Consider the following 141,631-nt stretch of genomic DNA (forward strand, 5'->3'; position numbering starts at 1 on the left):
TACACCACTTGGTTCCCCCACTGCCCCAGCAGGGAAATACCTTAAGGGAAAAACACACACCAGGAACTGATCCCAGTTGATCCGGTTGTCCCTCCTGATCCTAACTCTGACCAATGTTCGATGCACTCCATAATTCCATACCATACTGAGACTTGGGAGGATGTGGTTTGGGTCTTTGAGGTTGCTGAGTGACAGGTTATTCGGGATAAAGTGATCGGACATCTATTGGGATTTGGTCCGCTGAACCTGCAGGAGTTTCACGACTAGGTGACATCACTCCCCCACTTTGTGTTAGGGGAGACATATATAGAGGAGGAGTGAAATTCCAATCATCATCCTCCTTGGGAGTGGCCAATGCCATAGCAGCCAACCTCTCCTCCTCCTCCTCCTCCGGTTTTCTAAGCTCACTGGCATCTATACCACAGTTCCTACTTTTCTCATGATGCTGTTCTGGTTCCTTCTCCCAGCCCTCAAACACTGGCCATCTCAAACGCTTAATTCTTCTCTTAAAAGGGTCCCTTTTCTCCTATACAATTTACAATTGCTGAATCTTATCCCAATTTAAAGATCCACCTGGTGGGAAGGGTTTGTCAGTATCCCTTGTGAATTTAACCCATGTAGACAATTCTTCCACTGATCCCTTCCCGTAATTATTAAACATATACCATGCTTATTTGGGACAGAGAAGGACTCCCCTTGTCCTACTACCACCAATTTCTAGTCTCTCCTCCTCAGCCTACTTATTGACTTTCTCTTATTCACTACAGCATCCTGTAGGGATTAAATTTATGAGCTCAGTTTCCACAAATCTCACTCTTTCTCACCGATACCGTTGCATCCCCGACACCAGACCTTAAGTGTCACTGACACTCTTACCGGTCAAATCTGGTGCATCACTGATACCACAGTTGTCCCTGACACTCTTACCCGTTAAATCTAATCATTGATACTCATGTGTTTCTGGTCACCGTGCCAAAAGTGGAGAGAGAAACTGATCCACTCAATAGACAGTAGCGTAATCAGTGCATAGAACGAGGGTGGGGCTGACCCCAGCACAGTGTTTGCTACTCACCTGGAAAGGCCACACAGAGCAAAAAACGAAGTTACTTTTTGGTGATCACTCCTTTGACGGAGTTTTCCCAGGAGCAGGCATTCACCAGAATCTCCCTTAGTCTGTTCCAGTGCCTAAACATGCGATCTCGATGCAACCTCCAAATTCTGTTGAGCACCTTTTTGTCACGTCTTAAAACAAACAACAATTAACTCACAGTGGATCACTCGTAAGCATGTTTATTATACTTGCTGCAAGGGAAGACCATCACTGCACAAAAGCTTGTGATAGCTTTGAAAAGACAGACAGCATAGTCACTCCTTTATACAAGTATTATCTACCTATGCTTAATTAGTGTACTTGGTATTCCTTCCAGTAACCAGATCCACTTATCTTTCTGCAGTTTGTCATATACTCGAAGGTCCTTCATCATAATGTTGCACCGACACTATAGGCAAAGCACTCTGGTACAATGCAGGTTCCATTTTGTTACTCTAAGCAGGCAGCATATTTTGCATGCCAAACTCCATAACAAGCTTTGTTCACAGCAGTAAATCACTAAAGTGAATGAAGGAAATGATTGAAAAATAAAGTCTTCTTTAAAAAGTGTAACTGACTCAAGGGAATCTGCAATCCATAATATGGAGCATTCAGGATGACATTCAGCAGGACCTGTGTTAAGTAGCAGAAAGAATACATCACCATGCACCTGTGGCAGAGTCTGCACGTCGACTTTGCCAGCTACACCAGGAGCCCCCGGAACTGTAGTGAAATCCAGACTTTCTTGATTCTCTACAAGTCCTCTTGGACAGTTCTCAGAATAAGAAGAATAAAGTAAAGTCCCAACTCTTTCCATCAGGTTTGATATTTCTTGAGTGGAGTTTTTGGGGGGTGGGGGGTGTTGTCAACTAATGAATTATACAGGCTGATCAATCAGAAATAACAACCTGGAATTGATCTGCTTTACCAATGCAAATACCAAAGCACGTCTGAGTTACATCCTTCCCTTCAGAGAGGTTGAGGTAACAAATAAAGGAATATTTGAGTATTGCCAGCCACTGTCTGAGAAAGTAATGACTAATTGCACATCACACAATTTTTGCAGAAAGGAGTATTCCTGATGGGCTAGAGCATACAGTACTGTACAAAACCATATATATACACATACACATATACACACACATACATACACACACACAGTGGCATGCAAAAGTTTGGGCACCCCGGTCAAAATTTCTGTTACAGTACTGTGAATAGCTAAGCGGCCAAAAAGTTCTATTTGGTAGGTTCAAAGGAACATCTAAGCAAGCCTGATGCATTTTGGAAACAAGTCCTGTGGACTGATAAAGTTAAAATAGAACGTTTTGGCCGCAATGAGCAAAGGTACGTTGGGAGAAAAAAAGAGTGCAGAATTTCAAGAAAAGAACCCCTCTCCAACTGTTAAGCATGGGGTGGATTGATCATGCTTTGGGCTTGTGTTGCAGCCAGTGGCATGGGGAACATTTCACTGGTAGAGGGAAGAATGAATTCAAATAAATACCGGCAAATTCTGGAAGCAAACATCACACCGTCTGTAAAAAAAGCCGAAGATGAAAAGAGGATGGCTTTTACAACAGGATCATCATCATCATCACATCTCAAAATCCACAATGGACTACCCCAAGAGGCGCAAGCTGAAGGTTTTGCCGTGGCCCTCACAGTCCCCTGACCTAAACATCATGGAGAATCTGTGGATAGACCTCAAAAGAGCAGTACATGCAAGATGGCCCAAGAATCTCACAGAACTAGAAGCCTTTTGCAAGGAACGATGGGCTAAAATCCCTCAAACAAGAATTGAAAGACTCTTGGCTGGCTACAAAAAGAATTTACAAGCTGTGATACTTGCCAAACGGGGTGTTACTAAGTACTGCCATGCAGGGTGCCCAAACTTTTGTTTCGGGCCCTTTTCCTTTTTTGTTATCATGAAACTGTAAAAAATGGAAATAAAAAAAGTTTTCTTGCTTAAAATATTAAAGAAATGTGTCATATTTAACTTTATGCCTTTTGGAAATCAGTTCATCTTTTACTCACTTAACTATTCACAGTAACAGAAATTTTGACCTGGGGTGCCCAAACTTTTGCATGCCACTGTATATAAAACACACCCTAACAATATATGTGCCTAAGACTTTTGCACAGTACTGTATTTGTCAATGTGGAGTACTGTGGGAGGAATATGGGACAGGTGGCAGAGGAGGAGTGCCAGGGATGGGGGGGGGCGTGCGGGTGCAGACATACCCAGCCCTGAGACACCAGGCAGGGTCATTTGATTCCAAACAATTTGTTTATTGATCACTACCGAATGTCCCTCTGATGTTTCCCACTCTCAGTCCACAATAGAAACTTACATCAGAATCAGGTTTATCATCACTCACATCTGTCATGAAATTTCATTTTCTTTGTGGCAGCAGTACAATGCAATACATAAAATTACTACAGTACTGTGCAAAAGTCTTAGACACCCTAGCAATATAGATGTGCCTAAGATGTTTGCACCGTACTGTAGAACTACTCCTCTGGAACATAGCAAGCAGTGCATTGCTGCCATCTTTCTGACTGCAACGTAAGCACAAACATTATAATGGTTTCATCAAAAGAGTGTTGAGCTGATACAGCACAGATGATGTTAAATTATGTGTATGAGTGAATGTTTGCACAAGTAGCTTTGAGACAGTGATATCCAGCAATCGGATACAAAATTATTTAGGGTAATGAGGAATTTTCATTTACTCAGGGGAGAATGAGGCCATGGCAACCATTCACAATTATAATAAACTAAGATTTGACTGAGAACATGCTAGAAAGAATGTAAAGAAAGATATCTGTCTTATCATGGGAGCCACTGTTCCTGTGGATGATGGCAGTGCAGACTGCTTGGACCAACGACCCCCTAAACTTTACCTTGCATAACGATGGGGAGTTGCAGAATTTTGATGTCCAAGAATGATGATGATACACCCAAGTTAGGATAGTCTGGACATAGAAGAAAATTTGGGAGTGACCATGTATTTGTACTTTGTGCCCTTGTCCTTCTAACTGGTGGTGAATGTAAGTTTGAGAAGTATTGTTAAAAAGGAACACTTGCTAAAAAGAAACCTTCAAGCATGATGATCTCAAGCAACCAATGAAATTTGACAACTATAGTAAGGGTAGCTTCCACTTCGTATACAGTAAGGTTCCAAAAATATCATTAATAATAACCATATAATTATTTTTTGCCAGTGAAAGATTCCTTCAATATGATCCTGTATTGTTGACCTAAAATATATTTTCAGGTATCTGGAATGGGACCTGAATCTAAAAACTTGTGCTTCATTTTGTTGCTGCCAGTGAACAATAGCTACTACCAAAATAAAATCCAGAATAAATGGGAGAATAACAATCTTTTTTCTTATTACCATTGGTGCTGTTAATCTGTAATGTATCCTAGAGCTAGGATACATTGTATTTACCATTGGACATCATGGAGGGATGGATATTTTGGACAGCGGATGAGCTAGTGAGTATGAATATCTTGTCCTGAAACTACACAAAATTCCCATCATATACATGTGGAATTAGGAGAGTCATTCACCACAACAGTATCCAGCCTATTCCAGAGGCCATCATGTTTATCTGATTGATTCTACTGGCCATCATACAGGATGTGTGTATATCTGATGGTGTGGATAATACAGATGGATGCTCCACAGAACAAGTACATTTTCATCCAAATACGGTTTACGTGTCAAAAATTATAAATTTAATTGAATTTCATACAATTAACAACCAGAAAGAAAGAACATGGTCAAATGAGCTGAAGGGTTGAGGCCTAAAACATAGCCTCAGTTATTTGCTGTGATATACCAAGGCTTCCAAATGCATCCTGATTGACTTCCAACAAAAGTAACCATTTTTAATTCAAGTAAACCTTGAAGAATAGCTTGTCAGCTCTTCATCCCAATAACTCTTACAGACTTTACACTCAAGTTCCATTTATGATATAGCATTTGATTGTTATTTTGATTTCTAGACTGTTACCTATCACCCCTGACATTCAATTCTTTTGTCCATATATGGTCCAAGGCTATAATAACATCTGTAAGAAGACGTCCCAACAAGGGTTTAGTGAACAAATTGCAAGACTAAAGGATTGCTATACTCAGCAGCCTAAAATTTTACCAGTTCATCAAATTGTTTGAATGACATTTCACCATTGCATGTTCCACAACAGGCAAGATTCTCTCAGTAAATATAAACTTGCTTTCTGACTGCTGTTGCTTCTGAACAGATTTAGATGTGTTTTTATACTGAGGTTTACTTTCTGGCAAAGGCATGAACTTTGCAGGTTGTTTTTCTGTCATCTGGTTCAACATGCAAAATTTTAAAGTGACTTTTGCTTAAACACAAATTGATTCAAATATATAAAAGTTGGTGAACGCAGCAGGCCAGGCAGCATCTCTAGGAAGAGGTGCAGTCGACGTTTCAGGCCGAGACCCTTCGTCAGGACTAACTCTCTTCCTAGAGATGCTGCCTGGCCTGCTGCGTTCACCAGCAACTTTTATGTGTTTTGCTTGAATTTCCAGCATCTGCAGAATTCCTGTTGTTTGATTCAAATATATATACTTCAACCTTTGTATTCATTAACTTTAAATTGTTCCTTGAAAAGTTTAAAAACGAACCCACTTGCAACTATTTAACACAAGGATAATGTTAACTATACACATCAGTGTGATCACATTCACATTAGTGCAAATTAAAATTTGTATTCAGATTTATGAAATAACAAAATAAAATAACAAGTTTAAGGCTTAGGGGAGGGGAAGGCTTACATTATGATCAATTTTACTTGTACACAAACGGTCTGCTCTCTACTCATTCAGTATAACAAAAATTGCACTTAAATAAGTCATGTTTATATAGCAGCTCTAATGGAATGAAACATCCCACAAGACAATGCAGAGGGGAGGGGGAGGGAACATCGACTCAGACCATGAGCGGCCTGTATCGGGCATTTTCATGCCTTACAAGGTGCAGATTGGATGTCTGTGTGGGGCGCCACTCCTCACACAGACACTAGAGCAATGTGTGATTAAGTGCCTTGCTCAAGGACACAAACATGTTGCCACAGCTGAGGCTCGAACTAGCAACCTTGAGATCACTAGGCGAATGCCTTAACCTCTTGGCCACATGCCCAACACAATGCAGAAGTTGTCCTTCACTGCTCCAAAGCCATCAGAAGATAAAGCAAAGAATGGGGATGGCAAACTTTAAATAAATATGCATGTTTTAAGGAAAGTTTTGAAGAAGGGGAAGAAATTCCTGAAAATGAAAGTTAGGTAGCCAAGGGTTAATTATAGTAATGTTAGTCAATCAGTAATTAAGTCCTTGGGATTTATGATACAAATAGGTGAAATAGGAACAAGAGCGTGGAATGTTGATAGCTTGGAGACCTTGAATAGCTAGCTATTGGTTATCTGGGAGAATAATCGGGTTGAAAGAGACAGTCGGAGAACGTGGAAGAGGTTGGCACCTTTACAAATATATCCATAATAGGTAATAGGTTGTAAGGCATAGGAGTATTGGGAAGAAGGTTACAGGGCATGCTGAATAAAAAGGTGAGGGGTAGGAGGTGGGAGCAAATGACCAAGGAACAGTGGTATCAGTCCAAAGAAAGTATTTGTGCTAGGGTGAGTGCAGTATTAGGGCCAGAATGGGGACTTTTACACCAGATGGTTCAATGTTTAGTCAATGGTTTAGAAAGGGTGCGAAGATTAGGTGTGCCAGTAACAGCAGATATCTATATTGAAAGCAGGATGGTACAGACTAAAGTAAATGACGCTGCAGAGAACAGTGCCAAGGAAGCAGGTTGTTTATCAACGTAACAGTAAATACGCTTCACAAATACAGTCTAGTTGTCAAAAAAGATATGAGAAGATGCTACAAAACACAAGATTGTTTGGATTAGGGAGGCAAGTACATTAAATATGATTAAAATTAACTCGGATATGATGAAAATGGTATGATTTAAAGTTTCTATACACAGGCAGAGTACATCTTTGCAAAATTTAAATCCATGATGGTCATAAATAAAATTCATCATGCAAGTTTGTTGTAGTAAAAACAGTAATGGCTGGCCAGCAGTGTAGTGGTATCTGCACCGGACTTTGAAGTGAGTGGTCCTAGGTTCTAATACAGCCAGCTCCTTGCACTCTTTCCATCCGTTCTGGGCTGAGCATCAAGCTAGCAACTTGGCCTTATATAAAACAGCCACAAGGCACAACAAGGAACAACAAAAGCAAACAATGGTGCCTTGACCCCTTCCATATAGTTACTCTGTGCATTCATTCACGAGGAAGGGAAAAATCAGTAATGAACCAGTACAGAAGATTGGTTACACATGAGTACAATAATTTGGTCCACGTATTCTTTCAGGAAAAAGTCAGTTTATCTGACATCACTTGCAGTAATCCCTTACTCCAACTTGGTTTTAGCCTCTGTGGTTTTGCAGAACTTTGAGCGAATAGAAATCATATGTAAAATAGCCAGCAAAGCCAAGACTGCCCCAAGCCTTGGTGGACCACATACGTTCACCTCCTGAACAAGTCCAGAAAGCAACGGGGCAAGTATCCGAGCAACCGCAGTCACTGACTGTCCTGCTCCCATGAGCGTGCCTCTGGCCTGCCTCTCAGTCCTGCTCAGCTCTACATCAGTGACGCACATACGGCCAGTAGCGGTTGAAAACCCTAGTAGAGTAGTGCACAGTACAACGACCTGAATGGATGTAGCAAAAGAGTAAACTGCCATAGTGCAGCAGGTGAGGACGCTGGAATGCAAGAGCAGTAAGGAAGTGTTATTGTTGTACAGTCGAGCAACAGAGCCTGCTATAAAACCCGACAGGGCTCCCATTATTCCACCATAACTGATGAGATATCCTATTAGGCTTGGTGGCACACTAAATCTTTCTTCAATGGCCAGAACAAAATTGCTGAAATACAGGAGGTTAGCTAGAGCCATCAGAAATCTTACCAGAAAGACGTCCCATAAATTAGAACACACTAGTCCTTTTATCTTTAGTCCCACAGATATACACTGACTCCAGAAAGGATCCGATGCTTTGTGTCTCGCTATTCCGTTGCTTGCTGTGTCCAACAATTTCCTGTTGTCTTCTTTACCAAGACTAGTCCATGTGCTTTCATAACTGGTTTCTGTCCTTAAGTGCAATTCTTTTGTTGGAATGTATAACTGTTCTTTGTAAGGCAACCACCAGACTACACCTATAATGGTGAAACATGAGAATAAAGACAAAATACACCACTGAAATCTCAATAAAGCTATTTATACACTTACAGCAGTCCTCAAATAGAGAGAGATATTATATCAGAGGGTAAACAAGAGAAAATCTGCAGATGCTGGAAATCGGAGCAACACACACAAAATGCCGGAGGAACTCAAAAGGCCAGCCCCCATCTATGGAAAAAAAGTACAGTCGATATTTCGAGCCGAAACCCTTCAGCAGGCGGGTTGCTGCTGAAGCTCTGCGGTCCGAAATGTCGACTGTACTCTTTCCATAGATGCTGCCTGGCCTGCAGAGTTCCTCCAGCGTTTCGTGTGTGCTGCTCACATCGGAAGATGGCGAACCCTGAACAATTACAGCAAGTGAAGGCAGTAAGATTTTGTTTTAGGATAGGTGAATGCAGTTTTGTGGTTGTACTGGTTACTACAAAAGAACATGGGTCCAATGTCAAGTGGTAAATAAACACTCTCTGCCATCAGTTTTAATGTGAAATAGGGATTCAGAGACAAAGGACTAAGAGTTTCTTCGCAAATGCGGTGCAGTTTCACCTGTCTACAGTATAGTGAACATGATTTTCAATATACTCCAGACCAGGAGTTCCAACCTTTTTTATGCCACTGACCAATACCATTAAGCAAGGGGTCCATGGACCCTAGGTTGGGAACCCCTGCTCTATACATACAAATCCACCCTGGGGGCCCCATTAGTATGTCAACAGTTTCCTTTGAAAATGTACCGACTCAGCCAGACCCCAATACTAATTTGATACAGGGAAACAACTATAGAGAAAATGTTGGAAGTACTCTGCATCTGTGGGAAGAGAAGAAGAGCTAATGTTTCAGGTAGAACTGGGAAGGAGATGAAAGAAGTTTGTTAAACTGAAGAAAGGGTGGAGTCTCTGAAAGGATGAGTCTCTGATAGGGTGAAACCACGGTGACTATGGAGAAAAGCTGTAAACAGGGTTATCTGCTCAATAAGTGACTGGGAGTAGCTAGTGAATGGAAACAGACAAAAGAGGTTTATTTAGTTGAACCCTAAATATTTTGAGGAACTTATGTCAAGAGTCTTCCCGGACCAACAATTGCAAGAGAAAGGTTGAAAGTGATTACTTATTTGAGAATATGCACAATGAATGTACCATATTACACACAGTGGAAACATACCTGCATTAACCAAGAAAATGAAACAGCAAATGAAGCATGTTATGTAGAAACCTCCATCCAGCTCAACAAGATATCCACTTAGTACTGGGCCCAGGATGAATCCAACACTGGAAGCTGCACAGAACCTTCCAATTACATGTGGGCGTTTATATCCAGGAACCAGGTCTGAGAGAAGAGCTTTTAAAATAGTCTGTGTATGTTTGAAGACACCTGGAAAGTACACAAAACATCAAGACGACGGATACAAGATGACGATTCTGTTTGACAACCTCGTATGATGTCTATATATTGGATGCAGGAGATCTACAGGTTGAATGGTAAGAGTAATGAGATGTCTATCTAGGACAAGATCCGAGTGCAGCCCAGACCAGTCAGAAAACAAGTAATAACTAAAGATTTCATGCCATTTATTAAAGACTTAATACACTATATATTGTATGCTAGGGAGCTAATTTAATGAAATGAAATACTTACAGCATGCTCATGTAGAAGTATATGCTATGGGTAGCTATAGGAATCAGCTACTGGAAAATTCTTGCAACTCTTATGTAACCTGAGGTCTGTCTGTACTTTTTCCTCACATTGTACTTCTCAGAACTCTTGTGGTTATTAGGTACATCTGTAGACATTCCTCTGTCTATTACTTTTAGAGACAATCTCAAGAAAACTCACTGAATGACCCATGCTTTAGATTGGTTCAGTCAGTTGATTTTTCTCAAGTGCTCTGTCCGCAATTGTTTTTTGTAATTTCAAAATATATTGCACAATGAGATTTCATCTCTTAAGTGGATCACTGCTAATACAATGTCTTAATCTAAAGGAACAATTCTTCAATGAAAGCAAATGTGAAATTTACAGTGCACCTTCACCAATCCTGTTTCTTTAACCAGTCTTCAGTATGTTTCCTGCTGCGGGTGCAGTTTCATTATTTTCAGCACTGTGTCCTTGAAGCTGAGGATGTGGTTTTGTTTGGTGTTTCTTTAGGCAACAGTTTCCCCGTATTAATATAAAAGGAAATGAACTGGTTAGCAATGCTCCCTCTATTTTTTTTTACAGCTACTCTGGGGCAAGAAATTTTTACAAGGCCTGAAAACTGAATGGCACTTTAAATTTTTTTTGTAATATACATTCCATGAATATTTAGAATGAAAACTGAAAAATCACATTCTTCTGATTAACACTTAGCTACCGACTTCCATTCTGTATTTATTGTTAAAATTTGTAACTGAAACACTGACGATGTAAGTACAGGTGTCCCCCGCTTTTCGAACGTTTGCTTTACGAAACCTCACTGTTACAAAAGACCTACATTAGTACCCTGTTTTCCCTTTCAGAAGGTGTTTTCACTGTTACGAAGAAAGGCAGCGCGCGATAAAAAATCAGAGCGTGAAAAAATCAGCGCACAATAAAAGGCAGAGCGCGCCCCGAGCAGCCGCTCTCCCCCGTATTCGGAACGGCATTGCTTAAACACGTTGCATTGAGCAGCCGTTAGCAAGATGAGTTCTAAGGTGTCGGAAAAGCCTGAAAGAGTAAGGGTGTTACACTTATCGTAAAACTAGACATAATTAAGTGTTTTGATCGTGGTGAACGAAGTAAGGACAAAGTGAGTTTGGCTTGTGGAAGCTGACGAAGATGATGTTGAAGAGGTTGTGGCATCCCATGACCAAGAACTGATAGATGAAGAGCTGATGCAACTGGAAGAGGAAAGGATAACAATCGAAACCGAATGTAGTAGCGAAATGAACGTGAAGCAACTGCGTGAGATTTTCGCTGCAATGATAAAGTACGACTTTAATTTTGAAAGGGTACGTAGGTTTAGGGGATACTTGCAGGATGGTTTGAGTGCTTACAAACAACTGTATGATAGAAAAATGTGCGAGGCTCAGCAGTCAAGCAAGCCTTCCACATCAGCCACAGCAGACGATGAATTTCGACCTTCGACATCGAGGCAGGCAGTCATTGGAGAAGATGAACTGCCTGCCCTGATCGACGATGAGATGACACCCCCGTGTCCCACCACCCCAACCCCCGGACAGATACTGTACCGATTTGCGGAGAATGCAGCGGTAGCCGGGAGGCACACAGCACATCTTTAAGAAGAAAGCCGAAATAAACATGCTAATTAATTAGGTGCCGCCTAGCACGTAATTGTCGGCCCAGATCAGAGGCGATGTAATAGGCAATCGCCTCTGATCTGGGCCGACAATTACGTGCTGGGCAGCACCTAATTAATTAGCATGTTTCTTTCAGCTTTTTGCTTAAAGATGTGCTGTGTGCCTCCCGGCTACTGCTGTGTTCTTCGTGGCAATGTATCGGTCGGCGGCCTGGAGGGTGGGGGCCACTGCACCACCCCAACCTGCGACTCAGTCTAACACACCATCATCAATGTGCTTGGCAAGCTATCTCCCGATTCCCGTAAATGATACTACACTGTACATACATTATTTCTACTTTATATAGGCTGTGTATTTTTATGTGTTATTTGGTAGTTTTGGCAGCTTCATAGTTTAAAGGTTATTGGAGAGCGCGTTTATGCCAACAGCGTTTGCGTGAGATTTTCTGCCGAGAGCGCTTGCGTGAGATTTTTGCTACGGAGAACAGTTCGGTAATAATTGTGGAAAAGTATTTCTACTTTATATAGGCTGTGTATTTATCATATCATTCCTGCTTTTACTATATGTTACTGTTATTTTAGGTTTTATGTGTTATTTGGCATGATTTGGTAGGTTATTTTTGGGTCTGCGAACGCTCACAAAATTTTCCAATATAAATAAATGGTAATTGCTTCTTTGCTTTACAACATTTCGCCTTACAAACCGTTTCATAGGAACGCTCTACCTTCGGATGGCGGGGGAAACCTGTATGTTGAAGCTTTAAAATGTTTCGAAGTGCAGGTTGTGGTACCTTTATTATTTAGAAAATTTATGAATTATTAACACATAATAAACTGGGAATTTCACAATTATATTAGCATAGTTTCAACATCATATTAACATTACACATATAAGAAAATGCCTGTTGCATGGCACCAAAGGCTCTGTGCACAGTTACAACTGTGCAGCTTAGAGGAATGGTGTTGATCAGAAATGTGGAGATTTCTGCCTGCTGTGAAATGTGTTTTGGGCTACCCACATAGGCAGGTGAGGGACTTGTAAGCACAATTACCACAGGCCTGGCAACAATCCACTCATGCAAGTCAAATTACAGCTGGATTGTGACTAAGAAACAGCAACAGAAAGAACACAAAACAGCACAATCATAACATGCAGGACATAAGGCACATCTTTGAAACTAACTAGTTGTGATGCTTCATCACACCTTCCTTTCGTGGGTTTTGAAAATAAGTTGCAAAGAGCTAAGAACATAACAAAAAAGGAGCCTATTTTATAAATTATCTTTCACTTCTCTATACAGTTCAACAACGTGGTTTACAAAATTTGACAACATAATCTATTCAGCTTCTGACTATTCATGATATGAACTAAAGTATCATCAGATTTACACAGTTTGCTGTTTGTAGAAGTTACCAGTTTGAGACTAAAAGTCAGAATACCTATTATAACTTGCTCACTGTGTGTGAAATGGAAATGCACATGTAAATTCACATGATGTGTGAGTAATTTTATATTTCATTTTCGTGAAATACAGTTCCATTAACATCAAAGGCTAGATGTGGTGTGCCGCACATTTAACTTTGAAAAATCACACTGGTTTAAAGAAACAAGCAGTTTAAAAATCAAAATTTCCATTACATTATTGGACTCACTGTCATAACTTACATGCTATTAAATCTCCTTTATCTCCAAGCTATCTAAGGAAAAACAACAGTTCCTCATGGAATAGGTAGGTCAAAAGGCCTGTTTCTGTGCGGTAGTATTCTATGACTCTATTACATAGGGCAAACAGTTTGCAGACAATGAAGTTTTATGATCAAATTACAAGCTCACCTGTGGGAATCCTGGCCAGTGTAACCAAACAGATGTTACTGGAGAAACCCAGCAGACCATAGCTAAATCCACAAAGTATCAAGGTGACCAATAATATGCTCTGTCTTCCGACAACATCGCTCCAGGAACCCTAAGCAAAAAGAAATTTAACTGCTTATAATTTGTAGTACTCCATCACTACAGTTATACATTTAAAACATTAAGGAAAAATAGATCAGTTTAAATCGAATATTCACAGCTTGTACTGATAATCTTTCAACATCTTGAATAAAGTTTTCAGCAATGCTTTCTCACTACAAGTACAATATTTGTTTCTTGAGGAACAGTGGCTTACCAAGGGGGCCCTCTGCTGGCTAGCTGAAAACTTACAATACCTGAGTACAGCCACATTAAACATACAACATCTCAGAAGAGGGGAGACCGCTAAAGTAGCAACAGTAAATAAATATATGAAAAGGAAGAATAAGAGGTATAGATTGAATGTTACTGTGTGTAGACTGAGGGGACCCGAGTGTTATGAGCTTAAATCCTTGAAGGTGGAAGTGTATTTTGGGAAAGTTATTGCTTAAGTATCTGCGATTCATGAAGAGAAGCACAGATTACAAATGCAGGCAAGTTAGATTCAAACTGTACAAATACCAATTAGGCCACATCTAAAATACTGAGTTTGATTCTGATTGACACACTTTAGGGATAATATAAAGGCCCCACTCAGAAAAGATCTGTCCCCAGGTCTGTCCCGGATATGTTAGTTGGAATTCAAACAACATATTTCACTGTACGTTTCAATATGCATGTGACAAATATATGTGTGTGTGTGTGTGTGTGTGTGTGTGCGCGCGTGTTCGCTTTACGAAACCTCACTGTTACGAAAGACCTACATTAGTACCCTGTTTTTGCTTTCAGAAGGTGTTTTCACTGTTATGAAAAAAAAGCAGCCGCAATAAAAAATCAGCGCATGAAAAAATCAGCGTGCGCCCCGAGCAGCAGCTCTCCCCCGGATTCAGAACGGCATTACTTAAACACGTGCCTGTGAGCAGCTGTTTGCAAGATGAGATCTATGGTATTGGAAAAGCCTAAAAGAGCTCGTAAAGGTGTTACACTTAGCGTAAAACTAGACATAATTAAGTGTTTTGATCGTGGTGAACGAAGTAAGGACAAAGTGAGTTTGGCTTGTGGAAGCTGACGAAGATGATGTTGAAGAGGTTTTGGCATCCCATGACCAAGAACTGACAGATGAAGAGCTGATGCAATTGGAAGAAAAAAGGAAGCAAATCGAAACCGACTGAGTAATGATAAAGTACGACTTTAATTTTGAAAGGGTACATCGGTTTAGGGGATATTTTCAGAATGGTTTGAGCCCTTACAAAGAACTGTGTGATAGAAAAATGCACCAGGCTCAGCAGTCAAGCAAGCCTTCCACATCAGCCACAGCAGACGACGAACTCCGACCTCCGACATCGAGGCGAGCAGTCATAGGAGAAGATGAGCTGCCTGCTCTAATGGAAACAGATGACGAGATAACACCCCAACCCCCAGGCCACGGACAGATACCGATTCACGGAGAATGCAACGGTAGCCGGGAGGCACACAGCACATCTTTAAGAAAAAAGCCGAAATAAACATGCCAATTAATTAGGTGCCGCCGATAATTACATGCCGGGCGGCACCTAATTAATTAGCATGTTTGTTTCGGCTTTTTTCTTAAAGATGTGCTGTGTGCCTCCCGGCTACCGCTGGACCCCTGCATGCTTTGCGGCAATGTATCGCTCAGCGGCCTGGAGGGTGGGGGCCACTGCGATGACTCAGTCTAACACACCGTCATCAGTGTGCTCGGCACTGTCTTCCCAATTCCGGTAAGTGATACTACACTGTACATACATTATTTCTACTTTATACAGTGTTACGTACCCCGTAACTGGGTTGCCAAACCAGCAGAAATGGATCACTCAGTTGGAGTCTGGAGTACTAGAACTAAGAAAGTTTTATTAAAGAAACAAGCAACACAGTAATCGAAAGGATAATAAATGCAACGGTTCAGCGATGCTAAACACAGATGTGCACAGAATTAAGATAACAGCATCAATCAAGCTCTATCGTTGTCTAGGGGTAAATGACCAAATTTCAAAGTGACTCAAAGTTCAGTCCAGTTTAGTAGTTCAGTTCGCAGTAATCGTTGCCATGGCGATGGACAATGTGGGGGAAGAGAGAGATAGAACAGGAACAACTGATCATTCAGACACGGCTTCACTCACAGACCGGCGAGATGGCTCACAAGCAACTTTTGGGCGGGTCCTTGGTGATGTCACCTGAGGTCACCGACTGTGACCCCTCCTCCAGATGCGGTCGATCCTCTGCAGTGAACCCGGCACCCAGGCAAGGGCGGACACACACCGGGTTCCCGCTGATCGTACCTTTCCACCCTGGCCGTTGTCTGGTACTTCTCACCGACTCATGAGAAGCGTACCGCTTCCAGGGTCTCGTTACCTCGGGTGGCGTGTGTCCTGCCTTAGTGAACCTGTCCCTTTTTATCCCCCTGCTGGGGTATCGCCTGTCCATCACTTCAAACAGTTCAGGGTTCAAAGGGGGAGCCGCTCCAGACAGCTCTCTCTCCCCCACGTCCCTTCATTACACATCTCCAGACGCTGCTCCATTGTTCCTTATCTCTCCTTCCCCTGAGGGCAGGTGGCAGACCACTTGCTGATGTCACTGATGCTAACACAGGCCAGCAAACATCTTAATTTTATGTGTATTCTCGTCACACTTCCCCCCTTTAAGGATTTTTACCGGGAGGTAAAAATTACAAACATGAATACATTATTTGATACATACACAAATATACATCTTTATCAGCTATTTGGCTAACACAGCGAGTTTGAAGCTGTCAACACCTTGACAGACAGTCATCACATTTTCTGTTCCTTTTACACGTGTTATTAATAATCCCTTAGACCAGGCTCCAACTCAGCAAACTTCATAGTGGCCAAAAACACTGATGAATTGCGATCAATGTAACCTCTCATTTGGCTTTGTCCCGGACCACAATAACAAGGGTCGTCCCATTCCGACTCAGTTTTCTCTCGCAAGGGCTTAGTAGGAGGGGGACGGGTATTGACCGCAGAGTTATTGCAAAACTTCCTGCAGTACCCCACCATCTCCAAGAGCCTTCTGAGGGCCCTCTTGTCTGTCGGGGTTGGGAGGTCAGCGATAGCCTGCACTGTAGCTTGCATCGCTGCCAGCTGCCCCTGTGTCACCACAATTCCCAGGTAAGTGACCCTCGTGTGGCCGAATTCATTTTTTTCAAGGTTCACTATCAAGCTGGCTTCAGACAGCCGTATTAAATTGCCAATACACACCTCTGTGTTCATCAGCCCTTTAGTCACTGAATTACTCATTATATATGAGTGTTCTTTACTAGGCTGCCCTGTTAACAGACATCACCCAACGTCCCAGTTCTTTGCATTTCCTCGGGACAATCAAACACATGGGTGCGAGTCGTTTAATTATTTCTTCTAAAGATTCGCTTTGTTCGGGGATTAAGGGAGAGACCTTATCAGTAGACCTGGCCAAAACAATAGCCTTCTCCCATCTGATCAATCCCATACTAATCTTTTCAAAATGTTTTTTTTCTCTTATCAGGGGGCCCCTAGCTTCATTGATTTCCACGCTAACACCGACTAGGTTTGTTAGCATATCAAAAGCCGGTGACCATCTCAGTTCGCGTTGGTCATGATCAATAACATTTCTCCCCCTGGGCAGCCGGTAAATCTCTTTCATGATTCCACCAACTGTTTCCTCCAGCACCGCAAAATGTCCACCGGGGGGTACCTCGTGGGCCATGTTAAAAACCTCATCCCCATAACTCTTTTGCACCACCCCCCACTCCTCATCTGCAGATACTGTACTTGATTTCCCTTTTAGCACTTCCTCCTCCGCACAATAGCCTGTCAAGGCTGTGTCAGAGAGAGCGGTCTCTGCCAAAACCATCAGCCCCTCGTCTCGCTCCTGCGTCTGCACAAATTCTTTCCTGGCTACTGCTACGTCCGTCCCAGCTCCCTCACTACCCCTTGTCTCATACAAGGTTGGCAGAAACGTTTCAGCTAAATTCACGATCGCGGGCCCGTGATGAACCTGTGAGTCCATGGGCGGGGCCTCAGTGCTGGCAGCCTGACCTGTCAATCTCACGTCTGGGAACACGATTCCTCCGGCGATGTCATTACCGAGCAAGACTTCCACGTCTTTCATCGGTAATTCGGACCTCACCCCGATCGTGACTAGTCCAGAGACCAGGTTGCTCTGTAAGTGTATCTGGTGCAAAGGGACTGACTCTGTCCCTTCCCCAACACCTTTGACCTCTACCTCCCCAGTCTGGGTCTCTGAGCTAAACTCTAATACACTCTTCAGTATTAGTGACTGACACGCTCCCGTGTCTCTCCAGATCCGCACTGGAACTGGTTTTAACCTCTCCTTCACTGACACCAATCCGGCCGAGATAAACCTCTCGCGCCCTTCCTGGACTTTTTCAGACCTGTCCTTCCCTAGTGGTTCGCTTAACAGCTCGATACAGCCATTCAAAATTTCCGCTTTTCCTTTCCCCGTCTCCTTCCTTGGGGCAAAGCACCTGGACGCAAAGTGTCCGGCTTTCCCACAATTATAACAGACGACCCCAGGAGACTTCCTACCAGACTGCTCCCGGTCTACCTTATCCTTTTCACTAGTCCCCGGCTTACTTTCTGACTTTTCCGGAGGACTCTCCCCGCCGTCCTGACTACCCTTCTGGTAGCCTTTACTCGGGGCAAACTTCATTTTATGCGTCAACGCATACTCATCCGCTAACTTAGCAGTTGCGGCTAACGTGGCTGCCTCTTTCTCATCGAGGTAGGGTCTCATACCCTCAGGGACACAACCTTTAAACTGCTCAATCAGGATCAGTTGTAGCAGTCTGTCATAATCCCCCTCTACCCCCTTCGAGGCGCACCAACGCTCACAATATGTCTGCATCTCACGGGCAAACTCCAAATACGTGCGGTCCCACTGCTTCCTCGCATTCCGGAACCTCTGCCGGTATGCCTCCGGGACCAACTCATAAATCTTGAGGATGGCCTCTTTCACCACCTCATACCTCTGGGCATCTTCCGCGGACAAAGCTGAGTAAGCTTCTTGGGCCTTCCCTTTCAGTACACTCTGAAGTAAAACAACCCACTTATCCCTCGGCCGGTCCTGACTTATAGCCACTTTTTCGAAATGGAGAAAGTACCGATCCACGTCGGTATCGTCAAATGGGGGAACCAGCCTAACCTCCTGGGTCACCCGGAACCCTCCACCTTGGTTCGGCACGAGCCCCTGCTCGACCCTTATCTTTAACTTCTCCAGCTCAAATTCCCTTTCCCTCTGTTTCTCCTCTCTCTCCAACTGTCTGTCCCTCTCTCTCTGTTCTCTCTCCAACTATCTGCCCCTCTCTTTCTCTTCTCTCTACAACTGTCTTTCTCTCTTGCCTTTCTACCTCTTTCTCTTTCTCCCGCCTTTCTAACTGCTTCTCTTCGTGTTCTAACTGCCGTACCCGGAACTCGTGCTCGAGTCTCAGTTTTTCAAGCTGTACCTGTACCGTGTCTCCAGCAGGTTTTTCAATAGACACCACCCCCAGCTCACCTTGGGGAAACACACCTTTAGATACATAGTGCTCTACAATAGCTCTGTGTATCTCCTCTCTCCTCATTGTCGACTTCACCTTAGCAAGATTCAACCGTTTGGCCACAGCTACCAATTCCGATTTCCTGGCATCCTCTAATGCCTCAAGGTCGGCGCCTTTATAAATTCCTCAGCCTCCATTTCTGCTGTTTGTCTTTTCTTTCTTTCGGGAATTTTAACCCAATCAATTTACTCCGTCCCAAATTTAGCGTTCAAAATCGCGGACGAGAACCCCACTTATGTTACGTACCCCGTAATTGGGTTGCCAAACCAGCAGAAATGGATCACTCAGTTGGAGTCTGGAGTACTAGAACTAAGAAAGTTTTATTAAAGAAACAAGCAACACAGTAATCGAAAGGATAATAAATGCAACGGTTCAGCGATGCTAAACACAGATGTGCACAGAATTAAGATAACAGCATCAATCAAGCTCTATCGTTGTCTAGGGGTAAATGACCAAATTTCAAAGTGACTCAAAGTTCAGTCCAGTTTAGTAGTTCAGTTCGCAGTAATCGTTGCCATGGCGATGGACAATGTGGGGGAAGAGAGAGATAGAACAGGAACAACTGATCATTCAGACACGGCTTCACTCACAGACCGGCGAGATGGCTCACAAGCAACTTTTGGGCGGGTCCTTGGTGATGTCACCTGAGGTCACCGACTGTGACCCCTCCTCCAGATGCGGTCGATCCTCTGCAGTGAACCCGGCACCCAGGCAAGGGCAGACACACACCGGGTTCCCGCTGATCGTACCTTTCCACCCTGGCCGTTGTCTGGTACTTCTCACCGACTCGTGAGAAGCGTACCGCTTCCAGGGTCTCGTTACCTCGGGTGGCGTGTGTCCTGCCTTAGCGAACCTGTCCCTTTTTATCCCCCTGCTGGGGTATCGCCTGTCCATCACTTCAAACAGTTCAGGGTTCAAAGGGGGAGCCGCTCCCGACAGCTCTCTCTCTCCCACGTCCCTTCATTACACATCTCCAGACGCTGCTCCATTGTTCCTTATCTCTCCTTCCCCTGAGGGCAGGTGGCAGACGACTTGCTGATGTCACTGATGCTAACACAGGCCAGCAAACATCTTAATTTTATGTGTATTCTCGTCACAACAGGCTGTGTATTTATACGTGTTATTTGGTATGATTTGGCAGCTTCATAGCTTAAAGGTTACTGGAAAGCGCTTGCACTGTGTTTTTGCCAATAGCGCTTGCGTGAGATTTTCTGCCAACGGCACTTGCATGAGATTTTCTGTCGACGGCACTTGTGTGAGATTTTCGCTACAGAGAATTGTTCAGTAATGATTGTGGAAAAGTATTTCTACTGTATATAGGCTGTGTATTTATCATATCATTCCTGCTTTTACTATATGTTACTGTTATTTTAGGTTTTATGTGTTATTTGGCATGATTTGGTAGGTTATTTTTGGGTCTGCGAACGCTCACAAAATTTTCCCATTTAAATAAATGATAATTGCTTCTTTGCTTTACGACATTTCAGCTTATGAACCGTTTCATAAGAACGCTCTACCTTCGGATGGCGGGGGAAACCTGTATATGTATACTTAATTGAATATTTTGAGAGGTCAGAGATTTCAGCAAAAACCTTAAAATGAAGAAATAGGGTGGTTTTAGAGCTAATAAAGATTGAGAAGTGAGCTGTACAGGTTTATGAATGATTAAATTGGGAAAACGGAAATGCAGATTTAAAGTTTTAGACAATAAAAACAAGAGATATGGGCCTCTCATAAGGCTGGTGAAACCAGAAGGACCTTGATATGCACCTCTGAATAATTTCTAAGTCTTATAGGAAAGAATGGAGAAATTGGTTTGATGGAATTGAGCTCATCAGGCAGTGATGGCTTTGAGAGAGTAGTCATTGCTAGAGTTAACTTCTGCTTGAACAAGGACCTGGACCTGCTGTAATTTACCAACTGCCACAACAGGTCTACAGTGGACGCAATCTCACTAGCTCTCTACTGGGCTTTGGACAACCTTGCCTCCTGCAATACCCATGCCAGGCTGCTGTTTGTTGAGTACAGCTCAGTGTTCAACTCATCATCACTGCAACTGACTTCCTCACTGGGAGACCTCAGTCGGTGTGGATTGCTCACAATCAACACAGGTGATACAATCACAAGGATACATGCTTACTCCATTCCTCTAATCTCTGTCTCTGCTCATGACTGCATGCCTAAGCACAGCTCAAACACCACCTATAAATTTGCCAATAACACCACAGCTGTTGGCAGAATCCCAGATGGTGACGAAGTGGCGTACAGGAGTGAACTAGATCGGCAGGTTGAGTGCTGTCACAATAACAAACATACACTCAATTTCTGTAAGACCTGCAGCAATCAAGACGAAGGCATGTCAGCAGCTGTATTTCATTCGGAGTTTGAGGAGATTTGGTACATCACCAAATACATTCTGACTGGTATAGAAGTTTCACCACGTTAGGGAAGCACCAATGCACAGGATCATAAGAAGTTTAGATTAGATTATGAGGAGACTCAGTCCTCGTTTATTGTCATTTAGAAATGCATGCATGCATTAAGAAATGATACAATGTTCCTCCAGAGTGATATCACAAAAGAAAACAAGACAAACCAAGGACTAACACTGACAAGACCACATAATTATAACATATAGTTTCAGCAGTGCAAAGCAATACCATAATTTGATAACGAGCAGACCATGGGAACCGTAAAAAAAAGTCTCAAAGTTCCGATCGACTCCCGATGGTCCCCGACAGCAGGCGGCAGAAAGGAGGAACTCTCTCTGCCATAAATCTCCAGGCACCGACAACTGTCAATGCATTGGAAGCACCCGACCACAGCTGACTCTGAGTTTGTCCGAAAACTTCGAGCCTCCGACCAGCCCTTTGACACCCAGCACCATCTATGCCGAGCGCTTCGACCCCCATCCCGGATGCCGAGCAACAAAGCCGAGGATTCAGGGCCTTCCCCTCCGGAGATTCAGGAACACACAGTAACAGCGGTAGCAAAAAAGGCATCTCAGAAGTTTCTCCAGATGTTCCTCCATTCTCTCACGTCTGTCTCCATCAAATCAGAATTGTGCACGGCACCCTACTTAAGTTTCAGAGGATTGTAGACTCAGCCAGCTCCGTCAGGAGCACAAGCTTCTCCAACATTGAAGAAATCTTCAAAAGGCAGTGGCTCTAAAAGGCTGCATCCATCTTAAAGGGCTGTCAGCATCTGGCACATGCCCTCTACTTATTGCTACAATCATGGAAGTGGTACAAGAACCTGAAGACCCACACTTCCATGAAGTTCTATGAAGAGATTCTTCTCCTCTGCTGTCAGATTCCTGAAATGTCCAGGAACTCATGAACACTACCTCACTATTCCTCTTGTGCAATATTTATTTATTTTATTGTTTATTTATATTATTGTTACTAAAAGTAATTTGTTATGCCTGCACTGCACTGCTGCCACAAAACAACAAGTTTCACAACTTACGTTAGGGAAAGTTTGCTAGTGCTTCCCAGGAAGTGGGGGAGGGGGTTAAACTGGAGTTGCAGAGTGCTGAACAGATAGCGGAGAGGTTGTGGAGACAGATGTTGATAAGACCTCAGACAAAGCCAGGAATCAAAAGGTTGAGCATACAGAGACTAATGTTCTGAGCTGCATATATTTCCTATAATACATCTTGCAATGAAAGGTGTATGACCTCAGGGCATGGACTAACACATGGAATAGTGATATTGCAGCCAGTAGTGAGACTTAGTTGCAGGGGGGGCAGGATTGACAACTCAATATTCCAAGGTCCTGTTGTTTTAGACATGACAGAACAGGAGGCATGGACTGATTAAGGATAGTCAGCATGGGTTTGTGCGTGGTAAGTTGTGTCTAACCAACCTTATAGAGTCTTTTGAGGAAGTTACCAGGAAAGTTGATGAAGGCAAGGCACCGAATGTCATCAACATGGATTTAGCAAAGCATTTGACAAGGTCCTGCATGGGAGGTTGGTCAAGAAGGTTCAGTGGTTTGGAATTCAAGATGAGGTAGTAAACTGGATTAGATATTGGCTTTGTGAGAGAAGCCAGAAAGCAGTAGTAGATGGTTGCCTCTCTAACTGGAGGCCAGTAACAGGTGGCGTGCCAAGGGATCGATGCTGGGTCTGTTGTTGGTTGTCATGCATATCAATGATCTGGATGATAATGTGGTTATCTGGATCAGCAAGTTTGCAGATGACACCAAGATTGGGGGTATAGTAGACAGCAAGGAAGACTATCAGAGCTGGCAGCGGGATCTGCATCAGCTAGAAAAATGGTAGATGGAATTTAATGCGGGCAAATGCGAGCTGTTGCACCTTGATATGACCAGCCAGGGTGAGTCTTACACAGTGAACAGTAGGGAACTGAGGAATGTGGTACAACAAAGGAATCTGAGAATACAGGTCCATAATTCATAGAAAGTAGCAACAAGGGAAGATTGGATTGAAAAGAAAGACACATTTGCCTTCATAAATGAAAGTACTGAGTACAGGAGATGGCCTGGATAGCGTGGGCATGGAGAGGATATTTCCTATAGTGGGTGAGTCTAGGATCAAAGGGCACAGCCTCAGATACAAGGACATCCCTTTGGAGCACAGGTGTGGAGGAATCTTTTTGGCCAGAGGGTGATGAATCTGTGGAATTCAATGCCATGGATGGCTGTGGAGGCCAAGTCATTGGGTACATTTAAAGGGGAGCTTGATAGGTGCTTGACTGATGAAGAACTCAATAGTTACAGGGAGAAGGCAGGAAATGGAGTTGAGGGAGATAATAAGTCAGCTGTGATGGAATGGTGAAGAGTCTCGATAGGCTGAATGGCCTATTTCTGCTCCCATGTCTATGGTCTTTTATCTTGGCATCTGAGCATATGAGACAGTGAGATAATTGCAGGTATTCATACTTCTGAAGGAGCCACAAAACCTTCCACAGTCACGTGTTACTATACTCAGAAATAAAAAGCATTGGAATTTGTCAGCCTTTAAGATAGTAAGTAAATGCAGGTCAGACAAAACACTTTTCTATAACCTTTAGGACAGATGCCACAGTAGAGCAGCTAACTGCCTCTCAGCTACAACGAAGGATTAATGCAAATAGTCTCTTTGGATGCATAGGCCCAGGGATCAGTTTCTGTGGCTTTATATCTGGAAATCTGAAATAAAAGACGTACTAAAATTAAGGTGAAACTGAAAACGAAAGGCTGCATATCTGGAATGACTGAATTCAATATTGAGTCCTGCGTGCTGCAACAAGCTTGGAAGAAAGATGAGATGCTGCTTCTTGATTTTGAATTGGGCTTCACTTGGACACTATAGGAGGCCAAAGACAGAGAAGTCAGAGGGATTCTTGGCACGCATCTGGAAGCCAAGAAACATAGAAAACCTACAGCACAATACAGGCCCTTCGGCCCACAATGTTGTGCTGAACATGTACTTACTTTAGGAATTACCTAAGGTTACCCATAGCCCTCTATTTTTCTAAGCTCCATGTACCTATCCAGGAGTCTCTTAAAAGACCCTATTGTATCCGCCTCCACCACCATTGCCGGCAGCTCCTTCCACACACTCTTTGCGTAAAAAACTTACCCCTGACATCTCCTCTGTACCTAATTCCAAGCACCTTAAGGCTGTGCCCTCTTGTGTTCGCCATTTCAGCCTTGGGAAAAAGCCTCTGACTATCCACACAATCAATGCCTCTCATCATTTTATACACCTCTATCAGGTCACCTCTCATCCTCTGTCGCTCCAAAGGAGAAAAAGCCGAGTTCACTCAACCTATTCTCATAAGGCATTCTCCCCAATCCAGGAAACATCCTTGTAAATCTCCTCTGCACACTTTCTATGGCTTCCATATCCTTCCTGTAGAGAGGCGACTGGAACTGAACACAGTACTCCAAGTGGGGTCTGACCAGGGTCCTATATAGCTGTAACATTACCTCTCGCCTCTTAAATCCAATTCCACGATTGATGAAGGCCAATACACCGTACGCATTCTTAACCACAGAGTCAACCTGCGCAGCTGCTTTGAGCGTCCTATGGACTCAGACCCCAAGATCCCTCTGATCCTCCACACTGCCAAGAGTCTTACCACTAATACTATATTCACCCATCATATTTAACCTACTAAAATGAACCACTTCACACTTATCTGGGTTGAACTCCATCTGCCACTTCTCAGCCCAGTTTTACATCCTATCAATGCCCCACTGTAACCTCTGACAGCCCTCCACACTATCCACAACACCTCCAACCTTTGTGTCATCAGCAAACTTACTAACCCATTCCTCCACCACTTCTTCCAGGTCTTTTATAAAAATCATGAAGAGTAAGAGTCCCAGAGAAGATCCCTGAGGCACTCCACTGGTGACTGACCTCCATGCAGAATATGACCCATCTACAATCACTCATCATTGTGTTTAGTCACATCCTCAAAAAATTCAATCAGGCTTGTAAGGCATGACCTGCCCTTGACAAAGCCATGCTGACTATTCCTAATCATATTATACCTCTCCAAATGTTCATAAATCCTGCCTCTCAGGATCTTCTCCATCAACTTACCAACCACTGAGGTAAGACTCACTGGTCTATAATATCCTGGGCTATCTCTACTCTCTTTCTTGAATAAAGGAACAACATTCGCAACCCTCCAATCCTCTGGAACCTCTCCTGTCCCCATTGATGATGCAAAGATCATTGCCAGTGGCTCAGCAATCTCCTCCTTCGCCTCCCACAGTAGCCTGGGGTACATCTCATCCGGTCTCGGTGACTTACCCAACTTGATGCTTCCCAAAAGCTCCAGCACATCCTTTTTCTTAAAATCTACATGCTCAAGCTTTTCAGTCTGCTGCAAGTCATCACCAAGATCCTTTTCCATAGTGAATACTGAAGTAAAGTATTCATTAAGTTCCTCTCCCATTTCCTCCGGTTCCATACATACTTTCCCACTGTCACACTTGATAGGTCTTATTCTTTCACATCTTATCCTCTTGCTCTTCACATACTTGTAGAATGCTTTGGGGTTTTCCTTAATCCTGTCCACCAAGGCCTTCTCATGGCCCCCTCTGGCTCTCCTAATTTCCTTTTTAAGCTCCTTCCTGTTAGCCTTATAATCTTCTAGATCTCTAATATTACCTAGCTCTCTGAACCTTTTGTAAGCTTTTCTTTTCTTTTCTTCTTGACTGGATTTACTACAGCCCTTACACACCACGGTTCCTGTACCCTACCATAACTTCCCTGTCTCATTGGAATGTACCTATGCAAAACTCCACAAATATCCCCTGAACATTTGCCACATTTCTTCCATACTTTTCCCTGAGAACATCTGTTTCTAATTTAAGCTTCCAATTTCCTGCCTGATAGCCTCATAATTCCTCGTACTCCAATTAAACGCTTTTCTAACTTGTCTGTCCAATCTCTCTCCGATGCTTTTGTAAAGGAGATAGAATTATGATCTCTATCTCCAAAGTGCTCTCCCACTGAGACACCTGACACATGACCAGGTTCATTTCCCAATATCAAATCAAGTACAGCCTCTCCTCTTGTAGGCTTATTTGCATATTGTGTCAAGAAACCTTCCTGAACACACCTAACAAACTCCACCTCGTCTAAACCCCTTGCTCTAGGGAGATGCCAATCAATATTTGGCAAATATAAAATCTCCCACCACGACAACTCTGTTATTATTACACCTTTCCAGGATCTGTTTCCCTATCTGCTCCTCAATATCCCTGTTACTACTGGGCGGCCTATAAGAACACCCAGTAAAGTTATTGACCCCTTCCTGTTCCTAACTTCCACCCACAGAGACTCCGTAGACAATCTCTCCATGGCGTCCACCTTTTCTGCAGCCGTGACACTATCTCTGATCAACCGTGCCATGCCCCCACCTCTTTTGCCTCCCTCCCTGTCCTTTCTGAAACATCTAAAACCCGGCACTTGAAGTAACCAGTCCTGTCCCTGAGCCACCCAAGTCTCTGTAATGGCCACCACATCCTATCTCCAAGTACTGATCCACGCTCTAAGCTCATCTACTTTGTTCACAACACTCCTTGCGTTAAAATAGACGCATCTCAAACCTTCGGTCTGAGCGTGTCCCTTCTCTATCACCTGCCTATCCTCCCTCTCGCACTGTCTACAAGCTTTCTCTATTTGTGAGCCAACCTCCTCTTCCCCAGTCTGTTCAGTTCGTAGGTGGTGCCTGTGATGTGTTGGGCAGTTTTGTAGAGTCTTCCAGTCCACTGCAGTGCAGTTGCTGTACCATGCAAAGATGCAGCTTATTAGAATCCTCTCCACTGCGCATCTCTAGAACAATGTGAGTATAGACGACTGAGAGTCCAGCTCTCTTCAGCTTCCTCAGAGGCATTCCTAATTATGTAGAATGTATCCTGGGACCATGGCAGATTATGCGAGATATGCATTTTCAGGAACTCTTCTACCTCCTCTCCATAGGCCATCTCGTTGTTTGTGATGAGCCCCACCATTGTTGTGTTATTGGCGAACTTGACAACGTCATTACTTAGGTGTTTGGCTATGGTCATGTGCGAGCAAAATGTACAGCAATGGGCTCAGCACACTAGCCATGTTGAGGATGTTGTGGAGGAAGGAACAGTTGTGCATCCTGACTATCTGAGGTCTGTTGGTTAGGAAGTCTAACACCCAGTTGTTCAGTGGTATGGTTAGACCAAGGAATAGGAGTTTATTCACCAAGTCTGGGACAATAGTGTTGAATACTAGACTGAAATCGAGAAACAACATTCTGACATCAGTATCCTTGTTTTCTAGGTGTCAGGGCCATGTTCATGACAGCTGTTATGGCACTTGTTGTACTGCAGTTCTGTTGGTTAGCATTTGGCAAGTGTCCAATGTGGCAAGAATAGAGTTTTTCATATGTGCCATAACCAGCTATTTAAAGCACTTCATGATGTTTGGTGTCAGTGCCACCAGGCAGTGTCATTTAATTCTGGAAGTGTAGAATCCTTTGATACATATATGATGGTGGCTGATTTGAAGCATGTGGGGACAGCAGCCTGGACGAATAGAGTGTTAAAGATGGCCTCGATGACGTCAGTGAACTGGTGTGCACCCTCCAGTACTCGGCCTGTAATGTTGTCTGGCCCAAGCATATTACGAGGGTTGACTCACTGCAGAATCCTTCTCACATCTGCTGTTGTTACAGACAGTGGCAGTTCACCTGGGAGGTGGGTAGCTTTCATAGCCAGTGTTAGTGTTGCGTGCCTCAAAGTGTACATAAAGGTTATTTAGAGCATCAGGGAGGCATCACTGGTACAGTTGACGCTGTCTTCCTTGTGTAGTCAGTAATGCCCTTGATGCCCAGCCACATACAGCACAGTCTGCTCAGAAGTTTAAGGTAGGTAAATGCAGTGGTGTTGCATCTGCTGTGGTTGCTTGGGGAAATGTTGTGGAGAACAGGACAAGTTGGTGGTAATGGAAAAATAAACAAGGGAGCTGCAAAGAGAGGTTCCTTTTGCAATCTAAGTGGAAAAGGGAGGATATATTTGGTGGTGCAATTTCATTACAGCTAGCAGAAACTGTGAAGGATAAAGTGGCTTGTGGGATAGAAGGTGAAGACCACGGGACATATATCCTTTCTCTGGGAGGGGAAGGGTTGAGAGCAAAAGTATGCAAAACAAGGAAGACATGGATGAGATGTCTGTCATCTAAGAAACTGGCAAAGTCAAAATTAAGAACAGATTTGACAGAACCTATTAACAAGTGTTGAAAAATCTCTATAACCTGGAAAATTTAGTGTTCATGCTTTGCCATATATCCACTCTGCATCACCCATCCTTTCACAACTCTAAACATGCTTGTTTTCCTAATTTTCCAGTTTTGATGACCATTGGTTGACCTAAAGCATATAATCATTTTAACTACCAGCATTTTCTGTGAGGATCAGAACTATCATAACATCTCCAGCATTTTCTGCTTTTATTTGAACATTCATGACTAAAATTCCAGAAGGACATGCTTAGTTTGCCTGTTAACTATCATACAATGTTTCTATGTTCTTGTGCAGATCAGAACGCCCCTTCTACCAAGGACGCTGCTGTAGCATAGCGGTTAGCATGATGCTAATATGGCTCGAGGCATCAGAGTTTGGAATTCCAACGTAAGACGTTTGTACTTCCTCCCTAAAGTCCAACAACTTGGTTACTGTATATCTTAAAATCTCTAACCTCTATTCCCACTGACACTATTGTTCTTGTAACACAATTTTCTGTACATGAGGTTTCTTACAAATGTAATTGTTGCATTGGGGCAGAACTACCTGTGTATGGAAAAGTACAGAAAAGCATGAAAGGAAGACAATGCCTTTGGACACCATTCCACACTCGAATTGGTTGACTGCACTTTCATTTTCTGAGAATAATTTTGGAATGATTTCCCATTATTTCAAAATAATTTATAAAATCCCTAGAGTATTTAACTTAAGTTTGTTTTCTAAATTACTCAATTTAGCATATTGCTTTATTCAAGTCATTTTCACATTCCAGAGTAAGTCCTGAAGTGATTACCATAAGACCATAAGACAAAGGAGCAGAAGTAGGCCATTCGGCCCATCGAGTCTGCTCCGCCATTTTATCATGAGCTGATCTATTTTATCCTATTTAGACCCACTGCCCCGCCTTCTCACCATAACCTTTGATGCCCTGGCTACTCAGATACCTATCAATCTCTGCCTTAAATACACCCAACGACTTGGCCTCCACTGCTGCCCGTGGCAACAAATTCCATAGATTCACCACCCTCTGACTAAAAAAATTTCTTCGCATTTCTGTTCTGAAAGGGCGCCCTTCAATCCTGAAGTCATGCCCTCTCGTACTAGACTCCCCCATCATGGGAAACAACTTTGCCACATCCACTCTGTCCATGCCTTTTAACATTCGAAATGTTTCTATGAGGTCTCCCCTCATTCTTCTAAACTCCAAGGAATACAGTCCAAGAGCGGACAAACGTTCCTCATATGTTAACCCTCTCATTCCCGGAATAATTCTAGTGAATCTTCTCTGTACCCTCTCCAACGTCAGCACATCCTTTCTTAAATAAGGAGACCAAAACTGCCCACGGTACTCCAAGTGAGGTCTCACCAGCGCCTTATAGAGCCTCAACATCACATCCCTGCTCCTATACTCTATTCCTCTAGAAATAAATGCCAACATTGCATTCGCCTTCTTCACTACTGACTCAACCTGGAGGTTAACTTTAAGGGAATCCTGTACGAGGACTCCCAAGTCCCGTTGCATCTCAGAACTTTGAATTCTTTCCCCATTTAAATAATAGTCTGCCCGTTTATTTTTTCTGCCAAAGTGCATAACCATACACTTTCCAACATTGTACTTCATTTGCCACTTCTCTGCCCATTCTTCCAATCTATCCAAGTCTCTCTGCAGACTCTCCGTTTCCTCAGCACTACCAGCCCCTCCACCTATCTTCGTATCGTCGGCAAACTTAGCCACAAAGCCACCTATTCCATAATCCAAATCGTTGATGTACAATGTAAAAAGAAGCGGCCCCAACACTGATCCCTGTGGAAAACCACTGGTAACCGGCAGCCAACCAGAATAGGATCCCTTTATTCCCACTCTCTGTTTCCTTCCAATCAGCCAACGCTCTATCCACGTATGTAACTTTCCCGTAATTCCATGGGCTCTTATCTTGCTGAGTAGCCTCATACGTGGCACCTTGTCAAAGGCCTTCTGAAAATCCAAATATACAACATCCACTGCATCTCCCTTGTCTAGCCTACTGGTAATTTCCTCAAAAAATTGTAATAGGTTTGTCAGGCAGGATTTTCCTTTAAGGAATCCATGCTGAGTTCTGCCTATCTTGTCATATGCCTCCAGGTACTCTGTAACCTCATCCTTGACAATCGACTCCAACAACTTCCCAACCACCGACGTCAAGCTAACAGGTCTATAATTTCCTTTTTGCTTCCTTGCCCCCTTCTTAAATAGCGGAGTGACATTAGCAATCTTCCAGTCTTCCGGAACCATGCCAGAATCTATCGACTTTTGAAAGATCATCGCTAATGCCTCTGCAATCTCCACAGCTACTTCCTTCAGAACATGAGGGTGCATTCCATCTGGTCCAGGAGATTTATCGACCTTTAGCCTATTCAGCTTCCTGAGTACTTTCTCTGTCGTAATTGTGACTGCGCACACTTCTCTTCCCTGCCACCCTTGAGTGTCCGGTATCCTGCTGTCTTCCTCAGTGAAGACTGATGCAAAATACTTGTTCAGTTCCTCTGCCATCTCCTCATCTCCCATTACAATTTCTCCAGTATCATTTTCTATTGGTCCTATATCTACTCTCACCTGTCTTTTACTCTTTATATACTTGAAAAAGCTTTTAGTATCCTCTTCGATATTATTTGCTAGTTTCCTTTCATAGTTAATCTTTTCTCTCTTAATGACCTTCTTGGTTTCCTTTTGTAAGGTTTTAGAGACTTCCCAATCTTCTGTCTTCCCACTAATTTTTGCTTCCTTGTATGCCCTCTCCTTAGCTTTAACTTTGGCTTTGACTTCTCTTGTCAACCACGGTTGCATCCTTTTTCCACTCGAAAATTTCTTCTTTTTTGGAATATACCTGTCCTGCACATTCCTCATTTCTCACATAAACTCCAGCCACTGCTGCTCTGCCGTCTTTCCCGCCAGTGTCTCTTTCTAGTCAACTTTGGCCAGTTCCTCTCTCATGCCACTGTAATTTCCTTTACTCCACTGAAACACCAACATATCAGATTTCGGCTTCTCTTTATCTAATTTCACAGTGAACTCAATCATGTTATGATCACTGCCTCCTAAGGGTTCCTTCACCTCAATCTCTGGCCTCACTATCGCACACGTGGCACATTACCCGAAAGAATATCTTGATATTCCTGAGACTAGGAGAACTATAAACCTTTCCACTTAACACTTGCAATCATGCTTCAATTTATTATTATTCAGAAACTTTCTTCGAACGAAAAGTTAATTTACCCATCTTCTTATTAGTGACAAGCAAAACAATATCAGGCCTTTTTATATAAAATTCAAATATATAAAATGTGAAAATGGTTTTTAGTTTATCTGAGCTACATTCAAACAACTGTTAAATATACCTCAAGCAAAATCTTGCTACTGTTCATGGTCACACTTAAAACTGAGCGAAGGGGTAAACACTGAAAACAATAAGTTCATGCTGGTGTAACTCTGTCAACAGGAACTGTTGGCAAAAAGAACTACAGTCTACAAATCAGTGAATTCAAATGAATCAAGGACAGTGGAATCAGACAGACTAATTGCCTCTGTTCTTGCCATGATTAAGGAGATGAAGACTGCCATTTTAAAAAGAGACTCTGTGTTCTCCATTTTGTTAAATGAAGTTGCTTGGCTTCATCAGTGCTTTAAAGAGGACACAATTATGCTCAAGGTAATCTGCTGAACTAGGGATAATTTCCAAATGTTGTTTGTGAGGTGTTCGTTGATTGGATATAACATGCAGGTTTGTGACTGTTGGAGTTTGTACTTGCTCTGCGTAATTCAAGCTGGTCCTGAAGAGAACAAAGAGCCATGAGTGATCAGTCTTCACTTCTGGATCAGAGCCAATAAAGTGTTAAAGGTCAGTCAAGTGACCCACAGCCAATGACACTGGATTGCAACATTTGAATTGGTAACAAATGAATATAAAAGCAAACGCTTTGAATGTCTGGCAGTGATGACTCTAAGAGATTCACCATCATAGATGTGAGATGCCCCACAGGAGATTCCAATCGGGACTATGAGGAACATATGGCCAGCAGCAAAGACTTCATTTTAACTGGTATTCCTTTTTCAATTCTTTGACTTTCATGGAAGGTCAGGAAAACTTAGTAGATGTACACAAAGGTACAGGTTTCCCCCGCCATCCGAAGGTAGAGCGTTCCTATGAAACAGTTCGTAAGTCGAAACGTCGTAAAGCGAAGAAGCAATTACCATTTATTTATATGGGAAAATTTTGTGAGCGTTCGCAGACCCAAAAATAACCTACCAAATCATGCCAAGTAACACATAAAACCTAAAATAACAGTAACATATAGTAAAAGCAGGAATGATATGATAAATACACAGCCTATATAAAGTAGAAATACTTCTCTACAATGATTGCCTGCACAGATCTCCATAGCGAAAATCTCACGCAAGTGCTCTCAGCAGAAAATTTCACGCAAGCACTGTTGGCATAAACGCGCTCTCCAGTAACCTTTAAACTATGAAGCTGCCAAATCTACCAAATAACACATAAAAATACACAGCCTGTATAAAGTAGAAATAATGTATGCACAGTGAAGTATCACTTACCGGAATTGGGAAAACAGCGCTGAGCACACTGATGATGGGTGTGTTAGACTGAGTCATCGCGGGCTGGGTGGTGCAGTGGCCCCCACCCTCCGGGCCGCCGACCCGATACATTGCCGCGAAAAACACAGCAGTAGCCGGGAGGCACACAGCACATCGTTAAGAAAAAAGCCGAAATAAACATGCTAATTAATTAGGTGCTGCCCGGCACGTAAATGTCGGCGCAGATCAGAGGTGATTGCCGATTGCATCGTCTCTGATCTGGCCTGACAATTACGTGCTAGGCGGCACCTAATTAATTAGCATGTTTATTTTGACTTTTTTCTTAAAGATGTGCTGTGTGCTTCCCAGCTACTGCTGCGTTCTTCGTGAATCTGTATAGTATCTGTCCAGGGCCCAGGTGTTGGGGTGCTGGGACCTGGGGTGTCATCTCATCGTCGATCAGGGCAGGCAGCTCATCTTCTCCTATGACTGCCCGCCTCGATGTTGAAAGTCGAGGTTCCTCATCTGCTGTGGCTGATGTGGAAGGCTTGCTTGACTGCTGAGCCTCGCGCATTTTTCTATCATACAGTTGTTTGTAAGCACTCAAACCATCCTGCAAATATCCCCTAAACCTACGTACCCTTTCAAAATTAAAGTCGTACTTTATCATTACAGCGAAAATCTCATGCAGTTGCTTCACTTTCTGCATTCGGTTGCATTTGGTTTTGATTGTTATCCTTTCCTTGTCCGATTGCATCAGCTCTTCATCTATCAGTCCTTGGTCATGGGATGCTAAAACCTCTTCAACATCATCTTCGTCAATTTCCACAAGCCAAACTCACTTTGTCCTTGCTTCGTTCACCACGATCGAAATGCTTAATTATTTCTAGTTTTACGCTAAGTATAACACCCTTACTCTTTCAGGCTTTTCCGACACCTTAGAACTCATCTTGCTAACGGCTGCTCAATCCAACGTGTTTAAGCAATGCCATTCTGAATATGGGGCAGAGCGGCTGCTTGGAGCGCGCGTTGATTTTTTATCGCACGCTGCCTTTCTTCGTAACAGTGAAAACACCTTCTGAAAGCGAAAACAGGGTACTAATGTAGGTCTTCCGTAACAGTGAGGTTTCGTAAAGCGAACGTTCGAAAAGCGGGGGACACCTGTATTCAGATGTGTAAGTTCATGTGTTCTTCCATTGAGACAATAAAGCTACTTATCGACAGTTACAGATTCTTCCTCTGCCTCCCTGATCATTATTACAAAGGGCAATTCTTATAACAGGAACCTTTAAATTAGGTATGTATCAGCTACCTGGCATTAAAGGAGTTTGAAGCACTCATACAAAATTTTCTATTCTGAACATAACCCAATTAGATTGGCACATCTGGGTGGAATCATGACCAAACAGAGCCACGATATTTTCACATAACAAGGTTGTTAACACCCCTCACTGGAAGGTGATTTCACAAATAAGTACATCCCCACTACTTGAATGATTAAGTGTATTTAGTGGGGAAAGTTCTATTAACTGAGGGATTTAAAGTAACAATTCAATTTTTAAAAAAATGTTAATTGCAACTTAAATTCTTGTTGCAATACCATGACAATGTAGTACTTACAATTAGTATACTGGAAAACAGTTGGAGTAGTCCATACAGGGAACCTGAAATAAATATATACCATAAATACAGAGATTCTACAGATGCCGGAAATCCAGAACACCACACACAAAATGTTGGAGGAACTCAGCAAATCAGGCAGCATCTATGGAGAGGAATAAACAGTTGATACCTTGGGCAGAGACTGTTCATCAGAACTGGGTCTCAGCCCGAAACATTGACTGTTTATTCCTCTCCATAGATTCTGCCTGAACTGCTGAGTTTCTCCAACATTTTGTGTGTTGATGAAGATATACCATTCAGTTTTAATGAAACAAGCTATAACTTCTATGTATCTGGACTTACTTAAAAAGAAAATGCTTGATCACGATTCATGCAAAAACAGATTGTGGTGGGTGTGGGTGTACGAAGGGGGGCGAGAGTAGGGGGAAGGTTGTGAGATAAAGCAGTAGACACATATAGAACAATGGATTCCCTAGGAAGACTGGATGAATTGGGATAGAGCTTATGGACCAGATGGGGCAGGTGTGCTTCCTCAGCATCTCCTCCTCCCCAAGTTAACCAGCGGACATCATCATGATCTGGCCTTTCCTCAGCCTACCTCATCTCCCAGGCTGTGAAGTGACTGCGTGACTCCCTACTCCCAAACTCCCTTGACTTTCCCTCAGATTCAGCACATGCTCTGCTCCCCAGAATTTCAAGCAAATTTAACACCTAGGCCATTACAATTATAATGCAGCTTGGACTACTGGACACCATTAGGCAGTGACGGTCGTTACGTTGCACAGCACTCGGAGTTGAGCAAGGGCCTTATGAATGTGGGGTGAAAGACCGTGAGGTGATGGAGGTGAGTCAAAGATGGGAGATGACAGGAAAAAAGTAGACTTCAATGCCAAGGACCTGGCCAGCGATTGCCATTCCGCCATCACCTTCCTTGAAAAATCCCTTTCATGGATGAGATCACACCACTGCCTTACACCATAGGTTGTTTTTAAACTGGAGTTTTAAAGCAAATGCCATGCTTTACCCAACAACTGGGCTGTTGTGTGTTAATCCAGACATTAAACAATTAGGGTGGCACGGTAGTATAGCGGTTAGCTCAACACTTTACAGTACCAGCAATGCAGGTTCAATTCCCGCCACTGCTTGCAGGGAGTTTGTAACATTCTCAATGTGACCATGTGGGTTTCCTACAGGTGCTCCAGCTTCCTCCCAGTATCTAAAGGTTGGTAGGTTAATTGGTCATTGTAAATTGCACCATGGTTAGGTGAGGATTAAATCGGGGGGTTGCTGGGTGGTGTAGCTCAAGGGCTGGATGGGCCAATTCCACAATCAATAATAAATAAATAAAATAAGAAACAATAGTGTCCCAGCTGCCTAGTACCTCAGACTGCATATGAGGGTTATACATTCTTTATTTTAAAGAACAAACATTTCTAAAGTAAATATTTAAACAATATAAACATGCTTAATAACCATCTACTAAACACTTTACAAGGAATGCTGCATCAACACACTGACCTATTAGTCCTGCTACTGTTGAGCTTCCTCCAAGAAGCTTGATGTGTCGACTTAATAAAGGAACTACCAAACTCACACCAAATAAGTCCTAAGAAAGCACAGACATAATACAAATAAATCTCACAAAGGATATCTCAATATATACAAATATAGACATTTCAACAAGGATAGAGAATCTGGAGTTTCACTAGCTCTTTAAACCATTGCCATGTGATACATCAAGGGTGGACAGGATCTGATTCTGATCCTCACAGAAAATTTACTGATCAAAATCAATTAAACATTTAAAACATTAAAAAGTTGTCTTTTTGATTCTTTATTTTTATTGAAAGCTATTGAATATTGAAAAGCCTAGATGGAGTAGACATGAAAGCAGTGTTTCCTATAGTGGGTGAGTCTTGGACCAGAGGGTACAACCTTGGAATAGAGGAATGTCCATTTACAACCGAGTTGAGGAGGAACTTCTTGAGCCAGAGGGTAGTGAATAGGTGGTATTCGCTGCCATAGACATCTGTGGAGGCCAAGTCATTGAGTATATTTAAGTGGAGGTTGATAGGTTCTTGTCTAGTCAGGGCATCAAAGGTTACAGGGTGAAGGTAGCAGAATGAGAATGGGGTTGAGAGGGTTAATAAATCATCAATGATGAAATAGCAGAGCAGGCTCAATGGTCCGAATGGTCTTATCCTGTCCCTATGTCTTTGAGAATCAGTAACATTTAATTATAGTTCTAAGGCATCTAAGGGAGTAAGTTCACAGAATCTGACAGTTAGTAGTCACCCACAGCCAATTCCTCTTTGCTGGAACTGTGGGTTGGCTAAGCCATATTTATGAAAAGTAAACCCATACAGGCAGGTACCACAATTAGTGAGTTTGAGCAGATCAGATCTAAGACAGTCACCCTCACCATGATCCAGATGTCATTGCCACCCTACCCCCAACCATCTTCATTTCTCATCTTCACTAGTTCACTTCCACAATTTACTGTCTGAGATAAAAGGAGCTGGCTTCACACTCCATTTCCTTATGACCTCACATCAAGCTGATTTCACAATCCTCCATAACCATTATGCCACTTCTTTTACTCTCTTGTTGGTTTATTTCTCCATTCCACTTCCATATGGTGTAATCAAATACTGCACCTCTGTGTGCTTAATGGATACAAAGATCTCCAACTTTAAATTTTATTTTTGTTTTACTTCATCACATTATTCTGCTTTCATTACATTACCTCAAATACTCTGCTTAGCTTTGATTTTTGTTTTGCAGCTCATCTCTTTGGAAGATACTATACCCTGTAATAATTGATGCCTTAAGTAGATACGCGTAAAAACACTGACATTTTCTTGTACAAGGCAATGGTAACATTTTAGGAAGAGTTAATGACAAACAGGCCAAGTAAAACTGGTTACTTTCGGACAAACTAACTTACATAATCTTTAAAACGCAAACAACAGGAATTCTGCAGATGCTGGAAATTCAAGCAACACACATCAAAGTTGCTGGTGAACGCAGCAGGCCAGGCATCATCTCTAGGAATCTTCCTAGAGATGCTGCCTGGCCTGCTGCGTTCACCAGCAACTTTGATGTGTGTTACATAAACTTTCATTGTTTCCACTCTTTCTAAAGACAGCTAGCTAATCATTAAACATGGGGCTGAAGTGATATAAAATGCATTTGTACCCCATAACATAGAGCCTGTAACACACTACAGTAACACATTAGTTTGAGATTAGTGCACAGAACAATGCAATAAACTTTAAATTTAGTATAGCTTTTCAATGTATTCTGTAAACACTGAATTTGAAAACATCACTGCACAAATATACATGCACACACAAATATACACACAGTATTACCTGTACTCCACACAAAACATACAGACACACATATACAGTCACACATATACAGTTGCAAGAAAAAGTTTACGAACCCTTTGCAATTACCTGGTTTTCTGCATTAGTTACTCATAAAATGAAGTCTGATCTTCATCTGAGTCATAATAATACACAAACACAATCTGCCTAAATGAATAACACACAAACAATTGTATTTCTCATGTCTTTTTTGAACACATTGTTTAATTATTCACAGTTCAGGCTCAAAAAACTATGTAAACTCTTGTTTTTAATAACTGGTAGAACCTTCTTTAGCAGCAATAACCTCTACCAAACATTTCCTGCACAATGGCAAGGAGGAATTTTAGACCATTCCTCCATACAAACCTGTTTCAGTTCATCAGTATTTCTGGGATACCTTCCATGAACAGCCCTCTTCAGGTGCATCTCAATTGGGTTAAGGTATGGACTCTGACTTGGCCATTCCAAAACATGAACTTTCTTCTTTTTAAACCATCTTTCTTATAGTGGACACATGAATGGACACAAGTTCTAGAGCTCTCTGCAGATCTTTTGCTGTTAATCTTGGGTTCTTTTTCGCTTCGTTCAGCATTGCACATTGTGCTCTTGGTGTGATCTTTGCAGAAAGCCCGATATTAGGGACAGTAGCAACAGCATTGAGTTTTCTCCATTTGTAGACAATTTCTTACTGTGGACTGAAGAACACTCAGGTCTTTAGAAATGGTCTTGTAGCCTCTTCCAGCTTCATGTACCTCTACAATTCCTCATTTAAGATTCCCTGAAAGTTTTTTTGATCAAGTCATGGCACACATAAACAGATCTTTCTTGAGAAGAGCAGGCTCTGTCAGTTCCTGTGCCTTTTTTTAAAATAAATATGGTAGGACACTTCTACAATCAACACCTCCAACCTCATCTCATTGACTGGAACAACTGACTTCAGATAGCTTTTGCTGAAGGCGTTATCCCAGAGGTTCACATACTTTTTGTACCTAGACAGTGATTGTTTAAATGGTGTACTCAGTATTGATGAGAAGTAGTACAAATGTTTGTGTGTTATTAGTTTAGGCAGATTGTGCTGTCCATTATTGTGACTTAGATGAAGATCAGACCATATTTTATGAGTAATTAATGCAGAAAACCAGGTAATTGCAAATGGTTCACAGACTTTTTCTTGCAATTGTATTTTCACACATATTCCCGCTGCTGCCTCTAAGGAGTTTGTACTTCTCTCTGGGTGCTCTGACTTTCTCCCACAATCCAAAGACATATGGTTGGTAGGTTCAATGGTCATTGTAAGTTGTCCCATATTTAGGCTAGGATTAAGTCAAGGGATTGCTGGGCTGGGCAGCTTGAAGAGCCTATTTCATGCTGTGTCTCAATAAATAAATACACGCACACACATATATATATATATATATGTGTGTCTCAATATCAAGCTGTATCTCAATAAATAAATACAAACACAAACTCTCTCACACACACAATCATGCACACTCCTATACATACACATGTACATAGACTTAATTGGAATGATCAACCAATTGATCATCCAACTAATAATCCAAAGCAGGAAAATAATTAACCAGAAAGCAAAGAGCTGCAAATGTTGGAAATCAGAATCAAAACTAGGGAACAGGTCTGGCAGCATTTGCAGGAAAAACAAACTTGGTATTTTAGGTTTAAGACAAGGCTCTGTGGTAGACCTCACTTCTCACTCAGGAATCTAAGCTTGTCTTCTGCATCAGTGGAAGGCAGGAAATAGAAGTGCCAGCAACACACATCAAAGTTGCTGGTGAACGCAGCAGGCCAGGCAGCATCTCTAGGAAGAGGTGCAGTCGACGTTTCAGGCCGAGACTCTTCGTTCTTCCCGGCCTGAAACGTCGACTGCACCTCTTCCTAGAGATGCTGCCTGGCCTGCTGCGTTCACCAGCAACTTTGATGTGTGTTGCTTGAATTTCCAGCGTCTGCAGAATTCCTGTTGTTTGCGTTTTTAAATAGAAGTGCCATCTACTTTACATGCCACTGATCAAAAAGGGACTACCCGGAAGGTTTTTCTTACCCTGAGGGTGGTGGGTGCTTGGAACAAAATGCCAAAAGACATGGTTGAATTAGCTGTAATTATGTTTAAAAGACATGTGAACAAGTACGCAGTTAGGAAATATCCAGGGGAATATAAGACAAATACAAGCAATTGGGATTGGCATTGAAGGGCACCTTGGACAGCATGATCAAGTTGGGCCTAAGTTTGTCGTGGTTTTACAAATGACAAGGAGACGCTGAAGATTCTCCAAGAAATTTTAAACTTTAATTTGCAAATCAAAGCTGAGACAGACAGTGGGCTAGCTTCTGTAAGTCTGCCACTGAATGCCTGCCTGTCTGTTTCACACAGCATTTTTTATAGCACCCCTTCTGGGTTAACTGCATTAGCATATCGCTGTAAGTTTTACTCTAGCTAATAAATCAATTACTCGTATCTCTCTTACTTGGCTACGGGGTCAAAAGTAGACAGGTTTCATTCTAACTAATGAATCAATGGTTACATGTGAAATACCATAGGAATCCCCTACACACTCAATAACAGACACTCACTGAAGAGCAAACACCTGAATAAACACTTGATGTGCAATAAAAGCACACTAAAATAAACACTTAGAAAACACAGTGCTACAATGTTTTCCAATAAGTTCTGGTTTCTGTGCTGTCTACCAATGAATTAATGGATATACTTTGTGTCCGTGCTATCTAACGATGAATTTATAGATTTCCTTTGACTCGGGCAAGGCAATCAGATGAGCTCCAAGAAAGGGGGAGACTTTATATATCACTTGTCTAAACCTCATACATTATGTCCTGATGTCCAAAGGAAGGAACAATTGTACTGATTATTTATATCCATCACTTGTGTCAAATATATTCTTTATAGCCAAAACCACCAAAAATATTCCATCACCCTTCCAAAATTTATAACGCTCTTTGCTTCTGACTTTTTGGTCATTAGCTTCGTGCATAGAAATCTATCTTAAATAGTTATTTCACAACTAAAGCTGAACTCATGATACTGCATTCTAGAGTATAGGTCAAATGTAAAATTCTCAGTTGATTGCCTTTCTTCTCATAATTATCTTTATTACTTATCTTTAAGTTCTGAATGTCATGAGGGACTGAAATTAATTTCTTAACACAAGTCAGCTTTGAGAAATTTCTGAATCTAGGCTTTTATTTGCTATTCCTGCTCCAAGAATGAGTGAGGACACTGGAAGTTCCAGTCAATAATCACTAAATAATGAATGGATAATTACTAAATATGCATCTCATCACATGGGAACTTCAAAATTAAAATTAAATATAACTGTTGAAATCCAACTTGTAAATTGATTTAAAGTGCTTGCTTGGCTGAGTATTGAGACGTCCTTGAAATGTAAACAATACTTTAACTTCCTCCTGTACAATGTTCTTCACAGTTCCCTTAGTCTGTGTAAACAATACTTAACAAGGTATTTCAAGAATCACGAAGAAACTTCACTTGCGTTTATATCAACCGCTCATTAAATGGAAATCAGTAAAAAGCAATATTAGCTTTGCCAACTTTAGAGCTGTGATGTATTGATTTAAAAAAAAAGCTTGCATCTTTAAAGCTGTAAGGTTTGCAGTTTATTCCTGCTCCAAATTTACAACCGTTCAGTAGTTACTATCAGAATGTATGAAGAGTGCTTATTTCTAGGACCAAAGACTAGAGATGCTGTGAAAGGAAGACTCTACATCCTTTAATTTAAGTTCCACTTCCTGGAAGAACAGCAGCGCAAGGTGTCGTTCATTGAAGCAGAAAGGCAAACCAAGCAGGTGCACCTTACCAGAAAGCCGACCAGATACACACACGGTATAAGAGGCAGACGGCTGGGAGAGCACGAACCACGACGGCATTCCGCCTCCATTAAACCAGTCTCTGGCACAACAACCACGTCCCTTACGCACGCGCTGCCAGTGGCCACTGTAACCCGGACATTCTCCCATCAGGAACTGCGCCTGCGCGGTGCTTTCCCAGCCCACGCCGCTGAAGTTGCGAAACAGGTTTGGAGCTCTGTTGTGGGAACACAGGGACGACTGAAAGATTCAGGATGGATCAGTGTCTTTTCTCTTTTACACAAGTGTAAAGAAGAAAGAAATAATTGTTACTCCGGAGTCGATGCAGCACAGAACAAAATAATAAGATGCAGAACACTTTAATAAAAAAAACGATAAATACATAAGTAACATATATACAGATAGATTGTATGACCATAAAGTAACGCTAGGTACATAAGGTGGCTGATAGAAAATGATAAAGTAGCAGTTGTGGGGGGAGACATTCTGAAGGTGTGGATGCCACCTAGCCTCCTTCCTAATGGGAATGGGACAAACAGTTCACGAGCAAGGTCGGCTGGGGTGATATACTGCGTCTGGTGTTCCCGATGTGGCCTTCTATACATTGGCGAGACCCGACGCAGACTGGGAGATCGTTTCGCTGAACACCTATGCTCTGTCCGCCAGAGAAAGCAGGATCTCCCAGTGGCCACACATTTTAATTCCACGTCCCATTCCCATTTTGATATGTCTGTCCACGGCCTCCTCTACTTTAAAGATGAAGCCACACTCAGGTTGGAGGAACAACACCTTATATTCCATCTGGGTAGCCTCCAACCTGATGGCATGAACATTGACTTCTCTAACTTCCGCCAGTGCCCCACCTGCCCCTAGTAGCCCATCTGTTATTTATTTATTTATATACACACATTCTTTTTTCCCTCTCTTCTTTTTCTCCCTCTCTCCCCCTCACTATACCCCTTGCCCATCCTCTGGGTTTTTCCCCTCCTCCCCCTTTCCTTTCTCCCTAGGCCTCCTGTCCCATGATCCTCTCATATCCCTTTTGCTAATCAACTGTCCAGCTCTTGGCTCCATCTCTCCCCCTCCTGTCTTCTCCTATCATTTTGGATCTCCCCCTCCCCCTCCCACTTTCAAATCTCTTACTAGCTCTTCCTTCAGTTAGTCCTGACGAAGGGTCTCGGTCCGAAACGTCGACTGTACCTCTTCCTAGAGATGCTGCCTGGCCTGCTGCGTTCACCAGCAACTTTCATGTGTGTTGTTTGAAACTCCAGCATCTGCAGATTTCCTTGTGTTCTCGTATGAGCAAGGTGGTTGGGACCCTTTATGATGTTACTGGTCAATTTCTAGTACCTTTCTGTATATATTGGGTATTTATTGTTTCAGTAATATTTGAGTAATATTGTAAGCATATTATCTGATTAAGCGTTCTTTGTTGTTTACATAATACATTGCAGGTCATATGTAAAAGTATGTTAATGGCAATACATCATCATGCCACCATGTGTTACATGAGCACCTCGCGTAAAGTAAAAAAAACAAGTACACGACTTACCTGGGGTGGCACTGTAGCATAGTGGTTAACACAATGCTTTACAGTACCAGTAACTCTGGTTCAATTCCTGCCGCTGTCTGTAAGGAGTTTGTACGTTCTCCCCACGATCGCATGGGTTTCATCTGGGTGCTCTAGTTCCTTCCCACAGTCCAGAGTCATACCAGTTGATAGCTTGTCCTGTGACTAGGCTAGGGTTAAATCAAGGGTTGCTGGGCAGTACAGCTCGAAGTGCCGAAAAGGCCTATTCCACACTGTACCTCAATAAATAAATATATTCAAAAGAGTAGTTGAAATTGCTGTATCCACGGAAATAGCAGACAGTATTCCAATTGAGTTGCAGTCAGGAATGAAAGCGAGTGAAACAAAACTGCGGCATCTGAACAGAAACCAATCTGGCCGAACAAGTTGTGTTACCATTGTAGCAGGGGCTCACATACAGCAGAGCAATGCAGGTTTAAAGCCAATATTTGCAGAAAATGCGACAAATTAAGAAACATACAAAAAGCATATCTGGCACACAAAAATAAGTGGACTACACATGGAAGAGAAAAAAATAAAAGCCCAGTTGCATTTTCAAAAACAGCACTAGTCTGCGTGATATTAATGAAAAATCTGACAATGGTGAGTAAAGATTTCAGGATTATTTGAGTAACATTGTGAATATATTATTTGATTAAGCATTCTTTGTCATTTACAAAATGCATTGCAGGTTATATGTAAAAGTACATAAACGGCATACGTCAGCACGCCACCACGTGATACGTGCCTGCCTCTCTTAAAGTATAACACAAATTACACAATTTATCTTCCTCCTTCCTTGTTTTCCTTTTGATTCGTTTTTAAGTTTTGGAGTTACAAAACAAATCATAATGGTGGGTAGACTGATGATGTGTTGGACAGTTTTGACGATACGTACATCACAGGACCTCCCTGTCTGTCACAATACATCTTCCATGCTGTGCAGTGATGCAGCATGTTTGGATGCTCTTTAAGGCTGATTTATACGTGTGCCGACGAGCTTGCACCGTAGCCTACACAAGTGGGCTACGGCGTTGTGAGCATTTATACTTGTGCGTTGGTGTGTCTGCGTCGCTCTGCAATTCGGGCACGTCACACGTGCACACACCTGCCCGTGCAAGGTTTCATGGTCATGGTAGTCTTTCTCGGGGTAAACAAGTTTAAAGCGAGTGTCTTTTTTCGTAAAAGCGAAATGTGTCCTCCATAATTTCGGAGGTCTGTAAAGCTTTATGGAAAGCATTGCAGCCAGAGTTCCTTCCCTGCCCTTCAGTCGCCCAATGGGAAGCTATTGCAGCGTAGGAGGAAATGCGATGCTACCAAGCGGACAAATCACAGTTGTTGTGGTCTGCATTGCCCGCGACGCATAGTAACAGTTTGGGAGAGGTGTGTGTCAGGCTATGGCGTAGGGGTCCGCATAGGCACTGCGTAGGGTTCGCGGCTATGCCATACCTACGGCGTTGATTTGATGCACAAGTATAAATCAGCCTTTACTGTGCGTCTGTAGAATGGCGAGTACAGATGTGCATGGTTCAGCTCTCTTCAGCCAAGTAGAGGTGAGGTGAGCCTTCCTGATTGAGTGGAATACGTTCTGAGACCATGAGATGAGCACTCCCAGGAGTTTGAAACTGGTTGCAGATGTAAAGAGTGGTGTGAGAAGTGTGAGTTCACCTGAAGTTGATAACCATCGCCTTTGTCTTGCTGACATTGAGGAAGAGATTATTTGCCACTAGGCCTTCCGCCTCCTCTCTGTTTGCTGTCATCGTCATTGTCCTGTCAAAGGCAAACTTTACAATACTTGGGTGTTGGCCATGTAGTCATGTGGGAGCAGAGTGCACAGACAGCAAAGGGATCAGCACACCGCCCTGGGAGGCACCAGTGTTGACGATGATGGGGTGGGAGGAACAGCTGTGCATCTGACTATCTCTGTGCAAACTGTCCTTTTACTTCCATTATTGACTTTAAACGTTAACAATGTTTTCTTTATTCCAAAACAATTACAACACACTCCTTTAATATACAGACGCCATGGAGTTATACATCGGGAGAGGATATAGCTCTAAAAGCCTCACATTTCAGAAGATCAGTTGACCCTTCAAGCTTGCTGGGAATTTGTGTTCCTATACTGACACGCACTGCAGCTGTCAACATTGCACAAATTGTTCGATGTTAGAAATCAGAGCAACTGTTCTTCAGAGCCCAGGGGACTTTCAGTCGCCACATAAACCGTATTATCCAGAAATTCCATATATTTTGGGACTACATTTTAACTTAATGAAATGCAAAGTTGGGACATTCCTATTTTAAGATACCGCATTTGTTTTTCTCCATTCAGTCGGGTTAGTATCTCATTAGCGCGTTCATCGGGGTCGGCTGCTGCCGGATCCTCCAGTTGCTGTCACGTTAACACATCACAGCTTTGTGTCCCGATGAAGAGTGCAGGCCCGAAATGTCCGGCAGTTTATTGCCCTGCATGGATGCTGCCTGACCTGCTAAGATCCGTCAGCATTTTGTGCCTGCTGGTCACAGTGGACAGCTGATACTGCAAGTGAAAACTTCAGTTGCCAAAGGAAGGGTGACATTTGGAGATCCAGCAGGTCCAAGGCCGAAGTAAGCGGCAAGTCAATTTCAATGGAAATTCGAATCAAACTGCACATTAATGTTTCATTGTTTGGCTATTTATTCAGAATTCAGGAATTTGGTTCTGATGACGTGTCATTAAATTAAACGCTAATTTTGTTTCTTCGTCCATAGTTGCCATTTGACTGGACAATCCAAATCTCCTTCAATATGCATCCATGAAAAATGGATCTACTGAGGATGCCACAAGCTCCCTTGCAATACTTACAGCCCTGAGTTACCTCGTGAATAAGATGTGATAATGCCAGGATGTTATTCAACACCATATACCTAACAAGCTCATCACCAAACTTACGTAGGTTGGGCTTGGAAATCCCAATCTGAAACTGACTTCTGGACTTCTTAATCAAAAGACTTCAGTTGGTTCAAATTGATCATAATTTCATCTACCCTGGCCCTCAGCTCTGCTCTCTGTACATCCATGACCCCTACGCCATTTAGAGTGCTAACCTTGAACTTGAAGTTCACCAATGACGTTGTTGTTATTGGCTGGTTCAAGAAAAACAATGATGAGATGGAGTACAGGAAAGAGATCTCAAATATTGTATCATGCTGTCAGAACAACTACCTAGCATTTGAAAGATGAAAGAGAACGAATTCGTTGTTAACCTGCTTGCAGTTATGGGCTGGTTGTTGGAGGAGGGAAGGAATGGTGGGGTGAATTCAGCCCTCTCTTCTTATGTAATCATAGATGTGGTGAACAAGAAAGTATATCAGTGTATGTATTTTCTTTGGTATTTGAGAAGGTTCAGCTTGAACTATTGCAGATGTGCCTTATGACATGTCCCATCTGCTTGCTTTGCTTTAATGGTAAACACAACTCAGTCCAGCGCAGATGCCACATCGTTCCACCATCTAGTCTATCTTTACGGTATGTTGTACCAGGAAGTATCACCATATCGTCAAGGATACCTGCCAACCTGAACATTCCCTTTCTCTCTCTCCTTCCTTCTAGGAGTAGATACAGAAGTTGGAAATTTTAGACAATTAGACTTTCAAATAGCCTCTTCCCATTCTTATCAGACTTATCAACCAATCACCTCTTTCACATCCACTTCCCACTTGAGAGGAGATTCTCAAACCTGTAATTCAACATTCTCTCTTATTATCACTTTAGCATTTCTTTTTGCACTCCCTCAGTTTGCACTAGTTTACTTTGTTTGTTGTTTTTGTGCCACTTCTTGTCGTATTTATTATTACCTGGCATACTGTTTACTCTGTAAGCTTTGTGTGAGAAAAAGAATTTCATTGCCCAGGGGTTCATGACAATAAACTGACCTCTCTCACCTAATCTATGGTGTTGTGTGTGTGTGTGTGTGTGTGTGTGTGTGTGTGTGTGTGTATGTATGTGTGTTTCTGTTCACTAGTGCTTTGCTTTAATGAGGAATTGAGATTCTGTGCTACAGCAGAAATGGTTGACTTTAAGCAGACTTTAGATTAACAGGCAAATTGATTCTGCTACAGCTAGCCAATAAGTCAAGGAGCTTGTTCTTCTAAATTTTGCCAGGTACTGTTGATAAAAAAAAATTATCAAAATGAAAAGCTAGTCTGGAGACTAGCTCTTTCCAAACATTATGACTAATGGAATGAGGCAGGGCAGGTGACAGAAGTTTGTGTAGGGGGACACTTTGCATCTAATGATCACTGGTTTCAAAGTAAATTTGGAAAAAGATAGGTCTGGTCTGTAGGCTGAGATTCTAAGTTGGAGAGAGGCCAGTTTTGATTGGACCAGAAAGAAACTGGCAGGTGTGGATTGGGGCAGGCTGTTTTCTCTCAAAAGTGTAGTTGCTAAGTGGGAGACCCTCAAAAGTGAAATTTTGAGAATATAAAGCTTGTATGTACCTGTTAGAATAAAAAGTAAAGATAACAGGTTTTGGGAATCTTGGTTTTTCTAGCAATTTTGAGGCACTGGTTAAGAAAACAAAGGTGGTGCATAGCAGGTAGAGGCAGGTAGGAACAAATCAGGTACTTATACAGTAAAGAAATGCATGGGAGGTTTGTCAAGAAGATTCATTCGCTCGGCATTCAAGATGATGTAGTAAATTAGATTGATATTGGCTTTGTGGAAGAAGCCAGAGAGTGGTAATAAATGACTGTGTCTCTGACTAGATGCCTGTGACTAGTGGAGTGCCGCAGGGATTGGTGCTGGGTCCGTTGTCTTTTGTCTTCTGTATCAAAGATATGGATGATAAAGAGGTTAACTGGATCAGAAAGCTTGTAGATCACGCCAAGATAGGGGGTGTAGTGGAGAACAAGGAAGACTGTCAGAGCTTCCAGCATGATCTGGACCAGCTGGTAAAATGAGCTGAAACATAGCAGATGGAATTTAATGCAGACAATCGCAAGATGTTGCACTTTGGGAAGCTCAATCCAGGGTAGGTCTTACACAGTGAATGGGAGGACACCAGGGAGTGAGGAAGAATAAAGGGATCTAGGAGAGTAGGTTCATAATTTTTTGATAGTGGTGGTACAGGTAGATAGGGCCATAAGGAAAGCTTTGCCACATTGGTCTTCTTAAATCAAAATAATTAGTACAGGAGATGGGAAGTTCTACAATTTGTTGGTAAGGCTTAATTTGGAGTATTGTGTGCAGTTTTGTTCACCTACTGACATGAATAAGGTGAAGATATTAGTTCTGCTACAATATGACTAATGCCAGCAATGGCAACATCCCAAGTTCCATAAGCATATACTTGATAACCTTTCAAGAGGTTCGTACCTACAATTTTGTCAAAAACTTCATAAATTCTCCAATGACCCCAAGTTATTGCCCAGCCCAGGCTTGTAAACAAAGCTACTTACAATAGCTTTCATATTGATTATTCCTGTGCATGAGCATGAAGTTTAGTTAAAAAAAAATCTTCTCTCTCAAAGCACACATGTTCCCACTTCCTGCACCCCTGCTCACATGACAGCTTTCCACGATGATTAGAGAACAGCATTGTTCTTTGTCAGTACACTTAAAATTCTTTCAACTTCTGTTCATGGATTCTTCATTTCATCTTTCTGTATTTTGTCTATAATTTCATATGTAATCACTGTGAAGTTCATATTATGTACAAAATTTGTAGATCTTGCCTTGATTAAAATGATGTCCAGTGAGAGAAGAATCACCTATCACTGTGTCCTTCATGTTCCAATGCTTATTATATTTGACTGTCATTGGGAATGACATGTGGTCTGTGGCTAGGAATAAAAGTGGCTGAATTTCTTGATTCCATGTATAGTGCTTGTGTGTGAATTGTGCATTATTATATTTGGCTCTTTGGAAAGTATGAGAAATAAGAGAAATCAACTTATCTTGGCATTCATCCATGAAATAAACTATTACTGAACCCGCACCATAACTTGACTCTTACATGTTAACTTCAAGTCATTCATAACATAATAGTGAAAAAGAAAGAATACTTAGCTTCTATGCCTCTTCTTGCATTCATTGTTGTTTCTTGTTCATCCACTAACATTGTTTTTCAACAACTGATGCAATAGTGTGAGCATATCACAAAATCTTTAAAAAATTGTGTTTAGTACTGCATCCCACTGAAGGATAACCTTAGCCCTACTATAACGTTAGGTTTTAGCACATATCTGATAGTTTCTTCCTTTTCTAGTTTCAGTGCTCTAGCATTACTTTCAGACTGAAGTACACTGCCTTTCATTGAAAACACATGCAACTGATTTGCAACTAACTCACATTATGATCATTTCACCTCCTAAACAATTCCTTCAAGAAGTGAAGATTTTTGTCGTCATTGCTCAGGCAATCAAAGATCACTTTGGTCACACAATTAATGATCTCAATAATGCAAGAATTTCCCATTTGTGTCCTGGGAAGTCCAGACTTCATAGGATAATGTTATGTATGAGTAGTACCTTTTGCATAAGTTCAGAATCAGTGTTAGAATAGGAATCGGGTTTATTATCAATGGTAGTCTTCTATTAGAGGCAGTGTAGCTGCCGAGATTCTGGTAACCTCCACAGACAACCTCGTCAAAAATGACGGAAGCCATATCAAAATTTAGGGATTGAAGAATGCAGTAGAATAGAGGGATCTAGGAATAATGGTGCATAGTTCCCTGAAGGTGGAATCTCATGTGGATAGGGTGGTGAAGAAAGCTTTTGGTATGCTGGCCTTTATAAATCAGAGCATTGAGTATAGGAGTTGGGATGTAATGTTAAAATTGTACAAGGCATTGGTAAGGCCAAATTTGGAGTATTGTGTACAGTTCTGGTCACTGAATTATAGGAAAGATGTCAACAAAATAGAAAGAGTACAGAGGATATTTACTAGAATGTTACCTGGATTTCAGCACCTAAGTTACAGAGAAAGGTTGAACAAGTTGGGTCTTTATTCTTTGGAGCGTAGAAGGTTGAGGGGGGACTTGATAGAAGTATTTAAAATTATGAGGGGGATAGATAGAGTTGACGTAATAGGCTTTTTCCATTGAGAGTAGGGGAGATTCAAACAAGAGGACATGAGTTGAGAGTTAGGGGGCAAAAGTTTAGGGGTAACATGAGAGGGAACTTCTTTACTCAGAGAGTGGTAGCTGTGTGGAACGAGCTTCCAGCAGAAGTGGTAGCGGCAGGTTCGATATTGTCATTTAAAGTAAAATTGGATAGCTATATGGACAGGAAAGGAATGGAGGGTTATGGGCTGAGCGCAGGTAGGTGGGACTAGGTGAGAGTAAGAGTTTGGCATGGACTAGATGCGCCGAGATGGCCTGTTTCTGTGCTGTAATTGTTATATGGTTATATGGTTAAAATTTACAAGTATTTCCAATACAGAACTCTATAAGATTGTAACAAGAGTAAACATCTATGTGCAGCCTCGACCCTGTCCCTACCAGACTTTTGAAGGACTCTTTGAATAGTGCTTTCAATTCTGACATATCAGAGGTAAGTTTTTCTACAAAGAATGGTGGGTGCATCGAATGCACTGACCGCGAAGGTGGTAGAGGCGGATACAATGGGGTCTTTTAAGAGACCCTTAGATGGGTACATGGAGCTTTGAAAAATAGAGGGCTATGCGGTCGGGAAATTCAAGGCAACTTCTAGAGTAGGTTACATGGCTGGCACAACATTGTGGGACAAAGGGCCTTAATGTGCTGTAGATTTTCTATGTGTTCTATGTTCTATATCTATTGAATCTGGAGTTTTTCCCAATACCTTCAAAATTATCGCTGTCAACCCCCCACTTAAAAAGCCAAACCTTGATATTGAGATATTAACTAACTACAGACCTATATCAAGTTTTCCTTCCTGGATAGGGTTCTTGAGAAAATCATTTTCAACCAACCTAACAACTTCCTGAATGAGAATAATATTCTAGAAAAGTCTCAGTCAGGTTTTAGAGCAAACCACAGCACGGAGACAGCCCTTACCAAAACTGTCAATGACCTTAGATTCAGCACTAATGCCAACAGGACCTCAGTTCTAATTCTCCTAAATCTAAATGCTGCCTTCGACACAATCGACCACAACATTCTCCTAGATTGCCTTGAGAACCAGGTTGGCTTATCTGGTAGTGCTCTTAATTGGTTTCACTCATATATCTTAGAGATATTTTTTTTTTCTCTTTTGTAGATTATTTTCCTAAGAGAGACAATATACCTTTTGGTGTTGCTCATGAAAGTTGTCTTGGCCCCCAACTCTTCTTCTACCCCTTTAGAAGACATCATTACAGAGTATCAACTTGATTTCCACAGTTATACAGATAACACACAATTGTATATCTCGGTTGAGCCTGGTGATGATAACACCCTATCTTCTCTGATTCTGGTATGGCTGAAATAAACAAATGGATGAGTAATAGTTTCCTAAAACTAAATGAAGATGAAACTGAAATAGTTAGTCTCAAAGCCAAAAGAGAGAAACTTCTGAATAAACTTGAGAACTTGGTTTATCCTGAAAAATCAAAAGTTGCAAAAGTTACAAGGTATTATCCTTGATTCAGATGTGAATTTTAAATCCCACATAAAGAAATTAACCAGAATAATATTTTTTCCTTAACAAGTATAACAAAGGCACATCCACTTCTGTCACTTAATGATACTGAAAATTTAATTCATGCTTTTATATCGAATAGACAAGGTTGCAGCAATTCACTTTTTACTGTCCTTCCAAAGCAATCTGTCGAGAAATTAATCTATTGACAAAACAATCTATTGACAATCTTCCGGTAAGATGGTGGTGGGTTCAAATGTAGCAGCTGCTCAGGGGCCAAGCGAAGGTGTACTTGTCTTTTTAAAATGTGTTCTTTTATGACTGTAAGACTATATCGGACTCCAAGAACAATGGGTACAGCAGATGTACCACATCAGTGAGCCGTTTGTTGTTCATAGCAGCTGCAGGGGCTGATAGACGTGTCAGAGGAGAAGAAGCCGGCACTCAGGTTGGAGAAGTAGAAGTGGGCGGGAGCTGTCTTCATAGTACAAATTTCCAGGAATATATCAAGAATGGACAGTGAAGTGTCAGTGCTGAAAACTTTGATCCAAACCACTTAGTGTGCTCAGTCTGTCCTATTAAAGTTGGCCTGCCTTCATCATTTACTACAATGATGGATGGCTGAACTTGCTGCCTGTTGTGCAGCTCTGTGCACTCCATATAGTCATGGGGTCATAGAAAAGTACAGCACAGAGGCCCTTTGGCCCATTGAGTTCATGCTGAACATTTAACTGTCTTCTCCCATCGATCTGCACTTGGACCATTTCCCTCCATACCCTACCATCCATGTACTGTACCTATCCAAATTTCTTTTAAAGATAGAAATCGAGCTTGCATGCACTACTTCAACTGGTAGCTTGTACCACACTCTCACAACCCTTTGAGTGAAGAAGCTTCCCCCCATGTTCCCCTAAACCCATTACTTCTGGTAGTAGTCCCACCCAACCTCTGTGGAAAAAGCCTGCTTGCATTTACCCTATCTTTACATCTTATAATTTTGTATACTTCTATTAAATCTCCCCTTAATCTTCTACATTCCAAAGAATAAAGTCCAAAATTATTCAATCTTTCCTTATAACTCAGGTCCACCAGTCCTGACAACGTCCTTGTAAATTTTCTTTGTTCTTTCAACCTTATTTACATCGTTGCTATGGTACTATCTATGATCTCCAATTCATTCACCCTGATGGTTTCTTTATTGTTGCTGGTGATTTCAATCATGTCAACTTAAAAACAGTCTGGCCAAAGTTCTACCAGCATGCCAACTTTGCAACCAGGGGAGAGAATATATTGTCGACTGTACTTCTTCCTATAGATGCTACCTGGCCTGCTGTGTTCCACCAGCATTTGTGTGTGTTTGCTAGAACATATTAGACTTGGTCTATACCAACATTTGTGGAACTTACAATGCTGTCCCATGCCCCCACCTCAGATACTCAGACCACATCTCCATTTTGCTAATCCCTGCATAACGACCGCTGGTTAAATGAGTCAAACTAGTTTACAGGCCAGAAGTTGCAAACTCAGCACTGCAGGACTGTTTCAAAAGCACGAACTGGAGCATATTCAGGGAGGCAGCTACCTACAATCACCACGTCAACATGATGAAAATGCGGGATAGATCACTGGCTACAGAGGAAAGTGCATCGGTGATATTAACAAGATTAAACACTACACTGCCAAGGCAAACCAGAAACTATGGCTGACTGCGGAGGTTCATGCACTGCTTGGGGACTGGGATGCTGCTTTCAGATTGGGAGATAAGATGACTCTAAGGTTGGCAACAGCCGTGCTCTCCCATAGCATCAGGAAGGCAAAGTGAGAAAACTCACAGAAAACTCACAGGCACTTTTGTGACACCAGAGACACGTGATGCATGTTGCAAGGTGTACAAACTATAACAGATTACAAGTACACCCTGCATGTCAATGACAGTGACACTTCCCTTCCTGATAGGCTGAATGCCTTCCATGCATGAATTGATGCAATGAATGATATTTATCTATTTATTTTGAGGCTACAGCATGGAATAGGCCCTTCGGGTCTTTCAAACCGTACCACCCAGCAACCCCCAATTTACCCCAGCCTAATCAAGGGACAATTTACAATGACCAATTAACCTACTAACCAGTACACCTTTGGATTTTGGTGGGAAACTGCTGCACCTGGAGGAAAACAGCGGTGGAAATATGCCGTCAAGCACGGCCCTTCTCCGCCTGAAGAACTGGCATTCTGTCTGGTTGCAGCCGAGGTGAGGAGGATACTAACCAGGGTAAACCCTTTCAAAGTTGCAGGGTTGGAAACGTACCTGGTCAGGGACTAAGGGATTGTGCGGTCCAGCTAACAGAGGTCTTAACGGACAACTCTTTGCAACAGTCCACTGTCCCTGCAGGCTTCAAAGCAGCCCCTATTATTCTGTGCCCAAGAGAGCAATAGCATCTGGTCTAATCTGCTACTGCCCAATGGCGCTGACCTTAAAAATCATGACAACATACATCAAAGTTGCTGGTGAACGCAGCAGGCCAAGCAGCATCTATAGGAAGAGGTGCAGTCGACGTTTCAGGCCAAGACCCTTCGTCAGGACTAACTGAAGGAAGAGTGAGTAAGGGATTTGAAAGTTGGAGGGGGAGGGGGAGATCCAAAATGATAGGAGAAGACAGGAGGGGGAGGGATAGAGCCGAGAGCTGGACAGGTGATAGGCAAAAGGGGATACGAGAGGATCATGGGACAGGAGGTCTGGGAAGAAAGACAAGGGGGGGGTGACCCAGAGGATGGGCAAGAGGTATATTCAGAGGGACAGAGGGAGAAAAAGGAGAGTGAGAGAAAGAATGTGTGCATAAAAATGAGTAACAGATGGGGTACGAGGGGGAGGTGGGGTCTTAGCGGAAGTTAGAGAAGTCGATGTTCATGCCATCAGGTTGGAGGCTACCCAGACGGAATATAAGGTGTTGTTCCTCCAACCTGAGTGTGGCTTCATCTCCACGGTAGAGGAGGCCGTGGACAGACATGTCAGAATGGGAATGGGATGTGGAATTAAAATGTGTGGCCACTGGGAGATCCTGCTTTCTCTGGCGGACAGAGCGTAGATGTTCAGCAAAGCAGTCTCCCAATCTGCGTCGGGGCTCACCAATATATAAAAGGCCACATCGGGAGCACCGGACGCAGTATATCACCCCAGTCGACTCACAGGTGAAGTGATGCCTCACCTGGAAGGACTGTTTGGGGCCCTGAATGGTGGTAAGGGAGGAAGTGTAAGGGCATGTGTAGCACTTGTTCCGCTTACACGGATAAGTGCCAGGAGGGAGATCAGTGGGGAGGGATGGGGGGGACGAATGGACAAGGGAGTTGTGTAGGGAGCGATCCCTGCGGAATGCAGAGAGAGGGGGGGAGGGAAAGATGTGCTTAGTGGTGGGATCCCGTTGGAGGTGGCGGAAGTTACGGAGAATAATATGTTGGACCCGGAGGCTGGTGGGGTGGTAGGTGAGGACCAGGGGAACCCTATTCCTAGTGGGGTGGTGGGAGGATGGAGTCAGAGCAGATGTACGTGAAATGGGGGAGGTACGTTTAAGAGCAGAGTTGATAGTGGAGGAAGGGAAGCCCCTTTCTTTAAAAAAGAAAGACATCTGCCTCGTCCTAGAATGAAAAGCCTCATCCTGAGAGCAGATGCGGCGGAGACGGAGGAATTGCGAGAAGGGGATGGCGTTTTTGCAAGAGACAGGGTGAGAAGAGGAATAGTACAGATAGCTGTGAGAGTCAGTAGGCTTATAGTAGACATCAGTGGATAAGCTGTCTCCAGAGACAGAGACAGAAAGATCTAGAAAGGGGAGGGAGGTGTCGGAAATGGACCAGGTAAACTTGAGGGCAGGGTGAAAGTTGGAGGCAAAGTTAATAAAGTCAACGAGTTCTGCATGCGTGCAGGAAGCAGCGCCAATGCAGTCGTCGATGTAGCGAAGGAAACGTGGGGGACAGATACCAGAATAGGCACGGAACATAGATTGTTCCACAAACCCAACAAAAAGGCAGGCATAGCTAGGACCCATACGGGTGCCCATAGCTACACCTTTAGTTTGGAGGAAATGGGAGGAGCCAAAGGAGAAATTATTAAGAGTAAGGACTAATTCCGCTAGACGGAGCAGAGTGGTGGTAGAGGGGAACTGATTAGGTCTGGAATCTAAAAAGAAGCGTAGAGCTTTGAGACCTTCCTGATGGGGGATGGAAGTATATAAGGACTGGACATCCGTGGTGAAAATAAAGCGGTGGGGGCCAGGGAACTTAAAATCATCGAAAAGTTTAAGAGCGTGAGAAGTGTCACGAACATAGGTCGGAAGGGATTGAACAAGGGGTGATAAAACAGTGTCGAGGTATGCAGAAACGAGTTCGGTGGGGCAGGAGCAAGCTGAGACAATAGGTCGGCCAGGACAGGCAGGTTTGTGGATCTTGGGTAGGAGGTAGAAACGGGAAGTGCGGGGTGTGGGAACTATAAGGTTGGTAGCAGTGGATGGGAGATCCCCTGAGCGGATAAGTCGGTGATGGTGTGGGAGACAATGGCCTGGTGCTCCTTAGTGGGGTCACGATCGAGGGGTAAATAAGAGGAGGTATCCGCGAGTTGTCGCTGTGCCTCGGCAAGGTAGAGGTCAGTACGCCAGACTACAACAGCACCCCCTTTATCAGCGGGTTTAATAATAAGGTTAGGATTAGTGCGGAGGGAGTGGAGAGCAGAGCGTTCCGAAGGAGTGAGGTTGGAATGGGGACAAGGTGCGGTGAAGTCGAGACGGTTGATGTCCTGTCGGCAGTTGGCAATAAAGAGATCCAGAGCAGGCAGAAGACCAGAGCGGGGTGTCCATGAAGAAGAGGAGGGTTGAAGACGGGAGAAGGGGTCATCGGTGGGGGTGGAAGAGTCCTTGCCGAAGAAGTAGGCTCGGAGACGGAGACGGCGGAAGAAAAGTTCCGCATCGTGGCGAACACGGAACTCGCTGAGGTGTGGGCGAAGGGGGACAAACGTGAGGCCCTTACTGAGGACAGAGCGCTCTGCCTCCGACAGTTGAAGGTCCGAGGGGATGATAAAGATGGTTATCAACTCTGCTCTTAAACGTATCTTCCCCATTTCACGTACATCTGCTCTCACTCCATCCTCCCACCACCCCACTAGGAATAGGGTTCCCCTGGTCCTCACCTACCACCCCACCAGCCTCCGGGTCCAACATATTATTCTCCGTAACTTCCGCCACCTCCAACGGGATCCCACCACTAAGCACATCTTTCCCTCCCCCCCTCTCTCTGCATTCCGCAGGGATCGCTCCCTACACAACTCCCCTGTCCATTCGTCCCCCCCATCCCTCCCCACTGATCTCCCTCCTGGCACTTATCCGTGTAAGCGGAACAAGTGCTACACATGCCCTTACACTTCCTCCCTTACCACCATTCAGGGCCCCAAACAGTCCTTCCAGGTGAGGCATCACTTCACCTGTGAGTCGACTGGGGTGATATACTGCGTCCGGTGCTCCCGATGTGGCCTTTTATATATTGGTGAGACCCGACGCAGACTGAGAGACTGCTTTGCTGAACATCTACGCTCTGTCTGCCAGAGAAAGCAGGATCTCCCAGTGGCCACACATTTTAATTCCACATCCCATTCCCATTCTGAAATGTCTGTCCACGGCCTCCTCTACCGTGGAGATGAAGCCACACTCAGGTTGGAGGAACAACACCTTATATTCCGTCTGGGTAGCCTCCAACCTGATGGCATGAACATCGACTTCTCTAACTTCCGCTAAGGCCCCACCTCCCCCTCGTACCCCATCTGTTACTCATTTTTATGCACACATTCTTTCTCTCACTCTCCTTTTTCTCCCTCTGTCCCTCTGAATATACCTCTTGCCCATCCTCTGGGTCACCCCCCCCCTTGTCTTTCTTCCCGGACCTCCTGTCCCATGATCCTCTCGTATCCCCTTTTGCCTATCACCTGTCCAGCTCTCGGCTCTATCCCTCCCCCTCCTGTCTTCTCCTATCATTTTGCATCTCCCCCTCCCCCTCCAGCTTTCAAATCCCTTACTCACTCTTCCTTCAGTTAGTCCTGACGAAGGGTCTTGGCCTGAAACGTCGACTGCACCTCTTCCTATAGATGCTGCTTGGCCTGCTGCGTTCACCAGCAACTTTGATGTATGTTGCTTGAATTTCCAGCATCTGCAGAATTCCTGTTGTTTGCGTTAAAAATCATGAAGTGCTTTGGGCAGCTGGTAATGGATGATATAACATCCCACATTCTGACTACATCAGACCCTTTCCAGTTTGCCGACCGCTCAAACCGGTCCGTGTATGATGCCATAGCCTCAGTGCTCCACCTTGTCCTGTCCCACCTAGAAAATGATACTTCATAAGCCAGGAAGTTGTTCGTCGACTAAGCTGAGTGTTTATCATGATCATCCTTCAGAGGCTGGTGGGTATACTGTCCTCACTGGAACTCAACACCCCTCTCTGTAATTGGATCTTGGACTTCTTGATGAAAGGACCTCAGTCAGTCTGAGTTGGCAGCAACATCTCAAGCTCCATTACGCTGAGCAGTGATGCCCCCTTAGGGCTGTATGCTCAGCCCCCTGCTGTTAATGCTGCGTACTCACAAATGCACTGCCAGTTCCAGCTCATACCACATCATCAAGTTTGCTGATAGTGCAACAGTGGCAGGCCTCATCGACAATGGTGAGCCAGTGTTCAGAGAGGGGGTAAAGCGGTCTATGAAATGGTGTGAGAACAACACCCAGTGTCTCAATATGGACAAGACAAAAGAGATGATTGTGGACATCAGGAAGGTATGCACTCACAGGACTGGACCCAAGTGCGGATGAAAGCAGATTCTCTCTGTCACAGTGGTAGCTGGTATCAACTCAACCCAGGTGCGGCAGAACAACAGATTTTGTCACGGTAAGCACTGGCAATGACTTGACTCCATAAACAGAGGACGGCAGACTCCCCATGAAGAGACGGAAGCAAGAGGTTTGACACAAGAATAACAAGAGAGCATTGGAGGCATGACAGAGCAATTCTGCGAGACAAATCATTCTCCAACACACTTTAGGAATCCGCGTCCAGAGCACAATGAGAGTCCCCTTTAAATAATTACAGAATCTGGGAAACGTGCTGGTCACAATTCTACCTGCCAAGACCAAACAGAAAGCACCTGGACTGTAACAATTAATAAATACAGGTGCGCTAGAAACCCAGAAACCTAAAGCTCTATGGCAAGCTGGAGAGTTCATGACAGTACCTTCCTCCCTAAGGCTGACACCTGATGGCCCAGGGAGCCCTGGGGAACTAGAGAGAGGACTGGAGAACCCTGAACAGACCTGGTGCTCTTGAGACAGGGCTCGAAAAACCGGAAACGGCATGTGTATAACTCGGAAACAGTGCGTACATAACTCAGGAATATTTGCGCCATAGCTCCGAAACATTGATTTGAGCACACAGCTCGGAAACATGGCATATTACTCGGAAACTTGGCATATAACTTGGGAGATCTTACGAACCTCGTCGACCCAGAGAACCTCAGAGAAAGTCTTGAATGTACTGGAGAAGATGCCTTCAGGAGATTGATAGATGAAGGCTCCCCATGCCTATTCTAACAACTTTCTACAGGAGTTCCATCGAGTGTCCGGTCTGGTTGCATCATCTGGTGTGGAAGCTCTAAGGCAAGACCCTACCGATAATAAAAACCTCCAAGAGTATCACTGCAGTGTCCCTTCTCCTGATTTGTGATATTTACCGGGAGCATTGTATATGAAGGGCCCAAAGCATTGTTGAGGATCCCTACCATCCATCCCACAATCTCTTTGACCCACTACCATCAGGAGGAAGGTATGGGAGCAGCAGGATTAGGACTGCTATTCTGGATAACAAGCTGTGGGACTAATGAACACCCTGTCACCACCAAGGTCTCATCATGAGGACAGTGAGTTGTTTACTGTACTGTTTACCTGTGCTGTGCATTTTTGCATTTTGCAGTGTGTGATATATGTATTTGGGAGCACAGTGGCCAGGAGGATCATTGTTGTATTTGGTTGCATATATGTACAGTCAGATGACAATAAACTTGAACTTGAATATTGCTGAATAAGCCTATATGCAATGGAAACATTAGTATCAGCTGATCACAGCAGATGTGGAGGGTGACTAATCTTTCACTATACAACAAAGGACTGCAAGTAATTAGAGTCATTTGCAAGTAAACATTTTCAGAATGCGCTTTTAGACTCCTATGAAAAGGGAATGGCAGTTTCCTAGTCAGACTGATAGTCACTGAAAGGAAATCAAAGACTCTGAAAACTAGTTTTGAGTAAATTAGTTGCTGTTAATTAATGGGTATGTTAACTATTTTTCATAGTTGCTGGAATAAAAGTGCGGTGGGAAGTTGGGTACAACAATAATCGTGGGCTTGCTGTTCTCTCTGTATCTATTTTGTGTTCATACTGTGATTTTTATTAGATAGCAGAGTCATGGAGCCTGTGTTGGTAGAACTCAGCAATGTCACAGAAACATTTTATTTCTCAATTTAATGTCTTGACATATAAATATTTAAAATGTGAGTCTTGCATTAAACCAACAGGTGCCCTAATATACTTCTGAAGCCTTTACAAAAATTAAGAAAATCTGCTATTATAGAATCATGAGAAGTGAAGACCGCTAAATTACAGATGGAAATTTATTTCTCATTGGCTCTCCACTCAGCTTTAGTAATGCCGACGTTACGCTGTTGTTTATTGACTACAGCTTAGCATTCAACTTAATCATGGTCTTGGTTCTTATCAACAAGTTCAAAAACCTAGACCTCTATACCACACTTTGCAAATGGATCCTTGACTTCCTCACTGGGAGACCACATTTTGTGCAGATTGGAAATAACATCTCATCCTTGCTGACAATTAACACTGGCATACCTCAAGTATGTGTGCTTGGCTCACTGCTCTACTCTCTCCACCCCCATGGTTGCGAGGCTAGGCACAGCTCAAATCCCATCTATAAATTTGAACCCATGAACATGACCCCTCTCATCTTGCACTACTTATTTAATTTTATATATTTATTATTATGTATTGCAATGTCCTGCTGCACAAAACAACAAATTTCATGACCTCTGCCAGCGATATTGAACCTAATTCTGACTGATGCTTTCCATTGTTGTCACAATTTGGTGGCAGATCTTTGTTTCTCTGGGAATTTGAACATTTTAAGAGACTAGAAGGACCATATGGGGGTTATTACATACTGGTAGGTTGGTCAGAATGCTTGGATAATGATTAAAATGCCATCTGAAGCCACTTAATTTATATGCCCTTGTTTCTATATTAAGAACAGTTCAGCTGACTCTTTCAGCACACCTCTACATTGTTGCATATTTTTATTCTTTATAATTATACATTTTGAATCTCACAGTTTGCAGATTATCTGCGAGCAATTTACTTTATTAGTAGAAATACCATTATCAGTTAGAGTTGGAGTTCAAGAACTGAAGATAGAGACTGTGGAATTGATAACTTCCTATGTTAACATGAAGAAAATGTTTTCCTTTTGGGCATACTCAGGAAATCATAGCACATATTGACTTCTTTTTCAAATATGTGGACATAAAACTAACTCTATTTTAAATTCATCTTCAATCAAAAGGAAGTATTAAAATCAATATTTTATATAAGGCATTAATAATTGTAAGGATCAATACTTTCACAGTACATCATATACATTGACTCTAATATTTGTTGCAATACACTCTATTGCACATTAGAAACTTACAGCTAAGGCAGCACTCAATGTGAGAACATCATATGACTTGCTTTTCAGTATCTCTCTCTTCATGTGCCTTGTGCGTTACACACTTGGGCAATCATGGCTTTCCACATTGAGCGATCCCACGCAGTGTCAATGATATCTCGCAGACTTAGATCTGTTAGTTCTTTCACAGTGTCCAGTATATAGCCTCTCTCAAAGATGAAAACACTACTTAAAGAAAGATAAAGTTGGAGAGGAGAGCCCAAACACAGGAAAAGACAGAATGGCTTCAGAATTTGTAAAATTAGAGCAGGGAGAAATTATATATGTGCAAAGGAAAAAAAACACTATCAATTAATTTAAATTCAAAATCACACATGGAAGACCGAAGGGAAACTATTATTTCTGAGTGGAAGCTGCTTGAGGAGATCTGGCCAACTGCACCGCAGCTGCCTGACTAGAACCAGCATCCTTAGGCTGTTTATAGCTCTGGGCCTGTAAAGATCAAGCTGCTCAGAGATGATCACATCTGCAATGAGGGATTTTTTTTTTGCAGATAAGGCTTTGGCAGAGTTTCATAGTTGCGAAAAGAAGAGCCTGGAGAAGAATTGAATGGAGTTGCTTGGAACTAGTCTGTTTGGAATTCAGATTAATGTGTTGAATTCACAAACTGATTCCAAATTGGGAAGGCCAATGGACATGAGGAGCTAGCATGTTGAAAATTTAAATATAAAATAGCATGGAATAACAATAGGTTTCAATAGGTACATTTAATGTCAGAGAAATGTATACAGTATGTCACTCGGTTCGTATATGGCCCAAGCGTGGAGTGAGAGACACTGAAGCAGGTTAATAGTTCACAGACTTTAATGCGAACAGTGTCAAAGGGAAAATAAAACATTTAAAGCTAGGCCAAACAAGACCGTTAACTAAAACTCTCAAATGGAAAACAAAGCATACACTGCAGCTGAAAAGAACAACTAAGAATTAAAACAAATATCGCTGGTCTTCAGGGTCAGTTGACTCTACAGTCCAATTTCTCAGACAAGGTGGAATGCAAGCAGGCAGCAATGCGTTGCTGTATTCAAGTCTTGACAAATACTATGACGGAATGAATGGAGTTAAATACTATCACAATGAAATAATAATTAGCTGACACATGCACATTCACAAGCGTAATTGATGTATTTACTGAGCTGCCGAATCTGTGGTTGTGACACAATCTACATCTTGAAATTTTTTTTCTTCACAAACATCCACAAAAACAGATGAAATTTAACACAAGCATGTGTAGAATGGTACATAGTAGAGTGTTTGCATTGCAATTTCTAATGTGGAGCATACGACTGTTAATGAAATGGCAATTGATTAACTTCAATAAATTGGAAATTGTACTAATCTCATTGTTCACATATCCAAATAATGCAGTTATTTTTAGAAATAATTGAATGGAGAATAGACTTAAAAGTAATCTTTTACTTGCTCAGCTACATAGAGAACAACTTTTCTTCAAAGGAGGAATTTGTAAAGTTTTGTTGTGAAATAACTTTGCAGTAAATATGAGACAATGGTACATGTTTAGAGCAGGGTTAGTACATGTTTAGATATCTATTCTGGGTAATATATTTGCCATACATGGAAGGAAGAGTAACAACATAGCGAGATTACTGTGTTTTAAGTTTTACAAATTAGATTTTGAAAATAGCCTGAACCAACTGAACTTTCAAAGGAATCTCATTGTTTCTGAGACTCCAATGTCTAATGTCTGATTGGCTCCTACTGGTCACAGTATTTCACTTTTCATCTATCCAAATAACTTAAGGGAAAATTCAAAGAATAGTCATCCTTCTTTTTCCTTTTATTTTCTTTCCAGTTTATCTTACTATTTCTAATCAACAATCTACTTTAAGGGGTTTTAGAGGCAGATTTGATATTAATGTAGGAACATGGAATCAATTGGAATAGGTGTGATAAAAAAATCAGGTGATGGATAATTTTTTCAAAACTGAATGGCCCCCAACCACATTACAAATTTCTATGATTCTATGAATAACTCTTCATATGAAATCTATTTATTCCAATGTAGCTGGACATCTTTTATTATTTGTGCAATGAACTCCTGAATTTCTTCAAATGTCTTATCATTGCCACATGTCTTATGATATGCCACAAGATCAAGTAGATTTATCTTGTTCATTTTGGATCAGTAATGTTCTATCTGTCCCTTTTTCCAAAGGTTAGGAGAAAGTGAAGTTTATTCTTCATAAAATTCAAAGAATAACATTTTATAGACCAGATGGGCCAAATAGTTTCCTTTTATGTTGTTAGAACATTTGGGATATGATGTGAATATGATATAAACTGGGGTTACTGTTAATCATTGGCTCACAGGTGAATTAAAATAAAAGACAGACTTGATTTTTTTTATTGGTTGTTATTCATTTTTCTCTGGTTGTTAATCATGGACAGTTCATAAAAAAGTCAGATCAAGCTTAATGGGGCAAAGGCGTTGTTCCCCCCCCCCCATTCACATTTGCGTATTCTCCACAGTTTATAACCCCAGCTTCACATACAAAACCAAACCTACAGTAGGTGCATGCTATCGAAAACAAAATTGTCCTTACAGGTTCAGATATGTAACGGTCATGCCATTGTAATTTGTTACATTTTGGCACGGCGTTAGAAACCCTGTTGTTGACGTTGATTGTTTCACAACCGCTAAATGTAACTCGTTGCTGAGATGTGATTTCTCAGAGAACAGCATTCTTTCGAATTCTACTTTTGAGAGTAAAATTTTTTTTAAAAAGTGAAAGGTGGGCAGCCCCTTCCAAGCACGTGGGAATCGGTAATCAGTCCCTCTCATGGTTACAAGAAGGTCGGTTATTTTTGAATCACCGCACCCGTGTGCAAAGAGGAGGAGTGTGGTATCAGATTCCTGAAGAGGACGGAGACGGAGAATGAGAGTGAAGGAGGGATCTTCCTGGGTAACGTCCTACAGGCAACTAGACAGAATTTATTAATTTAGCGTAAAGCAAGTGGATAACCATGAAACTCAGTTTAGCTTTGTTCTTCGCTGGGATATTTGGAGCTCTCAGCGTTCTTCTCTTTCTTCTGGCTTTTGGCACGGATTACTGGCTTCTAGCCACTGAAAGATGTCCGTCAGTCCAAAATAGAATGGAATCGGTCACTGCAGAGGTTAGTGTCAATCTCCGTTACTTTGCTGCCTGCTGCAACTAGAACTAGTGGAGTGGCAAACAATGCAAGCTCCATAGAGCAAGGATATTAGTGCCTGGCTTAAATATCGACAGCAAAAGACGATTAAATCAATGCATTTATTTATTCATGATTTTTTAAATTCAAGGCAACTAAATGAATTTTGCCCAGGAAATCACCAAGTTGTGCGGGAAAAAATGAGTTCAGTAAATGGTGCGGCTTCAAACTTTGAACTGTTCAGCATCCCATAGATGTGTACGTCTATCGTTGTAACGCCTTTAAGATTTAAATAACAGAAACATACTTAGGCAGGTGGGTGAAGATTTGTATTCTTCAAGAGGTCTTTGCGCAGAGTCATCATGTTAATTCTTACGATTTTATAACAATTCAATGAAAGCACTAATCATGTTTCTTCAAATGTATGGCAGAAAACCGGTATTCATACTGTGGTTTAAAATAACTGGATATATTCAGAAACTAAACCAGTTTATTTTGCGTGGCTAACCATCCAATATTCAACTTTCATTATTAACTTGCTTTGAAATTCAGCCCACAAGAAAAAACAGGATTACATTTTACTCTCTCCCGCGTTATGGACATTTCTCCAAATAGAGTAAAATCATCAGTTGATCTCTCCGTGCCCTAGTCCCACCTATGAAATATTAAGTAGAACATATAAGAGTACAGCACAATACAGGCTCTTCGGCCCACGATGTTGTGTCGACCTTTTAACATACTCCAGAATCATTCTAACGTTTTCCTCCCGCATATAGAACTGCATTTCCGAGTCTGTTCTTCAAAAGTTGTTCAGCGGTCTGGGGAAGTTTTGAAGAGAGCGTGGCAAGCAATGTGGTGCAGACTGAGTTAACGGTTGGGAATTGCAACTAATGTTTACCAGGCTCGCACCCTGACAACAAAACAATATTGAAAACTTGGATAGAAGGAAAGGTTCCAGCCGCCCCTACAAAATGATCTTAAGAAGGTGCTATGTAAAGAACTAAAAGGACAATTAGTTGCCAATAATAACACGGAAGTTGCTCTGGCCACTTTCAGGTAAAATCAATTGAGGGCAGTAGAACTGACCTGGACGATGGAAGAGTAGTCTTGGAGGAGAATAATGTGGTGAGTATTCTCAAAAACTACAAAAAGAAGGAAGAAGATTAAAGCTCCATCAAAGTGTAACATCCAGAATGAGTTCTCAGTTGTTCAGCTTTCGTTCAGCAGTATATTGATAACTTTGGGTAGATAACATTGTGCTTTTTTTTGCCAATGTTACATTAACGGTTGAAAAACATCCCATGGAAACCAGGGAAGAACTGTAGCAAGACACATTAAAATCAATGTAAAAATACAATGTAAGTATTTAGATGTTACTAAAAACTACATGATTCTCTTTAAAAATATGTGAATCCTAATTTTCACAAGCAGAAGTTTAAATATGTAACAAAATAGAGGTTTAGGAAGTAGCTAAAACATTGTGAGGAAACTTATCTTCAGGCATAAAGATTAGCTTTATTTGTCATATGTATATCGAAATACGGCGTCAACAACCAACACCGTCCAAGGATGCGATGTGGACAGCTGCAAGTGTTTCCATGCTTCTGGCGCCAACATAGCATGCCCACAACTTACTAACCCTACCCCTAACCTATACATTATTTTTAAATGTGGGAGGAAATCCACTCGGTCACTGGGAGAATGTACTTATTCATAGCAGTGGTGATTAAACCCCTATTGTTGATCGTTTGCGTTGCTCCCTTAGATATTTGAGGGAGTGCAGAGGGGTGTCAGACACACTGCATCAGAGAATATAATTATTTTCCAAAATTCACATGTAGACGTTTGCTAATTATGAACATCGATAGATCATAAAATAAATGAAAAATTGAAATGCAGCTAATGGTGTAAAATTGAAATACCCACCAAGTTGTGCAGCATTTATACTTTATACTTTATGTCGCCAAACAATTCATACATCGATATTTGATTCTGCGCTTCCCGCTCCATGGATTACAAATCGATAGTAAATATTAAAAATTTAAATTAGAAATCATAAATAGAAAATAGAAAAATAGAAAGTAAGGTAGTGCAAAAAAACCGAGAGGCAGGTCCGGATATTTGGAGAATGCAGCCCAGATCCGGGTCAGGATCCGTTCAGCAGTCTTATCACAGTTGGAAGTTTTTCCCCAATCTGGCTGTACGAGTCTTCAAGCTCCTGAGCCTTCTCCCGGATGAAAGAGGGACGAAAAGTGTGTTAGCTGGGTGGGTCATTTCTTTGATTATCCTGGCAGCACTGCTCCGACAGCATGCGGTGTAAAGTGAGTCCAAGGACGGAAGATTGGTTTGTGTGATGTGCTGCGCCGTGTTCACGATCTTCTGCAGCTTCTTTCGGTCTTGGACAGGACAACTTCCATACCAGGTTGTGATGCACCCTAGAAGAATGCTTTCTACGGTGCATCTATAAAAATTAGTGAGGGTTTTAGGGGACAGGCCAAATTTCTTCAGTTTCCTTAGGAAGTAAAGGAGCTGGTGGGCCTTCTTGGCAGTGAACTCTGCTTGGTTGGACCAAGTCAGGTGATTTGTGATATTGACCCCGAGGAACTTAAAGCTTTTGACCTGTTCCGCTTGCACAGCACTGATGTAAGTTGGGTCGTGCCGTCTGCTACTCCTTCTGAAGTCAACAACCAATTCCTTAGTCTTGCTGACGTTGAGGGATAGGTTATTGTCTTCGCACCATGCCACCAGGTTCTTAATTTCCTTTCAAACTCATCATGACCCAAGATATGGCCTACCATTGTGGTGTCATCAGCAAACTTATATATTGAGTTCGATGGAAACTTGGCTACACAATCATGGGTATACAGTGAGTACAGCAGGGGGCTGAGTACACAGCCTTGTGGGGCACCGGTGCTCAGAGTGATTGTAGAGGAGAGCTTGTCCCTCTATTTATAGAAAGAAATAAATTATCACTCCACATTAATGCCCTTTCAAAACAGCAACTTTCATTTTCACGGGACCAGGTTTAGTTAGGATTACACAATTTACGTAAAAACCTATTACAATGCATTTTTATATCCACCAGTTAATATAATTTATGATATAAAATATAGTTAATATAATGAAAGCATAAAATTACAATTCAAACATATTGATTGAATATGCTGTATTTCAAAAATATCTTTGAACATTTTTTGAAATATTAACTGATTTTTCTAGTTTATATATTCAGTCTATTTAATTAGAATTGCAATTGAAACTTGAGAAAATATAAATATAATAAGGTTGAAATTATGAACCATACATATGTCGTTAATGAATATTCCATAATTGTTGATACAATCAAATATTTCTGTTTGTGTTTAGAAGGGAGATATCATAATTTCTCCTCATGAAGTTGGTGGCACTTTCCATCATGAAGGATTTTTCTGGCGATGCTGGTTTAATGGAGCAGTGATCGATAACAACTTCTGGAAGTTCTGGTTCAGTGAGTAAAACAATCTTTGAAATGGCAGAGAAGACTATTAGGTTGTAATTGAAGGCTCCGTATTTCTCAAGAGTGTATAACAAATGAAGTCTATATGTTGGGAGACAGCAGTACTGAAGTAATCAATTGAGATCTAGACAAAACTAAATCAAGAATAATAAATAAATTCCTAACAAAATTAGTTTGCAGTTTATTTATTTAGAGTTACAGCACAGAATGGGTCCTCCCAGCCCAATGAGCTGCACAGCAGAGCAACCCACCTATTTAACCCTAGCCTAATCACAGGACAGTTTACAATGACCAATTAGCCCACAATCCAGTACATCTTTGGACTGTGGGAGGAAGCTGGAGCACCTGGAGGAAACCCATGCACTCATGGGAAGAACATACAAACCTTCTTACAGAAGACACCAAACTGAGCTCCGATTTCCGATGCCCCGAGTTGTAATAGCATCACGCTAGCCGCTATGCCCCATGGCACCACCGTTGTGCAGCAAAAAAAATTGAAGACCCACAAAGTATTAAAATGATTGAAACATTGATGAACCAAATGCAAAGAAAGCTCTTGAATTACTGCAAAGCAGGCTACAATTGGAGAGTGGATAATCCATTGGTATATTTGTATACTTCCCCATTATCATAAATATTACCTCACAACTAATAAGATCAGAAGAACTTCTCTGAATGTAAAAACAATCCTTATAGAGTGTGGCATTTCAATGCATATGTCACTTGTGAGCAATTGAACCTTTGATCCAAAACATCAAGCAGTTATATGCTAGAAGGTGTTTTTTTTAAATGTTGTTGTTTGAATGTCTACTGTGTTGGAAAGGGCACATTATATCTTCTCTCACTAGATGGTAGTTATTGTGGTTGATTGCCATCGTGAACCAGAAAGTGATGTAAATGATGAGGAGTCTTCACAACAGTGAACCTTTTGAAGAGCTCAATGTCAGAATGTCATTGATTGTCTTATACTAAACTGTATAGGGTGTTATCTTACAGTCAGTAACTTAGGAGATGTTGTTAATCTCTGCAGTTTTTGCCAACATTTTCTCATAAAATCTGGGCTACTGTTTCTGTCATCATTTACTGTCCAGCTGCCATCTTGCCATCTTGCATCCATCCTTTGAATTTAGTTACTTAAAAAAGAGTCTGCTATTTCTTTATGTGTTTTGTACTAATTTTGGGTGATTTCTTTTGCATATTTTGTATCATTTTCTGGTTGTAACTTACCCATGACCATTTCTCTTTTTGATCTGGTTGCCAAGGGAAACTTTCCGTGTAGACGTTTAAAGGAAGAAACAATATTGATCATTTGAAGAATGTGAAAAAATGTCAGTGTCCTTTCTGAGGTTAACATTTCCCATAATGAGGACTGAATCATGCTCAGTCACCCATGCTGTGCAGGCTAGTAGTCTGTCAAGGCATGAGGGAACGAGTTAAATAGAGGAAAATATTCATCTCCACTGACTACTGGTAATCCCTAGCCCATGACCACTCAAAGCAGAGGAACCTTGAGGATGGTAAGGAGAATCATGGTTCCATGCTTCAGAAGCGCGCATTAGTCCGCCATAAAAAGGGAAGGAGTTCATCATTTCACAAAATTCTCACAACCTGTCTCATCAGATACTTTCTGTCCTGACTGTGTTTCCTACATTGGCCTCATCTGTCGTTAGAGACCTTAGTGAAAGCGCATCATCAACATTCACAATGGACTGCTTAAGAAGAGCATAAAAAAACTTGCAGGCAACAACTTGTATGGACTTTTCTGAGGCACAAAGTATGTGTGGGCTGGCATTCACCCAGGGGACTGATATAGAACTAATCCATTTGCTTTCAAACCACAGATCTCTGAAGATTATGCCTTGGGCTCATTCAGTCTCCTTGCTGAGGAAGTGCCTCAGGTGAATAGACAATTGAATATTTTCTGAAGTCACCAACTTCATTACTTTCACCATTGGCAATCACCAACAGCATGCAAGGTCACACGTCACAGTGTACCTACAGCACACAGCTGAGGGTTTCACAGTAAACCACATCATGGAACTATAAAACTGAGACTCTGATATCTAAACAAATGCAGGATGTCTGATCATGTGGCTAAATCACTGTTTCCTCACATTTTTATTACCTACAATGGTGCTGCAGTGTGACAAAATGGTGCTGCAAGGAGTGCTGGTATCTCACAGAACTAGTAAATTCCTCTTTACCTCCATCCTAAATAAGGTAAATTTTTAATTGTGAGAACTATTAGCTTGGTTCTAGATAATCCCCTGAGAAGAAATACCTCTTGAGTATTCACCCTGCCAATTCACATTAGAACTTAAAATGTTACAATAAGAAACCCTAATTGTAAAGAAATTTCTCCTACTTGTTTGCAGATGACTGACCTCTTACCCTGACCCTAGTGGACCCTATAACCCCAGTTCGAAGTGTTCACTAGCACTTGTGTGGTCATTTGCTGGAGTGAGAAGAGGAAAAGGGAGGGTGGGTGGGAGCACGTCAGAATGCCTAAATGTTATCTTGTGATGCAATATTTTGAGTCGATTTTAGTTATGTCTGTGCTTCTGTGAAGTGCTTTAAATTTCCCACTGTTACATAAAAAGAAAATGGCATGGCATTATTGAGCTTCCTGCCATTGACTATTTTAAAATGATCACAAGGTGAAAAAGGAGACTGGAAAGTGGAGGCCATTCCTGGAGTTGGGGTACTGTCCCAGTGTGTGGAGTGGGAGGGGAGAAAGGGGCATGTTTGGCTGCTTTCTTTTGTTGCTCATTGTGCTCTATTTTGTTATGTTCTGTGTTCAGCTGAGCACTGTGGGAAAGTTATGCTGGTGCCAGAATATGTGGTGACACTTGTTGGCTCCCCCAGCACATCCCTAGATGTTTTGCTTGTTAATGCAAACAACATATTTTACTGTAATATTTCGATGTTCTGCGCATGTGATAAATAACATTGAATCTGAGGAGAAAGGAGGAGAAAGTTTGATGGACATCAGAGTCCAAGTTCCTTATGGCGGTAGTTTACAGACTCACCAGCAATATTCTGCACCATAAAAATAGGGAAGATGCCCAAGATGTCTTAAGTGCCATAGAGGATCACAGGGTTTTAGTTTCTTGCTGTCCCTGCATTACCATAACTCAATTGCATGCAGTGAACTTTGCTTGGCCATCCTTGATCAGATCTTTTTGTTCAGACAGACCCTTGGGATGATTCCCTCCCAATTCATTTCTGTAGGTTTTTATTTGGTAACTATAAACTTTGCACAAGTGGACCAAGGGTATTTCATATGGTAGAAGTGTAGGTAGTTTGGGAAGTGCTGTGTCCTTTCCACAGTTTAGACCGGACTTCTGTTTGTTAACAAAAGTTTAGTCCATTTCCTACTGCTACCTTGTAAATTTCTTCTATATTTCGAGCAGTCCTAGTCCATGGATTTCAAGGAGCCAGTGAGAATATTACTCTAAGGAACCTTTGTGAACATCCTTAAATCATTTCCTTTGTCCAGCTGATAATCTCTTGTCCTGATAGAGCTTAGAACTGAGTCTCTGTTTTGAGAGATTGGTGTTGAGTATGTGATCTGCCCAGCAGGAACGTCTGAGGGTATGTAGCACCACAGTGTCCTAGGTGTGGGGAGCCAGAGAGCATTGGGATCTGAGGTTTCTAGAGCACCTGAATTGGTTAATTGTTGTTTAATAAGAGTCATTAATCAATTCGAGTACCTTGTGTTTTTTCTTGAGTTGCATACTCTTTGTAATGCATTTTACTGGTGCTTTTGTTTAAACTTGTTACGTTTTTTTGAAAGGCTTGGGGATTCTGTGTTACTTGTATTATTTAAACAGATACTTGATTAGCGCTAATTGCGGTACAGGTATCTTAGTTTTGAGAATGTTACACTTGGCAATGTTGCTTGGCCGTCTCTACTTTGGAATCTGTCTTTCCTCTGAACTTGGGTTCTGATAACATCAGTGCACATCATGACAGAAGGACCCATCAGAGGTTGAACTGCAGCGTTTTGACATTGGTCGGCTTTGGGCGAGAATGTCATCTATTCTGAAGTCCACATTCTGAGTTTTTCAAGTCTGCATTTCAAGTGTCTCTAGTCTACATTCAGAGTTTCTCAAGTACCATAAGACCATAAGATATTGGAGCAGAAGTAGGCCATTTGGCCCATTGAGTCTGCTCCACCATTCAATCATGGCCGACCCAATTCTTCCAGTCATCCCAACTCCCCTGCCTTCTCCCCATACCCTCTGATTCCCTGGCTAATCAAGAACCAATCTATCTCTGCCTTAAATGCACCAAATGACTTGGCCTCCACTGCCACTCGTGGCAACAAATTCCACAAGTTTACCATCTTATGTACCTGATATATATTGCTTGTATTTTGTTTATTTATTTTTTCCCTTTTTATTTTTTTGCAATTTGTTGTCTTTTCCATGTTGGTTCTTTGTCCCATTGGGTGCAGTCTTCCATTGAATCTATTATGTTTATTGGATTTGCTGAGTATGCCCGCAAGAAACAAATCTCAGGGTTGTACAGTATATGCTGACATATACAGTACTATGCAAAAGTCCTAGGTTTACAAATGTAGCTAAGGAGCCTAGGACTTTTGCACAGTACTGTGGTAATTTTATATATTGCACTCTAGTGCTGATGCAAAACTAAAAGTACATCTTCCAAGTCCACATTTCAAGTATCTCTAGTCTACATTTCAAGTTCCTCAAGTCCACGTTCTGAATATACCTTCCAAGTTTCTCAAGTCCACGTTCCCAGTCTATGTTCTGAGCATCTCTAGTCTATATTCTGAGTTTCTCAAGTCCACATTCTAAATCTACATTCCAAGTTTCTCATGTCCATGTACCAAGTCCATGTTCCAAGCCTCTCTATGTTCAAGGCTTTTTCCACATTTAAGTGTCCTTAGTATAAGTATCCTTGGTCCTCAAGGTTCTCTCAAGGACTTTTAAAGGTTTTCCAAGGACTTGCAGGTCTTCCATGGCTCTCCACATCTTCCATGGCTCTCTAAATCTCTCTTGAGTTCCCCAGGTCTTCCACGGCTGTCAGGTACCAGCCACAGGGAGGGGGTAACGAGCTTTTTAGGCCTGTGCAGGGATCCAGAGAGTATTGGGCTCTGAGGGTTTTAGAGCCTTGAATGGTTAATTGTTGTTTAATAGGAGTCATTAATTAATTAGCATTCCTTGTGTGTTTTCTTGAGTGACTTGCTCTTTGTAATGTAATCTCCTGGTGCTTTATGTTTAAACTTATTAGGCTCGGGAATTCTGTGTTACTTGTATTTTTTAAGCAGGTGCCTGATTAGTGCTAATAGCGGTGCCCAAGCTTTTAGAATGTTATGTCTCGCGGTGTTGCTCAGCCGAGCCATTCTGTTGGAATTCTTATGAATAAACTCTGGTTGCTTCTCTACATTGAAGACTATCTTGCTTCTGCACTTGGGTTCCAACATTGCCAGCACATATCATGACAGGGGGAGCATGCTGCTGTTCGTCTGCTTATTCTCCCAGTGGGTTTGAAGAATTTTGTGGTGCTCGTGATGTGTCAGTGCAGTCTTTGAGTGTATGTTGAAAATAGTCCATGACTCAGAACTGCACATAAGGGCAGGGATCACAAATGTACCGTAGATCATGAACCTTATCCCTGGTTTGAAGTCTTGAGATTTTCTTCAGATGGAAAAATCCGGTACTGTTCCACTAAAGGTACCGATGAATTTCACTGCCAATGATGTTTTTGTAAAGACATGGCTCCGAAGCTATTATGTTTCTAAGCTCTAGTCAGCGACCTTACTATGAGAGTGCAGTGTGCACAGCCAGAGAAGTAAGTTGAGGATTTTCGTTTTGCCGATGTTAAGTGTAATGGTTGTTCTCTTGCATGTAGCTGTATACTTGCATGCTCAATGAATGAGTCAATCCTGTGGTGCTCTCTGTCCATACATTTGTATGAACATGCATCACCTGTGTACTGCACTTCAGTGACTGAAGGTAGGGTGACCTTGATTCTGGAATGAAGGGACAGTAGTTGACATTTGTCCTGCACATTAGCTCCAGTGGAAAAATGTTGGATTAGAGGTTCAAGTCCAAAGTTATGAGTACATTTGTTATCGAAGTATGTATACATTATATAATCTTAGATTCATCTTCTAACAGGTGGCCATGAAACAAAGAAACCCAAAAATACAAGAAAGGACCCAATGTGCAGAAAAAACAAACATTCATTCAGACAATAACAACAAGATAATAGCATTCAGAACTGAAGTCCACAGTGAGTCCGTTCCCAGACCCTTAATTCAGGGCAGAGCGGAGCAGTGGGCTAAACCAGCCTGCCCCTCACCTCAGGCCCCAACACCCTGACCCCTTTCAATCTGACCTGGCACCTAAATCATGGTCCAAACACTGAGTTCGGTCACTTCCATAAGCTCTGGGGCCTGGACCCCAACACCTCAATTCAGCCTGTACCTAACCTTCCTGATTCGGCCCGGCACTTTAATCGATTGAACCTCGGGCCTTCCTCACTCTCAGTGATGGGCCCGTTGCCTCACCTCGCCTTGGTTCTGCCACATGGAATTGCTAGCTGCTGGCCACTTAGCCTGCAGGGCAACTCAGGACACTGAACCCAGCTTTCACTTTGTACCAACTAGACAAACTTCTTCTGTCTTAATCTTGATGTCCACACTGAACAGAGATAACTGAATTTACTTGAGTGACATTTCTTAGTGTGAAAAGGTATGATGCCCAAATCATTAGGTAATTAACAAAGAACTTCAAACATAGAACATAGAACAGCACAGTACGGGGCACTTTGGTTCACGATGTTGTGCTGATCTACATAAAATATACTCCACAATCAATCTAACCCTTTCCTCCTACACAGCTCATAATGCTCCATTTTTCTTATATCTATATGCTTATCTAAGCCTCTTAAATATTCCTTTTATATCAACCTCTATCACTGCCCCGACAGTGGATTTCCAGCAACCAAAATTTTGCGTTTAAAAAAAAAACATCACTGACATTTTGCCTAGACTTTCCTCCACTGAATGGATGTCCTCTGGTATTGGCCATCGCCACCCTGGATGAAAGGTGCTGGCTGTCCACTATATCTTTGCCTCTCATAATCTTACACATCTCTGTCAAGTCACTTCTCATCTTCTGTCTCTCCAAGCTTGCTCAATCTTTCCTCATACGGCATGTTCTTTAATCCAGGCGGCATCCAGTAAATTTCCTCTGCACCCTCTCTAATGCTTCCATACTCTTCCTATCTTGCATTGACTGGAACTCTACCCAATACTCAAAGTGTGGTTGAACTAGAGCAACATTACCTGACTGCTCTTGAACTCAATCGCCTGACAAATGAAAGCCAACACCCATATGTCTCCTTAACTACCTAACAACTTGTGCAGCAACTTTTAGGGATCTATAAACGTGGGCCCCAAGATCCCTCTGATCCCCCACACTGCAGTAAGTCCATGCCATTAACATGGCTGATTTATTATCCCTCTCAACCCCATTCTCTGGCCTTCTCCCCATAACATTGATGCCTTTACTAATGAAGAAGCTATCAACCTCTGCATTAAATATACCCAATGACATGACCTCCATAGCCATCCTCTTCATCTTTGTTGTAAAGGGAAATCCTTCTATTTTGAGGCTGTGCCCTCTGGTCCTAGACTTCCCCAATATAGGAAACATCCTGTCCATGTATATTCAGTTTAGGCCTTTTAATATTCAATAGGTTTCAGTGATATCCCCCTTCATTCTTCTAAACTACAGCGAGTACAGGCACAGAGCCGTCAAACATACCTCAATGCCATTAACATTGTATTTCAGCTTCAAATTCGATCTTCATACTTTTCCCAATTGAACTCCATCTGCCACTTCTCTTCTTAACTCTCCACCCTCTCCATATCCCTTTGTAATCTACAACAATTGTTTACACTACCCACAACACCTCCAACCTTTGTGTCAGCTGCAAACTTACTCACCCACCCTTCTACTTCCTCATCCAAGTCATTTGGAAAAACCACAAAGAGTGGGGTTCCAGAACAGATCCGTGCAGAACACCACTGGTCGCCGCCCTCCGGGCAGAATATGCTCCATCTACTACCATCCTCTGGTTTTTGTGAGCAAGCCAGTTTTGAATCTATGCAGCTAATTTTCTCTGCATCCCATGCTTCATGACTCTGGATTAGCCTACCATGGGGAATCTTGTCAAATGCTTGAATAAAATCCATATACACCACATTCACTGCTGGATTTGTTTTGTTACCTCTTCAGAAAACTCATTTTGGCTTGTGAAGCATGACTTGCCTGTCACAAAGCCATGCTGACCATACCTAATAATACTTTGCATCTCTAAATGCTTATAAGTCCTGTCCCTAAGAATTTTTTCCAGTACTTTCCCACAACTGACATATGACTCACTGGTCTGTAATTCACAGGATTATCCCTATTTCCTTATGTGAATATGGAAACATTTATTTGCTAGCTCCAGTCTTCTGGTACCAGTCATGTGGCCAGGGAGGACAAAAAGATCATTGTCAATATCTCAGCAATATCTTCCCTCTCCTCCTATTGTAACTTGGGTCTATCTTGTCTGGCTCTAAGGACTTAACTAAATGTTTTGCGCTACCTCTTTCTTAACATCGACTTGCTATAGCACACTAGTGCGTTCTGAGATGATCTCCCATTCGCCATAGTCCTTCACCCTGCTAAACACTAAGGCAAAGTATTCATTAAGGACCTCCCAGCCTCCTTCACCTTCTGTCACTTGTTCCCCCTGTTATTCCAGAGTGGTTCTACCCTTACTCTAGTCATCCTCTGTTTTTCATGCACATGTAGAATGCCTTGGGCTTTTCTTAATCCTGCACTCCAAGGCCTTTTTATGTTCACTTCTAGCTCTCTGAAGTCCCTTCTTAAGCTATTTCCTGGCTACCTTGTAATTCTCAAGAACACTGCACAGTTTTTGCTTACCAAACCTTAAGTATACTTTCTTCTTCCTCTTGCTGAACTGTTCCAACTCTCTTGTCATCCATGGTTCCTTTATCCTACTATCCTTCCCAGTCTCAGTGGGACAAACCAATCCAGGGCATCAGAAGACAATAAAACAAAGGAGCAGAATTGGGCTAATCTGCTCATTGAGTCTGCTAAGACATTCCATCATGGCTGATTTATTATCCCTCTCAACCCCATTCTCTGGCCTTCTCCCCATAACATTGATACCTTTACTAATGAAGAAACATAGAAACATAGAAACATAGAAAATAGGTGCAGGAGTAGGCCATTCGGCCCTTCGAGCCTGCACCGCCATTTATTATGATCATGGCTGATCATCCAACACAGAACCCTGCACCAGCCTTCCCTCCATACCCCCTGATCCCTGTAGCCACAAGGGCCATATCTAACTCCCTCTTAAATATAGCCAATGAACTGGCCTCAACTGTTTCCTGTGGCAGAGAATTCCACAGATTCACCACTCTCTGTGTGAAGAAGTTTTTCCTAATCTCGGTCCTAAAAGGCTTCCCCTTTATCCTCAAACTGTGACCCCTCGTTTTGGACTTCCCCAACATCGGGAACAATCTTCCTGCATCTAGCCTGTCCAATCCCTTTAGGATTTTATACGTTTCAATCAGATCCTCCCTCAATCTTCTAAATTCCAACGAGTACAAGCCCAGTTCATCCAGTCTTTCTTCATATGAAAGTCCTGCCATCCCAGGAATCAATCTGGTGAACCTTCTTTGTACTCCCTCTATGGCAAGGATGTCTTTCCTCAGCAGGTCAGGCAGCATCTTCAAATTCGTCAAAGCTATCAACCTCTACATTAAATATACCCAATGACATGACCTCCATAGCCATCCTCTTCATCTTTGTTGTAAAGGGAAATCCTTCTATTTTGAGGTCGTGCCCTCTGGTCCTAGACTTCCCCAATATAGGAAACATCCTGTCCACGTATATTCAGTTTAGGCCTTTTAATATTCAATAGGTTTCAGTGATATTCCCCTTCATTCTTCTAAACTCCAGCGAGTAGAGGCACAGAGCCGTCTAACATACCTCATATGTTAACCCATTCTTCCTGGAATCATTCTCGTTAACATCCTGTGGACTCTCTCCAATGCCAATGCATCCTTTCTGAGATAAGGCTTCCGAACCTGCTCACAATACTCCAATTGTGGTCTGACCAATGCCTTATAAAACTTCAGCATTACATCCTTGGTTTTATATTCCAGTCCCGTCGAAATGAGTGCTGACATTGCATTTGCCTTCCTTACCACTGACTCAACCCAGAAGTTAACCTTCAAGGAATCCTGCACCAGGACTGCCAAGTCCCTTTGCACCTCTGATTTCTGAATTTGCCACTCATTTAGAAAATACTCCACACCTTTATTTCTTCTACCAAAGTGCATGACCATACACTTCACTACACTGTATTCCATCTGCCACTTCTTTATTCATTCTCTCAATCTAAGTCCTTCTGTAGACTTCCTGCTTTCTCAACACTACCTGCCCCTCCACCTATATAAGTATCATTTGCAAACTTGGCCTCAAAACATCAATTCCATCATCCAAACCATTGACATACAACATGATTAGAAGCAGTCTCAACAAAAGCTCCCCGTGGAACACCACAAGTCACAGGCAGCAAACCAGAAAAGGCCCCCTTTATCCTCAGTCTTTTCCTTCTTGTTAGTCAGCTAATCTCTAACAATGCTTGCATGTTTCCTGTAACACCATGTTTGGCAGCCTCATGGGTGGCACCTCGTCAAAGGCCTTTTGAAAATCCAACTAAGCAACATCTACCGTCTCTCCTTTGTCTCTGCCTGTTATTTCCTCAAAGAATTCAAATAGAATTGTTAGGCAAGGTTTCATCTTAAGGAAATCTTAAGGATGCTGACTTTGGCCTGTTTTCTCATGTGTCTCTAAGTACCGTGAGGCCTCATCCTTAATAATGGACTCCAACATCTCACAAAGCACTGAAGTCAAGATAACTGGCCTATAATTTCCTTACTTCTGTTTTCATCCTTCTTAAAGAGTGAAGTTACATTTGCAATTTTCCAGTGGTATCATTCTTATTCTGGCACAAAGAAGGGGAAAAGTAAACAAAATAATTGTTAAACTGCTGTCCTTGCAAAACCCTGTCAGTTTTGGCTGTTGGAATGTCACATGATTTGGTCTCGACTCCAGTATAGCTGTGTATTCCAGGGAGAAAGCGACTCCACAAGAGGAAGACACACAGGAGAACCTTTAAATAAACCTGGGGAGTGGCAGTGCGGCTGATTTTCTCACTTCTTTCCTCTTTTCCCAATAGCTCCTGGAGCTGACGCAGCATGAAGCAAGCCATACTGAGGGATAGTTCGCACCTTCTCTGCAATCTGAGTGATATATAAATGTAGCTCCATCTGGAGAACAGTAGATGTAATTACAAGGGAACTGATTCTGTCATAGAGTAGGGACATAGCACAGTACAGCACAGAAACAGGCTGTTCGTCCCTTCTAGTCCATGCTAAATCTGCTATTGACCTGCACATGGACTATCGCTCTCCATACCCCTCCCATTAATGTAGCTATACTTTGAGGTTGAACCCATATCCACAAAACCTCTGCTGACAGCTCGCTCCACAGTCTCATGACCCTCTGAGTGAAGATGTACCCCTCATGCTCCCCTTAAACATTTCAGCTTTCACCCTTAACCCATGACCTCTAGTTCTAATCCCACCCAACCTCAGTGGAAAATTCTTCATTTATTTACCCCATCTATACCTCTTATATAACTCAGATTTTCAAGTCCCAGCAACATCCTTGCAAATTTTCTCTACACTCTTTCAAACTTATTGATATAGTTTCTGTAAGTTGGTGACCAGATCAGTACTCCAAAATAGGCCTCACCAGTATCATACAAATTCAACATAACATCCCACTCCTGTATTCAGTACTTTGATTTATGAGGTCTAATGTACCAAAAACTCTCTTTATGACCCTTTATACCTGTGACACATTTTCAAGGAATTATGGATCTGTATTCCCTGATTCCTCTGTTCTACAACACTCCTCAGTGCTTTACCGCTCATGATATAAGTCCTATCCTGGTTTGTCCTCCCAAAGTGCAGCATTTCACTCTTGTCTGCAATAAATTCCATCTGCAGTTTTCAGCCCACTTTTCCATCTGGTCCAGACCTTTCCATATAGCTTTCCTTCATGTCCACTTACACCCTCGATCTTGGTGCCATCCACAAATTTGCTGATCCTGTTTACGACATTATAATCCAGATAAAGAAGACAAACAACCACAGGCCCAGCACCGATCCCTGTGGCACACCACTGGACACAGGCTTCCAGTCGGAGAAGCAACCATCCACTACCACTCTCTGGCTTCTCCCACAAAGCCAATGTCTTATCCAAATTACTACCTTATCCGGAATGCCAAGCAAGTGAACCTTCTTGACCAACCTCCCATGTGTAGCCTTGTCAGAGGGCTTGTTAATGTCCATGTGGGCAACATCCACTGCCTTGCCTTCTGCAACTTTCCTGGTATAGTATCTTACTTGAAAAATTTTCTACGGTTGGATATACATGATCTAGCATACACAAAGCCATGTTGACTATCCTTAATCAGCCCCTCTCTATCCAAATACTTATAAATCTGGTCCCTTAGAATATCTTCCAATAACTTACCTACTACTGATGTCAGGCTCATTGGCCTATAATTTCCTGACTGATTCTTAGAGCCTTTCTTAAACAACAGACCAACATTAGCTATCCTCCAATCCTCTGGCATCTCACGCATGGATAAAGGTATTTTGAATACTTGTGACTCTGCAATTTTCGCACTAGCCACCCACAAGGTCCGAGGGAATAGCTTATCAGATCCTATGGATGTATCCACCCTAATTTGCTTCCAGACAGCAAGCACCTGCTCCTCTGTAATCCATATATGGTCCATGAACTCACAGTTGTTTTGTCTCAGCTCTGTAGACTCTGTGTCCATCTCACAGGTAAATACAGATGCAAAAAATCCATTTAAGGTCTCCCCAATCTCTTTCAGCTACATGCACAGATGGCTGGTTTGATTTTCAAGGGGACCAATTTTGTCCCTTACTATCCTTGTGCTCTTAATATATCTGTAGAAGTCTCTAAAACTCTCCTTCACCGTGTCTACCAGAGCAACCTCATGCATTTTTTTTTAGCCTACTTGGTTTCCTTCTTAAGTGTTCTTTTGCAATTCTTGTATTCTTCACATACCTGATTTGTTCTTTGCTGCCTATACCTGCTATGTGCCTCCTTCTTCTTCTTAACCAGGACCACAATATTTCTCCAAAACTAAGGTTCCCTAAACCTGTTATCTTCACCTTTTATTCTGACAGGAACATAGAAACTTTGTACCCTCAAAATGTCTCTTTTGAAGGCCTCCCACTTATCAAGCACACCTTTTCCAGAAAGCGTCCCCATCCACACTTGGCAGATCCCTTTTAATACCATCAAAATTGTCCTTCCTCCAATTTAGAGTCACAAACTGAGGACCAGATCTATCCTTCTGCATAATTACATTACGATCACTAGATCCAGCGTGTTCCCATACATATACCTGTCACCTGTTCTGTCTCATTCCCTAATAGGAGATCCAGTATCACACCCTCTTTAGATGGGACCTCGAAATATTGATGAACGAAAACATTACAGACGCATTTGACAAACTATCCTATCCAGTCCTTTTCAGTATGAAAGTCCCAGTCAATACGCGGGAAGTTAAAATCACCTAGCATTCCAATTTTACATTTCTAGCAGCTATCTGTGACTTCTGTACAAAATCTGTTTCTTTATTTTTATTTATTTAGGCATATAAGCAGTGAACCATTCATATTTTAAAATTATTTAATACATACAGAACAACTAATACCCATGTATAATGAATTTGTGTGTGAAACTATTGAAGATATGATTAAGTTAAAGCTTTCATTATAACTAGGCAATTTCTTGTGTTCTGTTGAGTTCCAGCTATACTACAGTATAAGAACACAAATTAAAAGCTGTTTTGGTGCTAGGTATAAGGTAACAAAATGAACAAGAGCTTAGGAAGTAGTATATACTTGAATTAACTACTTTGTAGATGTGTAGCTATGACCTGACATTTTTGTCAATATAGCCCAGCTTCTGCCCCTAATTCCAGGTCATCCACACTGAAATGATCTAGCTGCCAATGCCTACAAGGCATGTTGCACAGCAGTCTTCTGCTAGAAAGGCCCAGAAGAGCCAAAAAGCATAGTCAGATACATGTGTAACTGCATCTCCACACTGCCAGTTATCAAAAGAGGTTTTGAAGAGTGTGGGAGAAAAACTGGATGGAGCAGGAAGACTGGCATGGGATTTCAAGTGTGTGGGTTCGTGGAATTCAGGCAGAACACTTGCACTTGGACATCAAAGATTCAAAGTACATTTGTTATTGAGGTGTGTATACCGCATACAAATCTGAGATTTGTCCTCCTGCAGGCAGCCACAGAATAAAGAAACACCATGGAACCTGTTCAAGAAAACACCAAGCACCCAATGCACGAAAACAGAACAAATAGGGCAAGTGGTAATCGCCAGGCGAGCAGTACATAGAGTACTAAACATCAAACCAGGAGTCCAGTAGTATTCACTTTAGTTCAGTTCCGCGCCATGCTGCTAGCCCAATACAGGCCACAGTGCCATTCTTCGCCAAAGCACCCCAGTACACATTGATTAAATTGCACAAAAATAGCAAAAAAAAAGTACCAGAATCAAGAAACACATGCAACATGAACCTCAAAGTCCTCCAAAACAAGTCCACAGCCTTGGTGATCAATCCTTGCAGCGTAGATCCCAAAACTCCTGTACTTTCCTCTGACAGCAGCTAGCGAGATGGAAAGGAAGACCGGTCAAATGCAAGCAGATGGAGCCGAACATCTGTCCAACCTTCACTCTCGGCGTCGTCGACTTCAACCTTGTTTGACACCTCATTCGGAGAGAAGACATCATTAGTATTATTGGAGTAACTGGCTGGCACCAACTGCAGTTCAGGTTCCTGAGTAATGACAGAACAGTAGTCATCCAGACCAGTGGGTGCCAATTGCTTTTCTTAAAGGAAGTAAGTGATGACCATATACCTCTTGTAGAAGAGTATTCAGTGACTGTCCTGAAGCTTCAGTGAACTGGAAATTATGATTTCCCAATTCCTATCACTTAAGCCTGTAAGGAGGCCCTACAAATGAATTGAAAGTTTGGCTGAAACTAGTGAGGCAGTTCTTATCTTCTGCTGTGGCTGCACTTGTCCCTACAACCTCTTACACCCATCCATGTCTCTCCACACATCAAATCACCTTTGTAGAGCAATCTTCTAAGTCATTAGTTCTCATTTAGACACACATCTGTGAACTTGATCCTTACAGCTCCTGTGGACCAGGCTTCCTTCATAGAGTTCTTCTCCATCTCTTTCACTTTCAATGGTTGCCTTGTTTGTTGGGGCTTCAACCTGATTCTCTCTATCATGCTACACTAATATTAACGTTCTCATATCTGTCATTCGTAGGGTATGGCTGAAGATTTCACACAAGACTCACAAGCAAAGATTAACACCTCTGTCCATGAGCTAAATATCCACATACTCCCCAACAAATCTTTCTCCTAGTCCCAAATGGCAGGCTTCCGGTTTATATAACATGGTGTATCTGTGGATTGCCTCAACCCGTTTGGCAGGTGCTGGTGTCAAATCAGCATTGCACAAAGAATTGCTCCCAGTGTTTAGTATGCATACTTCTGGCTTCTGCAGTCCATGAACTTGTTACTATTTGTGTACTGACCACAAGGCATATCAGCGTCAAGAACATTGCATAAATCTGGCTATTGTAAATCTTCATAAGTTAATTGTTATTTGTGCATTAAGTAGAAGGGTTATTGACTTTCTAACCCCGACAAAAACTGCACAAAGGAGCACAAGGTGAGTAAAACCTGCAGATGCTGGAAATCCAATGAGCACACACAAAATGCTGGAGGAACTCAGCAGATCAGGCAGCGTCTTTGGAAAAGAGTAAATAGTTGCCGTTTTGGGCCGAGACCCTTCAGCTGGAGAGTGTTGCCTGCACAAAGGAGCCTTATTTTTGCATCACTTACCCACCCCTCCATTTACTCTTCCCATATTTATTGTGGTCACATTTTATTTTGGCACGTACTTGTGTATGACACAGTTTTGAAAGTATAATGAAGTAAGCACAGAACATTTATTGTCATAAATAGACCATAACTATTTTTAGTTTTAGTACTAAGAGCAGGCAAATTTCTCTCTAATTTACTTTGAGAGCTAATTGGGGGGAGTGTAGTGTATTTAATATTTCAGTAATACTGTAAATATATTGTTTGATTAAGCATTTTTTATTTGTTTACAAAATTTATTTTGGATTTTATGTAAAAAGTACATGAAAGGCATCCAGAATGTCATTACATCACCGCATCATACGCAAGTGCCTCACTAAAAAATAGGAAAAGAAAAAAACTGAGTAGATAAGTATCCTGACTCCTCTGTTTCTCTTTTAATTAGTTTCTGGAATTACAAAACATAATGGTAACCATGTCAATGGTGTGTGCTACCTAACAGACGAGCCAGATCTGAGTGCTCTTGGCATTGACTGGATTGACAAGTTTGAGCTCTGGAACATCCCCCTGGATGATGTCTGTACGAAGACATTGGCAGTTCAAATAATGTCCATTGATGCCATACCACCATATGTACGTGAGACTATAGAACAACAAATGCAAAAAATTGCTATGCAGTATTGTTTCAAGAAGGTTTAGGTTGCCGCACCAAAATACAGGCAGAACTCTATTCCTGTTCAAATGCAAAGCCGATATTTTGTCCCAAAATACCAGTACCATACGCATCCTTACCAATCGTGGAGTAAGAGCTAGATGACCTGCAACAAGCTGGTCTCATCAAAGCTGTCAACTACTCACATTGGGCAGCTCCAACAGTCATTATCAAGAAGGCCAACAGAACAATAAGTTTGTGTGTAGATTTCTCAACTGGTCTTAGTGTGGCCCTACAGACACCAATAGCCATTACTGGTACCAGCAGATAGATCTCTTTGCAAAATTGAACAGTGGTTGTGACTTTGCATAGTTGGACAGCTAAAGACTACCTCCAGGTAAAAGTGCCAAAAAATTCACAGGAGCTTCTCATTATTACAACATATGAGGGGTTGTTTTCCTTCCTCCATCTGCCTTTCGGGGTAAAGGCAGCTCCTACAATTCTCCAATGGCTTATGGACCCCATGCTGAGTGATGTTGCTGCTTGTCTCGACAATATCTGTGTGACAGGCACAGATCAGACAGAACTATGCCAATGTCTGGACCACATTTTCAACAAACTGCAAGACCGTGGATTGCAACTTCAGGCAGAAAAAGTCAGCCTCCTGATGACTTCAGTCGAGTATCTGGGATTCATCATGGTGAGCATGATCGTTGCTCAGATCCTGAAAACATCACTGCTAGCTTAAAGTTGCCTCCACCAGCTGATGTCAGCACTTTATGGTAATTTTTGGGCATGATCAGTCATTATTTAGCATTTCTCCCAGCAATGAGGGAGCCACTCAGTGCCTTGCCCAACGAGGGTGCAATGTAGAAATGGTCTAAATAATGCCAAGAGGCCTTTGATCAGCTGAAGAATATGCTTTATCCAACCTTCTCTTGATGCATTTTAGCACAGAGTTGTCAATCATCATAGCAATAGATGCCTCTAACTATGGGGTGGGAGCTGTCATATCCCATATCTTCCCTAATGGTTCTGAAAAAGCTGTCATGCATGCAGCCAGATCACTGACCACAGCAGAAAGGAACTATGGACAAGTTGAGAAGTAAATCATCTTTGCTTAGAAGAAATTCCACAAGATGCTTTATGGCAGATATTTCAATTTCTTTGCTGATCACAGGCCAATCTAGTCCACCTTTTGCTCTAAGAAAGGTACTCTGGTGTATACAGCTAACTGTCTACATAGGTGGGCCAAATGTTATTAGCCCACAATTTTAAAATGAAGTACACATCAGCCCAGGAACATGGTCAGGCAGTTGCCATCTCCAAATTTCTGAATCAGCAGGTTACTGAACATTAAGATGCAGTTCTGGTTGCGATTTCAATTGACTGCGAAGTCCACTGGGTTGTATGGGATGCTGCTGAAGGTCTTCCAGTCACAATCGACAAGTTCAGAGCAGAAACAGCTGCAGACCCTTTTTTTCAGCATATCTCCAGTTACCTCATTGACAAATGGCCAGCAAGCTGGAGGAGGATGCCATACCTTTCTACCAACATCATACATCACTCTCAACGATGGACTCCTGGCTAATGATTGGAGAGAGAATTGTGATTCCATAAATACTTTGACCAAAGGTAGTGAAGCAATTCCACTGTGATCACTCAGGCATCAATCACATGAATGATCGAATCGAATGAATATGCTGGCTGGACATAGATGAAGATATTCCATCTCAGTGCTCTATGGCAGAAAGAATCCAAGTAGAGGCAATCCATAACCATGGCCTCAGGCTGCCAGATCTTAGAATCGAGTACATATTGCATTCATGGACCCAATCAACAGGTGTATCAACATCGTCTTGGTTGATGCCTATTCCAAATGGTCAGAAGTACTCCCTATGAAGTAAAAAAAAGGCTACCATTCCATAGCTGCAGCGGATCTGCAGCTGCTTTGGGATGCCAGACATGCTTGTTTCTGACAATAGCACGGAATTCCATTCACAGCAGTTTGCTGCCTTCTGCCGGAACAGCAGAATTACCCACATCCGTTGAATCCCATACCATCCACAGGCCGAAGGCCAAGTCGATAAGTTTATGAATAACTTCAAACGGTTGCTTCTAAAATCAAGAGGGGAAGGATCATTGGCCAAGGCTGTCAACACTTTTCTGCTGACATATCAAATTACACCGCATATACAATGGCTATAAAAAGTATTCACGTCCCTTGGATGTTTTCATGTTTTAATGCTTTTCAGCATTGAATCGCTGTGTATTTAATTTGTTCGTGTTTGACACTGATCAACAGAAAAGACTCTGTGTCAAAGTGAAAGCAAATTTCTGCAAATTGGTCAAAATTTATTACAAATATTAAACACAAAATAATTGATTACATAATTACTAAGTCAGTATTTAGTAGATGCACCTTTGGCAGCAATTACAACCTTGAGTCTGTGTGGATAAATCTCTATCAGCTTTGCACACCTGGACATTGCAATTTTTTCACATTTTTCTTTACAAAACTGCTCAAGCTCTTGTATGGGGGTCATGAGTGAACAGCCCTTTTCATGCCAGCCAGCCACAAATTCTCAATTGGATTGAGGTCTGAACTCTGACTTGGCCTCTCCAGGACATTAACTTTGTTGTTTTTAAGCCATTCTTGTATAGCATTGACTTTATGCTTGGGGTCATTGTCCTGCTGGAAAACAAATCTTCTCCCAAGTCGCAGTTGCCTTGCAGAATGCTTTTCCTCCAGAATTTCCCTGTATTTTGCTGCTTTCATTTTCTCCTCTTCCCAAGCCTTCCGAGGCCTGCTGCTGTGAAACGTTCCCACAGCATGATTCAGCCGCCACTATGCTTCATCGTAGGGATGGTCTGTTTTTGATGATGCGCCATGTTTGGCCTACAAACATTGCATTTAGTCTGATTGCCAAAAAACTCAATTTTGCTTTAATCAGACCGTAGAACCTTCTTCCAGCTGACTTCAGAGTCTCCTACATGCCTTCTGGCAAACTCTAGCTGAGATTTCAGGCAAGGTTTTTTTTAACTGTGGCTTGCTCTTTGCCACTCTCCCATAACACTGCAACTGGTGAAGCTCCTGGGCAACGGTGGTTCTATGCGCAATCTCTCCCATCTCAGCCACTGAAGCTTGTAACTCTTCCACAGTTGTCAAAGTCATAATCATGTGTCATGTGTCTCTTGGTGGCCTCCCTCACTCGTCCCCTTCTTGCATGGTCACTCAGTTATTGAGGATGGCCTACTCTAGGCAGATTTACAGCTGTGCCATATTCTTCCCAGTTCTTGATGATTGACTTAACTGTACTGCAAGGGATATTCAAAGGATATTGCTGTATCCATTCCCTGACTTATGCTTTTCAAGAACCTTTTTGTGGAGTAGCTTGGAGTGTTCTTTTGTCATCAGAGTGTAGTTTTTGCCAGGATACTGACTCACCAGCCATTGGACCTTCCAGATACAGACGTATTTTTACAATTGAAGCACCTTGATGGCACGTCGGGCTCCAAAAACAGATCTCCATTTAACAAATTATGTAACTTTTAAAACCAATTGGCTGCACGAGTGATGATTTGTTGCGCCATATTAGAGGGGTGAATACTTACGCAATCAAATATTTTATGTTTTATATTTGTAATTAATTTAGATCACTTTGTAGAGATCTGATTTCAGTATCAAAAAAGGCCTAATTAAATCTACAGTGATTCAATGTTGTAAAGCAATAAAACATGAAAACTTCCAAGGGGGGCTGGGGGTGAACACCTTTTATAAGCACTGTAGGCCTCAAGGGGAAGTCTCCATCTGAAGCGCTTTTGGGAAGAAAACTGTTCACATTATTGGTTGTAATGCTGCTATATCATCCAACATCCAAGACAGCAGATGGTCAGGTGCACGTGCAGCCACACAGACCTTGTTCGACAGGTGAAGTCACTCAAGCCCAGAGCTGCAGTATGCTCCAGACAGTGTCACAGTCGGTAACATCGCTGCATACCAGGTGAGATTGTCATACAGATGTGGAAAGTATTCTACGATGTTATCATAGATGGATGTTGCTGGTGTCGCCTCATCAACCAGTTGTGGCACGTTCTTCCACAGTTACAACAACGTTCACTAGGCAGATCATTAAACACAGAGTTGGACTTCCATCTGCTCCTGGAAGGGTTCGATTTACCCTGACTGAGCCAACCTCCAGCACCAGTGTAACCACAAGCAACATCGTGACAAGAAATTGACAGCCTGCAACCACTAAGGACTGATCACCAGTTTAAGCTAGTTGTTCCAATCCAAATCAAGCAATCACCTTCAAGAAGGAGTTGTTACAGTGGAAACAACCAACACCTATTGATTGGTGGACAACCAATCCTAGATTGACTTTCACTGATTCGTCATTGTTCCTATCAACGTCTTGAATGTTCTTGGATAAATAAATGCACTTACAGATGTACTGTTGAGTTTTGAGATTTTTGTAGCTACGTTGTTTATACTGAATAAAGGTTTATCTCATGTTCTGGCTTGTTCTGTCTCCAGGCATCAGTTCTCACAGTAATTAAGGGTGAGGCAACACAGCAACATCTCAGGAACAGAAGTCTACTATTAGATGGCTCCTTGCACTCTTCCATAATCAAATGAAATGGAGTTTTGATTAATAACATGAATGACTAGCATAACTTTAAAATCTTTAAGAAATGTGGTCATTATGTTATCAGGTACGATGCCTTGAAATTATATTGTGGGATTAAAATATAGTAAGATTGCATCAGGGGATAACAGAAATATTTTAAATGGTTTATGCAAAATAACATATATCTGACAATGCTGGTCTCAGATACTTCTATTCTAAAACTATAAATCATTAACTAGATAAACCAGTTTATCATCAATGGATGGGAGACTTTGGCAGGCAGATGTTATAATCACTAGATGTTATTCACACCCTTGTATTTTCTTTATTCCTCAGCTAACAAACCTCCTTCAAAATACTGTACACAGGCTTACCTTCTCCCATTCCCCTTGACAACAGAAGCTCATAATTCCACAGTTTATGAGACTGCAATCAGTAAGTAAATACAAGTAATTACACTAAATTTTAGCAATTTCTTAGCAAATTTCAAGATAATGTTAATGTAACAGTGGTTATAAGAGATTCAGAAATTTGGCTTGTTGAAATCGCAAAGTGATTCGTTTTTGTTTATTTACACTAGAAAAGTTGTTAAGTAAGAGAGATCAAGATGATGAGATAATTCATGTGAATTTTATATTTTTCATGGATTGGTTTTATTTTTTTTTGTACCAATATCGGGACTAACAGCAACCAGTCTCAATTCTACTTTTTTTTAGCACAATCATCACCCACCATCAACATCCAGGGTGCAAGGCTAAGCCAGAAATTTAATTTAACTTGCATCATGGATACTGTGACTACAATAACGGGCCAGAATCTGAGTATCTTATGCAAAGTGATTCACTTTCTGGCTCTCCTAGGCCCTTCTACCATTTACAAAAGTTTTGCATATATTTAGTTTTCCAAGTGTATATTGAACAACATTCAAAAAGATCTCAGCCTAAAGTGGACAACCAGATCATTATAATCAGAAGAAAAGATGCTTCAAACAGAATTTCACTTATAATTATACAGCCTTAGCCTGAATAAATATAACACAAATCAGGTCAAATATTTATTACATGTTCCTTGGCAAATGGGGAGCATTTCATGAATTAATATAATGCCCAATATTGTCTATGATCTATCTGAAAGATTTTACAACTCCCACTGGTGGTTAATGGGAGTTTGCACCAAACAAAAATTTCATCTTATGCTTCACTCATAAATGATCTGCTCCAACTGATTGTCATTGCACTAATGGTCTGATGTTACCATGGCAACAATATCTCATTAGATTATAGGTTTCCATCCCTTAAACTGGTTGAAAGCTTTTATATTCCTTACGAGCTAGAACTAGGTATGGCATATTGACTCGGCTTCAGTCATGCAAAGATAAAATTCAGGAAACTAAACAATTCTGGCAGAAAGAATTACAATTAACTGCCACCCCTGTTAGTACTCTGAACACTCATTCCCTCCACCACCATTATAACTGCATTGTACACCACCTACAGCAAGCACTTCACTAACTTGCCAAGATTTACTTAGTCTCATCTTTTTGAGCTGCTGTGATAGGCTAATGGTAGTAGACATAACAGTAATTCTAACAACTGTAGATCCCCATCCAAACCCCACATGATCCTGCGTTAGAATTAGATCAAAGTCCTTCATTGTTGCAGGGTCTAAATGCTATGGGAATTCTTTCAATGCCTGGAGCTGCCTATCACATTTTCAAGAGCAATTAGGCTATGGTTGCAAATGTAAACGTTTTAGAATTACTCATACCCCTTAAGTGAAGAAAACAAAAGAGCCACCTATCATTGAAAATTAAAAAGGGATTATATCGATGAGATCTTCCCAGGGATGTTTCATACTTTCCATGGATGGATATTATTTGGTTCAATGTCAATAAATTGCTGACAACCTTTCACATTTCTTTTTATGTATAAACAAATCATTACATGCCAATTAAAAGCAATATGGCCAAATATGAGTTTTGCCTTACCATTGGAAAAGCTCATAACTGAACTCTCTAACCAAATGCTTAGGTATCTTGTCAAAATACACTAGTTTTCACTTCTTGATTCAGTTTACAATGTTTGTTGGTGATAAACTGCAGTAGATAATACTGGTTTAAAATTATTATATCAAATTATTATGTAAAACATTTGGAGAGAAATTTGTCATTGGTCTCTACAACTGTGTGAGAATATCTGACACAGATTGTTGTGGAGGTGAGTCCAACTGACAGTACATTTGCATGTAAGCATTCAACTCAATGTTGAATTTTTGACTAGTTTCCCCCTTAACCTGGAGACTGTTTTTACTTTACCCTATCAGTAAGGAATGTGATGGAAAATTATCAAGTTGCATCAATGAGTTCAAATCCAACTGCTTTCAGTTTGACTGCATCCAGAGAAACAGTCTCTTTGGCCTTTCTCATTCATGCCAACTAACTCGAATCCCTGCGCAAGACCCATTTGCCTGTTTGTGGCCCATACTTTCCCTATCCATACACACATCTGAATTTCTTTTGTTCATTTATTTGTTGGGCTTTATCATTTACTTTGGCAGTTTGTTCCAAATACTCACTTAACCTCTGTATGAAAAACTTGCCCCTTAGGACCCCTTTGAATCTTGCACAGTTTAATCCATGAGCAAACAGCCCAGTAAATCAACATCTTTTCCACTAACTTACACATCAATGCCTGCAGTCATTGGTGCATCTTTCTGCAATGTGACCAAGTCAGTATCATGAAATTCCCATGCTTCCACCCCTATGGATAAAGGTAATGACTAAATGTAATATTCTGGAACATAAGAGATTCTGCATATGCTGGATAAACAGTGCACCATAGACAAAATGCTGGAGTAACTCAGCAGGTCAGGCAGTATCTACGGAGAGAAATAAAGATTCCATCGTTTTATGAGTTGAACTAATGCACGTGCTGTTTGTGCTTTTAGTTTACCGTGGTTTCTGGTCAGTATTCATGTTGTTGGGTGTCATTGCTGCCACAGTAGGAGGCTTCATCATTATCTGCGCTGCTCCCTTTTCCAATTATAACCTCTACAAAGCAGGTGGTGGACTATTTCTATCTGCCGGTAAGTGGAATCTTTTGTAAATATTTTATAGGACCAGGCTACTTTGTGTTTATTACATAGCAAACACTCACTCAGCTCCAAGTTTAACAAGGAATAGTGTGGCATGAATTTCATGTGACATGGATAGATTGAATTAGATAATGACTTCCTTTTCTATTTACGGTGCATCAATAGCCCAAAACATTATAAAATATTAACTTCTGTAGTCCATATTTTGATTAAGTAGTTAAAGTAAACTCTGTGCACTGGCACAGGCAGTGGAGCTGCTGACAAGATTTCCAGCAGCATGAGTTCCCTCTGGGTGCTGTGGTTTCATCCAACATCCCATCATATGCAGGTTGATAAAGTCATAGAGTCATTGAGTACTACAGCATAGAAGTAGACCCTTCAGCCCACCTGATCCATGCTGGCTTGGTCTTCTGCCTAGTTCTATCTACCTTCACTCGACTAAAGTCCTGAGTGACGAAGTTGCCCCTCAGGTCCCCTTGAATATCTCACCTGTCACCTTAAACCTATGACCACTAGTTCCAGTCTCACCCTACCTGAGGGATAAAGCCTGCTTGCATTCACCCAATGGACACCATTAATAATTTTATATACCTTATTCTCCTCTATTCCTGGGAATATGGTCCTAACTTATTCAAACTTGCCCTATAATTCAGGTCTTCAAGTTCCAGATCTAGCATTTTTAATATTTCAGTAATATATGAGTAATATTATAGATATATTGTTTGATTAGCATTCTTTGTTTAGATAATACATTGTGGGTTATATGTAAGAAGTACATGAATGGCATACGTCATTATGACACCACGTCATATGTGAGCACCTCACTTGAAAAAAACGAAAAAAAAGGACTGAGTAGGCAAGCATCCCAGCTGTTATGTTTTCCTTTTGATTAGTTTCTGGAGTTGCAAAATATAACAGTGGCGGCAAAAAAGTTTTAAAATGAACCTGAACCAACTACTTCCCTGTTTTGCTTCAGAAGGGGCTACAAGTGTTCAAGTAAAAAAATACAGAAAACAGGCAAAACTAACAAGCAACAAGTATGGCCGCTTGTTGAACAAATTGAGCAGCATTTTGAAGGACATGAAATAGCTGATGAAAAATGAGTGCCAGTGGTGCTGAGTACAATGGATGGAAAAGCATACAATTTACTAAGAACTTTAACTGCTCCAACTAAACCAGCCGAAATGAGCTTTGCTGATATTGTGAACATAGTGCAGGAACATTTTGAACCAAAGCCATTGTTGATTGAAGAATGCTTTAGGTTTCATAAACAGAATCAAAAGGAAGGAGAAATTGTCAATTTGGTGATGGACATAATGTTGCACTGAGCGATTGCTTAGTTTGTGGAATTGTTCAAGAAAGCATTAAAAAATGGCTCTTAATTGAAGCACAACTCACGTTTAAAAGAGCAATTGAAAACACTGTATCGACCAAAACAGCAGCCAGAGATGCAATTGAGTTGCAGTCAGCAATGAAAGTGAATGTGAACAAAATTGCAATGTCTAAACAGAAACCTGCCAGACTGTACAAATTGTGTTACCATTGTGGCAGGGGCTCACATAGACCAGATCAATGCAGGTTTAAAGGTAGAAAATGCAACTAAGTGGGACACATACAAACAGCATGTCAGGCAAACAAATTTCAATGGACTGCACAGGGAAGAGAAAAAGTTAAAATGTTCAATTGGAGTTTCTAAAAGAATATTAATCTGCATGCTGTTAATGAAAAATCTGATAATGATGAGAGTGACATAGCCTTGAGGTTTACAATGTGAAAACTGATAATTGACAGACAATATGGCTTGCATCAGAAGTGAATGGAAAATTAATTAAAATGGAATTGGGCACTGGCTCGGCTGTTCCAGACATTCCTCAAAATGAGCTTGAATGGCATTTCAAAGATACCAAAATGAAGCCTGCAGATATCCAGCTTATACTGGAGGAAGGATATCTGTAGGAATGACATTTTTAGCAGTGAAATACAACAACCAAGAAGTTTCATTGGGTGTCTATGTGGTAAAAACATGAGGGCCAGCATTTTGAGGTTGTGATTGGCTGAGACAACTAAACTTGATTGCAGATCCATTTGCATGCCATAATCCCGACAATAGTGAATTGAAAGTGAATTAGGAAAGGTACTGGATGATGCTGCAGCAGTGTTCAAGATTCAAAGTCTGTATACTATATGCAGCCTTAAGAATTATTTCCTTACAGGCAGCCACAAAACAAGGAAACCCTATACAACCCATTAAAAAAAGACTGTTACAAACACCCAACTTGCAAAAACAAAAAATCATTCAAACAATAAAAATTAGCAAATAACAATCAGTACTGAAATTCATTAAATTGAGTCCGTAGTCATGAAGCCAGTCAGCACAGCGGTGGATTCAGGCACCCGTTTAGTTGCAGATCACAGCCTAAGTTCAGTACAGAGACAAGTGAACCTCACCAGTCAGCGAGCTGAACACTAGCCCATCCACCACCTCCGGCCCCGACACCCTGACCTTTTCAATCAGACCTAATGCTTAAATTGGCCAAACCTCAGGTTGTTCCATGCTCTTGGTCCTAGGCTCTGCCACTTCAATGCACTCTCGGCAAGCTTGACTTGAAAAGTTAAGTTAAGGCCATTGACAGGGTTTCCCTAATATGGGAATTGAGAATTGTACTCTTCAAGCTGAGAGATAAAGTGTTGAGGGAGCTACAAGATGGTTAAAATGAAAGCACTAGCTAGAAGGTTTGGTGGCCTGGGATAGGTCAATAGTTTGAGCAGCTTCCCATACACTGTTCAGAATACGAACACTTCCAGGAGATGCCAAGAGCACTACTTCTCCCGAGCTTGGCAGAGAATTCAAGTGGATATTCATGGACAAATATTTCTTGGCAGTAATGGATACAGCTATAGTGGCTAGAGGTGTTCCACTACAGTCTCGCCCATTGTTGATGTGTTGAGAAGCCTCTTCTCAAGGACGGGTGTTCTAGAACACTTAGCCAGTGACAATGGACCGCAGTTTGTTGAGGAACAGTTTCGGACTTTCCTGGAATAAGGCATATGACATCTGCACCGTACCACCCAGCTACAAATGGCTTGGCAGACAGGTTTATCCAGAGTCTAAAGAATATACTGCAAGCAATGTGACTAGAGCATGCTACAGTGAATCAGAACCCACCAGTTTCCTCTTTGCACATTGCAATGCAGCACACTGCATAACCAACAGTTCACCAGCTACACTGTTCCTGGGTTGTTCTTTGCACTCACATTGCATCTTCTCAAGCCCAGTTTTTGAAGGAGTATGCAGTACAAGCAGCTGTGACAAACTGAGGGCTCCTCAAACAAGGATGTTTGATGTTTCACTCCTGGTCAAGCAGTCCTGGTGAGGGACTACAAAGATAATCAGAAGTGGGTACTTGGAAAGACTAAGGACAGAACTGGACCATTCTCCTACACGGTGGAGTTTGTGTCCGATGTCATCTGGAGATGATACGTCAATCAGTTGAGGACAGCAGGATCAATTGCTAGAGAAAAAGGGATTCCATGCTATCAAAACCACTTCCTGTAGTCCCAGAATCTACTCCTACAACCAACATGGAGGAGGCCTTACAGCCTGAGATAGTTTCAAAGCCACAAGCCTCACCTGCCAAGCAAAGTGACCATCCTTGTCAGGGAAGATATTACCCGCCAAGTGTAGTATATTTAATATTTCCATAATATTTGAGTAATATTGTAAATATATTTTGATTATGCATTCTTTGTTTACATGATTTATTAGGGGTTATATGTAAGAAGTACGTAACTGACATACGTCATTACATCACCACATTATATGTGAGCGCCTCATTAGAAAGAAAGGGGAAAATAAAGTAAGAAGGCATGTATCTCTACTCCTGTCTTTTTCTTTCAATTAGTTTCTGGAGTCACAAAATATATCACTAGCAACATCCTTGTAAATTTTCTCTATGCTTTCAATATTATTGATATCTCTCCTGTTTGAGGTAATCAATACTGCACACTATACTCCAAAGTTGGCCTCGCCAATGTCTTATATAACATCACACATCCTGTACTCAATGCCCTGACTTAGGAAGTCCAATGTGCCAAACGTTCTCTTTATGATGCTATTTAACTGTGATGCCTCTTTCAAGGAATTATAGTTCTGTCTTCCCAGGTCCCTGTGTTCAGGGCTTTACCATTCACTGTGGAAGTCCTACCCTGGTTTGTGCTCCTAAAGGGCAACACCTCACATTTGTCTGCATTAAATTCTATCTGCCATTTATCAGTCCATTTTCCCAGTTGGTCCAGATCCTGTTGCAAGCTTTGATAGTCTTTTTTGCAGTCCACTGCACCACAGTCTTGGTATCGTCTACAAACTTCCTGATCCAATTTAACATATCCTGACTGTGACCGGAACTGGACATAGACATGTGGTGCACAAGCCATCCAATGGGAAGAGAGCATCATAGACTTTAAACCAACCAATCACTGACTGGCATGACAGAAGTGGTTTTCAACCGGCAAATACGCCATGCCCCTCACAGGGCACTTCACCCCTTGAAAGTCGTGGCATTGTGACAATCCGGCCCTCAGGCTAGTAACCCCTCACAGATGCCCCATTAAAATACAGATACAAGACAAAATTATAATACCCAGTATTATAAGTCCTATAGTTACAACTCAGTGTATTATAGTAGTCCAGCAACTTTTCAGTGCCCCAAAAGGGCACCAACTTCCCCCGGAGCAGAAAGGTTATGGAACTGGTGCTTAGCTTTCATAATTTTGTTCACCGACTGTTGAATATGGTCAGCCAACTGTCTGATGTTTCCTGACTCATCAGGAGTATAGACGCAGCATTCTTCGCCAATGACAGCACAAGTACTGCCTTTCTCTGTGAGGAGGTAATCTAAGGCCACCCAATTCTACAAGGCAACCATTCAATTACCTCGGCCTATATCGGAGTCAATGCTTCCTCAGTATCGTTGTGAGCTATGGCCGTCTCATTAGCCAACATTTCCATCGCAAAGGCCATGCATATAATTATCTGGGACAACGTAGTGGTACCATACGTGTGAAAGGCTACCATCCAAAACCATTCTGTCTCTCTCACTATGCCAACTAACATAGGCAGGGTGCTCATCCAGAGCACTGAGGTGTATGTACGTCACTGCATGTCCTGGATAGCAGCAACCATACCACCCCGTTGGAAGCTACAGATAGGCCCGGGGGCTGCATATCCACTAAGTGCCATTCAGTCTCCTCGGAGTACCCACCTTGACAGTACCGTTTGGCAGAGACACGGCCATCCCAGGGTACCATCCCTGCTCCCACTCTTTACATCCAGCTGACTACTCTAAATGTAATGTGGGAAAGCAGGTTTGAGGATCCAAAGAGTGGAACAGGAGACGCAGATTTAAAAATGGGTATGTTAAGTATTTATTTAGAAATGAACATTGAAACACTAAACTGGTCATCTAGCGAAACAAGTGTTCATCTAAACTACCCAAAACCACTCCACTGTACATTCAGTTACCTTTTAATTGAATAGATACTCTTGTAAATATTCCCAAATTATAAAACCGAAAAAGTAAGCATACTATGAACGGATACTTAACTAATCAAACGTGGGGGACTTGTCTGTGCCTGCAATGCTCTATCTCAGTAGTCCTTCAGTGGTGGTCATGACTTCAGCCTGACCAGGAAAGAAAGAGGGTGAACCTTTATATTCCCAAAAGCGCCTGGAACCGGAAATAGGCATTGTGATGTGCAATGGGAGAACAGCATCACAGACTTTAACTGAACTAATCACTGACCAGCATGATGGAAGTGGCTTTCAACTGGCAAATATGCCACATCCTCCACAGGACAAAAAGGGACTTAGGAAAGCCAGGAAGGGCCATGAAAATTCCTTGCCAAGTAGGAATAAGGTGAATCCCAAGGCATTCTATACATACATCAAGAGCAAGAGGATAACTAGGGAGAGGGTGAGACCACTCAAGGATAAAGGGTGGAAACATTTGCTTGGATGCACAGAATGTGAGGTACTTAGTGAGTACTTTGATTCAGTAGCTACCAAGGAAAAGGAAATGGAAGACCTGGAGATCACTGCTGAGTTTATATATATGTTTGGGCATTTAGAGGTCAAGGAGGAGGAAGTGTTGGGCTTCCTAATGAGTATTAAGGTGGATAAGTCCCCAGGGCCTGATGGACTTTACCCCAGGTTATTGAAGGACACAGGAGATGAGTTTGCTGGGGCCTTGACCAGTATCTTTGTGTCCTCTCTAGCAACAGGTGAGGTCCTGGAGGACTGGCAAATAGCTTATGTTGTACCTCTGTTTAAGAAAGGAACAAGAGAAAATCCTGGGAACTATAAACCAGAAAGTATCACGTCAGCTGTAGGGAAATTGTTGGAGAAATTCTTAGGGATAGGATACATTTGATATGTTTGGAAGCCCATGGTCTAATTAGGCAAAGCCAGCATGGCTCTGTGTTTGGCAGGTCATCTCTTACCAACTTGATTGAGTTTTTTGACAGGATGATGAGAAAGATTGATGAGGGTGGGGTAGTGGATGTTGTTAACATTGGATTTTAGTAAGGTGTTTGACGAGGTTCCTTATGGGACGCTTACCCAGAAGATGAAGTTGCATGGTGTCCACAGCGAATTGGCTGTTTGGATTTAGAACTGGCAGAGGGTAGTGGTTGAAGGGACTTATTTGAGCTGGAGGTCTGTAAAGAGTGGTGTTCTGCAGGGAACTCTGCCGGGAACTCTGCCGGGAACTCTCTTGTTTGTGATGTATGGGTGGGTTAGGAAGTTTGAAGAAGATACCAAGATTGGTGGAGTTGTGGATAGTGTAGAAGATTGGCAAAGAATACATTGCAGTATAGATCAATTGCAGATATAGGCAGAAAAATGGCAGGGAGTTTAACCCAGATAAATGTGAGGTCTTGTACCTTGGTAGGACAAATATAAAGAGAGAGTACACAGCTAAAGGCAAGATCCTTAACAGTGACGCTGAACAGACTGATCTTGGAATTCAAGTTCATAGCTCCTTGAAAGTGGCTGCACAGGTCGATAAGGTGGTTAAGAAGGCTTATAGAATGCTTGTTTTTAATAGTCGAGGCATTGAATTCAAAAGTCTAGAGGTTACGTTGCAACTTTTTAAAACTCTGGTTAGGCCATATATGGAGTATTGCATACAGTTCTGGTCACCCCACTATAGGAAGGATGTTGAGGCTTTGGAGGGGGTGCAGAAGAGGTTTACCAGGATGTTGCCTGGTTTAGAGGGCGTGGGCTATCAGGAGAGGCTGGATAAACTTGGGTTGTTTTCTCTGGAGCGGCAGAGGCCGGTGGGAGATCTGATAGAGCTGTATAGGATTCTGAGAAGTATGGATAGAGTAGACAGGGAATATCTGTTTCCCAAGATGAAATGACATACCACTGAACGTGGGGGGTGGGGTGTAGATTCAAGGGGGATGTGAAGGGTAAGTTTTTTACTCAGGGAGTGGTGGATTTCTGGAATATGCTGCCTGGTATGGCGGTAGAGGCAAATACATTAGAGGCTTTTTAGAGATATTTGGATAGGCACATGAATGTAAGGAAGATGGATGGATATGGATATTGTGTAGGTAGAAGGGATTAGTGTCTGGGTGTTTTCAATTTGCTTTTTAGCTGGGTCGGCACAATCATTGTTGGCTGAATGGCCTGTTTCTGTGTTGCACTGTTCTATGTTCTATGTTAGAAACATTGAAGAAGCATCTAGGGAAGCATGAATCAGTAAGGTAGAAAAATCCATGGACTAAATGAGGGTAAAAAGAGACCAGGATAAATAAGTACAAAGTTTAGCAAGGACGTTGTAGGCCAAAGGGCCTATTCTTTGCGGTGCAACTCTGACTTAATGACACTTTATGCCAAATTTTGATTTTTATTTGTTGTTAAGCTATTCAAATTCTCAGCTGCCTTCACTGGATTTGAGCCGGTATTCTCTAGCTCATTCGTTCCCATTTACAACACTTTGACGGTTATGTTACTAGATTTCTGAGCTTCTCGGAGTGCTGCAATTAGCATGTCAGTTCAATTTCACCAGCTCTATGAACTGATAAACCAATACAATATTTGTGAAATAATATACATTGTTACTGTTATCTCTTAAAATGGATTAAGTTTATCAGCTCTAGGATAGGATATCTTGGGTCTGTAAAATTCACACGTATTAAACAGATTTCAATAGCAAGTTCTGCCAAACTGATAAAAAGAATAAAGGCTGGCAATCGTTTTGCATCTCTCTTAATTCTGGGTTTCTCAAACTGGCATAGGACCAATTAAGTGTATCTATAGTGCAGGCACAGTTAGATGCAAATCCAACTGTCCCACAAACACCAATGTAATAATAATCCATTAATTTGTATTTGGTAGTATTCATTGAGGGTTACATACCCACTGTTCAGATAATTTAAGTGACAGCCCAGATAGTCTGGGAGCTCCTCTCTCCATGATGCCTCAGCTGTGAGAATGCCCTTGGCTACTGTGCTTTGTGTCTGTGAACTGTGCAACGATTTGCCCCATGAATATGATGAACTGATACTGAGGTTTTGGGCCTACTCCGGCTGTTCCAGGGATTTGTATCTAAGGTCTCAATTTGGTTCAGAATGCTGCTGTTGCTTACTTCTATTGTTTGCATGATTGGTGTTATTTTTCTCTTTCTCTGTGCACATGGGAGTTTGTCTTTATTTTTATTTAATTGTTTTTCTCGGGTGTCTTGCTTTGTGGTTGCCTGTAAGCTGCCGAGGAAGTCATCCTTGACCTCTCCAAATTGGCTCGGCGCTTAGAGTGATCCAACCTCGCTCCAGCCTCAGCACCCTGCCTTTCCAGTTTATTTGGGCCACCGTAGTAGCTTGTATTAGGATCTGGGCCCTGCTGCGGCGAATTGACATCATTAAGACAGCTGTGAATGAGTGTGTCCTCACTAAATCATGCAGAGTCTTCCCCGGTCAGAAGCTCTGGATGAACTATGAGATATGAGATCTGCTGGGGGCCACATCAGAGGCATTCAAGTCTGGAGACCAAGAGAGCTGCAGGAGTTACAGGTGTGATCTCCGGAAAGCCATCTCATGGGCGAAGTGGAAATTCCAGACCAAATTTGAATCGATGAAGGAAGCTCGACAACTGTATCAGGGCTTGAGTGCTACCTCCTTCTACAACGTTAAATCAAGCGACACAGGAGACAGCCGGGCTTCTCTTCCAGACGAGCGCAATGCCTTTCATGCTCATTTTGAGTGTCAGAACATGGAGAAACCATCGCAAACTCCCACATCTCCCAATGATCCTATGATCTCGGTCTCTGAAGCTGACATGAAGCCTTCAGGAGGATGAATCCATGGAAAGCATCCGGACTGGACGGAGTACCTGGCCACATAATAAGACCTGTGCTGACCAACTGGCTGGTGTGTTCACTGAGATCTTTAACCTCTCACTTCAGTAGTGTGTGGTACCCACCTGCTTCAGGCAGATTTTAATTGTACTGGTGCCCAAGAAGAGCATGGTGACCTGTCTAAATGATCAACACCCAGTTCAAAGATTCAAAGTACATTTATTATCAAAGAATGTATAAATTATACAACCTTGAGATTGGTTTGCTTACAGGCAGCTGCACAGCAAGAAATCTGAAAGATCTCAATTAAACAAAACTAATGACCAACCCCGAATCAGCATAGGGAAACAGGGAAAAAAAACACAAATCATGCAAAGAATAAGAGCAGCAGCAATAGCAGCAACAAGAACATTCGGAACCAAATTGAGTCCTTACATCCAAATCCCCAGAGCGGTATGAGTAGTCCCAAAGCCTCGGTATCGGTTCATCATGTTAGTGGGGCAAATTGCCGCAATGTTCGCAGGCATGATGAACCGTAGATGGGGGCGTCTCACAGCCATAGCATCGAGGAGAGAGGAGCCCACAGTCAATCTGGGCCAGTGTTTAAATTGTCCAAATAGAGGATTGTACCTCGCATTAGGACCCAGGCTCTGCCGCGGTTCCTCACACTGGGCCTAGATTTTGCTGCCAAGGAAGCCACTCCCGACCTCTCCAAGTTTGCTTGGCGCTTAATGTGATCCAACCTTGCCCAAATTTTGTCACCCTGTCTTTCCAGTCTAACTGGGCTGGCGTTCAGATTGCCAAACAGCAGATTGTACCTTGCTGCAATGATTCACACAGTGCCTAGCACAAGCCATCAGCGATTTGCTGCGGGCCTAGATTTTGCTGCTGAAGGCACCTTTCTCAACCTGTCAAAATTGGCTCGGCGCTTTAAGTGACCCACCCTCATGCCTGGGTTAGTTGGACGGGCATCAGAACTCCTCTGCCTTGTCTTCTCCTCTCGAAATAGTTCTCTCTAACCAACACGGCTCCAACACCAAGTGCGCCGATTTTGCAGTGCACCAGCAGGGCACATCTCCCGAACTTGCTCCATCCTTACTCACCTCCTCAAAGTTTGCAGTGATCGGTTCCCACAATTTACTTAGAAAAAGTGCTACTAATAATGATTTTAATTAAGTTCCTTTGCTTTCGAACTACCAGTAAGCTGTCGCACATCTTAAATTTCACTCATGGAAGTTTCACTTAAATCCATAGTGAGGATGGTGATGAAATATATCAGCCTCTGCCTGAGAAGTGACTTGGATCTGCTCCATTGTGCATGCTGGAACAACAGGTCCACAGCAGATGTCATATCATTGTCTCTTCACTCAACCCTGGACATCTGGACTGCAAAAATACATGCTCGTTATTAACTACAGCTACGCATTCAATACCATCATTCCCTCAAAACTAATCAATAAGCTCCAAGATCTTGTCTCAATACCTCCTTGTGCAATTGGATCCTGGATTTCTTCCACGATCCTGGATCTCCTCCATGATCTCCATCAGCACTGGTGCACCACAGAGCTGTGTGCTTAGTCCCCCACTCTGCTCACTTTACACCTACGACTGTGGCTAAGCACAGCTCCAATGCCATATTCATGTTTGCTGATGACACCCCTGTTCTAGGCCGAATCAAAGGTAGTGATGAATCAGCCTATCAGAGGGAGACTGAAAATTTGGCTGAGTAGTGTTGTAGCAACAACCTCTCACTCAATGTCAGCAAGATCAAGGAGCTGATTCTAGATTTCAGGAGAGGGAAACCAGAGGTCCACGAGCCAATCCTCAATGGAGGATCAGAAGTAGAGATGGTCACCTACTTTAAATTCCTGGGTGTTGGTATCTCAGAGGACCTATCCTGGACCCAGCACATAAGTGCAATTGCGATGAAAGCATGACAGCTTTCCTGAGAAGTCTGTGGAGATTTGGCATGACATCTAAAACTTTTACAAATTTCTATAGATCTCTAGTAGAGAGTATATTGACTGGATACTTCACAGCCTGGTATGGAAACATCAATGTCTTTGATTGGAAAATCCTACAAAAAATAGTAGGTTCGGCCTAGTACATTACAGGTAAAACCATTCACCACAGCTACATGAAATCCTGTCATAGGAAAGCAGCGTCCATCATCAGGGAACCCCGCCACCCAGGTCATGCTCCCTTCTTGCTGCTGCCATCAGGTAGAATGTACAGGTGCCTCAGGACTCACCACCAGGTTCAAGAATAGTTACTACCACTCAACCATCAGGCTCTTGAATAAAAAGAGATAACTACACTCATTTGCCCCATCATGGAAATGTTCCTACAACTAATGATCATATATTAAGGACTCTTTATCTCATTATCTCCTGTTCTCATTATTTATTGCTATTTATTTATATTTGTAGTTTGTTACCTTCTGCACTTTGGTTGATCTTGCTTTGGTCCTATTATAGCTACCATTCTATAGATTTTCTGTGTATGGCCACAAGAAAATTAATCTTAGGATAGTAAATAGTGACATTTATGTACTTTGAGAATAAATTTACTTTGGAATGGAATTTGAAATGATACACTTTTGATACAATGTCAAAAACATTGCCTTCTTACTTTACTGGAAATTCCATCCTGTTACAAGAAATAGCTTGGCCACTTTCCAGCTTCATCTTGGTCAAACTCCCACGGTCAATTCAGATTTAAAATGCAACAGCTGTTCCAACATGTTGCAGAATGAACAAGTAGATCCAAAAAAAAATAGATTGTGCTGGAATCCAATTGTATTTTGAGAAAATTTAGTGCATTTCGCAACATTTTAATAAAATAATCCCAAAATAATCAACTAATGTCAATTTGTCTTTCTAATAAACTGAGCTAAAAATCAAAACATCTAAACCTTGAGGAAGAAATTTGAGTGTGGCATATTTTTAATACCTTGTGGTCTAATTGCAAAAACTCAAATGAGATTTCAGTTCTGCCACCAGATGGAAGACCAGATGAAGTTTCTGCACTTTAAATGAGAGGACAAAAGTAATAATGGTTGCAAGATAAACACGTAGATATTCCTGTCAATGTGGCAAATATGTTCAGCTCCAAGGTAAAAGGAGGAAACATCAGGGGTCTATGAAAGCAAGGGTTAATTTTAGTTTAAGCATGTTCAGTAGAAAATTAACATAATCAGATTAGCTATTCACTGTACATGTTACCACACCTTATGAGGGATGTGCTAAAAAGGGAGGGGTGACTTTTTAAAATTGTTTTTGCGGTGAGTAGTTTAGTACACCAAGCAGAGGGTGTTATCTGTGAGTCGTATGTCCATCTTTCTTGGCGAAAATGGTCAGGGGAATATTTAAGGTTAGTCTAGATCTCTGGCAAGTCTGAGGCTGCAACATACCATCTGGTGGCATCTCTTTAACATAATTTATTTTGAAGTTAACTGAAGTTCCTGCTTCACACAGACAAGTTTCATTTGGGTTTAACTTTCATGGTGCCAAGACATTAAATTTTTGGGTTCTCTGAGTCCTGACTTGTGCCTTCTCGCTTGCCTCACCCCTGCTCCATGTTGGATACGGACTGATTAGGGGTTCTGTTCCCTGCACAATATTAATGATCCAGTAACTTGCATTTGCATAGCAGCTTAACTGCAGCTAAATATCACAAGCTGCTTCATAAAAATAGTAGCAAAAGAATGTGGCACTGTGTGTTTTAAAACAATATAGTTTAATTAAATAAATAATTTCCAGGGAGAAATACCAAGATTGTATGTTCAACCATATCAATCACTGCTGGTGGTTAGGAAGAATGAGGCAGGATAAAACATTTTTGCTGTTGTCATTCTGGGTGCAATTATTAATGTTGCTAAGAGCTTTTCTGATAATATGGTGAATGGAAACCTGATTGGAGGATATAGACAAATCGTTCTGGAAGAAAAAGGTTGCTATTATGGAAAGATTCAATATATTCAGAGAAATTGGAGAGGAAATGGAGGCTGGAGAATTGATGGTAGTTTGCAAAGATGGAGATCATTCCAAAACATAAGTTCATTAAGGTAGTAGAAGGGAAAGACACTGACTGAAAGCAGAATATTGCTAAGTTTACAGAGAAAGTGTAGTGCAGGCAGACAATAAGGTGGAAGGGACTGTGAAATCAAGAGATCATCTTTATAGTATTAGAGGCTTCTTCAGGATAATACCAACAGGGAAGAAGCTGTTCTTAAGCCTGGGGCTGTGTATTTTCAAGTTTTTTAAAAGTTCTACATGGTAGAGGGGGAAATAAGAATGACTCGGGTGGGAGGGATGTTTGAATATGTTGGCTACTTAACTGAGGCAGCAAAAAGTGCATATTAAATCCTACATATGTATTCTGCCCCAGTTCCTGAAGTCAATGACCAAGTCTGCCTCACTTCCTGAGGTCAATGATCAGATCTTTTGTTTTGCTGACATCAAGGGTGGCTCTCTATCTCCTTTATGTATCCTATCTCATCATCATTTGAGTTCTGGCCCACTGCAGTGGTGTCATCTGTGAACTTGTGGATGGAGTTAGAGCTTAATCTGGCCATAAAGTCCTGAGTTTATACAGAGTAATGTAAGGGGCTAAGGATGCAGCCTTGTGGTATATGAATGTTTGGAGTAACATGGGGAGGCTGAGGGTTGGAATTGCAGGCTCTATGAGAGTGGAACTGGGTTACCAGACAGCAGGAAGAGACTGAAATTGGCCAAAAATTTCTAGTAAGGATATTGGAGGAGGACTGGTGTTACGGGAAGATACGTGGGGAAGTGCCAACCTTGTGGATGAGAACGTTACTATAAAAAGTACTTATCTCCTGCAGCCAGCTGTTCCTGTCACTACTGTGCTACTTGGGCTTGCCTTGAAAGCAAACATGCATGTATACACACACACACACACACACACACACACACGCACATTCCACTTGACCCTTTTATATAGAGTTTATGTAGAGGGTCATTAGAAGCAATAGTGATTTTCCCTAAAATAACTGATCCCTACTAATAGTCAATTTTTAACTATCATTTCCTTTCTTTGGTTTCCATGTCTTTTCCCAATGATGTCCTAGTCAGCTGTCCACCTCCCAACAGCCATTAGTTTCACAAGAACATAATAGGTACAGGGATAAGCCAGCTTTTCCAATATGTAATATACAACTGTTCTAAGAGATGATCTAAAATGAATATCCTAGTTGATTCACAGCTCCTATCTTCGACCTGTGTCTGGCTCCCAAAATACAGTTCTAAGTGGACAAAAGAGAATAATATAGATTGGCCAAAGTATCTGCTTTGACAGGGTGATTCGAATTGCCCATTTCTGTACTGTACAACACTATGACACTAAAATGGGCATCCAGTTTCGTGAATGATAATGATGTTTCTTTGTCATGTTCACATCTTAGGAATTTTCAGATTTCCCCCAAAATGCCCCTGCTTTGTCCTTCATGTTTCTTCCTCAAAATCATCAGCAGAAAATGTCATGTTGCATGTTTCTCTCAATTTTATCCTGTACTCTGACTTCTTTTTAATATTTATTTATGTCTAAAACAAAATAGTGAGCTAAGCTAAAATAAATTATATGTATGTAACTAAATTTAGAATCTGGCACTCCTGGCTGGCATAGAATGAAAAGTAATCAATTAATCAAAGCTGATGGTGGTAATGATACAGAGTATATATAGACAAAATAGTATTTAAGAAGAGTTACAATTGAAAGCAAGTAATTAAAGAAAACTATTTTATTTTCCTTCCAGGTGTTATATTCATAATACTCGTCATTATGTACGTCATCTGGATCGAAACCGTCATTGATATTCAGGAATACATTCAAAAACAGAGAAATCAGCTCTGTTTTGATTTTGATCTAAGCATTCAGTATGGATGGTCTTTCATACTTGCACCCATTGGGATATTCTTCTCCTTGCTGGCAGGCTTGCTGTTCCTCCTTGCGGGTCACGCTATTCAAGTTCATTACGATTAAAAGACAACTTTTTTGCATTAAAAATATAACTCAATGCTTTTAGTACAAAGAGAGTGGCAAATATTGACATTAGAAATGAAAATTAATTTATCTGTCTCATCAAACAGCATTCTGGTGATTTACCAAAAACTTGTTTTAATTTAAGTTTATTTACCTGTTGACTTAATTTAGAAGTAGTTGCAAAAATGAAGTTGTTGTAAAATTAAAAAAAAAAAATCAAATCAACTATTTTGAAGCCTTGCAGTGTTAGTTTGAAAAATAATAATCACTTTCTATATAATAAGGAAAGAGACGGTATTGCTTTGCTTGGTAAGTTATAACTGACAAATGACTGTACAATAGGGAATTCATTTTCTCTTGATTTCTCATAAGGCAAATATTATGAGACAGCTGAATGCAGTACTTGCAATGGTTTAATTTGTTAGAATTATTGGGGATAACCTTTTGGTTGCTGGTATTACTTCCAATATAAACATGATACCAACAATGGTGTTCATTTCCATATTAAAACAGCACTTCATTGGAGATGATATTTACCAGATATTATAGATTCATGGAAATAGGAGTTCATGTATGAACTAGTCTTTAAGTTCATTTTCAGCCCATACTTTACTCATGGAAAATTCATTTTGCAAATTTTGAGCATTTAGTATTTCCATAAATATTTCTTTTGAGCTGTTGACCACATGTACAACACAAAACTGGTGCCAGTGGAGTAAACCAGTTGTCAATTCCAACAAGAGGACACGATAGTGAACTTTAATTAAATTGATGGCTAAAGGTAGAATGAATGTAAAATTGGAATGCAAATTCCTGTTTCCAACAAAGAAACATTAATTTCAGATCATATACTGGAGTTATTATACCAAATAAGGACAGACAAAAATAACTGCATACACTTGTTCAAAATGACTGTAAGGCAGGCTTTCTGTTCCATTTAGTTGTCTGGCAACTATCCTCATTGCAAGAACTTACTGTTCTGTAGTCAGAAGCTCTTAGACAGAGCAATGTAAAGATCTTTGTGTTTTAGGAGAATAATGAATTGCGCATGACTCTGTAATGTGTGTACTTAATGCATGAACCCCACTTACCTTACATACACTGATGATGCCTTCTACAAAACTATTTCAGCGATTGTAGATAGTGTTGGAGCCTCACTCAGTTGGGCATTTTAGATAATTCATCCTGATTGGCTGAATGATCAACACAAGGAATGTTTCAAATACTCATTATAAGAAATGAGAAAGAGGCATGCCAATAATCTTAGATCAAATGTCCAGTATCTAATAATCCCTGCTTGCACCACTTTGAAAAATACCTGTTCATTAGTGATGGTGATGTTTGAGAAGATTCCACTTCATACTAATAAGCTTAGAATTCCATTCACTTACCATAAACTGTATGTTCTCTCTGAGACTTCCTAGCTCTGTCAGTAGGGTTAATTCAATGTTAAACAATGTGAACTGAAGCATTTTCAAGCATCTCCCATGTTGCTAAGCCTTATAGGCAGAAATGACAAACATTTGTTTCATTTATGATGAGTTATATTCAAATCATTCATTGATGCAACATACTGAACTTGTTTGTAAAAAAGAATTTGTCCCTGTTATGAATTTCTGCAAAATGTCTTAATGTCTACAACATTACAGGTGTCTTAGTGCTCCTGTGGTTTAATTTGCCCCATATTTAACAGTGATGTGATTTAAACAATATTTCTCATCCTTTGAGCTTATATTATTCTTTATGTATTTTTTGATTTGGTCTGGGGCAGGGATGCTAATAATGTGAGTGACAGCCATCACAGTATGTATGATATAGATTTCTGTATGCTGCACAGTTAGAATATTCCATTGGGAGAACAAAAGTATAGTTGCTGACTATTATTATAGTTCACTCTTGCAGACAGTCCAAGCATCACATTTTCATAATGGTTTAAGAGAATATTGAGCTCCCATAACTCACTATTTGGAATGAAGTATAATTTGCTTTTATAAATTCAAAAATGTCTCCTATGCAAGATTCAAGTGACAAATGCAAACTAGCCATGTTCTTGGCATGGACTTTAAGAATTGCATGCATACTGTAAATCAAATAGCCTGTTCTTATATTGACTTCACAATAATTGGGAATATGTTGCTTCTTTATTAGTATTTTTAGAACTAATCCAAAATCCCCAACATCACTTTTGATTAATGACCATTTATTTTGCTGTTGAAGAATTTAATTTTCTTCTAAGATATTAAGAGTGACAACCAGAACCCTTTCTGGTTGCTTTGCTAGCTTACATGAGCAAATGATAATATGGCACCATACAGAGGAAGTGTTTTTGCTTGTGAAATAAGTAACCCTGTCAAAGCAGACATGAATTCCCTCTGGGGATGATCTGCTCAGCTCTTGTAAATTTGGTAGAGGTTGGCAGAAATCTCATCACCACAAATAAATGTGATCTCCACTGATATTCCTGTGATGGACATATCGACCAGGAGAAGTTCCAAGGAAATTCCTTGTTATATTGTTGTAATCATGGAGAAGTTTGAAAATGTTTTGTTATTTCACATAATATTAGGCAATTGTGTCAACATATACTGCCAGAGAAAAATATCCTGTGTTACGGCTGGTTGACTGGTTATCTGGTAAAATAGGACATTCACATGTTAGACAACCGAACTGTTTTCAGTACAATTAATTAAGCTGTTTTTACACAAAGAGTAGGTTTCTTTCTGCAAAGTTACAATACTAGTATCAAATTTTGAAATCAATTTCTCTGGAAGGCAAGTTGGGTAAATTCATATTAAGTGCAATGTGAAAAATAACAATTGTAGCTCTCCCCTGCATCTCAGAAAATATGTCCATAGGTGCTGCCTGGTCAGCTGAGTTCCTCCAGCATTTTGTGTGCGTTGCTTGGATTTCCAGAATCTGCAGATTTTCTCTTGTTTCAGAAAATCTGTCCAGCTGTTTTGATATGGTATTTTGATATATAGGCTTGGGATAGATCTGTGAATCATTATTAAACAAAACAGGTAGCAATATTATTACATTTTTACAGAAGCATAATTTTCATTTTCCTTATTCAATAAAATTGATGTATGTCTTTACCTGTCATAATCACCAAGAAACTTAGACAAAATATTTGAAGGATATCTTTCCATAATATGCACATTTACCTAACTTATTTGTTTGATTTTTGATGTTTAATTCTCCTTTAAATATTTTTCAACAGGAGTATTAACCAATTATTGTATTGAATTTCTTTGAACTGTTTACATATTATAATGTGTAAGTCAGATTTGTGCCCTGTTGCTGCGTTTGCTTTTCTTTGTTATTTATTAAAAATAATTTGAAGCAATTGTTCCCTTCAACAGCTGGGAATTTATTTCAATAAAATATTTGCAACTGATGTCTTGTTCACACTTCTGCTATTCATTTTTAGAAACAAGTTTCACATGACAATTTATTTACCACAAGAATACCGAAAATGCTAAAACAAAATGCATTACTGAAAAGTTCAGCATTTTAGCAATTACTTCAGTTTCACTTCCAATAGTAAGAGCTAAAGGACACAGCCTCAGAATAGGAAGTACGTTCCTTTCAATAAGAAATGAGAAATGCTTTAGTCTGACAGTGGTGAATCTGTGGAAGCCAAGGGTATATTTAAAGCTTTGATGTTCTTACTAATCAAGAACCTATGAAGCTCCACTTTAAATATACCCTTGGCTCCATCACTTAATCATAGATAATTTCTTTACTCTCTCACACCCAAGGCTGAAGAATGGGTTTAAGAGAGAAAATAAATTATCTATGATCAAGTGCCGGAGCAGATTCAATGGGCAAAATGGCTTAATTCTGTTCCATCGTCTTCTGGTCTAGTTTCCCATTCTCATGTAAAGGAAGTCTATAAATCAGCAAATCTTTTTCTTGCTTACATAAACCAAAGATGAGGAAAAGGATGTTTGACATATAATTGTATAATGACTTAGTTACTAGACCAATAGGCAAAATTCTATACGAGCATATGAATTTGAAACCCACTATAACTGGGGCGGGGGGGGGACTTACATAAATTTGCAATTTTGTAGCCAATAGCTATGATCTCAGTAACTGTTTTAATTGCCTGGCTAGCTCAAAATGTCCTTTGGAAAAGAATATTTGCCATCCTTACCTGATCTAGCCCATGTGTTCTTCTAGGTCCACTAAGATGGTTGGCTCTCAATTAACAACATTTAGTTTAGGAAAAAAAATTATTTAAAAATTAATTAAATGTCCTGTCTGCTGCATCATTGTGTGCTAATGAAACTACAAGGCATCAGACTGCAAGACCCCACAGAGGATAGTAAAAACCTCTGAGAGGATCACCAGATCTCCCTTCCCCTCCTATTTGTAACATTTACAGGGAATGTTATAGATGAAGCGCCCAAAGCATTGTTGAGGATCCCTACCATCCCTCCCACAATCACGTTGACCCACCACTGTTAGGAAGGAGCTACAGAAGCATCAGGACTGGGGCTGACTGATTGGGTAACAGCTTCTTCCTTCAGGCTGTGAAACTAAAGAATCAGAATCAGATTTAATATCACTGGCATAAGTTGTGAAATTAGTTGTCTTTGTGGCAGCAGTACAATGCAATACATAATAATGGAGAAAAAATGGTGAATTACAGTAAGTATAGATATCTATATATTTATAGATGTTCTGGTCACTGAATTATAGGAAAGATGTCAACAAAATTGAGAGAATACAGAGAAGATTTACTAGAATGTTACCTGGGTTTCATCTCCTAAGTTACAGAGAAAGGTTGAACAAGTTGGGTCTTTATTCTTTGGAGCGTAGAAGGTTGAGGGGGGACTTGATAGAGGTATTTAAAATTATGAGGGGGATAGATAGAGTTGACGCGGATTGGCTTTTTCCATTGAGAGTGGGGGAGATTCAAACAAGAGGACGTGATTTGAGAGTTAAAGGGCAAAAGTTGAGGGGTAACATGAGGAGGAACTTCTTTACTCAGAGAGTGGTAGCTATGTGGAACGAGCTTCCAGCAGAAGTGGTAGAGGCAGGTTTGCTGTTGTCATTTAAAGTTAAATAGGATAGCTATATGGACAGGAAGGGAATGGAGGGTTATGGGCTGAGTGCAGGTCAGTGGGACTAGGTGAGAGTAAGAGTTCAGCACGGACTAGAAGGGCCGAGATGGCCTGTTTCCATGCTGTAATTGTTATATGGTTATATTCAATAGTTAAGTAGTGCAAAAATCAAAATTTAAATAAGTAGTGAGGTAGTGTTCATGGGTTCAATGTTCATTCAGATATCAGATGGCAGAGCAGAAGAAGCTGTCGCTGAGTGTGTGCCTTCAGGCTTCTGTACCTTGCCACCACTGAGGTCTCGTCACAGGACAGTGAGCTGTTTCCTGCTTAGTGTTCTGCTTACTATTTATCTGTGCTGTGCACTACCTGCATTTTAAATTATATTTTACTAACTAATTAGTGGTAATATTTTGTTTTTATGTTCTGTGTGTGATATATGTTTCGTGGGTATGGCACGTTCTGGAGGATTTTTGTTTCATTTGTTTGTGTACATGTACAGTCAGATGGCAATAATCTTGAATTTGAAGTGGCTATGAGTACAAACCTTATCCCAGAGACCTGTGCACAAAATCCAGTGCAGTACTGAGCGAGTAGTACACTCTTGGAGATGCCAGATTTCTGTGCACCAGGGGGCACTATTTCAGTGGTTTCAGGCAGTCTTTGGTTAATGTGTGTTCTTGGGTCTAAAGTGGTTACCGGATTTCCTGCAATATCTCAGCCCTGGGTCTCAACGAGTGCCTGATAGGCTTCCAATTTTTCCAAGACATCCTGAGGAAAAATGCCAACTAAAAGCAAATCTTTTATCCAATGTCATTCTATGACAAAAAACAGGTTACAATTCAATGTGGGTTTTGATTGTGATTGTGATTTTACAGCCTGAAGTGTTTTTGAACAGTGGTTGTGATTTTATAGCCTGAGTAAATGTCAATGAATAATTGGGAAATATTAAATTACTCCAGGTAGCTCTATTTCTTTCAAAACACAGAAGTTTAATCCCTTTACTTCTGTTCCTTCCTTAAATATATTGTGCAGATTTAGGAGTCAAAGTGCAAAGTTGGGTAAATGGGAATGCAGAGTTGAGGTTACAATCAAGTCAGCCATGATTTTATTAAGACACAACCTTAGGGACACACAACTTATCCCTGCTCCTGATTTGTACGTTCCTAAGAACGGATTCTGTTACAGCTCCTTATAATCTCATCCTGTTGTACTTAATTAATTATTTTCACAATTTCACGATCTAAAGGGCCAAGTTGTGAAGCTTTGGATTCTTGTGGCTGGATTTCTTCCATAGGTTGAAACCTTATCAATGGAAACCATAATAACCTAAAAATTCAAATTCTTCAGTGTTGAACCTTTATTCTAAACACTTTCATTGTTTTGGGATACAAGCCAGGTTTATATAATCTTTCCATATAAAATAGTAATTTAAACCCTGTGACTATTTTGCTGAATCTCTCTGTCCTTACATCTGAAATTCTTCTGACCTGGCTAAAACCTCTAATACAGTATACTGCATTGAAATGCATCCTTTATCTTTAGATGTTGTGGAGCCACCAGGTTTTGGTTGTACACTGGTGCAGTAGTGGTAGCTTTGTGAGTGCCTTCCTTTACAATGTGTGATGTTATAGGATTCTACATCCTGATCGTTTGAAGAAACAAAATAGAAGGTATTGATAATGTGCACATCATTCTCCGTAACTTCTGTCATTTCCGAAAGGATCCTATCTCTAAACAAATCTTTCCCTCCCCTTGATCTCTCTGCTTTCTGTAGGGATTGCTCTATTTATGGCTCCCTTGTCCATTTATCCCTCTCCACTGATCTCCTTCCTGCACTTATCCCTGCAAATGATCACAGTGAATGGCGGTGTTGGCTCAAAGGGCCGAATGGCCTACTCCTGCACCTATTGTCTATTGTCTAAATGTGACAAGCACTACACTTGCCCCTACACCTCTCCTTTCACCACTATTCAGAGCTCCAAAAAGTCCTTCTAGGTGAGGCAACACTTCACCTGCAAGTCTGTCAATGCCATCTACTGTATTGGGTGTTTCTGGTGCAATCTCCTCCACAACAGTGTGACACGCAGCAGACTGTAGGTTGTCTAGGACCTTTGCTCTATCCACCACAAAAGGCAGGATCTCCCATTGGCTACCCATCTTAACTTGACTTCCCATTCCCATTCTGATATGTCTCTCCGTAGCCTCCTCTATTGTTATAATGCCAAACTCAGGATGGAAGAGCAACACCTCCGATTCCTATACCTCCAAACTGATGACATGATCATAGATTTCTCTAACTTATGGTAACTTCTTTCCTCTCCCTCCTTCTCTCTTTTTCCATTCTCTAATCTGGTTACCCTCTCACCCCTTCTCTTTTTCTCAGATTCCCATCACCTCCCCCGGTTCCCTCCCCCTCCCCTTTCTTCCATGGTCTACTGTCCTCTCCTATCAGATTCCTTCTTTTTCAGTTCTTCACCTCTTCCACCTATCACCTCCCAGATTCCTACTTTATCCCCTCTCCCACAGGTACACATCTTCCCCCCACACCTGGTCTCATCCATCATCTGGCAGTTTGTATTGCTTTCCCTCCGCTAACTTCTTATTCTGCCCTCCTTTCCTTTTCTTAATCCTGATGAAGGATCTCAACCTGAAATATTAACGTTTATTCGCCTCCATAGGTCCTGCCTGATTTGCTGTCCCCCTAGCAATTTGTGTGTGTTGCTCAAGATTTCCAGCAACTGCACAAACTCTTTCATTTATTGACAACGTGTTCTTAATTTGCTTTCAGTTAGTCCCAACATTCCCACTCAAGGGTACTGAACTATTGTGAGTCATTCTGTGAAAATAAGCAGGGGTGAAAGTGAATTTATATTTATATTTTCATATCCCTGAGAAGCATTTTCTGACGCCTAAGGTTTGCAACATGATACCATGTGAGTTGCCTTGCTAGGATTGCTTCTGGTAATTGCGTTTGTAACTTGGAAGTGAAGGATGCAATTCAGTGAACATAACTTTTTCTATTGAAATAAAACTGCAAATAGCCTAGAAGTCTTCAGCCATTTAATAAGTGCTCAAGAGTGCTGCTACATGTGTGACGTTGGCATGCTTGACCCGAGATTAAAATGCTATTCGGTACAGTATGTCTACTTAAGGAGGACTGGTGGCCTGTAGGGCAAATATCTGTTGTCCTTTCCTGCAACAACAATACAGTATTTGCTCCCCTTACCACTGGTACTCTGTGAATGCGCTCAGAGTTGCTACCTAGCTTATTAGTTCAGGCTGCTACTGTACCACTCACGGCAAAAGCATCCACCTGGGATTACATAGTCTTTATTCATTTAAACGGATGTACATATTTATTGTGATTACAAAGTCACTTATGTAAAGTATATAAAGAAAATTGAGGCAGAAATTCAACCGGCTTTATTTTTGTGATGGATAGTGCAGCTTTCCTACACAACTTTTGACAGAGCTGTTAAACAATTTGCCTCTCCCCAGTGATCTGACTTTTTATAAAAATCATAATTTATTTGGTCCTTTCCTAAACGTAATTATTTTCTCTTTATTAAAAATTAAGTGTTAAAACTGCTCCAAGAAGTAATTAGCAAATCATCTTATCAAAATAATTGTAGTCTATTGTATCAACACTTGGATTTGGGTGCAGGAATAGGGAATCAAGCTGCAAAAATGTATATTTTGGAGCCATTTTCACCTTACTGTCTTCCACATTTAATTAGAACATTTTGAGTATTTTGAATGCAACCTCTTGGGAAAGATAGGCTCTACAATACATTTATTATAAATAATTTGTTATTAAGACAGGTTGATAAATAATTTTATTAAAAACAAATTTACTACTAAGTTGCAAATAATCCAGGAATTAGCAATTTTTTTCTGCTAAAATATTTGGGCTTCATGGGGGAATGGGCATAGTTTAGACACAGGAAGAGGGAGTTAACTTGCAGGATCATCATCCACTTTGAACTCACTGACCTTTATGCTTAGCTGATGTATTTTAAACTCCTTGTTTGCAAGCCTCTCACAACAGGTGGCTTTCCCATTAGCTCATGCTAATTGCTCAACTGTTAGACTGTCCTTCATATTTGGCGTCCATCTACGGACATTTTGAAAATTATTGCTGAAGCCAGTGCAAAACCTCAGAAGCAGTCAAAGGGCTGAATCAACCACATGGACTTTCAGTACTATGTACTATTTTATCTACTGATGTGAAAAGATTTACTTACAAGGCAATGCACACAGGATGCTGGCAGAACTCAGCAGACCATGCAACATCTATGGAAAAGAGTAAACAGTTGACGTTTTGGGCCGAGACCCTTCATCATGACCCTTCTGCAATTTCACCTGCTTCAACAACTTTATCTGGCAGCCTTTTCCATATACCAATCATCATCTGTGTGAAAAACTTTCCTCTCAAATCCCCTTTTATTTTTTCCCCTTCTAGAATAAACCTGAGCCCTCTAGTTTTATACTCCCCTACCCTGGGAAAACACTGTGATAATCCATCTTTGCCATGCCCCCTCATGATTTTATAAGCCTTTGTATGGTCACCCCTCAGCCTCCTTCAGGTCAGAGTAAATAGTTCTAGACTAAATGGTCCCTCTGCCTAACTCAAATCAGGACAACATTGTTGTCAAGCAACGCTGCATGCTGTCAATCTTAAACATATCCTTTCTATAGCATGATGGCCATGAAAGCAAACTACTCCGTAATGATGTTGTGGCCATTATAGAAACTTCATTGAGGGAGAAACAGGAATGGGTCCCTTAATGTTCAGGGTTTTGTTGTTTTAGAAAAGATAGATAAAAGAAGAGGTGGGTTGTGAGTTGTACTTTTAATCAGGTACAATATCACAGCTGACTCAGGAGGACATAATAGAGGGCTTGCTCACTGAGTCTATATTGGTAGAACTTAATCACTCTGATAAGATTGTACTACAGTCACCAAGATATTAGGGAACAGATGTGCAGGCAGATTAAGGAAAGGTGTAAAAACAATAGGGCTGTTGGCACGAGGGACTTCAACCTCCCTAACATAAACTGGAACCTTCTTAGTGCAAAAGGTTGAGATGGGGCTGAAATGTGTTAGGTGCATCCAGGAGGGTTTCTTAAATCAAAGTGTAGATAGTCCAACAAGAGGAGGGGCTGTACTGTACCTGCTGTTGGGTAATGAGCTTGAACAGGTGACCCAACTTTCATTGGGTTAGTGGTTAGGGAACTGTAACCACAAATCTTTAAGATGCAAGGAAGTTATAGATGAGGTTAAGTATGGATCTTGAATCAGAGTATTACGTGGTAACAGGCAGAACCTAGAGAGAGTTAATTTGGAACAGCTGTTTTTTGGCAAGTCCACATCTGACAAGTGGAGGGTGTTTTAAGACAAACTGTACAGAGTACAGGATAGGCATGTTCCAATAAGAAGGAAGGACAAATATGGCAACGTAAGAGGACCTTGGATGTTGAGAGAAGTAATGAATTTTGTCAAGAAGAAAAGGGTTAAGTATGTAAAGATTCAGAAGCTAGAAACAAACAGAGCCACTGAGGATTAAAAAGAAGCCGGAAGAGAACTCCAGAAGGGAATTAGGAAAGTCAGGAAAGGTCATGAAAAATCCTTGGCAAGTAAGATTAAAGAGAACTCCAGAGTATTCTACACACCATACATCAAGAGCAAGAGGATAACTAGAGAGGGGGTAGGACCACACAAGGAAAAAAGGCTGGAGGACATTTGCTTGGATGTGGCAGACGTGGGTGAGGCCCTTACTGAGATTTTCACATCAGTATTTACCAAGGAGAAGGATGTGGGGATAGAGAGAAAAGGACTAAGCGTATTAATATGCTTGGGCATTTTGAGGTAAAGGAGAAGGTAGTGTTGGGTCTCTTAAAGAGCATTAAGATGGATAAATTGCCAGGGCCTGATGGGTTCTAGAGAGAGGCGAGAAATGAGATTGCTGGGGCTTTCAGCAATACCTTTGTGTCCTCTTGAAGCCACGGGAGAGTTCCAAGAGGGCTGGCCTTATTCAAGGGAACCAGGGATAATCTTGGAAACTATAGACTGGTGAGTCTCACATCAGTGGTAGGGAAGTTACTGGAGTGACTTCTTAGGGTAGGATTTATGAACATTTGGAAAACCATGGCCTAATTAGGAAGAGCCAGGCATTACTTGTGCATGGCAAGTTACATCTAATCAACTTGATTAAGTTTTCTGACGAGGTGACAAGGGTGATTGGTGAACCTGGAGCTTTGGATGTTATCCACATGGATTATATTTTGGTGTGTTTGACTGGGATCTGTACTGGGACCTCTGCTATTTGTGATGTATATAAATGACCTGGATGAAAATGTAAATGTGTGAGTTAGTAAGTTTGTAGATGATACTGTAGGTTTTCATAAATAAAATGGGAGGGGCATTTTAAGTTTAAAGGAAATTATATTAACTTCTTTATTGTCCTCCAAGTACAGAACCTAAAGCGCGGTAAAGAACTTCATGTCATTATGTCATTATGTTAGACCAGCCTCTTAAAGGGAAACCCCACCTAATACATTACTCTACACAGCTTTCCCCCAGTGGTGCCCGAACATGAAGGCTAATTTTTGCCTGCTGGCACTCAGCACAGTCTGCAGTCCAATCATAGAACATATAGAACATAGAGCATAGAACATAGAATAGTACAGCACAGTACAGGCCCTCCGGCCCACAATGTTGTGCCGACCCTCAAACCCTGCCTCCCATATAACCCCCCACCTTAAATTCCTCAATATACCTGTCTAGTAGTCTCTTAAATTACGAGATTTAAGATTTAATCATGCCCGTCATTTCTAAGGCTGTGCCATACAAACTTTAGTGCAACCAGTCTCTGTGAGGACTCCTGGCCAGGAGGCGAGAGGCCATGAATGGAGCTAAAAGCAGCGCGCCTCCAGTTTGCGGGCACTATGGGGCAAGGGCGACTGGTTGAGATATCGCTCAGGAGAGAAACACCAGCTTCCCTGAACTCAATGTCAGCCATCCACAGACCTGTGTCTGCTGTTTGGTAAACCTGAACCTCTGGGCCAGTAGCTTGGTACGCTGTAATGCCGTCATAGTCAACTCTTATATGTGTGGCCTCAGCTGCTGGCCATGGCAGGCAATCAGCCATGGAATTATTTTTCCCCTTGATGTGTTGTATATCAGCTGTTTACTCTGATACATTGGCCAGGTGGCATTGCTGCTATGCAGATCAAGGGTCTGATATTTTGGCCATCGCATGCACAAGTGGTTTGTGTTTAATGAATGCTGTAAAATGGCAGCCCTCAAGAAGAAAATGAAAATATCGGGCAGCCAGGTAGAGACCGAGAAGCTCACGGTTAAATATGCCATCTCTCCTTTCGGGGGGACGGAGCTGCTGGCTGAAGAAGGTGAGTGCCTCCACATGTGTCTGACGAACTGTTCATGCACAGTACCCACAGCATGGTCTGAAGTGTCAGTAGTAATAGCTATGGGTGTCTGGGGAGTGGGTGCACAAGTAGGGCCGCATTGGAAAAAAACTCATTTGGAGTCATCAAAAACTCTGGTCATGTCCACTGAGCAGTCAAGCATGCAAATAGGGGAATTGCCTTTAAGGGCACTACACAGGGGGAGCGTAAGTTCAGCAGCCAGTGGAATGGAGCAATGATAGAAATTTGTCATACCTAAAAGCCGATGTAGATTTTCATAGTGCATGGTGGTGGAAAATGCAAAGTAACGGAAACTTTTGATGGGAGGGGTTTTGCAGCTTCTGCTGAGATGTGATGGCTGAGAAAGTCAATGGTTGACAAACAAAACTGGCATTTGGAAGGATTAATAATCAACCTATGTTGGCTTAAGTGCTCAAAAAGTGTGCGGAGATGAGAAATATGTTCGTATTTGGATGCACTTGTGACAAGCATGTCATCCAGGTAAACAGAAAGGAGATTGAAATCTTTTAATACAGAGCCCATCAGCCATTGGAAAGTCTGTGCTGCATTTTTCAAGCCCAAATGACATGCACAGAAACTGAAAGAAGCCAAACAGGGTTATCACAGCCGTTTTAGTAATGTCTCCAATCACACAGGCACCTGTTGTTTGCCCCTAGCTGAGTTAACTGTAGAAAAAAATTAACTTTATGGCTAAACATGCCAAAAAGTCTTACATGTGTAGGACAGATTAATGATTGTGGTGGTGAACTTGTGAAGGCATCGGTAATTGCTACATGGGCGGCAACCACCATTGGACTTGGGGGGAGCAAAGTCCAAGGGATATTCAACCTGCATACAATGCCAAGCTTTTCCATGTTGGCAAACTCAGCCTTCGTGGTTACCAGCTTTTCTGGGTCCAGTCTATACCGGTGGGCATGGACCAGTGGGCCAGTTGTGGAAATGTGGCGCACGACCTCATGTTTTGTGAGTGTAGTTGAGAATGTGGGCTTGCTGAGGATTGGGAATTCACCAGCTGTTGACAAGCGGTGGTGCATGTGCTTGACAGAGTCGTTGTGGGGAACTTACTGGGGGAGCAGGGTAATGACCCAAAGTCCTTGACATCCTCAAGCCAGTATTTCTTAAGAACAAGTATCTGTCCCTCGGTACATAGGAAATCTGCACTGAGCAGAGGTCTGGCCAATTTAGCCAGGATGAAGTCCCGTCTGTAACATTGCATACTGAAGCAGAGTGTCACCTGTCGTGTCCTGCAAGTCTGGATCCTGCTGCCACTGGCGGCCTCTAGCGAGGTTTTGTCACTCTTTGCCTTCTGATCAATAGGCAATACTGGCAGCACACTCATTTGAGCACTGGTGTCACATAAGATGCATCTAGCTGAAAGGGTGTCCATTATGAACGGTAGGCAGGCCACGCAGCTGGAACCCATGGTGGTCACAGACCTCTGATGTCCGAATGCACTGGCACTGTCAAATCTGCAAGATGGTTTGTACTTCCTGATGTTCATACCAAGATGAGCATGGTAAAAGCACAGACTTGGCATCGTCCGTTTCGCAGCCACAGGCATGCATGTGCTGTAGGCCCTGCTGACCACGTTTATTGAGGTAAGGGGAAAGGAGCAGGAATTATGCCACTCTGCCTGGCTGAGTGTAGACTATGAGCCATTTTAGCAAGCTTGCTATAGTCATTCACGGATTCATTAATGAGGGCTATGCAAACTTGTTCAGGCGTTGGCTGTATAAAGAGTTCTTTAAAAATAAAACATTAATGGTGATTTCCTGGAAGAGACAGCATGTGGTCCATTAGTTGTAGACCTGGTATCATTTAAGCTGGGCAAGGGAAACTGTTTGGTTTAAGAGAAACCATAACATCCCCTTTATTGTCAACCAAACGCGAACATAAAGCATGGTGAAAAACCCAACGTCATTGCGTCATCACGTCAGACCAGGCTGTTAAAGTCAACCTCAGCTCTGTGTTGGAGGTTGTGCATTATGCATGTTTCCACCCATTATATTACCCTACAATACAAAGATTGGCGGTGTTGTGGATAGTGTAGAAGACTGACGAAAAATACAGTGGGATATAGATCAGTTGCAGATATGGACAGAGAAATGGCAATTGGAGTTTAACCTGACCAAATGTGAAGTGTTGCATCTTGGTAGGTCAAATGTAAAGAGATTAAGGACAAGACCTTAACAATGTTGATGAGCAGAGGGAACTTTGGGTCCAAGTTCATAGCTCCCTAAAACTGACTACACAGGTTGATAGCAACACACACAAAATGTTGGTGGAACGCAGCAGGCCAGGCAGCATGTATAGGAAGAAGTACAGTCGACTTTTCGGGCCGAGACCCTTTGTCAGGACTAACTGAAAGAAGTGATAGTAAGAGATTTGAAAGTGGGAGGGGGAGGGGAAGATCCGAAATGATATGAAAAGACAGGAGGGGGAGGGAAGAAGCTAAGAGCTGGAAAGTTGATTGGCAAAAGGAATACAGTTGGAGAAGGGGGAGGATCATGGGATAGGAGGCCTAGGGAGAAAGAAAAGGGGAGGGGAACCCAGAGGAAGATGGAGAGCAGGCAAGGAGTGATTGTGAGAGGGACAGAGCGAGAAGAAAAAAAAAGCGGGGGAAATAAAAATAAATAAAGGATGGGGTAAGAAGGGGAGGAGGGGCAATAATGGAAGTTAGAGAAATCAATGTTCATGCCATCAGGTTGGAGGCCACCCAGAGGGAATATAAGGTGTTATTCCTTTCAACCTGAGTGTGGCTTCATCTTGACAGTAGAGGAGGCCATGGATTGACATGTCAGAATGGGAATGGGACGTGGAATTAAAATGTGTGGCCACTGGGAGATCCTGCTTTCTCTGGTGGACAGAGCGTAGGTGTTCAGCGAAACACAGGTTGATAGAGTGGTTAAGAAGGCATAAGACATGTTTGCCTTTATTAGTCAGTCAAGGGATTGAGTTCAAAAGTCAACAAGCTATGTTTCAGCTTTATAAAACTCATAAGGCTGCATCTGGAGTATTGCACACAGTTCTGGTCACCCCATTATAGGAAGGATGTCAAGGCTTTAGAGGGGGTATAGAGGAAGTTTACCAGGATGCTGTCTGGATTAGAGGGCATGTGTTATAATGAGAGTTTGGAGAATCTTGGGTTCTTTTCTTTGGAGCAGAGGAGGCTGAGGGGAGATCTGATAGAAGTTTATAAGATTACATATGCACGTATTTATTTATTTATTGACATACAGTGCGGAGTAAGCTCTTTCAGCCCTTCGAGCCATGCCACCCCTGAGTAACCCCTGAATTAATATACATTGATTAATCAACCTGCCAACCAATATGTCTTTGGACCGTTGGAGGAAAGCAGAGCCCATGCGGTCATGGGGAGACCGTACAAACTCCTTATAGGCAGTGGCGGGAACTGAACCCAGTTTGCCTGAACTGTAAAGCGTCGTGCTACCCACTATGCCACCATGCTACCCCACTGTTTTATGAGAGGCAAAGGCAGAGAACGGAGTCTTTTTTGCAGGGTTGAAAGGTCTGACACCAGACAGCGTGCACATCGAGTGAGAGGTGGTAAGTTCAAAGGGGTGTTTTTTACACTGAGAGTTGTGGGTGCCTGGGGCGTGCTACCTGGAGTGGTGGCAGAGCTAGATACATTAGGGACTTCTAAGTGATGTTCAGATAGGCACATGGACGTGAGGGGAATGGAAGGATACAGACATTGTGTAGGCAGCGGGGATTAGTTCAGTTTGCCATTTGATAACTAATTTAATTGGTTCAGTGCAACTTTGTAGGCTGAAGGGTCTGTTCCTGTCCTCCACTGTTGTATGTTCTATCTGGTCTCACTGACATCTGAATGTGCTGTAATATGACATCCAAATTCTTTCATTCAATGATTCATTAAAATGAGCGCAAGTATACTATATGCCAATTTACCATCCTGTTTCCAGGTATCGCCACTTTCAGGGAACTCTGTACTTGCATCCCCTGATTTGCTCTGTTCTGTGGTACTCCCAGGGCCCTGTTATTCCCTGTCTGCATACTGCTCTGGTATAACTTCCCAAAATATGCTATTTTGCATTTGCCTGAGTGAAATTCCCTCTTCCATTATTTTTCTTGTTTTCTCGGTTGATCTACATTCTGTTACAATCCTCGCTGTGTACCACACAAACAATTCTGGGGTCATGCCACCTCCATTCTCACCCAAATGGTAAATATGAATGACAAACAACAGGTGACCCAGCACAGTCTCCTGCAGTATTCTGCTATTCGCAGGTCTGCAATCTGAAAAACAATCCTCCACTGGCTCCCTTCCACTGCTTTGATCAAGCATATTTTGTATCCAATTGGCTAGCTTGCCCTGAATCTCATATGATCTAACTTTCTGGACCAGCCTAACATGTAGAACCTTGGCCTCATTACCTCCTTGTGCAACTGGATCCCCGATTTCCTCACTTGCAGACCCCAGTCAGTTCAGAATGTCAACAACATCTCCTCCACAGTCACCATCAGCACAGGTGCACCACAAAGCTGTGTGCTTAACTAATCTCTTCCCATTTTATACTTATTACTGTGAGGCTAAGTACAACTCCAATGCCATATTTAAGAATACTGGCGACACCATTGCTGTTAACCGAATCAAAGGTGGACACAAATCAGCAGATAGGAGGGAGATTGGAAATCTATCTGAATGGTGCCACAACACCAACCTCTCACTCAACATCAGCAAAAGCAAAGAGCTGATTATTGACTACAGCAGGAGGGTATCAGAGGTCCATGAGCCAGTCCTCATCTGGGGATCAGAGATGGAAAGTGTCAGTAGCTTTAAATTCCTCGGCATTATCATTTAAGAGGATTTGTCCAGGGTCCAACGTGTAAGTGCCATTACAAAGGATGCACAGCAGCGCCTTCACTTTCTTACAAGTATGCAGAGATTCGGCATATCATTTAAAATTTTAACAAGTTTATGAAAATGCATGGTGCAGAGTGTACTGACTGGTTGCATCGCAACCTGGAATGGAAACGCTGATGTCCTTGAATAGAAAAGTCTATTAAAAGTAGTGGATACATTCCAGTCCATCACAGAAAAAGCCTTCTTCTGGCTATATACACAGCTTGTTTGCAAAGCTGCTCTATACACAGTACTTTGTTTTAACTTCAATCTGATTACTGCTTGTCATTTAGATTTTAATAAACAAAGTTAATCGGAAGTTTACTTACAACTGACTGATCTTGACAAGTGGCAGTTGCTGTGTTTAGAAAGTAAGCTTGACAAAATATGAGAACCCCTGGCCCAGAAGCAAATATCCATCACTCTGGCTCCTGAACCAGAATGGATAGTTCACTTACCCCAACACTGAACTAATTCCACAACCTGTGACTCACTTTCAAGGAACCTACAACTCATGTTCTCAATAGCTATCTATCTATCTATCTATCTATCTATCTATCTATCTATCTATCTATTTATTTATTTATTTTGGCTTTTTATTGTATTTGCACAATTTGTTGTTGTCTTGCACACTGGTTGTTTGTCCATCTTCATGTGCAGTTTTTCATTCATTCTATTGTACTTCTTTGTAATTACTGTGAATGCCCTCAAGAAAATAAATCCCTGGGTAGTATATGCTGATGTATATTTTGATAATAAATTTACTTTCAACTTTGAACTTTATCAAAAGCTTCGCTACAACCCATGTATTCAACATTTACCACCCTGACTTCGTCAATCCTCTTGGTCATGTTTTCAAAAACTGAAATTATCATTGTAAAATTAATGTTTTTGAAATGGTGACCAAGAGGAATTCCTGTGTACAAAACTATGCTGAGAACATCTAACTTTCCTTTACTTTGGAGATTTACTGAATAATAGCAGCAGTAATCGTAGTTTCGTGGATCTAGAATAGACCTCAAATAAGAACAAATTTCCAATTTTACCAGTACACTGGCCTTGAGAGACTTCTGCGTTTTTGTCTCTGTTTGCAACAGCCCTCATCTGTAAGCTCTGTACAAAGGTCAAAGTGCCAGTTACAATCTGTTTTCCTTCTTTAAGAGGATCACTAATTGTAACTTATTACTTTGACGTCGGCATGTAACATCATTTATACCGTCATAGCCAGATTACAAACCCAGCACCCGAGTGCCCTCATTACCATCTCGGGTGACTTCAAACATGTTACTATGGCTAGAACACTGCCCAACTTCACGCAGTATGTGAGCTGTACAACCAGAGGGGAGAGGACTTTGGATTTGATGTACGCTAACGTTAAGGATGCATACAGCTCCTCTCCCCTCCCCCCACTGGGAAGGTCAGATCACAACCTAGTGCATCTAAAACCCTGCTACGTGCCTCTGGTGAAGAGTAAACCTGCAACCTCTAGGACAGTGAGAAAATGGTCGGAGGAGGCTTATGAGGCGCTCCAGGGTTGTTTTGAGGTGACAGACTGGCAGGCACTCTGTAAGCCACATGGAGAGGATATTGATGGGCTCACAGAGTGCATCACTGATTACATCAACTTCTGTGTGGACTGCAATGTTCCGACAAGAACTGTCCTTTGTTATTCAAATAACAAGCCATGGGTGACAAAGGACATTAAGGACATCCTGAATGCTAAAAAGAGGGTGTTTAGAGATGGAAATAGGAAGGAGCTGAGGGCAATACAGAGGGACCTGAAAGCCAGGATCAGGGAGGCTAAAGACAGGTACAGGAGGAAGCTTGAGTGGAAACTCCAGCAGAACAACATGAGAGAGGTCTGGAGGGGGATGAGGGCCATCACTGGGTTCCGACAAACTAGCAACAGAGGAGTTGAAGGCAGTGTGGACAGGGCCAATGAACTTAACCTGTTCTTTAACAGGTTTGAAATTGTGGCCCCTGCCCATAACCCCAATGAGCCATCTGTTGTCGGCCCCCAACCAACACATATTCCACTCTCCCCTCCTACCTCTCCTCACAGTCCCCCACCCTGCTCTCATGACTATACCCCTTCTCCACACGAAACCACCACGGTGGGCTTCACAGCTGAACAGGTGAGAAGACAGCTGAAACGTCTCAACCCAAGCAAGGCTGCAGGACCGGAAGGTGTCAGTACCAGGGTGCTCAAAGCCTGTGCCCCTCAGCTATGTGGAGTACGTCGTCATGTATTCAACCTGAGCCTGAGGCTCCGGAGGGTTCCTGTACTGTGGGAGACGTCCTGCCTCGTCCCTGTGCCGAAGACGCCGCGCCCCAGCAGCCTCAATGACTACAGACCGGTGGCATTGACCTCCCACATCATGAAGACCCTGGAGAGACTTGTTCTGGAGCTGCTTCGACCTATGGTCAGGCCACACTTAGATCCCCTTCAGTTCGCCTACCAGCCCCGACTAGGAGTTGAAGATGCCATCGTCTAGCTGCTGAACCGTGTCTACGCCCACCTGGACAAGCCAGCAAGCACTGTGAGGGTCATGTTTTTTGACTTCTCCAGTGTGTTCAACACCATCCTCCCTGCTCTGCTGGGGGAAAAGCTGACAGCAATGCAGGTGGATGCTTCCCTGGTGTCATGGATTCTTGATTACCTGACTGGCAGACCACAGTATGTGTGCTTGCAACACTGTGTGTCCAACAGAGTGATCAGCAGCACTGGGGCTCCACAGGGGACTGTCTTGTCTCCCTTTCTCTTCACCATTTACACTTCGGACTTCAACTACTGCACAGTGTCTTGGCATCTTCAGAAGTTTTCGGATGACTCTGCCATAGTTGGATGCATCAGCATGGGAGATGAGGCTGAGTACAGGGCTACGGTAGGAAACTTTGTCACATGGTGTGAGCAGAATTATCTGCAGCTTAATGTGAAAAAGACTAAGGAGCTGGTGGTAGACCTGAGGAGAGCTAAGGTACCGGTGACCCCTGTTTCCATCCAGGGGGCCAGTGTGGACATGGTGGAGGATTACAAATACCTGGGGATACAAATTGACAATAAACTAGACTGGTCAAAGAACACTGAGTCTGTCTACAAGAAGGGTCAGAGCCGTCTCTATTTCCTGAGGAGACTGAGGTCCTTTAACATCTGCCGGACGATGCTGAGGATGTTCTATGAGTCTGTGGTGGCCAGTGCTATCATGTTTGCTGTTGTGTGCTGGGGCAGCAGGCTGAGGGTAGCAGACACCAACAGAATCAACAAACTCATTCGTAAGGTCAGTGTTGTTGTGGGGATGGAACTGGACTCTCTAACGGTGGTGTCTGGAAAGAGGATTCTGTCGAAGTTGCATGCCATCTTGGACAATGTCTCCCATCCACTACATAATGTACTGGGTGGGCACAGGAGTACATTCAGCCAGAGACTCATTCCACCGAGATGCAACACAGAGCGTCATAGGAAGTCATTCCTGCCTGTGGCCATCAAACTTTACAACTCCTCCCTTGGAGGGTCAGACACTCTGAGCCAATAGGCTGGTCCTGGACTTATCTCATAATTTACTGGCATAATTTACATATTACTATTTAACTATTTATGGTTTTATTACTATTTATTATTTATGGTGCAACTGTAAGGAAAACCAATTTCCCCCGGGATCAATAAAGTATGACTATGACTATGACTATGTTGACCAAATACAGACATTTCAACAACAAGTGGTAATGCAGTCAAAGAAAATCAAAATGGTCTGGACTATTTGCAAGATTAATGACTGCAAAACTACTGTGAAACTGGCAAACAACTTTGAGAATTTCATTAATGCATGGCTTAAAGATAAAATCTTGAATTTGCTGTCAATATTCCTGAAAACGTTCATGTGCTATGCTATTTTCAGCCTCCTTTGTTCTTGGACAAACTAAATAAGTAGATAAGGGTGACTCTTTAATTAGGGTAAATTATCTGTCCATGGGGTAGATTTTCAAAAAAAAGTAATGTTACAAAAACAAGTACTGTAATATTAAAAAGTAGTAACTCTAAACTTTTTTTTCAGTGTGCTTCATAAATGACATTTTCTTAATTTTATAAGTGTGTTAAAAACTTGAATGTGCCAGAATTTCACTATTTTGGGTTTGTCCCCCTACTCAGACTCTGTACTTTGTCATCAAAATAAAGTAATAGTAAGTATTACATCTATGAAACTTTTAATTTGTATTTTCTCTTAAGAACTTTTAAAACACACGTCAAATTCCTGTGGGTTATTTTTATAAAATTTATACAATTTTATAACAAAGAATCACTGTCCCCAATGCTTCTGGCATTACCAACACACAACACACCTTAGGGACCAATCAAGTTTTTTTCAAACTGTTTACGTGGTTGCCGTAAAAATAAGAGACAGGGGAGCATGCGGCTGTCCTGGCAGAAGGCTGATATTTTGATGTTCAGAAATGTGAGCAAGTTCAAGATTTATACCTCCTTATCTGAGAGTATGTTTATTATGCATCATTACCAAACAAATTACTATGAGTGTTTTAATGAAAAAAATAAATAAGTTCACTTTATTTCTGTATACTTAAATTACATTTACCAGCTAGCTTTCCAGTCAAGTTAGCAAGTGCGAAACTTAGCCAATTTTTTCTTTAAAAAGTGAGAAATGTCATTACCATTGCATGTCTTTACCATCACACAACTGTTGGTGAAGCTGTCAAGATGGCCCCAAAATCATCAGCAGACCAATCAAAAAAATTGAGAGACACAATTAAAGAAGACCCAGTGAAATATCCGCAGTACCTTGGAAAAGAAAAAGAGAGATGCCAATCAAGAAGGGAGACAGGAAAACTTAAGATCATCTGACAATTGCCAAACAGTGAACAGAGACTGAAAAGATAACGATAGAGAGTTAATCAAAGAAACAAAAAGGCTGCTGATAAGAAAAGAAAGGCAGTACAAAGTTCTATAGCAGAGATACTCTGCCAGAATCCCCAGTAGGCAAGAGCAGAAGGACCTTCATTTTTCTCAGGCTTCACCTGTACACTAATGGAGACTTAAAGAAGTTGCTTCAAGTTTCAAGTGTTGCTTTTTTCAGAGTTGTTGAGATTTCTGTGACTGTTTCATAAGTCGTACTGATAAAAAAAGTGCGTAGACGGTAGAGTAAATATTTTGTTGTTGTTAATAAAGTGTTCTCTCTTATCGACTATTGAAAAATAATGATCTGTTTGAAATTTGAATTGCTGCTTATTCCAAAGTTGGGGATGGTTAGGCAGATGTTTTGTAAGCATTGTTCTTTTTGTTTAACAAAACTAGACAATGTCTAGTTTGAATGGGCCATCTATGTTTATGTTTCACATGGATGTCTTTAATAAAGTTCTCTAGCCACCTGCCCTAAAAACTGTGAACACTTATGGAATTTTGATAAATAGTGCAGACTGTAAGGATGTGTTTTTAATTGTAAGTGTGGCTTCTTCTACTTGGATAGATGTTTTGTCAGAGTTGATGTTAAACTAAAACCATTGTTTGTCAGTGTCAAAAGTACTTTATCATTATCAGCACAGTGCAGATTTTGATGGGAAATTAAGTTTTGTTTAGTAATATGGGGCTGAACTCATTTGCTGAAGTCAAGTGCTTTGATGCCAAAAACAGCATTCTGTCAAAAAGGGTCAAAATTCCAATAGTCAGAATCAGAATCAGGTTTATTATCACCAGCATGTGTCATGAAATTTGTTAACTTAGCAGCAGAAGTTCAATACAATACATAATATAGAAGAAGAAGAAAAAAATAATAAATAAATAGTAAATCACTTACAATATGTGTGTATTGAATAGATTAAAAATGTGCAAAAACAGGAATAATATCTATTAAAAAGGTAAGGTAGTGTTCAAGAGTTCAATGTCCATTTAGGAATCAGATGGCAGAGGGGAAGATGTTGTTCCTGAATAACTGAGTGTGTGCCATCAGGCTTCTGTACCTCCTACCTGATGGTAACAGTGAGAAAAGGGCATGTCCTGGGTGCTGGAAGTCCTTAATAATCGACACTGCCTCTCTGAGACACCGCTCCCTAAAGATGTCCTGGGTATTTTATAGGTTAGTGCCCAAGATGCAGCCGACTAAATTATTGACCCTCTGCAGCTTCTTTCTGTCCTGTGCAGTAGCCCACCCCCCCACCATACCAGACAGTGATGCAGCCTGTCAGAATGCTCTCCACCATACATTTATCTTGAGTGTATTTGTTGACAAACCAAATCTCTTCAAACTCCTAATGAAGAATAGTTGGTGTCTTGCCTTCTTTATAGCTGTTAGGACCAGGTAAGGTCCTCAGAGATCTTGACACCCAGGAGCTTGAAACTTCTCACTCTCTACACTCTGGTCCCTCTATGAGGATTGTTTTGTGTTCCTTCGTCTTACCCTTCCTGGTCCACAGTCAGCTCTTTGGTCTTACTGAAATTGAGTACAAGGTTGTTGTTGTGACACAACTCCACTAGTTGGCATACCCCATTCCTATATGCCCCCACGTCTCCATCTGAAATTCTACCAACAATGGTTGTATCATCAGCAAATTTATAGATGGTATTTGAGATATGCCTGGCCACACAGTTATGGGTGTAGAGAGAGAAGAGCAGTGGGCTAAGCACACACCCCTGAGGTGCACCAGTGTTGATCGCCAGCAAGGAGAAGATATTATCACCCATCTGCACAGATTGTGGTCTTTCAGTTAGGAAATCATGGATCCAATTGCAGAGGGAGGTACAGAGGCCCAGGTTCTGCAACTTCTCAATCAGGATTGTGGGAATGATGGTTTTAAATGCTGAGCTATAGTGGATGAACAGCATCCTAACGTTGGTGTTTGTATTGTCCAAGTGGTCTAATGCTGTGTGAAGAGTCATTGAGATTGTGTCTGCCATTGACCTACTGTGGTGATAGGCAAATTACAATGGGTCCAGGTCCTTGTTGAGGCAGGAGTTCAGTCTAGTCATGACCAACCTCTCAAAGCATTTCATCACCGTAGATGTGAGTGCTACTGGACATTAGTCATTAAAGGCAGCTCACGTTATTCTTGTTAGGCACTGGAATAAGTGTTGCCTTTTTGAAACAAGTGGGAACTTCTGCCCGTGGCAGTGAGAGGTTGAAAATGTCCTTGAGTACTCCTGCCAGTTGGTTGGCACAGGTTTTCAGAGCCTCACAAGGTACTCTGTCAGGGCCTTCCGTCTTGTGGGGTTTCACCCTCTTTAAAGAAAGCCTAACATTGGCTTCGAAGACAGAGATCACAGGGCCACCAGGTGCAGCAAGGATCTTCACAGCTGTTGTTATATTCTCCCTTTCAAAGCGAGTATAGAAGACATTGAGTTCATCTGGTAGTGAAACATCACTTCCATTCATACTATTGGGTTTCGCTTTGTAGGAAGTAATGTCTTGAAAACCCGGCCAGAGTTGTCATACATGAGGAGAAGATGACGGCGTGACGGCAGCGCGCACGGCCACTTCGGTGGTGATATCTATTATCTGTAAAGTAGGGGACCGTGCACAATTCTGATTTGATGGAGCCGGACGTGAGAGTACAGAGGAAAATCTGGAAAACTTCTGAAATGCCCATTTCGCTGCCGCTGCTACTGTGTGGTAACCGGAATCACCAGAGCAGAAGGCCCCAAAATCCTCGGCTTTGCATGTTTCAGGAGCCAGGCGAGATCGAAGGTGCTCGGCAGAGGATGGCACTCGGGAGGCTGTATCGGAGAGGGTGGTGGTCAGAGGCTCGAAGTTTTCGGATGGACGGACTCAGTGTCGGCTGTGGTCGGCTGCTTCCAAGGCATCGGCAAGTTGACGGTGCCTGGAGGTTTATGGCAGGGAGTTTCTCCCTTTTGCCGCCTGCTATCGGGGACTCGGGAGTCGATCGACTTGGGGACTTTTGAGACTTTATTTACCATGCCCATGGTCTGTTCTTCATCAAATTATGGTATTGTTTTGCACTGTTGTAACTATATGTTATAGATATGTGGTTCTGTCAGTGTTAGTCTTTGGTTTGTCCTGTTTTCTGTGATATCACTCCGGAGAAACTCTGTACCATTTCTTAATGCATGTATGCATTTCTAAATGACAATAAAAGAGGACCAAGTGTTTTCATAATCTATATACATCTGATGTCGCCTCCAACCTTGTTCAAAATTGTCTCTTCACCCTTGAAATAGCCCTTTGTAAGTGATGTGTAACAGACTGTGTAACAGTTTCTTCCCCATGCCATTAGACTCCTCAATTCCCACAATTCCCAGAGTCTAGTCTGACACCAACTTACACACACACACACACACACACTCAAATGAACACCGCTCCACTCTCTTTGCAATTTTTGCTCATTTCTTTCTCAATTCCTGCTAAAACATTGTTTACATTGTTTACATTTACATTTGCGTCATTTATTTTTATATTGTAATTTGTCCTTTACTGTGCCTATTGTCTTGATTAGTTATTGTACTGTCTTGCACTGTTTTGTGCACTATATGTAGTCCCATGCAGGCCTGAAGTCTAATGTAGTTTTGTGTTGTTTCACGTAGTCTAGTGTAGTTTTGTGTTGTTTCAGGTAGTCTAGTGTAGTTTTGTGTTGTTTCATGCAGCACTATAGTCTTGGAGGATTGTTGTTTTGTTTTTACTGTGTACTGTACCAGCAGTTATGGTTGAAATGACAACAAAAGTGACCTGAACTTGAACTTGATACCTGGTATTCTGGTACAGACTTCAGTAGCCAGCCTTGAATGCCACAGATCTAGCCTTCAGCAGATAACGTACCTCTTGGTTCATCCACGGCTTTTGGTTTGGGAATATACAGTAAGTCTTTGTGGGCACATATTTGTCCACACAGGTTTTAATGAAGTTGGAAACAACTACAGCATACTCATCCAGATTCGAAGATGAATCCCTGAATACGGTCCAGACCACCAATTCAAAGCAGTCCTGTAAGCGCTCCCGCGCTTCCCTTGTCCTACCTTCTTGGTCCTCACTACAGGTGCTGCAGTCTTCAGTCTCTGCCTATACTCAGGGAATAGAAGTACAACTAGGTGATCAGACTTCCTGGAGTGAGGGCATGGAACAGCATGGTAGGCATTCTTGATGGTGTGTAGCAATGGTCCAGTGTGTTTCCTCTGGCATTGCAAGTGATCTGTTGATGGTAATTGCTTAGTGAGTTTTCTCAGACTGGCCTGGTTAAAATCCTCCAAAGCAATGGTGATGGCATTAGGGTGTGCTGTTTCATGCCTGTTGATCCCATTGCTCAGATCATCTAAAACCTGATTGTCATTGGCCTGAGGTGGAACGTATACCACTACCAAAACGATCCTGGAAATCTCCTGTGGACGACACTTAACTGCGAGATATTCTAGATCTGGTGAGCAGAATTGGGACAGCACTGAAATATTTGTGCACCAAGAAGAGTTGATCATGAGGCATACTCCTCCACCTCTGCTTTTGAGAGACTCTATAGATCATCCTGACAGTGTATAGTAAACCCGTCGATCTGAATCGCTATATCTGGTATGGAAGGGATTAACCAGGATTTCATGAAACAGAGGGCACACTTGGTCCTAATTAGATGCGGTCTAATTAGTAAACAATTGTTGCCTTGTTTAGCCAAGGAAAATATTGACAATTAAGAAAATAAGTCTCAACAATATATTCCAAATGTACTTAAAAATGAGGCAAAACAGATTTATCAAAGGGCCTTTATGTGCTGCTATTGTGACCCCCGTCTCCCCTTCCCCCACCACCACTCTGCAACCCCGTCTCCCTCAGATCCCACCGTCAGCTCCTGGGCCCTCAGAAGCTCCATCTTCCTTGCACTCCAACCCTCCCCTCCCCACTGACACCCCCAGCCTCCACCATCCCCCCTCTGATCCGTGGTCTCAGATTCCAGCCTTGAACTCCAGGCCAGGTCTTCACGTGCTGCTATTGTGACTCCTGTCTCCCCTTCCCCCACCACCACTCTGCAATCCCGTCTCCCTCACATTCCTTCAGCTACTCCTGGGCCCTTGGAGGCTCCTTCTTCCTCTCACCCCAACCCTCCTCTCTCCATTGACACCCCCAGCCTCCTCCCTCCCCCCTCTGATCCCAGCTCTCATCCATGCCTGGTCTTTACCATCCCCTCCGACCTTCAACTGTCTGAGGTAGAGCGCTCTGTTCTCAGTAAGGGCCTTACCTTTCGCCCACACCTTTTTTCCCCCTTCACCCACACCTCAGCGAGTTCCACGTTTGCCATGACGCGAAACTCTTCTTCTGCCGGCTCCGTCTTCGAGCCTACTTCTTCATTAAGGACTCTCCCACCCCCACCGATGACCCCTTCTCCCGTCTTCAAACCCTCCTCCTCTTCATAGACACCCCACTCTGGTCTTCTGCCTGCTCTGGATCTCTTTATTGCTAACCGCCGACAGGACATCAACTGTCTCGACTTCACCGCACCTTGTTCCCATTCCAGCCTCACTCCTTCCGAACGCTCTGCTCTCCACTCCCTCCGCACTAATCCTGACCTTACTATAAAACCCGTCGATAAGGGGGTGCTGTTGTAGTCTGGCGCACTGACTTCTACCTTGCCAAGGCACAGCGTCAACTCACGGATACCTCCTCTTATTTACCCCTCGATTATGACCCCATTAAGGAGCACCAGGCTATTGTCTCCCACACCATCCCCGACTTTATCCGCTCAGGAGATCTCCCATCCACTGCTACCAAACTTATAATTCCCACACCCCGCACTTCCCATTTCTACCTCCTACCCAAAATCCACAAACCTGCCTGTCCAGGTATTCCCATTGTCTCAGCTTGCTCCTGCCCCACCAAACTCATTTCTGCATACTTCGACACTGTTTTATCCCCCCTTTGTTCAATCCCTTCCTACCCATGTTCGTGACACTTCTCACGCTCTGAAACTTTTCGATGATTTTAAGTTCCCTGGCCCCCACCGCTTTATTTTCACCATGAATGTCCAGTCCCTATATACTTCCATCCCCCATCAGGAAGGTCTCAAAGCTCTCTGCTTCTTTTTGGATTCCAGACCTAACCAGCTCCCCTCTACCACCACTCTGCTCCATCTAGCGGAATTAGTCCTTACTCTTAATTATTTTTCCTTTGGCTCCTCCTACTTCCTCCAGACTAAAGGTGTAGCCATGGGCACCAGTACGGGTCCCAGCTATGCCTGCCTTTTTGTTGGCTTTGTGGAACAATCTATGTTCCAAACCTATTCTGGTATCTTTCCCTTCGCTATATCGACGACTGCATTGGCACTGCTTCCTGCATGCTGAGCTCGTTGACTTCATTAACTTTGCCTCCAACTTTCACCCTGCCCTCAAGTTTACCTGGCCCATTTCTGACACCTCCCTCCCCTTTCTAGATCTTTCTGTCTCTGTCTCTGGAGACGGCTTATCTACAGATGTCTACTATAAGCCTACTGACTCTCACAGCTATCTGGACTATTCCTCTTCTCACCCTGTCTCTGGCAAAAATGCCATCCCCTTCTTGCAATTCCTCCGTCTCCGCCGCATCTGCTCTCAGGATGAGGCTTTTCATTCCAGGACGAAGGAGATATCCTCTTTTTTTAAAGAAAGGGGCTTCCCTTCCTCCACCAACAACTCTGTTCTAAAACGCATCTCCCCCATTTCACGCACATCTGCTCTCACTCCATCCTCCCACCACCCCACTAGGAATAGGGTTCCCCTGGCCCTCACCTACCACCCCACCAGCCTCTGGCTCCAACATACAATTCTCCGTAACTTCCACCACCTCCAACGGGATCCCACTACTAAGCACATCTTTCCCTCCCCGCCCCTACTTTCCGCAGGGATTGCTCCCTACACGACTCCCTTGTCCATTCATCTCCCCTATCCCTTCCCACCGATCTCCCTCCTGGCACTTATCCTTGTAAGCGGAACAAGTGCTACACATGCCCTTACACTTCCTCCCTTACCACCATTCAGGGTTCCAGACAGTCCTTCCAGGTGAGGCGACACTTCACCTGTGAGTCGGCTGGGGTGATATACTGCGTCCGGTGCACCCGATGTGGCCTTCTATATATTGGCGAGACCCGACGCAGACTGGGAGATCGTTTCGCTGAACACCTACGCTCTGTCCGCTGGAGAAAGCAAGATCTCCCAGTGGCCACACATTCTAATTCCACATCCCATTCCCATTCTGATATGTCTATCTATGGCCTCCTCTATTTTAAAGATGAAGCCACACTCAGGTTGGAGGAACAACACCTTATATTCTGTCTGAGTAGCCTCCAAACTGATGGCATGAACATTGACTTCTCAAACTACCGCTAATGCCCCACCTCCCCCTCGTACCCCATCCGTTATTTATTTATATACACACATTCTTTCTCTCCCTCTCCTTTTTCTCCCTCTGTCCCTCTCACTATACCCCTTGCCCATCCTCTGGGCTTTCCTCTCCTCCCCCTTTTTTTCTCCTTCGGCCTCCTGTCCCATGATCGTCTCATATCCCTTTTGCCAATCAACTATCCAGCTCTTGGCTCCTTCCCTCCCCCTCCTGTCTTCTCCTATCATTTCGGATCTCCCCCTCCCCCTCCCACTTTCAAATCTCTTACTAGCTCTTCTTTCAGTTAGTCCTGACGAAGGGTCTCAGCCTGAAACGTCGACTGTACCTCTTCCTAGAGATGCTGCCTGGCCTGCTGCGTTCACCAGCAACTTATGTGTGTTGCTTGAAATTTCAGCATCTGCAGATTTCCTCGTGTTTGCGTTTACCAAAGGGCATAGTTTTTATTTGCAAGATTGACTTTGAAATCTTTGTTTGTCATCTTATCTTAAATTCAATTTAGTATTTTGATGGTGTGATGTTAATGACAGTCATCCATGAAAACTCTGCAGAAACACCTTAAAATATACAAAATCTCTTAAAGGTTGATTGATGCCAAGATCTGGTCTTCATCTCAGAGTCTAAGATAAAGCTTATAACATAATCAAAACAGAGTTTAACAAAACTTCATTTTTTTAGAATTTCAAGTAATCCAAAGTAGCTCTAATTGAATAATCACCCACAGGTAAATGACAGAAGCAATATAATGTGAATACCACACCTGCACCATCCACCATGACTGGGTCTTCTCAGTGGCTAAGAGTTTTAATTCCCATTCACATTCCTGTTCCAACGTGTCGATCCATGCCCTCCTCTTGTGCCAAGAAGAGTCCACCCTCAGGGTGGAGGGGCAATACATCAGTTTCCATCTGGGTACCCTCCAAACTAATGGTATGAATATCGATTTCTCCTTCCAGTGAACAAAACTCCACCACACCCCACCAGCTTCTGCTCCTTCTTCCTTTTCTCCTATTGTTCACTCTCCTCTCCTAACAGATTGTTCCTTCTCTATCCTTTGACCTTTCATACCTATTATCTTCCAGCTAGCCTCTTTCCCCTCCTCCCACTTTTTTATTCTGGCATATTCCCCTTTCCTTCTCAGTCCTGAAGAAGGGTCTTGGTCAGCAACATTTACTGTTTACTCTTATCCATGGATGCTGCCTGACCTGCTGAGTTCCTCCACCATTTTGTTTGTGGTTCCTCAATAGCCCGACTGTCTCAGTTTATGATGGTGTAGTTAAAAGCTTGTGTTATTGCTGTTTAGTTATTTTTGCTATTCTCAAAAACTGCCTACATTTTTTGTGTCTGCAGACACATTATACACTTTGTCCTCGGACAACGTGTTCAACTCTCATGAACAATAAATATGGATTCATAACTTTCAACATCGAGTTTAGTGCATCAAGTCAGCTTTTGAATGAGGAAAAAAGGGCATCTGAATTTCAAGACTACATGGTCAATTGAGAATAGTTTCATCATTATTTACCGTAAGGCAGCAAAACATTTCTGAAGCAGTGAATCAGCAATGGAATTTTTCTGGATTTGTAAGAGCACACTAAACAAAAAGCACAATATTCTTACTATTTTCTTTGTCACTTATCCCAGTACAGTCATATGGCTCAAACAATCCTAATCACTCTAATTCATGGAGTCCTTGTAATTGAGTGATGTTCAAAAATTGCAGCATATCACACAATCTTTTTATGTCTTGAATTTGTGATTTTCACATAATATATAGCTACACCCTGTATTAATTAACTTTAACTCCAGAGTAATCAAACTTATATTTTATTCATTGAAATTTATTGGAGCATAAATGTAGTAAATTAAGAGAAAGAACATTTCCTTACAATTAATACAGTTAAGAATAAAAGATTCTGACATCTCTTTTCCTAACTCATGCACACAGATATCAATTACTGAAAACAAATGTACATGCTGAACCTGACAAGGTCAACATCTTTATATTCCTTTTCATTTTTTAAGTTCACCATGAATCCGAGGACTAAGTATTTCAATGAGAAGCTGGAGAATGGGGATGAAAACTCAGCCATGGTTGAATGACCGAACAGATTTGATGGATCATATGGCCTAATTTTGCTCCTATATATTATGGACATGAATAAACTTAGTATTTTTTACTCAGAATACAATTTATTTTTATTTTTGTTTTGTTTGTTTTTTTTTGTATTTGCACAGTTTGTGGTCTTTTTCACATAGATTATTTGTTGCCTTGCTGTGAATGGTTTTTCATTGATTCTGTTGTGGTTCTTTGTATTTACTGTGAATGCCCACAAGAAAACAAATCTTGAGGTAGTTTATGGTGACCTTGATAATAAAATTAATTTGAACTTTGAACTTTGATCTATAGGGAGTGTTGTATCTGACCGCGTAATGTCATGACCTTTTATCTGACAACACATTATTGGTCTGTAAATTGAATCATCAGATGCTGCATGACTATGACGTATTTCTGTGATGGCATTGGGTTTTCTCTCCATGATGGTCTGAACTCAAATGAAGGCCTTAAGTCTCACCTGATATAGAAACTTGTAGCTATGGGTATTCTCACTAAAGGCAGATTATACTGTAGCTATCTACTCTTCAAAGACTAGATCACCTCCCTACTATTCTTCATGGTGAGCTTAGCTGCCAATACCCACTACTTCTGCAGTGGGCTCCCTCCCCACCACGGAGAAGATGCTTCCAGCTAACATAATAGTTTAAACACCGTTCATTTATGTTTAAATTTAATGAAGATTCTTAAAACACATTTGAAACTCACAGAGAATTTCTATCTTATAAAAAATTTCCAAATTACAAATGATTTCTAAAGCACAAAGTATTTCCAAAACACAGGGAGAGTGCCTGTAAACTAATAAGACATAACAACAGGTTGAAGGCAAACATGTTGTCTGTCGCAGAAATTGAAGACAGAGGAATGGATTCAAGTCACCCGCTTTTCTATCATTTGCCTTATTGTTCCTTGACCATTCCTAACAAGCTTGTCTGCTCTCTTACTATCATACAGTCTTTTGCTATTTGGTGACTTCACACGCACGTGATACATCTTCAGATAGCTTTTTGCACAGATGG

General features: G+C 41.9%; 2 protein-coding genes across 2 annotated transcripts; one reads left to right on the plus strand and one right to left on the minus strand.

Annotated features, from left to right (window-relative positions):
• Positions 1 to 4,499: 4,499 nt before the first annotated feature.
• mfsd9 (major facilitator superfamily domain containing 9) lies at positions 4,500 to 42,473 on the minus strand. Its single transcript, XM_063052858.1, has 6 exons — positions 42,330 to 42,473; positions 36,623 to 36,710; positions 35,102 to 35,145; positions 13,477 to 13,606; positions 9,530 to 9,739; positions 4,500 to 8,346 (listed from the first exon to the last, which is right to left on the minus strand). The coding sequence occupies exons 1-6, from the start codon at positions 42,408 to 42,410 to the stop codon at positions 7,544 to 7,546; spliced, it is 1,356 nt and encodes a 451-aa protein (XP_062908928.1). The 5' UTR covers positions 42,411 to 42,473; the 3' UTR covers positions 4,500 to 7,543.
• A 22,600-nt stretch (positions 42,474 to 65,073) lies between these two features.
• tmem182a (transmembrane protein 182a) lies at positions 65,074 to 112,177 on the plus strand. The gene is made up of 5 exons (XM_063054015.1): positions 65,074 to 65,440; positions 68,822 to 68,942; positions 90,671 to 90,769; positions 93,281 to 93,418; positions 108,560 to 112,177. Exons 1-5 carry the CDS (start codon positions 65,291 to 65,293, stop codon positions 108,784 to 108,786), a joined length of 735 nt encoding a protein of 244 aa, XP_062910085.1. The 5' UTR covers positions 65,074 to 65,290; the 3' UTR covers positions 108,787 to 112,177.
• The last annotated feature ends 29,454 nt before the right edge of the window (positions 112,178 to 141,631 follow it).

Source organism: Mobula hypostoma, chromosome 7, assembly GCF_963921235.1.
Source record: "Mobula hypostoma chromosome 7, sMobHyp1.1, whole genome shotgun sequence".
Classification (NCBI taxonomy): Eukaryota; Metazoa; Chordata; class Chondrichthyes; order Myliobatiformes; family Myliobatidae; genus Mobula; species Mobula hypostoma.

What these genes read in the sequence shown, in the direction of transcription:
- mfsd9 (XM_063052858.1), bottom strand. Translation starts at nt 42,410, where the DNA reads ATGGAGGCGGAATGCCGTCGTGGTTCGTGCTCTCCCAGCCGTCTGCCT. An exon ending in TGTATCTGGTCGGCTTTCTG is followed by an intron (nt 36,711 to 42,329) that starts GTAAGGTGCACC and finishes GTGCTTTCTTAG; the next exon opens with GACTTATTTGGTGTGAGTTT. An exon ending in TGTTTTCCAGTATACTAATT is followed by an intron (nt 13,607 to 35,101) that starts GTAAGTACTACA and finishes CTTTTTGCTTAG; the next exon opens with GGTTCCTGGAGCGATGTTGT.
- tmem182a (XM_063054015.1), top strand. Translation starts at nt 65,291, where the DNA reads ATGAAACTCAGTTTAGCTTTGTTCTTCGCTGGGATATTTGGAGCTCTC. An exon ending in AGTTTATGAGACTGCAATCA is followed by an intron (nt 90,770 to 93,280) that starts GTAAGTAAATAC and finishes TTGTGCTTTTAG; the next exon opens with TTTACCGTGGTTTCTGGTCA. An exon ending in TGGACTATTTCTATCTGCCG is followed by an intron (nt 93,419 to 108,559) that starts GTAAGTGGAATC and finishes TTTTCCTTCCAG; the next exon opens with GTGTTATATTCATAATACTC.